The sequence below is a fragment of the Equus przewalskii genome, chromosome 25 (assembly GCF_037783145.1).
Source record: "Equus przewalskii isolate Varuska chromosome 25, EquPr2, whole genome shotgun sequence".
Classification (NCBI taxonomy): domain Eukaryota; kingdom Metazoa; phylum Chordata; class Mammalia; order Perissodactyla; family Equidae; genus Equus; species Equus przewalskii.
In genome coordinates, this window is record NC_091855.1 from 40,736,086 (window position 1) to 40,879,362 (window position 143,277).

General features: G+C 51.8%; 1 protein-coding gene across 6 annotated transcripts; it reads right to left on the reverse strand.

The window, feature by feature from the left end:
• Positions 1–3,665: 3,665 nt before the first annotated feature.
• Positions 3,666–101,296, reverse strand: BCL11B (BCL11 transcription factor B). Of its 6 annotated transcripts, none has more exons than XM_070594550.1 (5): positions 100,162–100,413; positions 99,369–99,923; positions 85,641–86,009; positions 59,654–59,869; positions 3,666–10,559 (listed from the first exon to the last, which is right to left on the reverse strand). In XM_070594550.1, exons 2-5 carry the CDS (start codon positions 99,424–99,426, stop codon positions 8,509–8,511), a joined length of 2,694 nt encoding a protein of 897 aa, XP_070450651.1. In that variant the 5' UTR covers positions 99,427–99,923; positions 100,162–100,413; the 3' UTR covers positions 3,666–8,508. The 6 variants fall into 6 exon arrangements, with proteins under 6 accessions (XP_070450651.1, XP_070450650.1, XP_070450652.1 ...); XM_070594549.1 differs by having other exon boundaries at positions 100,113–100,413; XM_070594551.1 differs by having other exon boundaries at positions 85,641–86,006; positions 99,369–101,296.
• Positions 101,297–143,277: the final 41,981 nt, after the last annotated feature.

The following is a 143,277-nucleotide window of genomic DNA, read 5'->3' on the forward strand; positions in this document are numbered from 1 at the left end:
GAGTAGATGCTTGGTACAACCTTGTTGATGGAAGGGAAAAGAAAGGCTGGGAAGAAAGAAGAGAGAAGTAGCCGCCATCTTTGACCCTCCGTAGCTCCTTGCTTTGCTGGAAGGCTGGCCTCCTCTTTGGAAACCATAGCCTGTGGTCCATGAGGGACATGCCAGCATCACTGTCCTTTCTTGGGACTTGGACGGGGAAAGTGACTACCCATTTCCTCTAGACAGGACATCCTGGAATGTGTCCTAAATTGGACATTTCTTATTTTAAAAGATTTTGACTATAAAAGATCACAGAAACACAACTATATGCTCATTATGGCCTGTGAGGAATAGAGCTTAGTAACACAGCGTGGGGAGGCTGGTTTTCCTCATCTGTGACAAAGGACATGAACACTTCCTCCAGCCTCCTGCTGGATCCTGTGCTCCCATCCAAAAGACTGAACCCTGATTGTCCATTCACCCTTTGTCTCTCCAGCTGATACAGACTCAATCTGGGGTATAGACTGCATCCTCAGGGCCTATGAGTGTGCGGCACTCTAGGCGCTCCTAGAGAGTTAAGGGAACAAATAACTGAATAGATGGATGGATGTTCTATCCTTCCTACTGAAAGGTAAACCCTTAAGGCAGGGGAGAGTCTTATCGATCTGTAACTTCCCAGTAGAGTTTGTGACATGGTATAGGCCTTTGATGAATGTTTATTAGATGAAAAAAACATGGATGGATGGATGGGTGGATGGATGGACAGATGCATGGATGCATAGATGGATGCATGGATGGATAGATAGATGGATGAATGGCTAAATGGCTGGCTGGATGGATGAATTGATAAGTTAATGGATGGATGAATAAACTGATGAATGGATGGACGGGTAAATGGATGGATATACCATACTTTAGAGTTTGGGAGAGGGCTCCTATGTTAGATGGGGTTGTACTAAACGACTTAGGCTCCTCTCACTGACCACATTACCCTGTCCTACAGTCTTGTTTCCTGATGAATTTTTCCCACTGAACAAGGCGCTCCTTGAGGGCAAAGACCAGACCCAAGATCGTGTGTGCCAAGGCCTGACATCCAGCTCAGTCTTTCTTTGGGAATTAAGTAGATTTCCAAGCGCAGCCTATTTTGACTTCTTTAGAGCATCTAGATGGTCTGTAACCAGAATCCTATAAACCTGTTTTGAAGGTCATGCAGGGCAGGCAATTAGTGACTAAGACCTCACCTGCACACAAGAAAGTCAGAATTTTCATCCTTTCTGGTTTGAAAGTACCTGAGCTTCATTATATATTTCATCATATTAACATTTTTTTAAAGTTCTATTCATCTAGTTTTATCTCCAAAGCAGAAGATGCTTTCTAGCTTTAACTGCTGGACCTACAGCTCGAGCGAGGTGTTCAGCAGCCTGCACCGATGCTCCAGTCATGCCTGGGAATACGTGGAAAATGTGGAGCCCCTGTGACCTGCAAGGTGGCTGAAGACTCCATCATGACCAACAACAACATGAGATTTTCCGTTCTTGAGAACCCAGTGTCACCCTGATTTTTGTAATCTTAACAGGGGACATTTCTGACATTGACATTCCCATCAAATTTTGTGACTCTGTGCACGCACATCACTCTCATCAGGGCCCGAGTATCTGAAGGTAGAATGGGTCCTTCCAGATAACCTAGCTCTCCATTTTACAGATGGGGAAACTGAGGCCCAGAAAAGGGAGAGGACTGACCCAAGCTCACAGAGCTGCTGAGGGACAATGACAAGAACTGAACTGAGCCTCTCCTTTGACCCACTGGCAATCCCCAAATTTGGCCTTCTGATGAGGGCTGAGGGAAGACACAGGCTGTCAGTGTGAATGACAGGCATTCATGCGTGTTAACACACTCATCTCAAGCAATTTTTGGTACTCAGGCTAGGTGTTTGTTCCCCAACCCTAAGATGGAGAGTCTTCCCAAAATGAGCATGTCTGTGTCCAATCAGAAAGCAACTGAGCACTCCAATTCTGCTATTTACTGTTTTCTGGGCAGGAAAAAACACAAAGTCTGGGACTCTTGTGTTTTGAAGCCAGCTGGGGAAATATTTGGAGGCCAGCACCAAGGGAAAAGAAGAAAATTCCTGGAGGCCGGCCCGGTGGCGCAGCGGTTAAGTGCACGCGTTCTGCTTTGGCGGCCCGGGGTTCACTGGTTCGGATCCCGGGTGCGGACATGGCACCGCTTGGCAAGCCATGCTGTGGCAGGCGTCCCACAAATAAAGTAGAGGAAGATGGGTATGGATGTTAGCTCAGGGCCAGTCTTCCTCAGCAAAAAGAGGACGATTGGCAGCAGTTAGCTCAGGGCTAATCTTCCTCAAAATAAAAAAAATGGAAGAAAATTCCTCCCTGGGAATTCTTATTCTTTAAGTCCCTGGAAAGCGTAGCAGGTCCTCTCCTGAATGGCTACCAACTCCATTTTTGGTGCCGAAATTCAAATCCCACTTCTTTCCTTTGGTGGTTAGACGTGGCCTTAGGAGAATGGTGACTGTTTGGGGTGAAGACAGAACACAAAGGAACACACCGCCCTTGTTTCTCCTATCACCTCTGCGGGCAGAACCCACAAAGCATCTTAGCAAGCATGGCTTGATGATTTAATTTTTTGCAAAGCCTTCTTGCAAAGATTCTCAGGCTGCCTAGCTTGGACCTGGTTCACGGTTGATGGTGGATGAGTTTGCAGAAATCGGCTCAAGTGCAATGTTCTTTGTGACTTTAGGATCAGGAAACATAAGATAAGAGTGGTCAAGAGCCCAGTGGGTCTTTGGCCCTTTTTCTCTCAGGGATGGGCTCTGACTCGCACTTACAAGGAGGAAGCCAAAGGTTCCTTTGTGCCAGAGTGGCTGAAACCCAGCAGAACACTGCCTTCCTCCATCTCTGTCTTGTCTGCTGCTCCTGGCCTGGCACTGGGAAAAGCCAAGCTAAAGGCTATTTCCTCCTGAAAGACCTTGCTTCCTTCTCTGGATCTATGAGATTAGCCCCAAAGAACGTTTCCTCAAATCTGTTGACATCTAACACAAGGGAAGGAGAGGTGGCCATCCTGTGTGATTTTGTTACAACTCACGATGGTCAGAGAGTCTCCCTGGTCCAAGGACCTCACTTCACGGATGGGCAACCCAAGAGGACTTGCCCAAGGGCACAGAGCCCTTCAGACGCGGTGGTTCTGATCCCTCGGTGCCTCACCCAACGACTCTCACGGGGTATTCAGGAAATGTTAGCTGAATTAAACTACACTCGAGTCTTGCCATTACCAGACAAGTACTTTTACTTCTAAATCACTTATTCTCAAACTTGGCTGTATATAAGAATCACCTGCATCACTTTGAAAAATACTGATGCCCGGATCCCACCTCCAAAGATTCTGAAAGAGCTGGGACAGGGTGAGGCCTGGGCCCTGGGATTTTTAAAAGCTCCCAGGTGAGTCCAATCTGCAACCAGGACTGAGAACCCCTGTTCTAAATCACACTGCTTCCCAGGAGTAAATGAAGAGAATGACCGGTCTCTCGTGCCCTTATTTCCTGCCTTCTCAGATACGGGCGCAAGGGTTTGGGTCAGGTGGAAAATGGAGAAAGACCTTCAATTCACCCTTGGAAATAAGCTGTCCATCCCCCACCCTTAAGAGACACAGCAAAGGACAAGGTTTGGAGATCAAGTTAAATGTCCAATTTATTTTTATAACTTGAAACCAGAACAAACTTGGTTTTGAACAAGCGTACAAATGAAATGGCAGACACATGCTGAACTCAACATTGTGACATTAAGGGAAAAAAGAGGCCCAAAAATCTTGTACAGAGAATAAAAGGAACAATAAATATTTTACTAAGCCATATTGAAATGACCTCCTGTCATCTCAACATTTTATCCATAATAAAAAAAAAGTGCCTGTTTTTTAAACAGAGCACAAATACCAAGCAATAATAAATAGTTCCAAACTTGTAGTAAAAGACAGAACTTCCAAGTAAACAACAAAAGCTCATACAATAAGTAATAGAAAAGGTAATAAAAATATTTCTCCTTGCCAGTACAAATGCAAACAACTGGAATCCATGTAACTTTGCTTTGCAGGGCTAAGATACAAAGAGCACCAAAGTCTCGGGTTTGCCTGTGTTCAACGAAACCTTCGACTGACTGTCACTGAGGGCTGGGATGAAAGGCTGACTTCCTTTTCACATTTTGCTTAGAGTAATTCAGCCTCCTCCTCTCCCCGTGAAAGACCCTCTAATGGCAAGTGGCAGGTTCCAATTTGGGGCAACTTTGAACAAAGTTGTGGCAGTGTGGAACCCGGCCTGAGGTCGGCTGGGTCACCCATGTGCGGGGGCCTCTCTCACTGGGTCATCTGCTTCAGTGTTGGCTTTTTAAACATGAAAGAGAAGCAAAATTCTCTTTTCTCTGCAGTCGACAGAGACACAATCTTTGTGCTTTAGGATGGCTTAGTCCTGGCGTTCTGGTGACTTTGTGGAAGCTGGTGAGAGCTGGCTCACTGTCGTAACCACAGGAGGACCACCTCGACAGCTCTCGAGTGCCTTAACAGGGCAGCCCAGGTCGAGCGGGTGGAAAACTATCTCAGCTTAATCTCTCACTCCCTCCCTCTTTCTTTTCACTTTGCAAAGACAAGTGGCAAGGAGGAAAGAGCGTGTTAAACAAAAAAGCTCCCAGAAGAAAGATTTCTGCATTTGGTAAAGAATTGCCCAAAAGGATGCTCGGTTATACTTTCATAACCTTAAATAATGGTATCTTATAGTTCCTGAAATAAAAAATGGCTTCCTGATATAGGTATTTTTTAAAAAAATGTATTATTCCCTCATCCAAAAAACCACCACTTTATTATCTTAAAGCTACTTGGCTTTACAAAAAAAAAAAAAAAGAAGAAGAGCGGAGGGAGAAAGAGGGAGAAAGAAGTAAAAATGAAAACAAATAAAGAACCGACAGAAGCTGGAGGACAGAAAGGAGACGCAGAGGAAGGAGAGAGAGAGATGAAAAGGCACCGAATCCATCCCAGGGCCTAGGCATTCGGAAACTGACGGAATGTAGGTTTCGGAGAGAAAAGCAGCAAAGCAGGTAAGAAAGACAAGAGGCCAACACTCTCCATGGAATGAAAGGTTGTGGTTGTGATGGGAACTCCTTCCTGAAATGCGATTTGTGCCGGTCTCAGGAGCAGATCGCGTCACCTGTGCCTAGCTGATACGCCAGCTCCTTTTATTACATTTTTTGTTTAATGTTTTCTCAAGGACTAAAGAAAGCTCGGTTTGCATTTCTCTCTGCTCTTAAGGGTGGGAGCGGTGGCAGTTTTGACCGCCACAGTGGCGACAGCAGAGGAGGAAGATGCTCTCTGGCTCTCTCTCCTCTACACCTGACATCTTACAGATGGCCTCTTAGAGACAGGGAGGACTCTGTGAAACGTTACTGACATCTTTACAAAAACAGATTCTTCCACTCAACACGAATAAAAGAATTTCCCATCTGGTCTGCTGGGGCCATACCAGGGAGCCTTGATGCAAGGTTCGGGGCATTCCAAGCGAAGCCCTCCTCCGACGGTCCTTTGTAGAGGCCAATTCCGACAAAAATATATACAACTAAAATGATTTGTGAACCAAAGCATTTAACTACTTCCTTTTGTTTCTTTTCCTCAAAGGTTGTCAAACAACCTTTTTTTCTCCTGTACAATAGGACTTAACATACAAATTTTTTTTTTGCAATATTTTATCCTGCCAAATTAAAAAAATATATTATGGCAGCCTGTTTGTTTTTGTTTTTTTTTTCTTTTTATTTCCAAATTCACTAACAAAAAGGTACATTAAATCCCTTTAAAAGGACAAGCTTACAGTTAAAAAATTACAAGCTCCAGTAAAAATACAGCAAGTGCCTACATCATATGAACCAACCAATATATCCATTCCAGAGGGAGGTGGGAAGAGAAAAATAAGTACAGGTCAGAAATGTGATTTTTTTTTTCTGCAAAGCAATAACAATATTAAGCACTTTTTTTCTACATACTTTTTCTACATGGTGTAGCAATCCCCTTTGAATCCCCAAATACAAGTTTCTATACATTTTTTTTTGAAATAAAAATTCAACACCCAAGGCAGAAAAAAATTTACTAAAACTCCGACTTTACAGTTACTGTGACAAGAACAAATTTATAGACCCACCATTTAAATTTTACTGCAACATTTTCAAAAAGAAAAGGTTTTTTTTTCTTGTTTTGTAAAATGCCCAGGCATTCTCGATTATTACAAATACTGGTCCACTTTTACAGTAATCAAGAAATTTTAATATATATAATATATACTAAAACCCCATCACCAAAAGAAAACAATATACACGCAGCCACTGTGGCATTTTTTTTATAACCTATTAAGCAAACTTTGAAAAAAAAATGATCGCTCCAACACACATACACACAATTTTTTTTAACCCTTGTATGTATCCAATACTGTAAACGTATTTTTAAGACAGAGTGCACTAAATTTAATTTTAGAAAAAATTAGCCGTTGTTCCTGAATTGTTTTGTTTTTCATTCAACAATATCAACTTGTAACTTGTGTCACTTGAGTTTAATTCAGCAGTAAATCGCCTCCACTCCATATCTAAGCAGCGTTGTCCCAGACAAAAGGGGCTGAGGATAATTCAGCTAATGGATGTCCACGGTTGTGCTGGGTTTATTTCTTCATTTGATTGGGTCTTATGGCATTTTCATGTCCTCTATCTTCAACCAGAATTTTTTAAAATTTATTTAAAGTAAATGTGGCTTTGTTTGTTGCTAAAGAATGTACTTTTCTTGTTTTACTTTTTAAAAAAGTCTTTTCGTGTCAAAAAAAAAAAAAAGTTTTGCATTTGTCTCAAGAGACTCAAATAGGAAGATCAGTTTTCAAGGCACTCACATCAAATTGAATGGCAGTAGAAAAACTGTCCAATAAATTATTATTTTCTTTTGCTCTTTATAGTGCCAGTATTGTGAATGCCACGCTTAGCAACACTGACACTCAATCTCAGCCGTCCCTTACAGTTTAACCCACCTCTGGGCCAAAGAGAAGAATATGCTGCAATTTCTTGTTTAGAAGCCATTTAATTTAAATGCAAACAAAAGCTTTAAAGTGCGGGTCAACAGAATTCAAATGTCTAATCTTAACAGTCCAATGTTTAGTACCTTCCAACCTAATGGGATAGAAAAAAAATTGGGAAGTAGCTCTGGGCACCCTCAGATGGAACTCGTCCCCCCTGCTTTTCCAGTAAAAGGGAACAGAAATTTGCAAGATTCCCACCCCCTCCCCCACCCCCGCCCCGGTCCGTACAATGTCATCAGTGTGCATTAAAGGAGAGACCACTCACTTCCCTTGATTCTCCATCAGGGCACTTGCCTGCTTGAGACATGATCAGCTATCATATGTATCACTTGTAGCAACATATGACTGGGGATTTCTGTGGTGGGGGTGATGAAGAGAGAGAGAGAAGCTGCCAAGCCAGAAGAAGCCTAAAGAACCCCGCTGGTTTCTTCCTTTCTGTGTCACTGCAGGCCATCACCATCTACCCCCAAAAAAGTACCCTCAGCCCACTGTATTTAGCCTCATCTACAGCAAAACACAAAGATGGCATCCCAGGGCACAGCAACATTCCAAGAAAAGGACAGTACCTGCTAGGAATGCACAATTTTAGAATGCTCTCGGGCCATGTCCAGGGGCAGCCCTCAAAAACTCCTGTTTCTCTGGCAGTGCTGAGTTTTTGGGGGGCCTCTCCCCCACCACTGAGAGTTTCCTCATATAATGTAAAGGTTGAAGTCAACACAGACAAGGCCTCTGTTACTCAGGATATGGTCAGTGCTACACCTCCATTCCAATTCTGAAACAAAGTGCTACAACTTTAAAGATTGTTATCCGCTGTACACCCACCCTTACCCCCCCAAAAAAACCATGCATGCCACTTTTTATTTCAGGACCAAACAAAAAAGAAGGAATAAAAAAGTAAACAACTTTAAAAGTCATTTAAGTGTTGGCTTCTTCACAAGAAATTACACATGCTTAGCTTAAATTTCAAAAAAGCAGCGCCCTCCCCCCCAAATTATAATTTAAAAGATATGCTTCCCTCTACATTGCTCGGGAGTCATTGCTCAGGCTACTACTGGGTTTTAAAAAAAAAAAAACTGAAGAAGGGATGGATACCCAACAAAATCTTTTAAAGGAATTTAAACAGAAAGAATAATAATAAAAAGTACCTGCACATGCCAAAAAAATTACAAAACCCAATAAATACAGAAATTATTGCACAGTTAAAAGGCTCCACAATTTTTACTGCCTTAATCAACCCTCGGGTTTCCATAGGACTTCGCAGACACAGGTTAGGTTGGAGTGCTGCCTCCCCTGGGCCCCGGGGACACGCGGGGTGCTAAGTGGCGGTGACACGGAGGCAAGCGTCAGGTCAGCATTCTCTCGGTTGGCAACGGTTCCACTGTACAGGTGCGGGGTGCCTGGGCCCGCGCACGCACGCGGGCGCGCGCTTAGCTCCGCTCAGCCTGCTCGATTTTGACGTCGTTAGTCAGCAAGTGCTCGCCGTGCCACTTTTTCATGTGTTTCTCCAGGGTGCTGTAGACGCTGAAGGGCATCTGGCAGATGTCGCAGCGGTACACCTCCTTGCCGATCTGCCCGTGCGTCTTCATGTGGCGCGTGAGCTTGCTGCTCTGCGCGCACGCGTAGTTGCACAGCTCGCACTTGTAAGGCCGCTCGCCGGTGTGGCTCCGCCGGTGCACCGTCAGGTTGCTGCAGTTCTTGAACACCTTGCCGCAGTACTCGCACGTGTCGCTGCGGCGGCCCTCCTTGGAGCTCGGCCGCCCGGGGCCCGGGCCGCCCAGGTGCGGCGTGCTGCCACCACTGGCCGTGCCGCTGCGCCCCGACAGGCCGCCGTCCAGCAGGTCCCCGGGCGGCGTGGAGAAGCGCAGGCTGCCGTTCTCGGACGAGTGCTCGGACGACGTGGCGAAGGGCGACTGGCGCGCGTCCGTGAAGCCCAGGAAGGGGTCCTTCATGAAGTGCCGCGACGCCGCGTAGCCCACGAGCCACTGCGAGTACACGTTCTCGGACGGGATGAGCGCGGCGGGCGGCAGCTCCAGGTCCTTCTCCACCTTGATGCGCTTGGCCGCGCTGTTGAGCCCGGGGCTGGGCAGCGGCGCCGGCTTGCGCGGGAAGAGGCCCGGGAAGGGCTCGGCGCCCGGCGCGAAGCCCCCGCCGCGCCCGTTGACCGCGCCCCCCGGGCCCGCGTCCCCGCAGCCGCCCGCGTCGTCGTCGTCGCCCGCGTCGCCGCCGCCCGCCGCGCGCTTCAGGAAGGCGCCGCGCTTCTGCTTGTCGGCCAGCAGCTCGCCGTACTGCGGCAGCGCGCCCAGGCCCACGTTCTCCATCACCTTGCCCAGCACCAGCGCCTTCTCGTCGGCCAGCGCCTTGGCCGCGCCGCCCACGCCGCCCGCGCCCGGGACCCCGGGCACCCCGCCGCCGCCGTTCTCGCGGTTGCGGCTGAGCTCCGAGTCCATGCTGAAGCTCGACTCGGGCCGGCTCTCGTTCTCCAGCAGCAGCTCCTCTTCCTCCTCCTCCTCCTCCTCGTCCTCCTCCTCGGGCTCGTGGCCCAGCGACGGGTCGCTCTCGTGGTGGCGGAAGTCGCCGTCGGCCGCCTTGAGGCCCTCGCCGGCCAGCTCGCTGGTGCCGGGCTCCGGGGAGCTGGCGGCCGAGAGGCCGTCGTCCGAGCGGCCGGCCAGCGAGCCGGCCTTGTGCATGTGCGTCTTCATGTGGCGCTTGAGCTTGCTCGCCTGCGAGCACGCGTGGTCGCACAGCTGGCACTTGTAGGGCTTCTCGCCCGTGTGGCTGCGCCGGTGCACGATGAGATTGCTCTGGAACTTGAAGGTCTTGCCGCAGAACTCGCACGACTTGCTCTTGGCGGGCGGCTGCGGCGGCGGCGTGCCGCCGGGGGGCATGGGCGGCAGCGGCGGCGTGCTCAGGAACGGGGACTTGGGGCTGGGCTGGAAGGGGTTCAGGAGCCGGTGCATAGGGTTCCCGCGGCCCGGCGACACGGGCGGCGGCGTGGAGCTGTTGCCCGCCAGCTCGCGGAGCCGCCGCGAGAAGTCCATGGCGGGTGAGTCGATGGCCATGGGGTTCAGGCGCATGACTCGGTCAAAGGCACTGGGGTGCTGGGCGACGAGCCCCATCTCCTCGGCACTGAGGCGGTGCGGGTCCAGGTGGTGGCGCGGCGGCGGGCTGAAGAGGGGCGGCGTGCCGGGCAGGCGGCCCTCGCCGAAGCCCGGGTGGTCCCGCAGGATGGGGCCCGTCATGCGCAGCAGGTTGAAGGGGTTGCTGTCGCCCAGGAAATTCATGAGCGGGGACTGGGCCACGGCCTCGGGCCCGAGCGGCGGCGGGATGGTGAGCCGCGGCGTGAGCGAGCTGCTGGCCGGCCCGGGCTCCAGGTAGATGCGGAAGCCGTGCGTGTTCTGCGCGTGCTGCAGCAGGAACCACGCGCTGTTGAAGGGCTGCTTGCATGTTGTGCAAATGTAGCTGGAAGGCTCATCTTTACCTGGGGAGACACACGGACAGAAAGGCAGAGAGAGCGTGAGAAGCGGACGGGGCGCACGCACCGCGGGGCCACTGACCTGGAGGCGGGCGGGCCGGGAGCGCATCCCAGGATCCAGGGTTCTGAAAGGCGGCTGCGGGGCCACTTCCGAGCAGGCCCACGCCTGCGACGCGGCGGACCCTCCGGCAGCGACTCCACGGGGCTGGAGGGCCGAAGAAGCCAGCTCTGTGGGCAGGCGGCCCCAGCAACGCCCAGATCAGCCACACGCCCTCAGCACGTTGCTCCAACTCCGGAGGCCTCGGTTTGCTCCCCTAAAGAAAAGGGGTTCCTATCCCCGTTATATTAGAGGCCAAATGCGATCGCGTTTGTGAGAATGCCTGACTCCAATAATAGGACAGCTGGGACACCCGCAACCCTCTAAACCAAGGTGTGTCAACCAAGGCACCACTGACAGTTAGACCCAGATAATTCTTGGGGGTGGGGGTGGCGCCCTGTGCACCATAGGATGTTCAGCAGCATTTCTGGCCCCTACCCACTAGAAGCTAGCGTCACTCCCTCCCAGTCCTGAGGACCAAAAATCTCTCAGGCGTTGCCAGATGTCCTGTCCCAGTCCCCTCCTACTCCCCCCCCCCCGCCCCCACTCCGCCCCGGCCGGATGACGACGACGGCACACGACTGCCCCTCCCCCTCCCCTTGAGAACCACTAATGGGCAACATTTGATCCAAGGAAGTTCTAAAAAACACAAGTCAAACCGAATCGCCTAGCATACTTTTTTTTTTTTTAAGAGAAATGGCTGATACCTCAGCATCATTTGGGATTTTGGTTATAGGAAATTCTAGGGTTTCATACACCAGCATCTGTGCAGAAAGGACTGTCAAATTTGAACATGGATATGTAGGAGCAGAGGGCATTTAGCATGTTACGAAGATGACTACTGTGTGAGAGCTGCCCCGCTCCGGGCCCCCATGGCCGCACACACACACCCCTAACCATGTGTGGAATATGGGGAGACCCCGGGGGAGGCGCAGGGCAGGGGGCCACTGGGCTTCATGAAGCCCTTTGCCAGAATTCTAACTGAAGGAAAGAACGTCACACGTGACAGGGCGGTCAGGGTGAACAGCCACAAGTGCGGATTTGTTACAGAGTGGCTCTGGTGACATCAGAAACCATCTTAGTGGACACTGGTGGCACTGAGCCAAAACGTGACGGTCCCTGTCCATCATCGGGGCAGTCACAAAATGGAGGCTGAAGGTTTCATCCAGAACCTGTCTTGGGGCGCCCTCCTACAGCTGTGGGCGACGCTCATTGCTCTTCCAGTCTGAGCCTCTCCCCATGCTTTACATAAACGGGACAGGTGTGGGCAGGCCCTGCCTTCCACCATCAGCTTCGCCCACTGGCTGGGGAAGGAAAAGGGAAGAAGGCATCACAGCCTCGATCTTGAAAAACCTCTTTTGTTTTTTCCACACTTTGGTGTACCTGGAAGATTTCAACGCTGATAAAGGACAGTAGCCACCAACTCGCCAGAGAAGCCGAACGTGCAAAGGCATTTCCGTACCCAGTCACAGTATGGCGACGGGAGAGGACGCGGGGGCAATCCCTCCATCCCAGCCTCTCCCCAGAAGACTTAAGGACTCCTGAAATCCTGGGCAGAGATTTATTTTCCACCCACGAATTATGTTTTGGGGGGGGCCTCACCCTTAGCAGTAAATACCAAATGCCCTGAGTTCTGTACAGGCGAGACTCGACACCTTCCAAGGGGCCATGCATATGTGCGATGTCACAGAAAGGTGCTGTGTGTCTGGGGGCCAGGGCAGAGAGTCTTCCAGAACACAGAAGCAACTGGGCCAGAACACCCCCCCACCAGAAGCCAAGACAGGCTTCACGCATTTGGTGTTCCAGGGGGGTCCTCTCATTCTCGTCTCCTATTTTGTCTGCGTGCGTGGTGGTGAGGTGTCCAGTGGGTAGGGGAAGGACAGAAAGAAACAAAGAATTTTGAAGTTCAGCCTCTCCTCGCTTTGAAAAACCCATCAAGGAGAGCTGAGGCGATTTTCTTTCTCCAGGGTATCTGGGTAATTTCCTTCTCCAGGGATGTCTGGGTGATGCTGCTGCCCACACTGGAGCCCCTGAGAATCTTTCCCACCCGGAAAACGGCAGGGAGGGCTCCCACGGCCCTGGGCGCCCTGTTTCTCACCATGGGAGCCCTGGGGCCACAGCGACACCCCAGCCTTCCCCCCCCTGCTCCCCACTCAGCTGGCATAGAAAGCCCCAGCTTCTTTGGAGGCACTGTCTCCTGTCCTAGCTTATTAGTAACGTCCGTGGGGAACAGAACTCTGTACCTCAGACACCCTCTCAGGAGGGCTGGCCAGAAGCCACAGATTCCTCCTCAAACCCTTTTCTGGAGCAAGCCAAAATAAATAAGTAATAAATAAGTAGATGATAAATAAAAAACCTTTTCTGACACAAGCTAATAACACAAATGAAGTGCCACATCCCACAAGGTCATAGATCTTCCAATTAAAGAGTGTTTCTGTACCCTTCACCTCAGCTTCAGCCACTCTAATTAATGGATTTATGGCACACAGCTGTTCTGGTTCCTCATGTTTTTAAGTCGGATGGTCAGACCACCTCCCTTCCCCCAATCTCTTTTTTTCATCCTCTTCATTTCCTTGGGTATCTCCAGAGCACTTCTAGTCCCTTGTTCTGCCGACCGTACATTTTCTAGAAAGTTCTGTGGCCAGTGAGGAATGCAGATATCAGAAGAAAATGCAAGAACTCCCAGGCAGGCCAGGAGTGAAGACTGCTCTGCAGCTGAAATGGCCGATTAAAACATTTTTTTTTTTTAAATCTCAAAATGGCAGCTGCCAGGAAGCGTGTAGCTACCTGTTCTAAAGAGCTCAGGTGTTGCCACTTCTTGTTTTAGAAAAAAAGGAAAAAAAGACACTTCTAAAACTCTAACTTGGACCAGCCTGGGGAGGAAGTTGCCTGTCCGTAATTCACCCTCAGGTGGGGAAGGGCTATGTGTATCCATCAAGTCAGATTTCAGGGCCACTGGTCAGGCCAGGGGAAGGCCCTTCTTTTTGTTTCCCAGACTTCCCTCCGCGCGCAGGCAGGATTCATTGCGGGCGACGGTCTTCCCGGGATCTGACAGCTTCTGATTTTTAAAAAATCTCTCAGCCCCCAAAGGCCCTCCCTAGACAACTCTCTTTTCACTCCCCACACCCATCTTTAAAAAAAAAAAACAAAAGTTCATTTCCATATTACCACTTCACGGTTATCTGTTGCTTAAAAGTAGCCTTGAGCACTTGGGGCTGCTCACTTTCAAGAACCGAACAATGTCAGAAAGTCTTTGAAGAGCCACTCGGAACATTTTTCTATTCAAAAATTCGCTAAATATTTTAAACTCGCCCCTTGCGCAGTCACCGAAGGCTCGTTTTTAAATGCGTTGGAAGACCTCGGCGAGTGAGCTGCTTCCAACTCAGGGCTGGCTCTCTCCCCTTCCTGGGACCAGAGGTTTCCTCCCCGTCACCTTCTCCTGGAGCTCAGGGCCACCTGCCCAGACGTGAGCTGGAGGCCTGCGAGGGGACAGCTTTGCCAGTGGCCCGCAGAGGATCCACTTCCCGCCACACCACTACTGCGGCTGCTAAGGTTCTGACGGATACATTGATGCCTAGATTATTTTGAAGCCGCTGACCCAGCAACCTCAAACCTGGCCTACAGACCTAGAAATGTCAGGTGCACTTCGATCGCAAAATCAGGCTTGCGACTCAGAACGTGGGCCCGTGTCTTTCCTTGCTTGTTTCCTTTCTCAGACGCTTAGTATCAGCTGGCAGAAACCCACACTGGATCTCCTTTGCCTACTGGCTCCAAAGGGAGCCTCTCATGTTTTTCTCAAATGCAGAAGATTCCCTGTGATCCTTGGGTTACAAGATCCCAGGATGGTGGGGCGGGTTCACAACTCTGCTTTGACATTCCCAGCAAAGTGAAGTCGATCAAGTCACTTAACCTCTCCGAGCCCCGATTTCCTCATCAGCAGAATGGGAATAATATTCCTGCCACCCAGGAGGGCTGGGGGGACCACATGAGATCCTGCATGTGGACACACCGGATAAAAGCACATGTCACTATGCAGACGTTGCCGATGGGCTTTATATGACTCGGTTTTTTATTATCCATCCGTGTATCTGGCTGTGGATGTTTCAAGGATGCCTTTCTGTGTGACTCTGGCAGTAATAAAACCCTGGAGGAATTTTAATACAGCCTGCCTAATGCACTAGAGGTTCCAGGGAAGTAGAAACTTGCAAACGTTGAGAAAACATCATTTTTTATTGTGACGCTTGGGAACCAACATGCTACTGGACTCCTGCAATGAAATGTTGCTCGCCTTCTGCTATTAGATGGTGTTTTTGGGGTTTTTTTTTTAATGAGCACTTAAATAATTGGTCCTCCTTATTATGCCGGTTACTCTAATAATACCAATAAAGGTATCAGTGATGTTTAATAAAAAATGCACCTTTAATTGAGTTATTATTCAATGAAAAGGCCATAATTGAGAGCGCTAGTTTAACAGGTCTCCTCCTAAAGCTGCGTGATACCAAATGGAAGGGCATTCCTGCCGGGAGAGAGCTAGCGGTTCATTGCTGCTCAGAAGGGAGCAGCAAGGAGACCCCACCTCCCCGCTCAACAGGACCTAGGGTGATATTCTCCCCGGGCTGTTCTCTAAAAGCTAGAGGCCAAAATGAGAGTCCTCACACTTGGAAGCTAAAGTAAGAACCGGGTGTTGGCTTCACATGGCACTCTACAGTTTTGCAGAGCACTTTACAGTTGGCTTGGCATTTTCATATGCATTAGTGGGTTTCATTGTTACTCACACGGCCTCTGAGGGAGGCCAGGTAAGGACCACATCCCTGCCAGCATGTGATGAAGCTGGAGCTCATGAAGCCAAATCCCACAGCCACGCGCGGAAGGCGACCCCCAGGCTCCCAGCTGACTCCCCAGCACACAGCACCACCTGAGGGATCCATCCTTCTCTTTATTCTTGTCGGGGCCTGTTTCACAATGAAAACAGCCAAGAAAGAGGTTCTCCTGCCACACTGTGTGTCTCCTCCCAGTGAAGGGCATCAGTTACCCTTTGATGGAACCCAATCAGGTCCCCCATGGGCCTGGCCCCTGGAGGGAAGCCGTTTCACAGAGCGAGTGAGCCCACTGGGGACAACACATCACTCAGCACCTGGTGACGGGGTCTTGAGATGCCAGGCAGCTGGATCCAGGGGCAGGAAGCTGGATCCCGGGTCCCCTGGGGTATGTCCCTTCCTGTCTCTGGACTTCAAGGTGCCCAGTGCCCCAGGGGAGAGCTGACCTCCCTGGCCAACCACCCAGTGCTCCTCCAGAACCTCTGACCGCTAATGATGCTGTGTCCACAGACCCAAAATGATGCTAATTATCTCGATTAACCCTTAGACGTGTATTAGTTTAAAAACTGTCTCCCCTTTCATGATCTCAGAAAGAAAGTGTCAACTGGCCACCTCGGGGGGTGGGGGAGGGGGGGGTCTTTGCAAGTTTCGTGTTTCTATTATTTCTGAGCTCGGTCATCTAGGAATTCTATAACCCTCCCTGCTTGTTCTGAGCATTCTACCAGAACTCAGCCTCTCCCAGAGAGAAGGGAGAGCCAGAGAATAAAAGCAGCAGCAACAATAAGCCATTATTAAATCCTTCCAGGAGCCGGCCCACAGCTAAGCGGAACTGACCTCAGGGGAGGCTCCCAACAAGCCCCGGGGAAGACGCATCATCAGCACCGGGTTACAGATGAGGAAACTGAGGGGTGGAAGAGATGATGCCGTCCGCTCGAGGCCACACAGCTGGCTGTGCTCTTGAGCCCTTTACTGACTGATAAAAGCCCGGTCCAAAGAGAAAAGTGCACAGACCTGGGGCCCCCCAAGCCAAGGGAGCCTGGGGAGGGGACGGGGTAGCCCATGCACTAACTCAAATGTGGAGATGGATTGCTTCTGACTAGAATTGCAATAACTCAGTGAGATCATGCTGATTATCTCAGGGAAAAGGAACAGATGCGCTTTGTTGGGTGTTGGTGCTGGTGGTGGTTGTGGGGGGCAGAGAATGCAGTGGTGCTGGTACTCCTTATAAATGGTCTCCTGGGTGATGAGGTGCTGAGCCAGCCTCTTCTAATAGAGCCCATGCGCCTCCACCCATGCCTGTGGCAGACATTGCCAGTCCATCCCCGCACTCTCTCTCCAGACCCAGAATCCTCTTTAACCCTGTGCTCCAGGCAGCCATTGCCATACACTGTGGCTCTAAGAGGCCTCTTTGCTGTCCCTGCATCCCAGTGTGCTTCAGCCCAGTAAATGGGGGACCAGGAGAGACAGGGCTGGATAGACTCGGGAGCAGTTTACATCCTGCTGAGAGCGATGACCACCCCTGTCCTTCATTCGTTCAACCACAAGCAGGAGCTGGGCATCCTTTATCCCCTCGGTCCTCTGCTAGCAGCTAAGGAAACAGCTTGCTCTCGGTAGACGGGAACATCTAACAAGCCTCTCAATTATTTAAGGAAAAGTATCAGTATCCCTTGGGAGAAGTTCAGGGTGCTGGGGGAGAGAAGGCAAGGGCTGAGCTGAATTTGGGGGTTCAGAACCCACATGGTGTGACCTCTCACCTGTATCTCCCCACTTAGTGCTCACAATCACTCTGTGCCCCGTGACCATTTACAGGAGCAATAAAGGAGGCTTGGAGAGCTGACGGAAATTGCTCAAGGCCACATTATTGGCCTGGAGTTATTCATTTAAAATTCATCACCTGGGCTGGATTCCAAGCTCCCTGAGGACAGGGACCCAGCCGGTCTGGTCCACTGCTGTGACTGGCTGCCGGCACTTAATGCATCTGGGCTTCAGAACTGTCGGTGGCCTGGGTGAGTGTTGTGTTCTGTCTGTCTGCTTCCCTGTGGTCGGCGTCGCTGAGGTCATCACCACCAGGACAAGGGTGTCTGCCCAGGTCTGGGTGAACCCGTCTGGCTCTACAATCTGCCCTCCAGGCCGGACCGCCTCCGGAGCTGGGCTCGGTTCAGCAACAAACGGCCCCACTTCCCAGGCGCGCCGGCCAGAGGCCCCACCCAGCACACCCACGCCCTCGCCAGCTGCATTCCAACCGCCTGGGCAGGCCGGGATCCGGGTGACTCCGAACAGAACCGAGACACTGCGCCCCCCGCCCCGCCCACCTGCAAGCTGCTGTCTGCAGAGGGGGCAAGCAGGCCAGCGAGCCCCCCAAATCACAGAGCTGATGACCCCTGCTGCCCTGGGGGAAGCTCCAGGCACTCAGCCTGCGGGATCTGGCCGAACTCACTGCCCACCCACGCCCTGGCCACTCACCCTCCTTGTCCTCTCCTTGGGGCCGCGCATTTTCACACCTCCATCTCTAGCACGGCCTTTCCTGCCTTTCCTTCTCTACCTGCAAAACCCCTTTTCAGACCCAGTCCAAGGAGAGACCCCCTCTGTCCTCCCCCAGCATTTGGGGAACGCTGATGGATACTGACCACCATACATGTGGTCATCATTTGCGCTCGACTTTGGTGTGTGTGTTCAACGTGCAAACAACCTACACGTGCCAAGGTTGGATTTGTGCTCTCAGATGGATGCTCACAGTGACTTTGGAGTGGGTTTTAATTCAGATTTTTCATAAAAAGGAAACTAAGTCTCATCTTAGATCATTGAGGGGCCCAAGGGCACACAGCTCATGGGTCACAGAGCCCAGAGTCATACCCTGGTCTAAGCCCGGGGCCGGTGCTGTGCTGGACACACACCTGGTTGCCTCCCCCCTCCACAGGGATGACAGACTCTGCCCTAACTGGCTCTGAGGAGGGGCCCCAACCAGCCATGTCAAATCCTCCCACCTGCCCCATGAACACCCCCGTGCGGGCCAGCGCCGGCAAGCTGCAGGCTTTGAGCAGGAAATGCCACAGGTACCTCCGCCGAGAATAAAGGGGCCTCACACTGAGAAAACCTCGCTCGGCCTCAAAGTGTCCGGGGACAGTCCAACTACCCCATTTGTGTCCGGGCAGCAGAGGTAAAGTTTGTGCTTCAGAGGCCTGGAGTCACCTCCGGCTGGAAGAAAGGACCTCTGGCCTTCACCACAGCCTTAGCCGAGAGCCCCAGCATTCCCCTGCACAGCTAGGTGTGCACAGAACACCGGTGCATCTTGCTTCAAGCAAAAGAGGCATTCCTAGGAAGTTACTGAGCCCAATGAAATCCAACCTTGTCCCGAATGCTCTGGGGACACGCAATTCTCATTCATTCCTTCCCTCCCTCATCCATCCAGTCACCATGTACCAGGTGCTGGCCACAGGAGGGACCACTCAGAGGAGCAGGTCATGACCCCTCCCCTCCAGAAGGCCGCAGGTCAAGGTTGGGGAGTGAGAGTGGGTTAAGCTGTGGACACAAAGGACTCTAAGGCAGAGCAGAAGCTGCTGAGTGACTTTGAGCGCCTCGGAGGAGGCAGGCAGGAAGCAGTGCACGGACATGAGTTCCAGCCCGACACGGGGAGAATCAGACGGGCCCAGAGCAAGGAGGGAAAGGCGTGCAGGGTGGGGGGCACTGCAGGAGCACGCTCAGGGGGCCTGGGCTGCACCAAAGAGAAAGTCGTTCTGTTGCTACAGAATGAGGCAGGTGAGGAGAAATGGGAGGTGCAGCTGGAGAGGCAAATATCTATGGAGAATCCCACAGGGCCCCTGCTGGTTCTGTCCTCACTCACCCACACTCGCCATCCAACCCCGGGGTTAAATACTGAATGGTAAGAAGATGCCCCACCCTCGGGTGTCCTTATTCTTCTCCTAAGAAAGCCAGGAAGTGCAACAAGACAAGACCCAAGGTCGCACTACGTCTGGTGCCCCAGAAACTGTGCTGTTATAGCAAAAGGGGAAGCGATCTTCTCAACACCACGTATTCACCCGCTCCTTGCCCCCTTCCTTCCTTTACTCCACAAATGCACAAAGTGTCTGCTCTGCGCCTGGCCCTGTGCTGAGCGGAGGAACACAGAAATGAGCGTCTGCCGTCAGGGAGCCTGCAGTCTAGTGCAAGAGGCTAAAGATTCCACAAACACCTAGTAAGGGCTCAGGCCGCTGGTCACTAATAAAGGGTGTGACACACAGCTTAGGACCCAGAGGAGGGAGACACCAACAGCCTGGGAGGATCAGGAAGACTCCTCCTCCTCCGAGAGCCTGGAGCTGAGTTCAGAAGGCAGAATGAGTCTGTCGTGCAGAGAAAGGGTGTGCCTGGCAGAGAACACTGCACGCTCAAAGGCAAGAGGTGGGACCCTAGATTCACAGAGGGGAGGAACTGGAGGTAGAACTGAGAAGGGGCTTAAGGATCAGTCTGAGGAGGCTCTGACAACATGCAGGCAAACTTAGCTGGATAGCGATCAAATTCCACTGCTCTAAATTCCATCACAGTGAAAACTTTCATATTAAAAAAAAAAATGAAGATTTTTAAGCCCACACTCAAGGCCTACCTGAGTCACGAACTGTTCGGTATAACAAAATCTCAGTACAACAAAAGGATGTAGGTGAACCCCTCGGAGAGCTTTGTTTCAGACCAGATCCACCCTTCCCAAACTATGAAATCACAAGCTATAAAGAAATAAAACCAGGGGGCGACTGACAATCCAGGCTATGAGGATCACGACCCTACAAAGTGGCTTCTAAATCACCCTCTCCAGCAGGAATTCAATTATTACATCAAGCCTTTCATCTGAACACCCTAGGCCTGTGGAGCCACCTTCAGGAATAGGGCAGTCCAGGCTCTCAGTGGAACAGGGAAGTATTGAAACTGAACTACAGCTGCAGTGTAGTGCACCATGCACCCCAGATTTCCCGAAACGGTCTCAATTTCAACTGCTCGATTCTGTGGTCAGACCAGGTGTGCAGTTCAGGCTCAGGAAACAGCCACCAGCCCTGAAACAAAGCGACATCACTGACCGCGGGGGCATTTCGGGGCGGGGTGAGAATAGTGGTGTTTGCGAGTAAGATGGAAGAGCCGGAGGCAGGACACACAGAGTCATTTTATATGTGCCAACTCATTTATGGCATTCTCAAAAAACTACGGCACCGTCCTCAAGATCATCTTTCTAGAGCTTCCTTCCTTTGCATTAGGCACTCACATCCGCTGGGAATAATGTCTTCCCCAAAACAGATGAATGCATCGTCGGGTTCCCTTGAGATCTGCTCTGGAGACTTCTCTGAAAAGGGACCACCCTTTTCCAGGGGGTTCTGGTGGGCTGACAGAGGAACTGTTTTGGAGGTTTTGTTCCCTTCACCCAATCCCCCCAAATATGAGGTTCTCGGAAAGGATCCTAGAACGCTGGGGACAGGAATTTAGCCAAGTACATGAAGGGGCAGCAACGAGCAAACCATCCTCATCACTTAATGGAAAAATAAAGAGTGAATTAAGAAATAGGCAAGAAAAGCAAAAAGAGGGCTGCCAGTGCGTGCCAGCCGCGGCATGTGCACATGTGTGCACACCTCACAAGTATCTCACACACACGTTCCCGCTGAGCCCCCTCCCAAGCCCGCGGGAGGGCCAGCCCCCCTCCTGACGAGACACAGGAAGTCTCCTTTCTCCATATTTCAACTTCCTTCACGAGGCAGGCCTCCATCCTCCCTTTCCTTAAATCCACGAAAATCGGCCACATTCCACCCCAAGAAGTATGGCAGGGGCGGTAAATCTCGTTTTAATGGAGTGTACGTTTAGCTCCGAGGAGATAATTGACGTTACGGAGAGCCTGAACGCCGAGTTATACAGGTTAGCTAATGCAGAGGGGACTCATTACCCACACCCTGCAAACAAGTAGTAATATATGTATATTGTTCTGAGTGGCGTTACAGCCAAAGTGTTCCGGTCCGCGGGGATTGATAAAGCACAAGGAAACAGCAGACATGCACTTGTAAATTTGTCTCATTTGTCTCTGAAGTTAAAGGTTATTCCCTTGTTCTGAATTTGTAATAAAAACATGCTAGCCCAAGGTTTGTGGAGAATGTTTGAATATTTAAATTGTGTATAATGATAGGCAATTATAGGGTAAAAACTGGACCTCATGAATGGGGGAGCGCAGTCTGGATCGCCAAGTGTCTTCCCACTGATGGCTCATTTATCTTTAAAGTGTTGCACAAGCAGATGCCCCCCCACCCACAAAGGGCTGCAGGGACCATGACCAGGCCCCCACGCCACTAACCAGTAACCAACCGAGCTTGGGTTTGTCTGGGTGCATGTGTTTTTTTCCTTTTCCCTTTCATTTTTTAGTTTTGTTTTCTTAAATATGCATAGTACATCTCTCCAACCGAGAGCTGAGACTGAGGCCAGGGCCCCTCAAGGGCAGCCCCCTACACACCGTCCTTCCCCTCTGGTCAGTGTTTCTGTGTGCTGGGGAAAGGAGGCCAGGCACCAGGAGGGGCCTGCGGGCAGAGGGTGAATTTCCTCTGCCCCTCAATGGGGTGCTCTTCTCCCCAGCGCCCTCCCCGAGGAGGGCAGGAAGGCTGGCCGGGAGCTCCAGCTGTGCCGCGCCCGCCCGGGTGGCACCACAGCTCCCTGGCTGGAGCCGAGGTGCGCGGCTGGCCCCATCCAGGTTAACCAACTGCAGTGTTAGAGTAACTCCAGCCAGCTTGTCACTGAGCACAAAAGTCATCAGCGAGTGAATGTTCTTTTCTGCACCACAATTAAGACGAATCAATACGACGTGCCACAAATGGTATTTTACTCTCAATAAGAACTCGAGCTGAGTTTATTCAGAATATTTTAGCGCTTCCCCGGGGGATTTTGGGCCGACGCAGATGGCAAATAAAGTACTCAGCCTAAGGCTACAGCACATTATGGTAATTCTAATGTCAGATGTACTTTAATATACAGCTCTATTTAATCACCCCATTATTTCACATTTCCATATGAAAAACCGGCGGCACTTCTACAGTGCTCTGCCTGCCTCTGCCACGGTGCCAGCTCCCTCCGACCCGCCAGCAGCCAAGCCGGGGAGGTGGTCATCCTCTCCAGGCACGGCTGATGGTGCCCAAGGATCCAGTTGCCCCGATGCGCGGCCGGGCAGCCTGGCATGGTTAGAAAACCAGAGGCTTTGGAGATGTGATAAGCACCCCGGAAGTGATGGCAAAGAGCAACCTGGCGCCCCCACCCCACAGACACAGGTTCACACAAAAATGCAGGGGTGTGTGTGTACACGCACACACCAAGTGGGGGGTGGGAGTCACACCCATACTCACAATACAGCCCCTCTCCAAACCCCAGCAGCCCCAGCATGGTGGCTGGGTGGCCGAGAGGCTAGATCCGGCCATGGCACTGGGTCAGGCAAGATGTGGCTCCTGCCCGTGGCCCACAGAGGCCGTGCCAGCTGGTTCTCATGGAACTGTCCACCCACTCCACGAGAGCAGAGGAAAGCAGCAGTGACACCAAGGGCAGGAGGAAATGTGTTGGGGGGCCACGGAGGCGTGCTGGTGACAAAGGAGGTGGCGACAGCACGAGGTGAAGCAAGGCATGAAGGGGGAGGGCAGCTGCGGCCCACGCTGACCGGACAATCTGCAGCCAGGAGGCCCCCAGGACGGTGCTGCGGGGTTTGCACTGGAGAACCTGAAGCCGAGAAGCCCAGGCCCCAGGGGAGGTGGAGTCCTGTGAACTCCAAATGGTTCTAGCACCTCAAGGCTGGCACAGCCGGCCAGCTGGCCGAGAGAAGCCAGCGGAAGCACGGGTTTTGGCTGAGCCCAGAAAATCACTCTCACGCTGTCACACACACAGTTGGCCACATGGTGATCCTAGGCAGCCCAGCACCAAACCTGCCAGCCACCCAATTCTAGACTTCTTAAAGATGGCTCTGCTGATGGGTGAAATGACACCTGGCCCCTGGCGCTATTGGGTACCCCAGGAAGGAGTCAACATTTAAAGCCACAGAACACAATTCTTGTAAATGACTACAGCGTATGTCATCAAAATGAGGGGCTTGCCTCCGAGCAGGCCAGGTCCAATTCTCTACGAGAAGGAGGGAGATAAGAGATAGAGAGGGAGGAAAGGAGGAAAGAAGGGCAATGAAATTGACAAAGTCGTAGCGTACATTGCCAAAAACACTGGCAAATTCCTCAAAATCGTCCATTCACCATTATTTGTCACCTAACTCTAGCATAGTTGTCTTATAAGCTTAGCATGGGAAAGTTTTTAGAGAAAAACCGCTTGATTATTGAAGATACAGCCTCCGGCCTGCCTGGCCGTTCCAACTCCTGCAGGTGCGACTATGACAGACAGCTCACTACCCCACATCAACCACAGCGGGGTCGCCCCTCAAACGAGGATTATCCTGTGACTTCTTTTTAAAATACACTTTGGGGGTAAAATTCAACAGTGGAAATTGAATCTCAACGTCCACGGCCTTTGATCCCACCTTATTATTATTGGATATTTGTGAACCTAAAAATAGATACTCATATTCTCCAGGTTTTTTTCGGTTGTAAGTTTGGGGGGAAAAAAGGGTAGACTGGTGGTTCTCTGCTGAGGACCGTTTTGCCTTCCTCGGGGACTTCTGGCAATGTTTTGAGACGCGTTTGATGGCCATGACCGAGGGCAGGGGGTTGCTACTGGCATCTAGTGGGTGGAGAAGGGATGCTGTTCAACATCCTGCAGCAAAGAGCGATCCAGCCCCCAGCGTCAGCGATGCCAGGGCTGCACAATCCTGCCCACCCTTCAATCTAAGGACTGGCTTTCCTGTAGGCCCTGCAGCTGAAGCCAGCAAAACAGACCGTCTGCTAGAGAACAGCGGGGAACAGAGGGGAAGGCGCAGAGCGAGGAGGGGAGGAGACTGAGCGTGGCGAGAAACTCCGAGAGAGGAGGAGGGGCCCACAGCATTTACTTTTGGCAATAAACGGGACTTGTGGAATCCCAGTCAATTTCATCATTCTAGAAATCCTCTGAATTCCAGAGTTGCCTGGAGCTGCGGATCGGGGGCTCCTAGGGAGCCCCGTGCCTCGTAAAGGGGAATGCCAGCCTGAACAGGCAGAGGGGGCAGGGGCATTAAGTGTGTCAGCATCCCCTTCCCCCAGCCCAACGCCAAAAGCTGGTCCTCGAGACGACCCACGGCCTCCCTCCAGAACCGTTCGGGCTGGCCCCCCCGTGCAGGGATGTCAGGCTGCCCTAGATTCAGCTGCTCAGATGTGAGCCTTGCAACAGCGGCTGCAGGAGATTAAAACCCAAATATACTTCCTGAAGTCAAAGAGATAAAAATACAATTTCTGCTGCGTCCGCCACTCTCACGCTGCCGCAATACTAATGCGAGGGGGGGGAGGGGGGCGGGGAGGATGACCACGCAAGCTTAAATACCTTTTTTTTTTTAAAAACACGATCCAGAGAGATTACATAAAAAGTACAATTAAGGACCGCTCAGAATCCCGAGGCCTTGGAGAACGCGCTGCCTGTGGAATATTTTTAGAACAATCACTGGAGTGGTTCTTCGCAGTTGTAGAAACACTCCCCGCTGGAAAGTCAGTTTTTCCCCTCTCTGCAGCAGCGAGCGGGCTCCGCTGGACGGCCGCGCGTGTTTTGCTTGGCGGCGGCGCACACGCCGGCTCGGCAGCTCTGCCCGGAGCGCGCGCACTCGGGGACCAGGCGCCGCAGGCAGCAGCGCTCCAGCGCCCCAGCCACGCTTCCCTAATAACAGCCTGGGAACCGCAAAACCCCCTGAACCCAGCCCTGCAGATGGGGAACAGAGCCCGGCTTTCGGGGGCCTCTCGCCACAAGACGGATGGCGCTTTCCATAAAGCGGTTGAAAGGTGGAAAATAAAAGGATGCCAGTGCGTTCTGGGGACGGTGCCGTGCCACCTTTCACCTCGCCCTCTGCCACATACACACACACCCCGGCCCACACCCGGCTGGCTCCTCCTTCCCTCCTGCGCCTCCGCAGGTACCAGGTCGCCTCCAGGACTGGCTAAGGTTTGGATGGGAAGGGACCCACCCGGGGACCGCAGAGCCACACAGGGGCAGACTCCTGGGCCTGACAGATCTGCTTCTCCTGCTTCCTAGCCTTGGCTGAGCATGAATGAGTGAACCCAACGCTGAGCTCCAGTTCCCTTACCCACAAATGGGGTTAACACCTGTACTGAGGATCCAGAGCATCATGGAAAGAAGCTTGGCTCTGGTCAGTGCCCAACAGAGGAAGCGATGTACTGGTAAGAGTGCGAATGAGTGAATGAATGAGTGGATGAGTGAATTAATGAATGAGTGTGTGAACGAACGAATGAATGAATGACAGCAGGATGGGGCTAGGAGGGACAAAGAAGAGACAGATCACGCAGGAGCCCACCCTTCTCCTCACTGATCACGGTCCCGCCCTCCTCATCAGGGGAGTCATCACTCAGAAAAGGGACTTCCAGGTACGATTCCCGCCCCTCCCTGGCATCAAGAAATGCAGTTATTTCAGCCTCTTGGAACTGGCTTATCACCACTGTCTCTGCTTCACACGTTCCTCTTTCTTTCTCTCTGTGTTGTTTACAAAGGTTTCATTATGTTTTCAACTAATCAGAAAGGCCCCGCTAATACACAATTAACATGTGATTATAAAAAAAAAAAATTAAAATAGCTTCCAGAAGAAGGAAATGTAATTAAGTAGAGAACGCTTTTTCAGTAAGTGCTTGCTTTAACCCATTGTCAGAACACAGTCTACGCTCGTCCACAATGCCTGGAACAGATGCCAAGGGCAGAATGTTAACAGCAAGTAAGAAAAGGACATTATTTTCTGGGGGAATAATAACCATCAACTTGCCACAACACGGGGGAGAACTCCGATTCCGGCTGCAGAGGGGTGACCTGCCCCCGATCCTCTTACCACGCCGCTCTGTAAAAATGCTTCCCTTCTAAAAAAAACAAAGTAAATGACTAAACTCAAGCCTAAGATAATACTGTAACTGACTGGAGAACAATTGGCCAACACACACGTCTCTAAACTAGAGAGACCATGATGGCCCCACTTTGTAATCAAGTCTGGGATCACCTGGTTTCAGATCCTTTCGGCCAAATCTCAGAGAGGATCTGTCTTTAAAAACCCCAAACATAAAATGGCTTTTCAACCTCATGTTCAAGAAGCAAGCTGACGAATCGAAGGATTCTGTCATTTCCCCTGCTCCCTGCAGCACCCCAGATCAATTCTTCATGCCAAGGAGATGCAGCCATTTTATGGGCCCCAATGCTTGTCAACGTGAATGAAGGCACTGTGATTTTGATGGTTTCTGCCAATCAACATGGCCCCACAGCACCTTGCCAATTCAAGGAGTTCCCAAGGAAATGGTAGTTCTGCAGGAAACATTTGTGTCTCCACACACGAAGAATCTGGTCTTCACCATAATTCTCCCAGACATGATGGAGAAGAAACACGATTGGGAAGCTCAGGGCTCCTGTCGTCCCTCCTCCAAACTGAGCGCCAAGCAAACGCTCCCGGCCCCAGACAGTCCCCACAGAGGAGGCAACAGTCAGTGAATGGCCAAAACCCCAGTCGGCCTGCACTGGCTCAGAAAACACACCAGAGTCTGATGGGATGGGCCCGCCAAGGAGCTGGGCCCCTGGACGGATGTCCCAGAGAGGGGCAGGGCCCAAGGCCTGGCAGGCACGGCTGTCCCATGTGCCTTGAGCAATAGACGCCACGGTGTGGGTTTCTAGTCCAGCCTCGGTGGTTACGAGGAGGGTGACCCTGGGCAAGGTGCTTGACTTCTCTGAATCCGTCATTCAGTGTGACATTCCTCGTCCATAAAACAGGCCTGAGGGGAAGCGAATTTCTGTCTTACGGGGAGAAAACCGAGATTCAAAGAGCTCCCACAGCTGGCCCGAGGTCCTGTGGGAAGTGAAGGAGCCGAGACCCCAGACCTGGACGATTAGGCTCAAGAGCCCGTCTTTGTACCCACAGAGCCACCTGCCCTCCGTGGCAGCAATCCCCAGGAAGCTGACGGGCCCGCACCACGGACAGCGGGCCAGCAGGCTCTCACCTCATCCTTATGGCAACCCCATGAGGTGCGAGGTACGTACTTTCACTGCAGCTCACGGATGCAACCTGAGGCTGAGGACACACTCACGTCCGCCTAAGGCGACCCAAAGGGTAAAATGAAGGGCAGGAGGCAAGCAAGGTCATCCAGCCCTTTCCACAGCACCAGATGGGGAAACTGAGGCTGCCCAGCCTGGAGAAAGGACGTCCGAAGGTCGCACATGTGTTGAGGGAGCCGAGCCCTGGTTCCTAACCTGGCCATCTGAGTCCCCTCGCCAAACCCACCTCAGGAACTAACACGGCTGGTCCACTCTGACCCAGGGCTCCTTCTGGAAGAAAAGGAAGAGAAGCCACCAGTGGCCAGTGGCTCCCCCGACATTTCCCATGCCTCCTTCGTGTGGCTCCTCCAGAAGCCCCATTTCAAAAATGAGACCAGAACGCAAATGGCACAGCCATGGCCTACAATTCGGTCGGCGTCCTGTCCTTGCTCCACCCCATCCTATACACTTTGAGACCTGGGACACAGTACCCCAAAAACAATGGCCTGCATGTCTCAGCATCTCCAGATGGAGAATCCAAGGTTCAGAGAGGTAAAGCAACTTGCCTGAGGCCACACAGCTCAAACTCATCCTGGGACCTGCAGCCCAGCCCAGGTAGTGCTCAAAACTGAATGTAAATAAGTTCCCATGTGATAGCACCCCGCCCCCAGGGACCACAGGCCTCTCCAGAAGGGGAGCCTTGTCCCATCCATCTGGGTGTGCCACACCACGAGGCACTGTCTGACACATAGTAGGTGCCCTACCAACACCTGCTGGACTGAAACGCGCCCCTGGCGCCTGCCGCCCGGAAGAGCCGTTAAAATTGTGCAGTCAGTGCCTGCCCCACGCGTCTGCACGGCGCAGCAAGAACTGACAATCCTTCCTAGATAAATATCTGGAAAGAAGTCGGGAAACAATTAAAACTAGAAGCTAATAAATGATGAAGCAGCCCAGGAGCCAAGTCCTGGCCCATTTCCCAGTCTTCATTCATGCATCAAGAAAACCCCAGTGGTCCGAGGCTCTGAGAGGGCAGCTGGGCAGTGGGGCTGTCCGGCGTAATATAAATGGGAATTAGATAGGATCGAATGTACTCATTGCATTCCCAACAGCAGACACTATCTCCCGACTCCCCCTCCCGTGTCGCCCCAGCCAAGCCCCCTTCTCGGGAACTCTTGACAGATGATCTGGTAACCAGGCAACCAGGCGGAGGAAGGGTTCCAAAGTTCCTCCACAGCAGCACGGACGGCTGTGTTCTGCTCGGGGTGGCTACTGGGACACAGCCCCGTGACACCTTCTTCTGGACCTTAAAAAAATGGGGCTGGGGTGCTGGGTGTTCCCCCTTCCCCTCCCAAGCCAGGCGGGCAGCCAGCTTCGCAGGGGGACAGCTCCATGTCCTCTCCCACAACAACCATGCCTATCACTGGGCGTGCGACGCCAGGTCCCAGCCACAGCCTTTCCAAAGAGGCTTTCGCCCATCCCCCTTGGCCGGTCGCCATCTGCAGCTGTTTTGACAAATGCTCCCGAGATTCCAGGGGACCAAAGCCTCAGAGGGTCCAGCGGGTCAGCTGCACTTTGGGGGAGTATGTGCCTCCAGTCAAAGAGAATGCCCTGTATCCATGGGAGTGGGAGAAATGAGAAGAGGGTCTCGGGGTTCTTGACCGATGAAACGGAAGCTGCGTGCGGCGAGCATGTGCCCCCATCCGCTCTGAAAATCAGATGCTTTTGAGGCCGTACTAGCCAGCTCGAAAGCCGAGCTCTGTCATTGGCCATTTGGCATAAGAGGTCTTTTGACATCCAAGCTTACACCAGATGCTCAGTGGTGAGGTGGGTGTGTGATTGTCACCCTGATCATGGTAACAGTGACACTTGTGGCTGGAGGGAGAGAAGGAATGTTTACCAAGCGCCTACTATGTGCTAGGAACTTGGCCCGAAGGTTTCGCATACACAACCTCGTGACATTTATTCTCACACCTGGGAGTCCACCTGGACCCCAGATCCAGAGCCAGAAGCCAGTTGCGTGTCTTTCTGCCTCCTTACCCTGTGCCCTTCTTAGGGTACATGACACAGCCTTTTGCTAACAGTCCTCTCATTTTGGGGCACTGGATAGGATGACAGTTGGTGGAGGCAGTTGGACGCAATGAGCAGATGAGTGAGAAGAGGCCCACAGGCAGATGAGCCCATCTGCAGAGGGCCCAGCGTGCCAGGCACCACCCCAGGCCTAAGGAACCCCCGGGCCCTTCTACCCAACCGGCTGAAGTCGGTGGGCAAAGCAGGGCCCACACACTCCGAATTCAGGATAGAGCTGTCTTTTCCTTTCTTTCTCTCCAATAACCATAGTGCACTTAGTAAAGAAAATGAGTGAAGTTGGAAAATTGAAAATTGGAAAGAGAATAATGTTTTTTCCAGGAGGCAAGCTCCCAGGAGGTTCCTGTGGGTATCAGAGGGTGAGCGAGGGGCACTTGGGGAGGAAATGAAGACCTGGTTGGGGGGAGGGGGGATTTCATTCAAGTATCTAATAAGGTTCTTCTGACAACACCAAGATACACACACTGCACACTTGCCCTTCTACCTGCTTGCATAGAATACGATTCTTTCTAATGTCTCTATCTGAATGGAAATGACCACAGCTAGAGACTGGGTGGACAGCTGGAATGGAGGAGATGCAGCGACCGGGGCCATCAACTCAACCAATGTCCTCACCAAGTGCCCCCACTTCTGGACCATGCACCCCCAGCCCCAGAGGAGGAGAGCCTCTGACTCTCAATTTGGAGCCACAAGCAGGGGATGGAAATCATGCCAGTAAAGAGAAGACACCTCCTAAACGCACAGGGAGACTGGGCTCTCCGCATTGGGAAGCCATCCATCACCGCTGGCTGACGCGGGGTTTTCAGCTGTATCCCCCTGCTACAGCTAAGGGCTGAACGGTTTTCTGGGAAGCAGAAGGAGGAGCTAATGAAACCACAAGCTTGGCAGAGCCCGAGGCAGGGTGCCCAGCTAGAAACTTCTCTTTCCAATCAGAAGCCACCACAACTTCTGAAATCAATGTTACTGCATCTTCCGATTTTTAAAGGAACACTTTCTTCTTAGAAAACTTTAGATCCAGACCAGGATATGGAAGAAAATGCAGACCACCAAAGCAACTCCTGTCAAAATTTTGGTGTTTCTTTTCTGTCACTTTCCAACAGACGCAGACACACATGCACATCTACCAATTGAGCTCTTACTGCATACAGTTTTGGTTTGTGCTTTTTTCTCTTGATATTACATTGGGAGCATTTTCCCACATCACCGGAAACAGTGAAATCATAATCTTTCATTGATATGTGACGTTCCATCCTACATCTGGGACACTGTCCGTTTAACCATTCTCCTCCTATTGGGATCTACTTGCTTCCCAAACTTTCCACTCTCACAAGGACACCGCAGGTGTGTGCCCACGTTTTATGCCTGTCCCCAGTTAGTCTTCAGGATGGTGTCCCAGAAGTAGAATTCCTGGGCCCAAGGGCATGAAGGATCTCTCTCTGTGTTCCCAATTACGCCTCCAATCCTCCAAACGCTGCACCACTGTACAAGTCACCCTAGTGTCCCATCCAGGGGGCACCAGGATACTGTGTCACCTCATCCTGGGTCAGCACACGCCAAGAAAGCTTTCCATTTGATCAATAATTTTGGAAAAACCTTCCCCAGCGGGGCTGGCAGGCATGCAGCTCAGCTGGTCCCTGCCAGGCTGGCACCTACTGCGTCTGGACAGCCATCTCCCCTGGTGCTCCCCGGAAGCATGACCAGCCCCCCAGCACCACCTCTGTCAGACTCCCCAGATGCCACCTCCCTTCCCACGGAAAGATGCTGTGCAGGGGCCACTGTCCACAAACAATCATTTTTAAAAAAACAAACAGAAAGAGCACGTCGCCAATACTTTTGCGAGATAGTCGTCCGCTTCCTGAAAATGCGAGATAGTGAATAAAAATGTTCATTACAGAATTATTCACTTTCCTCCCCGATTCACGTCCTGGTAATTACCGTGACCAGCCTAATAAAAACTGCTACAAACCGAAGGTCAACTGGCAGTTAGAAGTGTTCATTTTCATTTCAATGTATTCATCTCTGGCTCCTAATGGCCTCATTTTCTCCCATGCTCCTTAATAAATACCACTGAATTACAGGTTAAATAGCTAAATTAAATTATTGCAATTACAGCGTGCAGAGCCCTGAATCTGGGTTTACCTCTCCCAGTTCAATTAGAGACGAAGTTTCAACAGCCGCGGAATTCTGATTGCTGTCAATATTCTCGATTGCTGAGAATCCGCACGGATGCCCGGATATTTGGTGACGGGGTTTTTTTTCACCCCTGCTCGTTGCTGAGGGGCTGACTAGAGCACTCTGAACGGAAACAAAATCACATTATCAAAAGTGGTTTTTGGAAAGCGACCACAAGGCATAATTGATTCTTTTCGACTGAAAAGGGAAAAGACTTAGCAGGGTTCTGGCGAAATGCTCTGTGTGTGCTTATGCGTGCATGCATTTGTGTGTGTGTGTGTGTGCGTGCCGGTGTGTGTGGACACAAACGGAAAACCCCCATCTTCTGAAGGGGAAAAGTACATTTCAATAAACCCAGATCCTCTCTCCTTCATGCCACCGGCCCACAACTATTTCACGGGTCCACATTAAAGATCTTCTTCATTATTTAAATATATTTGAACGCTTGTTGCTATTGCTTCACCGCAGGATTAATTACCCGGCGTCCCTTGTAAGACAGAGTGTCTTAATAATACGGAGCGCCTAGGAAGGAAAAAAACCTCGCCTGTTCTGTTTCCCCAAATCCTAAGACGTGAGAGTCTATTTCTTGTGAAAGAGCTCCCCCTTACTTCTCCATCCCTCTGCTTCCAAAGGCACCAAATTCCACCACTGACGGGGACTCGCTTGTCTTTTGCAACAATCTTATAAACTCACAGCACGGGCGAGCGGTGAAACCCCATCAGGCCCACCCGTGAGTGTTAGAAATCGGGGATGCTGCAGGGGTCCACATCATGGAGAAGAGAGCCCGTCGCTTCTCTGGCCCCCAAGTCCAGCCCTGGTCAGACTTGAGGGGAGGGTCCATTCTACCCCGGTGGGCAGGGGAGGGGGCCCGGCTGAAATCCCATTTGGAGCTTTGTCTTCCCTGCTCTGAAAGTCCACAGCTGAGCCGGTGCCAAGCACAGAAAGGCTGGTACCCACGACGGAGTCAGTGGACTCGGCGGTGACTGAGGTCCTGGGCACATCAGCCATCAGGGAGGGCAAGGGGTCTGTGCTGCGCAGTCCCCTCGGGAGCCTACATCTGGAAGCCCTCCAACCAGGACAGGCCTCCTTCTGGGGGCCTGGGCGCCACATCTGTTCCCCAAAGAGGTGGGGGAATCTCGGCCTGGGCCCAGGGAAGTACCATGCCCATGACACTCGGGAGTGGGCAGCTGTGTTCACATCACATGGCCCTCACCTCCAGCCAGGGTCACAGCCAGGGCCCTGGACTCTCCTGCAAATGTCTGCTCTAGGGCCTGGGCCACAGCCTGCCAGGGTCACACGCTCCTGGCACAGGGCAGGAGGCTGGCACGGCCACTCCCGGGCCAACCCAGAACAGAATCAGAATCAGGCAATCCCGGACTGGGAGCTCCTCGAGGACAGGGCCCGCATGCAGTTGCCCTCCGGGGCCCTCCCCAGGCCTGGCACAGAGCGGCTCTTGGTCGATATAGCTGAGCCAAACTGAACGTGAGGCAGCTGGCCAGTGGGAGCCTGGCCCCCCATTCACGCCAGCTGCCTCAGGGAGCCCTCGGGCCTTTCCCTCCCAGACCAGACTCTGCTGACACTGGGAAGTGGGCCCGGCCAGGCCCCGTGTAGTGAGGAGAGGCTGGGCGTCGGAGCACGCCAGAGAGTGGACACATCACCCCAACTTTCCAGGCCTCCAGCATTTTCCTAAGGGCAGGATGAAAGCTGCAGAGCATTGCACTTCCCCAGGAGAAGTGGCCAGTGGCCCGTGGAAATATTTCTACAGAGGAAAAAGCAGCTCGAGCCAGGGATTTCTGTCCCTGAAGGCTAAACCAAGACATTTCAAGAAAGCCTGAAAAACAAATTGACCATCAGCGGCTTCAAACTGATCAGTAGTTGAAATGCTGTCACACACAGTCAACACAAAATACTGGGGGCTTGTTCGATGAAGGGGACACAAATAGTGATAGAGCAACCCCACCATGTACTAGGTGTGCTCACATCCAGACCCTTATTTAAGCCTTGCGGCAACCTCACGAGACATCATCATCATCATCATCATCATCAGCCCTCTGGGGTGCTTCCTCCAGTTTATAGATAAGAACTTAAGGTTCAGAGAGGTGAAGCGACTTATCCAAGGTCACACAGCTGGGAGCCCTCAGTCTCCCATTACAGGGTTGCCCCCTGGGGAAAGCCCCCTCAAACCTGTCACCTGTGCCTACCTTGATCTGCTGCCAGCGGCCTGCTCCACCTTCCCGGCACCCTCTCCTAGGCACCCTGACATGGAGCCCTTACTAGCTACTCACAGGTCCCAGAGGAGTCTTCTCCCTCACACTCCCTTCGCACCGGCGTCCCCTCTGCCCCACATGGCCCCACATCCTCCACGCCCATTGGGGAATGTCTTTATCTCTTTCACGTCCCAGTCAGACCCCCTTCTAGAGCGCCCAGCCTCCCTCGGCTGTCCCTGGATGCATCGCACTGGTCCCTGGCTCTCGACCTGGTGTCCTCCAGGGCCTGCACCCCTTGTCTCTTGGTGCCTGGGACGGCACTGGGCTCCAAGGCTCCTCAAGCACTTCCCCAGCAGGAATGCGCCCACAGCACCGGTCAGACGCTCCGGCCTCTTTACAGGAAACCGCAGTCACTTGTTCTTTCTTGTGAAACCTTTGTACCTGCTGGGAGCCCAGGAGGATCCTCTTACCGTCCAACCCAGGAGGAGAAACAGACACTGCCCCCTCCGCTCACCAAGTCAGCTGGCATTTTGATCAGAGAAGGGGCTGGGTAGCAATTTGGTGATGAGCTGGAAACGTGCCTTGGAGCAGCAGAGGAAGGCCCTGCAGCCCCTGCCGAAGCCAGGTCTCAGTCTGCTCGGGCTGGGAGGAGACACCGTCGACCGGGGGCTGATAATACAACATTTATTTCTCACAGTTGCAGAGGCTGAAAGTCCAGGATCAAGGATCCCGGAAATTCGGTGTCTGGTGAGAGCCTGCTTCCTAGTTCACAGACGGTCGACTTCTTGCTGGGTTCTCACGTGGCAGAAGGGGCCAGGGAGCTCTCTGGGGTCTCCTTTATGAGGGCACTAACCCTCATGACGGCTCCCTAAGGCCCCGTCTCCTAACACCATCACCTAGGGAGTTAAGACTGAACATCTGAATTTGGGGGGGACGCAAATATTCAGACCATAGCACCATGTGACAACTCAAGGGGTGGAGCTAAGGACCCACAGGGCCTGAGGGAAAGCAGCAGCCCCCTCCCCCAGGCCCCCCCTGGCCCAGGCAGGGCCAACACCCTTCTAGAGCCCTTGGGAGACAGGAGAGGCTGCTTCTTATCCATTGGAGCGCATGTCCCACAGCCCTCGTGGCTGCAGGGCAATGTGACCTCCCGGCCCCTGCCTCGCTCAGGCCAGCTCACAATGGGAACAGCGAGACAGCTGGGTGGGACAAGCCTGGGGTCTAATGCAGCTGCAGCCCTGCTCAGCAATCCAAACAAAACCCTTTGCTTCTCTGGGCCTGGGTCTCTGATCGGGGAGGGAGTCAGGCCAGACAGCTCGCCGCCCTCCACCCAGGATCCAGGGCCTCCCAGCCCAAGCGCTCTGGGGAAGGGGCGGCCACTGAAAAGCTATGTCCACGGAGATTTGCACCAGGTCCCCTCGGCCCCGTCCTCGGCCATTCAATACGCAGAGCCACTTGGACAGAGTAAATGACAGCTGCCTTCTCCAAGCCCCCAGCATGCCCAGGCACCAGGGTACCTCAGCTTCTGCCCGCTTCCCGGAGGGGGAAACTGAGGCTGGGAGACGGGAAGCAGATTTTCCCAGCCACAGAGCAGGAAGGCAGCGGCCACTCCACTGTCCACCAGCCTGGTCTCGTGCCCTGCAGCCTCGGGGGGCAGAACAGGCCTCGACGGCAAGCACCAAATAGAGGGTCCCCGCCAGCTCAGGACCATGCCCCTACCGTCAAGGGCGGATCAAACAAACATCCTCAGGATACAGAGATGCTGCCCCGATGAAAAGACCTCACTGGACCACGGAGACCTTTCAAGTAGCAGGGACGCTGACCTGCGTGTCCGGGACGGACAGAACAGAGTGCTGTATCCGTGGCTTTAATTTGTTAAAGGTGGGTCCACAGTGGGTTCTTCATGTGCTCGTTCATAGAACAAGCACCTACTATGTGCCAGCGCTGTGGGCATCCTGGCAAGGTCCCCTGCCTTCAAGGAGCTCATGCATTCACTCGTTCACTCCTTCATTCCTTCACTCATCCTTTGTTCTTTCAGTTCACGAATGGGTCTACCATGTGGGTCTTCTGTGCCAGGCTCTGTGCTGGGTGAGGGGACGCAATTATGTAACCCTCCACACACACCTGAGGGCATCATTACAGCCCAGTGCAGCAGGAAGCAACCACCTCTGCCCCTTGGGGCCTAATAAATCCCTTTGCAGCACCCCCATGCCAGCCCCCCCCAGCTTCAAGCCCCCAGTGGACATCGCAGAGAGGTCCCGGGTGCTGCGTGAAGGCTTCCTCCTCGTGGTCTTGTGGCCACTCCCCTGCCCTGGACTTCCAGGCTCTGCCCAGAGGGACAGTCACTGTCCTGGGCAGTTGTTGCAGGGGACCAGCCATGTCCCAGGGTCTGAAGTGAAGGCGTCTCTGTCCCAGGCGTGGGCACAGAGGCTGAGGCACCTGTGAACCCCCACTGGCCTCCCCTGAGCACCCTGAGCTCCTCCTGTCTGCAGTGACCAAAGGCATTTCACCCGACAGCACGGGGCCGGGGGGGCATTGGCCTGGGGAGGACTCAGGACTTTCTTCCCCCGGCCCCAGCATTTCACCCCAACATGCACACACAGATAGGCAGGAGGGGGTCTCAGCAACCCCTCCCCCAGGCACTGCTCCACAGAAGTCCTGCCCACTCCCAACAGACAGTCACCGAACGCATCCTCAGTGCAGGGGCCAGTGCTGCACAGCTGGGAGCTGGGCACAGACACGTGCCCGACAAGAGTCTAGAACCTTCTCCTTCGCCTGTAACTTCCCTCTTTCCCCGCACCCAGGCAGAGCGGGAGCTTGAGCCTAAGAGGTGGAAGGAATATTTCAGACAAACAGAGCACCAGATCGGAGTTCCATCCTCAGATCCGTGGAGGTCATCTGAAGGACGTGCCTTGCTCAAAAATATTAAAAACCTAAAGACATTCGTGAACTTATCCACAACAAGGCCACATAGGCAAAGTAAAACACAGTTGCTCGGCTTCAGGGGGGGCCTAAATTAAATCCACTTGGTGTGATACCACCATCAGTGCCACTGCCTCACTGAGGGGTACCTGGGAGGGGACGGGTGGGCCAGGTCCCAGATCACCTGTGGTCACCTTTAAAGGGAGGAGGAAAGGATCGTTACTTAATGGAAACGTGATCTTCCACAGCAGCGGGAAGGAGGAATGAAAATGAAACAGGTCCCTGGAGGGATGGTAGGACCATCCTGGGCAGTGGAGAGAGAATTCTGGGATTGGTAGAGACAGTGCTTCTATTCTCGTCCATTGCTTCATGGTGGTGTGGCCAGACCCTAAAAATGGGTGTCCAGGGACAACCTAACTAAGACATTGGGGCCAGCTGGGCCTGCAGTAAACTCCCGTTCACTCTGGTGCCCTCATCCATGTTTTATACAGTTTGGGAAAATTCAAGGATTTTCCCAAAGGCTGCACTGCCCACCTCTGACAGTTGTCAGCTAAATGCAGCCATAGTCCAGGGCGCCGGCCACACCAGCATCTAAGGAAAGGGGAACCTTGGGGCCCTGCACCTCCTGTGAGCCAGGCCCCGCCCGGCATGCTTTTCTGACCTCCACCTTCCAGAGGAGGGAAACAAAGTCAAACGTACATCTCTGCGGTGCTCGCCCCTTGCCCAGCCTTTGTGGAATGAGGTCAGGTGTAAATAAAGAAACAAAGTGAAAGTACATGGTAATGAGCTGAATTCACAGAAATTTCTTATTCCCATAATTTGCCTCCAACAATTAAAAGAAAATGTCAGCACAACTGTCTGTTACCCTAAGTAGTTCATTTCTTAACCATCGCAGAGCCACAAAGCCAGCCCCCAGGTCTTCCTTCAATACCTTTCCTTTGCAGAACAAGTTGATGAAGAAAGAACAAGGCAGCCCTTTACAGTGAGGCCTCAGAGGAGGGGAGCCTGCAGGCTGAGGCTTTGGGGAGGGGACACCAAGCTGGCGAAGGTCATCTGGCCAAAGCTGGGGCCAGGGGTCCCCTTGACTAGATTTTCTCTCTCTCCAGGGACAGAGGCAGAACGAGGCCTGGGGGGTGCAGAATGAGAGGACCAGACCCTCCCCTTCATGTGTGGTCTCAACCTTTACCAGAGTCCAGCTGCATTTTTGTGTGCTGAGGCCATAGTGATGTGTCAGGGTGATATTCACTATTCCTCATCTCAAAGATCCACAAACTCGGCCAGGGACTGGCCGCCTGTTTTTGTAAATAAAGTTTTATTGAAACCACAGCCACACCCATTCGGTAAGCACTGTCCATGGATGCTCTTGGTCTGCAATGGCAGAACTGAGTAGTTGCAATAGAGACTACTGGGCCCACAGAGCCTAAAATATTTACTCTCTGGACCTTCATCTTAGACACAGGCCCTATCTTATCTAAAAACCATGGGAAGAAGTCTTCCAGGCTTGAGATTGATGCATAAATCTCTCCATCCTGAACTATTATGCTTTCTTTCATAAGCAAATCAAAATTTACCATGTTTCTCTTTTCGCCTAGGCTACCAGGAAGCTCAGAGCTAAATTCTGTGCTCCACTGCAGTGCAGGTTACTGGAACAACCTTTCCCATCCCCTCATTGTATTCACTATCATTTTAATGCTTCTGTTACTGGTTGACTTAAAGTAAGAGACTTCAAATTCCCTTATTATTATAGTTGCTATGGTACAAATAATAAAGAAAGAAAAAGAGCATGACGATAGGATGACACTACAGCTCAGGGTCCCTCTGCCTCATGATAAGCTTTTGCAGACCCTGCTCTCAGAATTCGCCTGGGCAAGGGCCCCCTATTCCTTCCTCTCCAGTCTAAACTCCCTCCAGCTGAGTCCTCTGGACTGGGGATTCCTGCATGCAGCTGGGCGACCTTCAGTCACTCACTCTGGCTACTTCCAGTGCCCTACCTACTGCTGGTGGGCAAGAGGGCTCCAAAGACGCCCCTCACTCACTCAGACTCTTCTGGGCGCCAAAGCCTGCGCTGGGCGCTGAGGCCCCGAGACAGATGTGTAAAGCACAACCTGTTCCCTGGGGGACCTCCCGGTCCACAGGAGAAGGATGCACCACGATGGGCTCAGCCCAGGGCTGTGTGCTGAGGGCCACCTCAGGGAGCTCCTCCCGGAGATGCACAGACAGCTGGCTCTTTGAGAGTAAACAAGATCCCGGCTGCCGGGAGACACCAGGGGCTTGCTGGGCTGAGTGTGGGCAAGCCCAAGGGCAGAGGTACCCAGGGCCCCACAAGGAGCCAGGAGGCCAAGCTCAGCTGCCCGACAACAACAACCAGCCCTGAGCGACGGGGTTCTGGCCGAGCAGGGTCCCACAGCTCCACCTGGAAATGAGCCGCAGAGGAGCCGGTGACCCTGAGCGAGTTACCGAGCCTCCGTCTGCACCTCCCAACATGGCAGCAGCAGCCTTGGGAGGACCCAAGAGGACAGGTGCGCCAGGCCCGGCACACAGCGGTATTTTGTAAATGGAAGCTGCGACAGGTGGCCTGGCCAGGGTGGTGGGGCTCAAGGGGCAGCCCTGGGAGAAGAGTCCAGAAGGCCCCCGAGGCCGCGAAGGCAGCAGGGAGGAGCTTCCTCTCCCGTGGGGTCCCTGAGAGCCCAGGCATTTCACAGTACATTCTGAAGCATCTTGTCCCTCGTTATTCTGAGCAGCGCAGTCTGAACTTGAGCTCACCCGGGCCTGCATCCCTTCCCTGCTATGGAAAAGCCGAGGGTGTCAGCCCAGGCCTCAGCCACTGGCCCTGGGACTTCCCTGAGCCCTGGGTTCCAGGTGAGGACCAGGGATCTGCGTCCCCAGGGCTGCCACCGGCTAATCACCACACTGTTTACTCAGAGTTGACCAGCAGTTGCTGCCACCGGCTGTTGGCAGGCTCTCCTGTTTGCACCCAGCCTTCCCGAGGTGTCCTGAAGCGCAGAAGGAAAGGGCCACTCCTTCACGCTGTAGACGGGCAGACCAACCCAAGCAAGACCAAGTGCGGCATTGCGTTTAACAAGAGCAAGGGGGTTTTCAAGTTCCCTGTGGCTCCAGACTTCACGATTCCGGTTAATAAGGCCCGTCTGAGAAGCGACTCGCCCAGCTGCCTCCACTCTGTCCAGGGAGACCCGGGGCAGAGACCCTCCCCAGAATCCGGCTGGGCCCCTTTTTGGAGGCAGTCTTGCCCAAGGCACAATGGGGCAGTGTGAGGTGTCAGAAGAATCAGCCTGGTACCCCCCCGTCCATCCCCCAGACATCATCAGGCCCCTTCAGTGGGCTGGGCAGGATGCTCATGTCAGAGATACAGAGGTCAGGAGACAGGGTCCCTGCCTCAGCCAAGGTCCAGGCTAAAGGGGGCAGGCAGACGGACACATACACTGCAGCCTGGGCAAGGAAGGAGGGAGCGGCTCCACGCTGGGAGTCAGGACACATCCCTAGGGGTGGGCAGGCCAGAGCACGGGGACAGCAGAGGGGGCTCTGACAAGCCGCGCAGGAGGGAGGCAGGGTGCTTCACACCACAGCTGGAGAGAGGAAAAGAAGGACAGGGGTCTCAGAGACCTGGGTACAGTGCTCCTCTGTGCTGTTCTACAGCTGTGCCATCCTGCAGGACAGCCTTGACCTTTCTGAGCCTCAGCTTCCTCTGTAAGAGGACAGTGGCCATCCCGCCTCGGGGAGCCGTCATGAGGAGTCAGGTGGTAAAGGGGGAAGACCAGGTCCACGGGGTGGCGGGGAGGGCAAGCTCCCACCCCAATCTCTCTCAGCTCACGTTCCTACCGGACCCAACACTCCACTTCTTGTTGATCAAAACACGCAGCTTCCACTGACATCAGCAGGGATTCTCAGGTGACCGGAGAGCAGGCCGCGGCCCTAGGGTGGAAACCCATGGAGACCACAGAGGCCACGTGATGGAACAAGCCGAGCCCCAGGCCAGGACGAGGTCAGTGCGCAGGCTCCCCAGCCCAGAAATGCAAGGGACCAGAGAGCTGCCTGTGGCACCCGGGACAAGCAGGGAAGAGAAGCAGGGGCCACAGTCCCACGCTCACCCTTCACAGCTTACAGTGGGGTCTACATGACGCCAGAAGACACACGTCCCTGGGGAGCCTGGGTCGGGGAACCTCAGCTTCAGGCTGGGCCAGGGCCCACCACTATGCCAGGCAGCCAAGCCAGAGGAAGACCTGGGAGGGGGAGTCTGGGGCAGGACCCCATAGAGCGATGCTCGGATGCAAGGTGAGATCTGGGGGTCGAACTGGCCGGGTCAACCATCCTCTCTGCCTGTTTCTAAGTCTGTGACCTCAGGCCAGAGCATCACCTTCTCTGCATCTCAACTGCAAAACTTTGCAAATGCGGCCTGTCCCAGAAGGTCAGGCTGACCCCAGTACACACTAGCCCTCCGAGGGTCAGCCATCATCTTACAACTGCCACCCTTAAGCCAAGGCCTCCCAACTAATTCCCCTCAGTGGTCCAATGACCAGAAAGATCCACAAGCCCCCAGACGCTCTCCTCAAGGGCTGAGGAAAGGGTGTCACGTGGTGTCCCCTCTCCTACCATTTCCTCCAAGGAAAGTCATGCCAGGATGGAAATGAAATTTCAACTTCCGGGCCAACATAATTGATTAGTGGTGCCTGCCTCGTCCATCAATTTGAAGTGTCCAGGCCAGGGCCCAGAGGGAAGAGGTGCCATGATGGACTGGTTATGTCTGCCACAGGTGTAGGAGGGAACAATGGAGGTGCACGTGCTACACCCATGGTCAGAACCTAACACATCTCTAGACAACAGCATCCCATTCCTTCCAGGAGAAAGAAACAAAAATAGAACAAGGATTGTGGAAAATAGGAAAGCTGGGACAGCTAGTCGAAAAGAATGACCAAAACAAGGGAGGGGAGGAAAAAGCGATGCCTAGAATTTCCATAAATCTCAGGGCTTTACCAGCGACAATAAACACAAGGCCACACGTTTGCCCATCCATCTTGCCTGCAGATGTGTTTACTGCAAAGGTTTCCTCCAGGGAGGAATAACTGAGAACAGGTCTCTCTACCCAGCTAGCCAGCTCCCTGGCCCCAGCCCTTTGCTCTGGGTCTCAAACAGACTCCCAGAGGAGCCCAAGCAGCTCACGCCTGAGAACCAAGAAACCGACGTCCTGAGGCTTGAGTCCATGGCAGACTGTGGAGGCCACTTGAGAAAGAAAGACAGAGCCCAGGAAAACAGGGAGGGCAGCACAGGGCAGGGGTGCCAGGTGGCCCAAGCAGAGGGACTGAGGGCAGGGGCTTCCCACTGGGGACAAGGATGTCCCCAAGGCCAGACCCAGGCAAGCACTGCAGCCCCACAGAGCAGCTCACACTGGTCCAAGAGGGGTGACCTAGACACTCCCAAGCCTGGGGTCTCCACATCCAGGACAGGGGAGCCCGAGGTGGGAGCCAGCCCTCACCAGCGCCCCTCAGCTCAGTTGCACATGGCGCTGTGGACCCCCTGGGTCACCACTGTGGGGAAGATGCTTCCCGCTACCTACAATGACAACTACTATCATCCGAACATCAGTAAAAGGCCCCTTGCTGGGGCGTTCCACGTGGCAGGCCCTGTACTACATGGCAGGCACACACTGGCATCTAAACGACAGCATCATCTCCTTTCCGGAAGTGAGAAGCTCAGGCTCCAAGAGGGAGGTGAAGGGCCAAGGTCACCCAGTTAGGAAGAGACGGAGCCAGGGCAGACCGAGACCTGGCAGCTTCCCGGCAGGGCTCTCTGCCCACCCAGCTCTGACGCTGAAAGCGCCATCAGGGGGGCCAGTGTGCACCCAGGAGGGGAAGGGCCGGGGTCCTCTGGAGAGGTGCCATCACCTGGGGGCCATCTTGCACCTCGCTCCCTCCTGGTTCTGTGCACCTGTCACTGCTCCCTGGCCCTTCACAAAGCATCAGAGCAGGAGCCATGGAGCCTGGTCCTCAGGATGGACAAGCACTGTTCATGCATACACATGCACGTGCATGCACATGACGTACACATGTGCCTGCAAACATGCACACATATGCACACACGCGCAGGTACACTCTTACACGCACATGTATGCCCACACAGGTGCACACACATGCCTCCTTCCGACACTCGAGTCTGTTGCCCTCACTCCCAGGGAGACACGCGACCTCCTTAATATGATGTAGGGGTCCCACGGCTCTGCCATGCTGGCCTGGCTTCCCCTGAGAGGTTCTCTTCAAACTCCTCCCCACCCTCCAGAGCCCCCACTGCTGGTGCCTCTGTTCTAAACCCTTGTTTATTTTCCGGGAAATTTAATGAGAAAACAAACTCTGCTTTTCCAGTCTGTGTTTCTCATCGTCCACAGGGGCTTTTTCTTCTTGCTCATAAAAAAGAGGAAACTTTAACTTAACAGAAGTAAACGAACTTGAACCCCTGCCCACTCCCCCACACACATCCCAAAAAAGACATGACGGTTCCAAACTCAGAAACCACGCTTTCTATCAGATTCCAAACCCAGAGGCTTCTCCCATCCTGGATGCCGACTTTCACCTGTTCTGATCCCCCACATCTCCTGTCTTTCTCGGACGCACCCCTAGGCACCCCTCCACGTACCACAGGATCCCCCTGCTGGTGGGAGGGCTGGAGCATCTTGCTGAATAAAGAGAAACAAAAGCACAATGGACCCCTCAAAAGGCTAAATTTCCAAAACTCAGGTGGCGCACCCAAGACCAGAGAGACGGAACTCTGGGCTGGTCTGGCGGCCGGATCTTGTGGAGCCTCAAGTCTCATGTTTCTTACATACGCAGAGTAGTAGCTTCCCCCGCCTGAGCGTAGTCTGCCCAGGGGACACGCCCTCCCTCCCTGCCCCCTGCAAGCTGCACCAGGGGCCGAAGCTCAGCTCACCTGTGGCCCAGGCCCCGTGAGAGGTGTAGGAAAGGACAGCCACGCGGACTGACCCCACCTCACTGCGCTTGGCTCCCTCCTCAGCCTGTCTGGCTGCTTTCCCCCAAAGCAGGACGCACAGCCATCAAGTCTCTGGGTCTACCCACCCCCTCCAGTGACGTCTCCCTGCCTTGGTCCCCAATTTGGTCATCGGAGGCTTCTGGGAAGGATACAGTAACTCCAAATCTACAGACCAGTTTCTTTGAGGGAGCAAAACCTAGCCCATCTGCACACTCACCGGAGCAGGAAACCCACCAGAAAGAGGGGACCCCAGATTCCGTGCCAGGGCCAGGCACAGAGTGGGAAACCCACTCCACCCCACTCCCATCTGCTTCCAATTCACGCAAACAGACAGACATGGAACCTTTTCAACTGGACATTAATCATTCGCAGCAATTAGACACCCGAGACCTGGCCGAGGGGACCCGGTCAGCCCCAGGAACGAAGGACGCCCCGGAGCACCTGACGGCCTGCCTCTGCCAGCCTAGGTGTGCCGACACCCAGAAACTCAAGGCCCTGTGCGTGCTCCCTTCGCAGGGGCTGCATCAAAGCCCCAGCTGTAAGCAGACTGCACCGGGCTGCGATGTGAAACGCCTGGCGGATTATTCAGCAATAAGGTATAATTGAAAGGATTAACATGAATGCGATGTTTCCCTTCCAAAAATTCGAGGAACGCCAAAACGACTCTCATCTGGGCTGGTATGACTCATGTTTTTAATAGAGGAACTTAATTTTCACTTCTGAGGAATCTGGGCTCAGGGAAACATTGTCTAAGAAACACTCATTTTACTCCACCGACAACAAGTACCACCACCCTGAAAGTAAAACTAAAGGTCACCCAGCCTGTCCTTTGTGGCTCAGAATCCACTGTGAGCCACAGGACAGGTCCTCCACCAGCCTGGACAGAGCATGAGGTCTCAGGGGACAGCGTGTGGTCTGAGGTCAACCAGGCAGGTCCTAACTCAGCAAGGTGGCCTGGGGCCAGTTCCTCCCCATCTTTGGGGCATGGCTCAGGGCTGTGCCCATTCAAAGAGCATATGGCAGTGCTGCACAGGGGCCCAGGCAGGGTGTGCTGTGTGGCAGGACATGAGCCTGTCCACCAGCATGAAGGGCACAAAGGCACAGCTGGGCCGGGCATCTTCCTCCTGATCCCAGAAGGCTCCAGATGACGCAGCTCCTGGCGCCTGTGAGACAGGGACAGCCTCCCCATCGCAGGCCTATGGCGTCCTCCTCTCAGCAGAGCTGGCTCCTGGGAGACTGAGCCCCAGGACACTGACTCCTCCCTCTGTCCAGAGCCCAGTCCGCACATGGGCGGGGGCGAACGGAACCCAGGATCAGAGGTCAGAACAACCTATCGCCACTGACCAGCTGCCTAATTAGTGAAAGTAACGTTCCCCACCTCCGTGATGAGGCAGCACAGAACTTCCAGAAACACCTGTCCCTTCCCAGACCCCTCCCTCTTGGCACAGTCATGCCCACGTCCACATACCTGTCCTGAGTCCCCACAGAGACCCTGCCTCCCAGGGACTTCCTGGCCCGCCCCACTCCACTCTGGATTCAGATGAGTGTCGAGTTTTATATAAAAACTGAACCCAGAATGAGCATCTGGGGTGCAGACCTCTTGCAGGCGGCAGTACCTGGCAAGCCGCTGTTTTTCTGTCTCTGTACCTTCCCGGCTATGTCTCCTTATTAACACAGCCCCCAGCAGGTCCCCAGTGCCCACAGGCTTCTAGCTGATGGTGGTTTCCTAAAGGGGAGGAGAGATCATGGGGGCCAAGAAGCAAGTGCTGGCTTGAGGCAGCGGCACCTGGGTACCACCATCATGCCACTGAAGAGCCCTGTGGGCGAGAATTTCCCTTCAAGCATGTTGGGATGAGGATGCTCCAAGATACCACCATTCCTTGGATGCTCATCGCCGCATCCTGGTGGCTCTGTCACCCGGCCGGCCGCCACAGCATGTCCCTTCTCCGTGCTGCACACCATTCACCAAGGCTTCCACAGGACCCTGCCGTGCCCAGGATGGCGCCCACCACCCCCACCCCCCACCCCGCAAGAAGGAATAGATAGGCAGATCCCCTCCCCAACTTGTCCCCACCTCTGCTCCGGCCAAGGGAGAGGCACTCATTTCTAAGTTGCAGATAATGTCACCCACCATTCATCCAAATGTGTCACTAACATCCCATTAGGCTATAATTATTTTTTAATTAAAACTAAGAAAACTGGCATGCCTGTGCCGACTTTATGCATCTGTTATGGGTTAAAATAGCTTTTAAAAAATGTTTCGGAGACCGCAGTCTATTGTGGCCGCGGCCTCTGCCAAAGAAAACGCAAGCTTGCTTATTTTCTCCATGGGGCGCAACAGCGCCTGTGTGTGCCGGAACAGAATCGGCTGGCCGTGAAAAGAATTCTAAATAAAACACAAACATGGAATTTGGCAACGCCACAGAAGCGAGCTTAAGACTAATTCCAGCATGCGGACGGCTCTCACATAGTAAGTCTGGCTCCAGCATAAATGAAACCAGGCACTGTAAAATACCAAGCAAGTTGGAGTCTCGACTTAAAGGGACAGAACGCTGGTTCCAGGTATAAAAGCTTATTAAGCCAGCTCGCACTGGCTCCATAAATCCATAGGTTATGAGCTGTTTGCTTTCAGCCAATCCCCTCCTTAAAGAGATGCATATTAAAAGAGAGAGAAAGAGAGAGAACAACAAATGAAAACCATCACTTTGCACTTGACTTTTAGTGTAGCGGTTCTGGAAATGCTGTGTTCATTATCCCAATTAGAAGAGAAAGACTATCTGAGACCTCAAACACACACGAACCCAAAAGGGAGGTGGGCAGATGAAGGAGGGGGCGGAAGAAGGCAAGGCAGCACGCCCAGGCCCTCGGAAGCACGGAAACAACCCCGGAAACCAGACACGTCAGGAGGCGGGACCGGCCACGTGGGAAAGAGCCACATGGAGGCTGGAATACCTCCACCCAGGGACACGGCAAGGATAATGATCGTGACAATAATAATTATAGTTATAACAGCAAGAAAAATATTACAGGAATACCTGCTCCTCTTCACCACCTTTCACATAGCAGCTGCCGCAGAAGGCAGGATAGGGTAACAGCGACAGCTTTTAAGGTGTAATAAAGCAGTAAGGGCTCTGAAGTCAGACTGCCTCGGTTTCCACATCTGTAAAATGGGGATAACAGCAGTGCCTTCCTCACAGAGCTGGAGTGATGGGTGTTGAGCATGAAGCCCACAGTGAACGTTTAGCAAAGCACCCCATTATCCCTGCTGCCCGTCCCACTAAGTCACTGCCATCCCCATTTTACAGAAGAGGAAACTGAGGCTCCTAAAGGCGAGGTCACTCGCCAAGGTCAAAGAGCTCGTAAATGCCAGAGCGGGAATCTGAACCTGGCCGTCCGACTCCAAAGCCGGCGGTCCCCCCACACACGCTCCTGGGTGGGTCACACATGGGACCGGCCACATTTTCCAAGGCTGTGGACTGCTGAGGTTGGAGCGGGCTGGGGGACATGGTCTCCCCCAGAAGGTACTGAGAGGGCGGATTCATGCCCAGAGAGAGACTCAGCCTCCGAGGCCTCAGCAGGCCCCAGTGCTGAAATGCGATCACACACACCGCAAGCCAGGAAGAATTACAACGTTCGGGGAGGAAAAATAATCAAAAGTGCCTCCACCATAAACGCCTGGCATCAGGCAGCGGGGGTGACCCGCTCTGTGCTGAGAGTTCCCCCACACCACCACACACGTGTGCATGCACACAAGCACATGTATACACATATATCCTACACACGTATACTCACATACAGACCCACACATACATACACGTACATATACACACATGCATATGCACATACCCACATACACTCATATACACATACACATTCACACCCACATACACAGACATGTATGCATATACTCACACATACGCTGACATATATACATACATATGAACAAACATGCATATGCTCATACCCACATACCCACTCACATATACACATACACCCTCATATATACACACACAAACACACATATAGACACATATGTATACACACACGAATATGCACATACACACTTATGCACACACACATAAATGCACAAACACACAGGGCCTTTCATTATGGGGTCTGTGCCAGGCCCAAGGACTCTGGCAGAAGCAATGGGAAAACCAGGGAGAAAATTACATGAGGCAATGTTTGGCTCCAAATGAAAAAGCCATGGAATGTTTCCCTCCAGCCTTGGTTATTTCTTGTAGGTCTGCTCAGACCTGGATCATCACGAGATGGTGGGTCAGGACAGCCTCACCAAGGGGGAGCCCCTACTCCTCCTGGCTCCCCGAGCTGAATGAGCTACAGTCCTCCCAGTGCTACCAGCCACCTGACTAGGTATGGCCGGGATGTCCCAGGCGGCCAGCACCCGGGAAGTCACAGTCAGGCTGCTCATGGACTATCCTCCCTTCAGCCAGATGCTCAGCAGAATACAGAATGGGGCCCAGGACTGGGCTCCTGACCTCTGACCCCATCCCGCACCCCCACCCCATCCCCGATCTGGAGCCTGACTTGGTGACATCACACTCCAGTGGGCTCCGAGCTGCTCTTCCTGAAAAGATGCACAACATCTTAGAAGATGCAGACTAAAAATACTCCTGGCTTCTCAGAGCTGGTTTACAAAAATAATTATATTTTCTTTAAAAAAAAAATAGATTATAGGCAAGTACGTGTCCAGCTATTTTTAGCTCCTATTCAACTCTGCTAATTTTTTCTCATAATAATCATTGCAGACTTTTTAAAAAGCACCCCCTTCTCTGTTAATAACTGTGTTCTGACGTGGCACGGGGGCAGGATTAGGGAGGGCCATACGTCCTTCCATAAACCATGGGGGTCTGAGCGCCGCCCAGAGGGGGCAGCATCTGCGAATCATCGAATGCCCTGGGGAAGAACATGTGGACAGCATCTCCAGGTTCACCCGGCACACGTGGGGAGGCCCCGCATGTGCCTGAACCTGTCCCAGACCGTGGAGTTCACACAGGACACCAAACTGGGGTTCCTGCCCTGGAGGGGCCTACAATCCAGCGAGGTGTATGTCGTGGGTTGAATGGTGGTCCCCGAAATGAAATGTCGGTAACCAAATCCCTAAATGTGTGAAGGTGACCTTATTTGGAATGACGATTGTCCTTTTAATGTTAATTGTTCAGGAGAGGAGAAGACAGGCCCCCAGGAGGGGCCATGTGACCACGGACCAGAGACAGGAGGGATGAGGCCACAAGCCAAGGAACACCTGGAGACACCAGAAGCCAGAAGGGGCAGGACTAGATTCTTCCTGAGCCTTCAGAGGGAGCGCAGCCCGCCAACACCTGGAATTTGGACTCACGGCCTCCAGATCCGTGAGATGATAAATTTCTGTTGTTTGAAGCCACGCAACCTGTGGTCATTTGCTGTGGCAGCTCTAGGTAACGAACACAGGGCAACAGAGAGAAATCACAGCCCCACACAATAATCCTCACTCAGCCCCACGATTGTGTCCACTATCAACAAAGGCCAGGTGGCCACTGGTCAGAGAAGCAGCCCCAGGAAGTCGCTCTTTGGTCCAACTCAGGATGGCCCTCTCTAATCCCTCCCAGCCCAGCATGGAAGCAAGGCCGGCACGATGATCCTAGGAGACGGGCAGACCCCAAGAGGCCGAGAGAGGGTCAGGCCGGGCCCCAGGACACCAGCTCCACCTGGCTCCCTCTACATACAGTACATGGCTCTTTCTGCTAAACCGAACCCAAATCAACACCCTGAGGACAGAGCAGAAAGGAAAGTGGAAATTGTCCACGTGCAGAATTTTCTTCCCCAAACTCTCAAGCTAGCAAAACGTTTAGCTGACTGCTAAAAACCAGCCAGCCTGGGAGAAGGGCCGTCGTGGGGAAGCATTTAAAGAGAACCAGGTTAGAGACCCTCAGAGGACATGTACTGAAGAAACTGGCCCGTGATCAGGGCGACGGGCACTGAGCCTGGAGTCAGCGGGAGCTGGATCTACTCCAGACTCCCAGGTTTATTAACCACACAACTTGGGCCAGTTGTTGTCCACATCCCTGAGACGCGGGGTCCTTAACTATAAACTCCAACGGGCAGGGGAGGATGTGAGAAACTGGGACCCCTGAGCGCTGCTGGTGGGAAAGTAAAATGGTGTGGCCACCAGGGGAAACAGGTGGACAGTTCCTCACTAAGGTTAACCTAGAGTTACCATATGATCCAGCAACTCCAGCTCTGGGTATAAACCCAAAGAACTGAAAGCAGGGACTCAAACCATTATGCGTACACCCAGGTTCACAGCAGCATTATTCACAATAGCCCAAAGGCGGACACAACCAAGCGTCCATTGCTAGATGAATGATGGACAAGATGTGGTCCATCCACACAATGGAGTATTACTCAGCCTTGAACAGGAGGACAACTCTGACAGAGGCCACCACGTGGACGAACCTTGAGGATATTATGTTAAATGAAATGTCAGTCACAAAAGGACACACACTGTATGATTCCACTTCTGTGAGATGCCCAGAGTAGTCAGACTCATAGAGACAGAGCAGAATGGAGGAGGCCAGGGGCTGGGGCAGGAGGGGACGGGGAGTTAGTGTTCAATGGGGACAGAGTTTCCGTTTGAGATGACAAAGAAGTTCTGGAGATGGATGGTGGTGATGGTAGCACGACAACGTGAATGTATTTAATGCCACGGAACCGTCCACCTAAAAAAGGTTAAAACGGTAAATTTTATGCTTTGTATAGTTTACCACATTAAGAAAAGAAATTCAACAGACATATTCTCATCCTACTGTGAGAAAGAATCAGTGGAGACGATGCGTACAGAGCCCATGCACACAGTGGGCCCTCAAGCAATGGTTCCTTTTACTAATAAACCAAGAAGGAAATGAGATGCCTGTTAATAAAACACAAGGAGATTCGAGACGAGGGAGCTGGCATCAGGAAGGACTGGTTAAATACAGCTCCAAGGAATGACTCGTGCGCCCGTGGGCCTCATCCCACCAGCCATTCTTCACCTCTTATTAACAAAGGCAATAATTAAAAATGTCTAGATTTATGAAAAGATTCCAACCGCCCCTGCCTCTGCAGCTAGCGACTCCGTTTTCGCATTAACCTCCTTCGAGAAGTCCCAAGCCCTCTGATCCTTTCCTCTGAAATCATAAAATACAAGCGTTCTTATTATCCAGGGCTCGCGCCAGCCCTGTGGCAGCTCGGTGATTCATGAGCTCGCTCTTCTCCCTCGGCTGCTCCCACTCACACCTGCCAGGTGGAAGGCCAGTGGGAGGGCAGCCTGGGGGCCAGAAAGCAAGGAGAGGAGCAGTCTGTGGCACCCAGGCCCAAGGAGACCAGGGTTCAAATCCCACCTCTGCCATTTACCAGCTGTGCAGTTTCGGGCAAGTCACATCACCTCTCTGGTCTCAGTCTCCTCACTTGTGAACTACAGAATAGGTTACCTTCCTAAGAGAGAGGTGGCCGGGAAGCTTAAAGGTCTTGGAAGGCCCCTGCCAAGGGCCTGACGCACAGTGGGGGCGCAGAAATGGTGACCTGACCATGACCTGGTGGCCCCATTGCTGAGTGTAAGAAAGACCCTGATGGGAGAGGAAACCACGGTTGATGCTTCTTCCCTCACTGACCACACACCGTGGTCACATGCCACCCCCCGGCTGCTGGTTCTTATTAAATAACGCCCAAGGAGGGGACTGAAGCGAGTGGCAGCCTGCAATTCCCCTCAGGTGTCATGCCTGGTGGCGGAACCCCACACAGAGGGACCCCTGCCCACCACGGATTTCTTCCCACTGCTTTTTGGATTAAATTGGCCAGCCTTGATTATGTTTGGATAAACTATATTTCATGGTTTCGACTATTTGGGTTTGATTGTGAAATATGCACAGCACACAGCCCCTCCGCCCCACCCGGCCCTTGGGTTTGAAAAGTCAAGTACATTTTCTTCCCTCCACCGAAAAAAACGACCGAGAACACCTCAAGCCTTAAGAAGGACAAAAGTCGGTTTTCCTCCACGAAGAGAAATTGCTTTTAGGGGACTGTGTGTAAAAATGAGAAGCTATGAACAGCTTTCTCTGTGTTTCTTCTGCTTCCTCTCACGGATGTGAACCCGGCCTTCTCTGGGGCTTCATGGTCCACCAGCGTTCCCTGAGGACCTGGCGGGCCAGCACCACTCGGGGCACTGGGAAGAGCGAGACCAGGACATAAGCTGACCGGGTACAGGCGGGAGTGAGGCCAGTTGCCGAGTCCCTGACTCCCAGCCAGACCCCAGAAATCCAATTTGAGGGCAATGTGATGAGAAAGTCTTTCCCCATGCCCCAGGCTGCTTCTTCAACATCAAAACTTCTCTCTGGTGATCTGAAGGTCGGTTAATCTGTGTCCCCATAAGCCGCTAACTTGGACTCCTCGGGGGCCAGTGAGGGCCAGAGGAGGCTCGCTGGGTCAGCACGACCCCTCCGGGAAGACACCCACATCCACATCTGTCACTGACCCATGCATTCAAAGAAGCTTGTCCCCACCTCTGGCCTCGCCTTCCCCATCGGGAGACCCTGGCACATCTCCAGGTGCCCCCAGCTCCCACAAGCGCAGCCCTTTCCCTTTCCTTAAGCAGAGAAGGGCATCACGGGGTGTACATTTCACCCTCACTGTGCAGCCTCCCCACTGTGAGCTCCTCTAGGGCAAGAAGCCCACCGAGCTCATGTCTGGACCCCGGCACCTAGCAGAGAATCAGGCATCAGCATGGCTAGCGAATGGAGGAAGCACGAGGAGACCCTCCCAGGATGATGAGCAAATGTGGTCTGGTTTCCCACGGTGAACTGCATTTCTGTTGCCTGCATTGGAGCCACCACTGCAGCCCAATGAGAAGCAGGATGGGAGAAGCGCGAGCTCGACTTCAGGGCCAGTCACACCCGAGCCTCAATTTCAGTTCTGCTGCCTGTGTTCTGTTTGACTCCGGGTGTGTTGTTGGGCCTCGCTGAGCTCCAGTATCCTCATGAGCAAAAGGAGGGGGCTGCCTCTCTAAGGGGTGTTATGAGGATACGGTGCCTGAGCAAAGTGTACAAAGTGCCTAGGACAGTGCTGGCACATAGTAGGTCCTTTAGACTACAGCAGCAAATCATAGGAGCAGTGATGGCAGTCAGTGGGCCTTCCTCCTCTTTCAGTCACACTAAGAAAATCTCCCAGGCAGGAGGTTTTCAAAGAGATAGAGGCCAAGTCACCATCGCGACACAGGGTACTTGAGGCTTTTCACGAGCCTGGCTTCCTCCTTCCACCCCATACACTACACCTCTGTTTGCTTCCCCACATGCTGGTGACGGGCTATGGCCACCCCAAGATGGCAGCCAATCAGCATGGCTTCCAACACAGGGATGATGAGTGGGGACTTCTAGTGTCCCCATTACACAGGTGAAGAAACTGAGGCTTGGAGAGAGGAAGTGGTTAGCCCTAGGTCACATATTCACATCCACGCTCCTTAAGAACAAGGACCGACATGGTCCCATCTCTGGAGCTTCCCACAATGCCTGCAGCTCTTCCTGTAACAAGTGTTCATAATGTCATTTACTTTCAGACACAGATCCATGCCCCAGAGCCCCAGGAAGAGATGGGGTGGCCTGCAATCAAAGTGCAACCACAGAAAGTCTCCCACCTAGAACGCACAGAGGCGTGTCCAACCACAGACGGCAAAACTGAGGGTCCTAGAGACTCAACGTGCGGGGATCCTCGAAGCAAAAACTCTATCTGCTGCCAAATCGAACCGCGCATTTCATGTAGCCTCTCCTTTGCCAGTTTTCATTTTGAACTCAGGAGGGGCAGTATGGTCTAGTGGGCAGAGCCTGAGGGATGCAGTCTGAGTGAGCTCTGCTACACACATCTCCTGGCCTCTGCCTCAGTTTTCCCACCTAGATAATGAAGGGGTTAGATGAGATGACCTCTTGGGACCCCCCGATCCTCGATGGCTGAAGATTAACCTGAGCCTTGAGGTCACCCAAGGTGAACCCACTTCTGGACCTCTCTTGCTCCACGTGCAGGGCGTCCAGCCACTTTCAGATTCCCTTTAAAACTGCAGAACGTGGCCGCCTTGCTCCAAGAGCTCTGATGTCGGTGGCCAGTGCTGGTTCCTCACATCCACTAACTGCTTTAAAGCCTGCAACCAGCGCTGCATTAAAAATTAATTACACATGGTATTTTATTGCCAGTGCATAATGTAATGAGCACCAGCTGTGCTAAACAGCCAAACTCCTTTTTAAGACAGCTATAAAAAAAAAAGAAAGACAGAAAGAAAACTGCACTTCCAAATGCCCCTCCTGTCAGAGCAGAAAAAGAGCAACATCTTGTACGGATTTGAACAGAATTCTTTGATTTAGCTCTCCCTTCAGAACGTCTGAAGGGCCGGCTCAGAGAGTGAAATGGAATCTGGCGCGGCTGCAGCGGTCTCTGCTCCAGGACATTGCTGGGACCCCTTTTATCTAAGGACAGTCACGCGGGTAGGTACCTCTGCCCCCCACTAGGCAGCACTGCGCCCCCTCTTCTGGCGCCTGCTCCCCAGCTCCTTTGGACCCCTTGGTGCTGGAGGAGATGTGACTTTCCTGAAGTCCACCCACACCCTGTGCCCTCGGCCACTCCACCAGCCTGGAGCGTCGGCTTCTTCCGTCCGGAGGGCCTTATACCTCTCCCTGGCTTCTCCTGGCACTTCCTCCAGTCACAGAAGGAGGCGTCTGGGTTCTAAATGCAGGTGGGCGAGGGGAGCCTCTGCAACAGTGTGATCCCAAGAAGCAGGCAGACACCAGAGTAGAACCCATGGAACCAGCTGGCAGGAGTTGCCAATGGGCTGGCAACGCTGGATCACCAGCCCCACTGGGGAGGCAGACATCGCAAGGTGTACAGATGACTTTAAATTTTTAGTAACTACAGTGAGCCACCCCCATGGACACTGGGACCTGGTTAGCCCAGAAAGACCCTACAAAAAACGCACCTTTGCAAAGGGGATCGCAAGAGCACGTCTCAAACCTTCCCCGGATGGAGCCCTTCTGTCCGCACACACTCGCCCCCACTCTCTTCTCTTCTTCCCACCCCTGTACTCACCCCTCCCTCCAGTCTCAGTGGAGGCTCTCACGCCCTACTGTGCGCCTCTGGACCCCCTGCACCAGTCGAGGCGGTGCGCCAGCCGGGGCCTGGCAGACGCTGCCATCTCGGTCCGCATCGCCCTTTGGCTTCCCATTGATCCTCCGGTGTTAATCAAACCCAGTTCAGAATGGAGCTACAGCTCGCTTCTTGTTCTGCTATGAAATGTGCAAAGCACAGACCATATCATTAACATAAAACTTCCAGAAATAAGGCCACTTTCCAGACAGACTGTATTAATTGCATCAAGCTTCCACAGCTCGGGTGGTCTAATCGACGGTGTCCCATTGGACGGCTCTGGTTATAAAAACCGACACAAAATGAACACTGGGATATAATTGAAGGAGGGGAAAACGATAGATTCTACTGTTAAACCTACTATTTACTTACAGGTATTCTTTTATCTTTACTGTCCCTTAAACCCATGCCAAGAAACCCCAGACTAGTTAAATAACACAGCAAGCACCATCGCAGGAGAAAAGTAAATTGAATTTAACTTTACAAGATTGCCCTGTGATTTCGGCATATACTAATGACTACAACTGACTCCTTCTATTAAATCCGAACTCTTCCACCTTCCTGAGCTGGGACCCCGTGTGCTCTTGGGTGGGACCTTGAACTTCACCAAGCACATGTATTAATCACTGTGGCTGATGACCATTTGCAGCTTTTAAATATGCAATGAAGTTTCTCGGTTCCCTTTCCACCTCCCAGGGCTGGTACATGATCTGAGCCAGCCAAGAGGCTAAATGCCTTTAAGAATGGAGACCGAGGATCCACTTGAAGTCAGATTCCACACGACGCCGGACACGTAACGAGGTGATCTTGTGAAACCCCTTCTGCTCCCGCATGAATCATAGCTCCTGAAGGGCTTGCTCAGCATTATTCTCAGCACCTGGCGTCCAAGGCCTCATTCGATCCTCAAAACAATCCTCCGAAGCATGTACTATGGTTCCCCCCATTTTATAGGTGGGGAAACTGAGGAAGAGGGAAGAAAAGGACTCGTCCAAGGTCACATGGCCATCCAGGACAGAGCGGCCTTCGCTCCAGCAGCGTGATCCACTCTAATGACTGCCTCGCAATTATGGAAACCTCAGAATTGGGATGGGTGTGGGGGGGCCAAAGTCCAATGGTTTTTAAACTGTTCTCTGAACACCCCATGCCCGACCTGGGATCCCAGCCAAGCCCCATGCCCAGCCATCCATAGCATCTCAGTAATTGAAAAGATCAACGGGATCTGTTTCAGAGATCAATATGAGGAGCCTTGTTTCTAAATGTTACATATATATCAGATATATATGTGTGTGTGTGTATGTGTGTATGAATATATATTTTTTACAGAAGGGGAAACTGAGGCCCAGAGCGGGGGAATGACTTATTAAAGGTCACCAGCCAGTTGGGAGTAAGGGCCAGGACGACAGCCTGAGGCTCTTGACTCCATAGGCGCCTTGGAGAAATTCCTACGTGGAACTTCTCAGGGAAGACACTTCAGTTTCCAGGAAGGCCCAGACTCATCATTTCAGCAGAGTCAAAAAGCAACAGGGACCCCAAGTCCCTCCTCCCGCCGTGACCATCAGAAGGTCCGGGGTTGGGGTCCTGGGAGGCAGGGCTGTTTGGGACACCACCAGCCCGCGAGGTCCACAAACACACGTACCTGTGCGGTTTTCTCCCCCCATAAAATCACATCTGTCTATAAATAACTGCGAACGCTTTCACGGGCATGCAATTAACCTGTGCGAAACACGGTTACACCGGGGTTTTCCGTATTAATTTGAAGAGGTGGGTTCGGTGCATCCTGATCGGAAAAGGGACAGTACAGGGTAAGGACGGCAGCCCCTTTCCATGTTTATAGCAGACTGCTTCTTCCTAACGGGTTACTGGGAATTTAATGACTCCATTCCAACTGCTAATTAAACAGGCACTAAAAACACTTAAGCAAACAGCCCAGTGCCAGGGACAGAAGCCACAAAGGGACAAAAACCACTGGAATAGGATATTTTCAGGTATTGAAATTGATCAGAAAATATGGCGGTGCAGGTTAATTAACGGGAACCAAAGCCAACGATGAAAGGGAACGGTGCTGGAAATCCAGGTAGCACGCTGGAGGCTGAGAGCAGGCCCCTGAGGAGGGCCCGGAGGAGAAGTCCCGGGGACCGCAGGAACAGATACCACCCGACCCCACTGCCCTCCCCAGCCCTGCCATCAAATGTAGGGGCTGCTCACAGGCGCTGAGCCCTCGCAGCATCAAGTTCTAGAATGCAACAAGGCCCCTAAACCAGCTGAACCAACGCCCAAGATGAAGCAGGTGCTGGATGACCGCCCCGGATCAAATCCCACCTCTGCTCTTCGGTCCCCTTGGAAGCATCCTCTCTGCAGGTCCCCATTCCCGCTCCTCGCCACCGCCCCCCACCAGGCTGCAGGCTGCAGGAGGACAGGGAGCCGCCGTGCCTGCCTCCGCCTTGGTTTGCACCGTGCCTGTGTAGCGGGTGCCCAAGAAATGGTTTTTAGTGGAAAAATGAATGAATGAATGAGTCAACGAATGAAACTGCACTGTGAGTCCTCAATGTCTCTGAGCCTCACTTTCTCATCTGTAAAGTGGGGAGAGTAAACCTACCTCCGAAGGCTGCTGTGAGGATGAAGTTCAAGAATGCACAGAAATGCCAAGTGCGAGGCAGCCCACAGTAGGCCCTATGAGGTCCCCACCAGGAAGTGGGCGGCACTGTGGCTGAGAGCGGGTGTATGAGGACACAGGGCTGCTGAGCCGACGCGATAGGAACGTCCCCCCGCGTGTAGGCAGAGGCGTGCGGCTCAGCGGGAAGAGGGCTGGCCTTGTCAGAGGCATCCTGATGACAAATCCCAGTTCTGCAGTCTTGGCTGGGCCACTCACCCTCCCCGAGCCTTTACTTCCCCATCTGCAAAATGGGGGTGGAACAGCTCCCACTTAGCCCGGCGGCTTCTGAGGAGAGCCAGAGCCCACAGAGGGTTAAGCCATCTCCCTCTGCCAGGAAGATCGTGTTTCCACAGCGCAGAACTTGACCGAGTCCAGTCATAAGCACTCAGGCTGATCTTTGATAGTGCGGCCCCCCGAGTGGCTGCAGCACTAATTACAGGAAGCCATGAGAGCAGGGCAGCCGCCCAGACGAAGCAGGCATCCCTCAGTCAGCCAGCAGGGATCACCTACAGAGCCGGGACGCGAGCCCCAATCCCCCTGGGCACCGGGCCGGCCTGGGGCAGGCAGCCGGCTTCTTTGCAGGTGGTGCCAACTCCTGCCCCGGCAATTTCAGTCTTTGCTTTGTACATTCGAGGCATAAGCCCAGTACCTATGACGTCACCATCTGTCCTAGTGGGGGTGCTGAAGGCTGCAGGGCAGGCCACCCCACCAGCAGGAAGGCCGGGGGGGGGGCTCCTGACTCTGGAGCTGGGGCTGCCTGTGGCCCTGTGCAGAACTGTGGCCCTAACAGGGACCATCCCTTGGGACAGCTTCAATTAAAAGCAAAGCCTGCCCAATAAAGTTTCCTTTCACCACCCAAGTAAAGAGAAAGCGTGGTGACCAAGCTGGGACAAGCTGAATCTGCCCGGCTCTGCACCCACCCTCTCTTTTCCTGGCCCCTGCCTGGAAATCAGACCACAGGGCGCTCACCGCCGCCTGTGTCTGCGTCAGCATCCCGGCTCCTGTGGCCTCAGTGCATTTCGCACCAGGCCCTGCTGAGATACTGGGCAGGAGAGGCTGAGATGAGAGGCCCCTGCCTGCAAATTCCAGGGACCCCAGGCGAGAGCAGGAGTTTGGGTTTTGTTTGGGGACAGAGGAGGGACATAAGGGAGGACAGGCTGTGTCACTGCACTGCCCGTGTCTGCCCATCTGTATAATGGGCAGCCACACCCGACCCGGAACCAGGAGCACAGCAGGCACGCAGCCCCACAGCTAGGCACACGGCCTCGCCCCCTGCCCCTACCCCGACACACCCACCACAAGGTTTCACTCCCACCCAGAGCTGCAGCTCAAAAGCTCCTTTAGAGTGACTTTTTTTCCTCAAAGTTAATGGGCAACACATTCTCACAAAGAGAAACTCAGCATCTTGGATGGCTCCAGCAGTGCACACAGACAACCAAGGAATCTCTTAGCCGTGTCTTCGGGGTGGGGGGTGGTGGCTAGGGTGGGGTGAGGGGGTGGCAGTGGCGAGGACAGAAGGAAACCTCAGATGTTAAGTGTTATCCAATTCAGCTTTAGCTAAACAGCCCGAAGAGATGAAATTTGGGGGCTGGGGGAACGCATCCTGGGAGTGAGACTCAGAATGGGCGGAGGCGTGGGGGCACCTCTGGACTGACGGGGACCTGAGCACTGGTGTCCAGTTCTGTTGACATCTTTCACCACTTCCCCCGGCGCCCCCCAAAAATGCCTTTTGGGGTGGGGGTTACACGTCCTCCCTGGGTCCCCACCTTGCCCCAGCCCACCTGGGAGAGGCAGCCGCCAGCTCTGCCCAGGGCACACCCACCATCCCCGGGAGCCCACCCCCCACCGCGGCCGTCTGTTACCTGACAACTGACACTGGCATCCAAAGGGAGCCTCCGTCTGACCCTCACCCTGAGTCCCGTCACCCGAGACAGGGCGCGCGCTGCAGCACGGCAGGGGGAAGCAGGGCGGCAGAGCGCCCAGGGCGCGCAGAGGTGAAGTAATCACGGATGTGTGAGGGTGGGAGGAGGAGGCAGCTATGGGGGCCATCGCTGGCAGCTGGGCAGGCCTGCACGGCCCTGGAGAAAAAACAATAGAAAAGACTGGTCAGTCGGACCCTGGACTGTACAAGGGGCTCAGGGTGCAGAACAGGGGCCCGGGGCAGAGGCTGCAGGCCACCCTTCCAGGGTGGAAGGCCCAGGGGTGCCAGGCCCTGCAGGGAATGCAACCCAAGCACAGACAGGGACCGGGGTGAGGGAAGTGGGCAGGAGCCTGAGGGGGTCCTACTTCCACAGCTGCCAGGTGGGGCTGTCTTGGGGCCAGACTCCCATCCCTGGGGGGCCTAATGCAGGGGGCTGGGGCAAACAGGGGCTGTCAGGGGACGCGTTCCCACGAAGGCCTCCCCAAGGGGGGTTTTCTGGAGTGATCTGGAGTGGGCTCCATTTGGGGATTTGTTCCCAAATATCTGGACCACCCCCCTCTGGAAGAGCCGAGAAACCCCCAACCATCACTGTCTGCTACATCAGGCTGGGATGTCTGCACAGGCCCCGGACACCTCCACGTCCAATCGCCAAGCACTGGTTAACCTCCGGCCTGGCTGACGGCCAGCTGGTGCCACTCTCCAGCCCACAGTCCACCTCGGCAACCTGAGCACCGAGCACGCAGCACCCAAGCCCCACGGCCTTTCAGAAGGCTCTGAACAACACTCCCTCCCCCAAGAAAATCATGGCACCCTCTGGGCGCCTCCCCAGGTCTGACAGCCACGATACAGGGCCAGGGGCCTGCCTGGCCTCCGCCCAGCCCCACGGCTCGCCTCGGCTCCCCGGCAAGGCCTGCGTTTGATTTGGCCGTTTATCTTAAATGGCTAAGAGACCACCAGGGCAAAACATTTATGTGAAGCCCTTGCCAAAACCACAAGTGAAGAAGCCCAAATTCCCTGAGTAAATAATTGAGCGGGGAAGCATCAGAGACAAAAGGAAAACATCAACAAGATGACGGGCAGCTGGGCCCCGGGCCGGCTCTGCCAGGGAGGCCACCCGACGCCGCCCATCAACCCACACAGGTCTGCAGGGGACGGATCTGCCCACTCAGGACCCCCACGCGGGATTCCCCCATCCACTGAGAGCCAGGAGCCTGTCAGTCTTCATCCAGAGTGAGTTTCCCAGCATGCCCATTGCACAGACCAGGAAACTGACGACGCGATCACAGAGGGCTGCAGACAGCAGCAGCCAGTTCCACCAAAACCCCGGCTGCGGGGCCCCAGAACCAGGGTTCCTTCTCTGTGCCCTTGCCTCTCCCAAACATGTGTTATCCAGGGTTGGGGGCATCGGCGCATTTGGGGAAGACCTGCAAATGTCCTGCCAAGAGGCCAAAGCTAATAGCAACACCACTGGGGCCCCTCTGGGCCAACGAAGACCCCCTACCAGGCTAAGCCCAGAGCCTGCGGCATTTCTGGGCCTCAGAAGGGCGTGGCCAAGGACCCCGTGAGCAGTTCCAGCCACTGTCGATGGGCAGAAGGCAACGCTCCAGACTCAGTACAGGCCCGCAAGGAAGGTCAGCACGTGAGGTCCCTGTCACCTGCCTCTTCCTGGAAGCCTGCCCTGGCCAGTCCTTGCCTGAAACCCCCCAGCACTGGACACTGCCCACTTGACCCTGTGCACACGCCGGCCCTGCCTTCAGACCACTTCAGGGCGGAAGGCTCCAGATCATCCTAACTGTGCCAGTGGCTTTGTGCTGAGTGCCTATGGAAGGGAGCCGGGCACAGTTCACCACAAACACTGTGCTCGGCAGGGAAGACCATCCCCACTCTACAGGGGGAACTGAGGCTAGGGAGGCCTGGGACTTCAACCAAACTGTGTGCCCAAAGCCTGGACATGCCCTGCTTCCCTCTGGGGCTGCAGCCTAGGCAGAGGGACCACGGTGCCCCAGGATCCTGAGAGGAAGGGCCGTGCAGGGTCGGGGGGAGCCTGAGGGTCCTTGGACTCAGTCAGGCACTGGAAGCTGCAAAAGACCAAATCGGGTCCCCAGGTTCTGGGTGAGGCCCAGACACAGCTGCCATCATGTACCACGGCTGAAAAAGCCAGCAGGAGGACCAGGGCCTAGAAAGGGTTGTCCCGAGCTGGAAGGGAACAGAACCTCACTCCTCTCCTTCTGGAAAGGCCAGGCTTGGGCCACAGTCTGTCAAGCAAAGTTATCCCCTAACTCCAGTAGGGGTGGGGGGCCGGGCTGCCCCCTGGAGGGGCTTCCATGTGCCTCAGTAGGAACTGTGACCTGCCTGATTTCCGCCTGCTCCAGGGGCCGGCTCAATAGAGGCAGGGGTGGAGGCAGCAAGGGGGAGGGGCTTCCAGTCCAAAGCTGCCTGCAGAGGCCCCTCAGGGTGCTCTCAGAGAACCCTGCGCCCTAGGGAGCACCCCCTGTCCCCTGCAGCAGCTTAAACCCAGAGCTCCGCCCAAGAGTGGACCTCCAGGACAACTCTTCCGAAACTGGTGCAAAAGCCGAAGGCAGTGAAAGAAGCCACCTACTGTGTGATTCCACGTGAGGAAGCGTCCAGAAGAGGCAAACCCAGAGGACGAGCACACAGACTAGTGGCTGCCAGGGGCTGGGGGACAAGGGGTGAGGGCTGATGGGGACGGGGTTTTTTTTAGGGGTGATAAAAAGGTTCTGGCATTAGGTAGTGGTGATGGCTGCACAACATTGTGAATATACTCAAAACCGTTAACTGGACACCTTAAAAATGGTTAAAATGGTGGGGGCAGCCCGGTGGCGCACAGGTAAAGTTCACACGTTCTGCTTCGGTGGCCTGGGGTCCTGGTTCGGATCCCGGGTGTGGACGTGGCACCAATCGTTAAGCCATGCTGTGGTAGGCATCCCACATATAAAGTAGAGGAAGATGGGCATGGATGTCAGCTCAGGGCCAGTCTTCCTCAGCAAAAAGAAGAGGATTGGCAGCAGATGTTAGTTCAGGGCTGATCTTCCTCAAAAAAAACAAAAATTAAAAAATAAAAATTAAAAAAAAGGTTAAAATCGTGAATTTTACATTATGTGTATCTTATCACATTTTTTTTTCAAAAAGCCCAAAGTGAAGGCTATCCCAGGCCGCCTCTCAGCCCTTGCTCCTCCTCAAGAAAGGGGTGTCCATCTTCCAAAGTGCAGCCAGGGAATCCAGACCACACCTGACAGACCAGCTGAGGCCCTGTGACAAGAAACTGACATACAGGAAGTCCGGAGCTCAGACCCAGTCTTGCAGCCAGAGGCCTGGGTTCGAATTTCTCCTCCGCCACTTCCTGGCCGCGTGACCTGAGTGAGTCAATTTCTCAGAGCCTCACCTTTAAAGGAAGATCAGGACAAGCCTGGCTTCTAGTAAACACCCAATGAGGGGTCACCGTCATTCATTTACTTTCCATTCTGGAACTTCTCCTATTCCCTGTGGGTGCTCCCCAGGGCATCGCAGCCTGACAGGGAACGTCTGTCAGGGGCTCTGAGCTCGGGAAGCCACCCTACAAAGTCCCACAGGGCACTCCTTTTAAAAATGCTTTCTTTTGAGGTCTAGGCAGGTTCCCCTCTGGAATCGGAACAGACGTATGTGCACCGAGGTATGTGGCAGTGGGACTCCAAGACGCCATCTCAGCTTTATGCGGGATCCAGGTAGCTTAAAAAGAAAACCCTGGCTGGCTTGATTCCTTATCATGGAAATTCACTTTCATTAGGGAAAAAGAAATAAACAATAAATACACAGATCATCTCACTTAAGCCCAGGACCCTTCCCAAAAGGCAGGTAATATGACTCCCCTCGCACAAACGAGGAAACTGAGGCTCCGTGCCCAGGACCACGTGGCTCATAGGGGTCAGAATCTCGCTCTATGCGTCTCGTACAAAGAGGTACAAAAAAGTCCAAAAATAAGACCACTAAAATGTTTCTTAAGCTCCAGATCAGGGGATAAGGTAATTTTTAATGCATGGGTTCCGAGGGGGTCTGTAACCTGTCTCTCTTCTGGCGGGGTCCTGCCGATGTGTCTGCTCCATTCCACACACATGCGCACTAGCCGGCGAACACGCCCACACCAACCGGCGTATAAACACAAAAACGCGCCTGGAAAAGCCCCAGCCTGGTTTTGAGGGGAACACAAGCCTCTCCCTACGCTGGATCCTTGGGCGTCCCCTCCCACATGGGAGGGTTACAGACTCCTAGCTAGAGACAGGAGCCCCCAAACACACCCAGCAAGAGATGTATATTTTTCTCCCTACTGGTGTCTTTCAATTGATACATTTTTTAAGCCAAGAACTCCTACTGATAGTGCAAAAATGAGTCATAGATCAAGGAGGGAGACAGACAGGGAGTGAGAGCCTGTGAGCGAGGGCCACTGGCAAGGAATTCTGACAATCCCCGCGCCCCCTCCCCCCATGCCAAGACATTAATTCTCACAAGTCGGAGAAAATTACTATGCATGAATGCAAAAAGCATGATCAGGAGTAATTAACATGGCTTCATATGCAAATTTTATTAATGCAGAAGTACAAAGTCATTATGCAAATGAAACTTACGTCAACTCTCTTGACAAATATTCATCTCTGAGGCTCAAGTTTCTCCCTTTTTATTTATTTATTTAATTTTTTCTCTCCCCCCGCCCTTTTTTTTTTTTCCCTGGGTTGTTTTTTTTTTTTGAAGGGGGGCAGGTAGCGCTGGTGGCCGGCTTTGGCGGCCGCGAGCCACGAGACTGTTTGACAAGTTTGCAAAGTTGTTTTTCAAGCAGAGAAATTTATTCTTGCATTGTTGATTTTTTTTTTTTTTTTTTTTTGGTTGTTGGCAGGTACAAGACAGCTCATAGGAGAAGAGGAAAAAATAAAAATAAAAAAAATAAAAAAGCTCTGGGCAGCAGGCAGCCAATCAAAACGCCAGAGCCTGTAATGAGGGCGATTGATGGCTGTTTGGCTTTTACTGCGGGGTAATGAACTAGAATCCAGTCTGAGGAGGGGGGAAAATATGAATATTCATGAGACTGTGCTCCTGCCTTTGATGATTAAAGAAATTTTTAATATTCAAATAAGCGCTTGCCAAGTGATTAACAAAGAACATGCACGCAGAAATATGGAAATGGGAGCCGGGAAAGATTTGAGAGGAGAACAGACTGCAGGAGAGGCAGCCCCAAATTTCATAAACAAGATAGGCAGATAACCCAATTCGCATGCGGGCAAATAAAAACATTTCTTTCGGATCGCTTAAATATTTTGCCAGCTACTTTGTCTTAAGGATGATAAAAATGCTATGTATTAAGGGGGGGGGGCATGGAGAGAGAGAGAGAGAGAGAGAAATGCATTGCTCACATTTAAGAATCATTATCCAGATTCTAGCCCACCTCCCCCCACCCCGACGGGAAATCAGGATGCTTTTTCCGGCTTGCTAGAGAGAGAAGATGGAGGGAAGCCAGCTCAGACTTGAAACCCCAATGCTTGAGGATCAGGCCTGACTGTTTGGGGCTCCGAGTGGCGGTGAGGAGGGCCTGGGTCGGCACATACACAGGGCGTGGTCATTGTGGCTTCTAGGCTGGTCCAGAGGCCCAAAGACCTGGGGACTGTGACTGCTGGGGTGGGGGTATGATTCTTGGGGTCCCCGGCCTGGAGAGCTCCGTGCCTCCTCTGCACTCAGGCCCTGGTCAAAACACATAAAGAAGGTGGTCATCGGGAAAGAAGGGGGAGCATCTTGAGACGGTGAAAGGACTTAGACTTCCGCATGGGGCCTGGCCTGCGCATCTTCAAGGCCAACCACACGGGGACCAGCTGCCACGGAGGGAAGAGGTCCCCCGATCCCGCAGGCTTCATTAGCTGTCGGCTAGGGCCGCGTGCTCATATTTTCACAGCTCCACCATGGGTTCACGTTGAAGCACATAATAACAGTATTAGCTGGTAAAATGATCCTGCAGTTAAAATGCATCTAATTAGCAGCCGATGACATCCATTTTGGCAATTTCCTATCGGAAAGAAGTGAAGTGCTACCTTAAATAAGACAGGCAGTGGGTACTCACCCAACAAGACCTAGCCTTCCCATCATTTGTCTCTCTCTCTCTGTCTCTCCGTTTTTTGGGGGGAGGGGGATAGGCAGGAGGGAGTGGCTGAGACAGCAGGAATAAAGAAGAAGAATTCTAAGGAGACTTCTTTGTTAAATTTCAGAGCTACACGGGTCTTGGGGGGAGGGGCGTACTCAAAAAATAAATTCCTTCACTCCACAGGTATTATTTCATGTCTTTTTCTTAGTGTTTAATTACTAAGATCTAGGAACCAGCAAAGACTAGAACTTGTTTTTCATTTCATTATAAAAATATATGTAATGATAAAACAAAGCAGAAAGGGAATCCAAGTCTTTAAGAGAACGCCGTAAGTCCCCATGAAACCCTGCAACCCAGGACGGGTCCCCAACGCAGGCACAGAGAGCGAGCAGGGGTGCGGTGCGGCTCGGCTCATGACACCAGAGCGTTTGCGGGACCTAGAAATTCTCTGCGGGGAGTTGGGACTCCCTAAGTCCCACTTCCCACTTCTGGATTCTCATTCTAAGCCAGGCAAGTCTGAGTGCCCATCACAGATCTTAGGGTCCCTTGCTAGGTTTGAGTTTTGGGGTGCCTGTGTTAAGTGCCCTTTAAAAGAGGAGCAAGAAAAGGGGAAATGAGGTCTCCCAGGGGTTTGCACAACTGTGTTTAGGGAGTTTCTTCAGGGTCATTACACTGGAGACATAAAACACAGCTCCAATCCATGTCCGGCCTTTCCTGGAGCTGACTGCTAAAAGCAGCAGCCCTTTCAGGTGGGTGCAAGGGTGGGGATTCCCAGGCAGGTGAAAGAGCCTGCTTGGCTTCCCTCATCACCTCCTGGGCCTGGCTGGACTCAGAGAGGACCACTGCGGGGCACCGGGCAGCAGGGACGAGGGGCGGTGAGAGGTGGGCTTCCCAGGAGCTCCCACTCTGGGCTTGAGACTGGCTCTACTGCCCCATCCCCGGTGACCATCCAGGGAGCCCCACAGGCCACCCACAGCCTTGTGTGGACACCAGGGCACCTTCCCACGCCTTCTCGAGAAGGCTTAGCCACAGAGAGGAGGCAAGAAGCACATCCCTTCTGGCCCCCTGTGCCAAGCCGCCTTTCTCCTCGCGCCTCCCTCCTCGCACAGTCCTGAGATCCATCACGGTGAATCACTGCTCCAACTATTTTTGCTCCCCAGCATGCTGCACACTTAATGCATCCTCGAAAAGGGAGAGGCGAGGCAGAGAAGCAACCGTGCCCCCCAACAACGCTACCAAAACCTGTTTTCCTCTTCCACCAGGGCTTGGAAACGGAACATCCTCCCCGGCAGCTGCGTCTTGCAATTAGAAGCAGACATGAAGGCACACCCCTTCGCCAGGTCCAAAAGCACCTGTTTCAATGGCTGCCAACCCCAATTTCCTCAAGATGCAAGCAGATGAAATACTCCAGGGCAACAGAACCCCTTTCTGCACCCTGAGCCAAAGATCGGCGAGGTTACGACACCAATTCCAAAACCTACTATGGCCCTTCCAGAAGGCCCAGGGAGGTGGCAGAGGACATTTCAGGCTGCTGGGGAGGAAAGATGTGTCTGAACCATATTCTGTTAACTATTCAGGGTAAGGTGGAGGGAGCTGACCAACTGCTCAGGGCTGACCATCCCAACCCCTAATGGGCATCTTCAGGGGAAAACACAAAACTTCGACTCTTTTTTTTTTGCTCCTCTCTCAGGGAAATCTCTGGAGCTCTCAGAATTGCTGGAATGCAAATAAACACAACCACTTGTCCTCCAGCTGGGACGTGGTGGCCTATGCACCATGGCTTCCGGGTGCACACAACAGATATGAGTCCTCTGGGGTGACCTCAGCAGGCAGGGTCCACCAAACTAGGGCCCACAATCCTGGAATGGGCAGGCCTGGGGACAAGAGAAGGTGAAACCATGTGTTTCACTAGCTAGAAAATTGTGTGCATGCACATCTACTATACAGAGATTATACATATACGCATACACACACATACACACGCACAAATATCAACAACGTGCACACGTGGAAATGTCTGCATGCATGTCCCGGAATGTACAGAGACTAAGTACAAACTGGAGTTGACAGATTCTCTGAATCTCACTAGCCAAAACAGCTGGCCAATACCTAGCGGAGAAATTCCCCCTTTGTCCCCTGATTCGAGCCTTCTGATTTAAGCTGGGTAGCTGCTTCAATCTTTAGCAGTTTCTGCCCTAAAATATAACATATCCAAGATGCGCCAGTAATTTTCTCTTAGGTTGCATCAGGAGTCACAAACAGTATCTTACAGATACCTTCACAGAGCACCCCTGGATGAAAAGCGCCATCTGTAAGCCGAAGTGAAGGGCTGGCTAAGTCACTTGGATTCCAAGTATGAAGAACTTGGGACGTGAGGTCAGGACCTGTGGCCCTTTCCCAGATGGAACTTAGTGGCCAGACTCCAATGAGCAGCTTGGCCAGGCGTCCCTTAGACAGGTCCTCATGGACGCTCCCCATGGGTGCGTTAGTTTAGAGCTGGGGGCAGGACCAGGGTCAAGACAGAAGTCACACGTCACCTGAGGGAAACAAACTGGGAGATGACTCTTGAATTGGGTGCCTACAGTGAGTTTTAAACTACCAACACATTCTTCTTTCCCCAGCATCTGCTATGCCTGATATCTGAGGAATGATCTAGAAACACCGGATCCTGACACTTGTTAAAAATCTGGTCCTCTATAGGCCATGTTTAAAAACTGATGAGTTGAGGAAGTTGTTGGGGTTCACAGGTCCCACAAACTCCAGCACTGGCTTTGGCTCCCCGGCCATGCCCAGAGGGCACAAGGAAGTAGACAGAAGGGGGATGTCCAAACTTGGAGAGTCCCAGAGAATTAAGAATGGAGATGATGCAGCACAGCCCATCAAAAGAACATCAAGCAAACGGAGCGCCCAGCAAGGAGGTCATTTGGATGACTCAGGCCCCGGGAGCAGCCAGGTTGAGAGAGGCTGAAACCCCAGGTGCAGATGGAGCTGTGGATTTGAGGAATGCAGGCATCATCAACCTGAAGATCAGACCGTAAAATTCTACCTGGGCAGTAAGGGAAGGTCCCTTATTTTAGATGGAATAGAAACTTAACTTGGTTCATAAACGGTAAAAAAAGAAAAAAAAAAATCAAATTGTAAAAAGGGACCCTGCTAAAGTTTAAATACGTTTTTTGCTTTTAGTTGCCTTTATTAGAGTTATGTGCAATTGATTCCTACTACTGTAATAAAAAAATCCAGCTCTCCCTGGATTTGGTTGTTGATTGAATCTTTTTTTTCTTTTCATCTCTTTTTACCTTTTACTAATGGACATATAGAATATTAAGGTTCTATGCTTCGCATCACAGAAGAACAAAATCTTTCTGTGGCCTCTTTATGTGTCTATGCCAAGTCTGAAATGTCACTGACTAAAACACGGAACAGGCCTGTAATTACTTTCAACAAAGTAGTTCCTGGAACTGAGCTTTCTGTATGTAGATGGCATTTAATATACATATTGTGAGCCTTCCATTCAGCCCAGGTAGCATTTGATGCTGGAAATCACAAATTTTCTTCTAAGGCAGCAGTCTGACAGCCGCCTCCTTACATGTTTTTTGACGTGAAACCCATTTTCATCTCCTAACACACCCACGGTGACGTACGGTGTGTGCACAACAAAATTTGTAAAAATTAACACTTCGCGGGATTAATTTAATAAAAGATTGTTAGCACATTAACACTGGTAACAGTGCTCCTTGCGATTCAATCTAGCCTCGCTCCTGACGCCACTGTAACAGGGGCTTACGTTCAACTGAGGTTTATACCGCTGTTTAATGTAATTAAAGAAACCGGGAGCACGGTCCTCAATGGAAAGAGCATTTCTATTGCAGAGTATTCCCCTTAGAAACGGGGGGAACTCAGAGCACACGGACTTTGATTTTGTTGCAGTGGTTTTTTTTCCTTGGCTGTCTTTGAGACAGAGCTGATGTCCTGGACCTCAGGCTGCCTTCACCGCGGACGCCCTGCAAAGGTTCCCTCGTAAGACGAACCCAGCCCCCCGCCAGAAGCACCCAAGGCTGATTTGCCATCTATTTATTTCTGATACTGTTAAAAAAATTTTTTTCTCTTAATCTGCAGTCTACGTTCAGCTGTACTTCTCTGCCCAGCAAACAACACCCCATCGTGAAAATGACTTTTCAGACATCCCCGAACAACACCGTGGAGCAGAACGCAGAGGAAAGGAGGCCTCCGCGGCTGTTCTTCTCTATAAACAATGATAACGCGTCTGGGATCCCAATACACTTCAAACCCCTCGGACTAGAATCTCACTGGAACCTCAGAGGAGAAACCAGCAAGCACTGTTCAGCAGGCTTCCAAAATTAAACAGACACCAAACCAACCAGAAAAAAGAAAAAAAAAAAAACAAAAACCTTTGCACAGCATCATCCAAGATGGCAGAGACAAATAAGTCTCGGGCTGACAGGAAGGGAGCCTGACTCAAGTTCTCCAGCCCGAAGCAGCCTCTACTCCATCTGATGGCCGCCTCCTGCCCTCAGAGCCCCCAAGAGTAGCCGGAAGTGAGACCTGTCTCTTAAACCTGCCGGCTGCATGTCCCTGTGCTGTTGGGGTGACTGCTGGGTTTTTTTTTCTTCCCTATGTGCATTTTAATACCCTTATTCTACATCCCAATTTCTTTGGTTTAAAAAAAAAAAATCAGTGTCACTAAAAAAAACGTCACTGTTTTGCAAAATCCAGCAGCTTCCTTGGCAGCGAGAAAGGCTGGCTGGCATTATCCCCTCGTTTGACAAAACTACTATTTCTGGGCATGTACTCAAAAACAGGTAGGAAGCAAATGCTGAGAAATAAGGAAGTAAAAACAGCCAACAGATTTTTCACTACCAAGAACACCAAGCGTAAACATGATTTATTTAGTTGTGTTTAACGCGTCTGTCCTCCACGCAACCAGGAGCCCACTTGGGCGGAAGGAGGGGTTGGGAGGAAAGAGGAAAGGGGGAGCAGAGAGGACAGTGGGGACAGAGAGGGGAGAGGGGCAGCTCTGGACGAGGACTTCCGGAACTGTTCCATTCCGAGATTTGGGAGAACAGGAATCTTCTGCCCCAAAATATATGCATGTGTCACAAAAAGGTTGTACTGATCTGCCGGTTAATTAACGAGCTGCCACTAACAAAAGATGGAAGACCCAGTGCAAACAATATTTACATGGGCGTTGCTCGATCTTGCCCACTCTCCTTCCTCTTGTGCAAACCATGTGGGCTGGGTGGAGGGACAGGCACAGGAGGCCCCTCAGGTTGCAGGGTTTGGAGCTCCCAAGTCCAGACATAGGGGATCGGGGGGAACCTCACTGCCTTCCCGGCCCATCCTCGCATGCCCACGTGGAATTGACTGAGCTCTGTATTCAATTAAGGAGCACCAGACAGCTGCTGGCTCCATGCCTGCATCAGTGCAGGCTACGGGGGATCTGCCGTGCCCACCCCTGCCCCGTTCCAAGGCCACGGAGCTGGGGTTCCATCAAGTGCCCATTTGAGAAGACAGAGTCCCACACTCCCCATGCCTGAGGTCTTAGCCCTGCCGGAGTGAACTGACCAAATTCATAAAGAAAGCATCCGTATTTTCTAACTAGCAAGACTAAACCAGAGGTTTTAGGCTCTGCCAGAGGTGATTCCTATTAAAAATCTAATTCAGTTCACTCAGCACTGGCTGGGAAAAAAAAAGGCCCAAACCTCTTTGAAAGAAAAACAACAACAAAAAAGTCAGATGAAACCCTGACAGTACACTTGGGGCCTCCTATTTCCCCAGCAAAGGTACCATTTCAGGGCAGCCAGCTGTGTGCTCGGTGGGCACAAATGCCAATTTTTGTTAGCTTCCAGAGGCGCGGGCTAAAGCTAAAGGAGTTCTCCTCACCAGTGTGCACTGAGTTCCCTCCTCACCTGCACCTAGCAAGAGTGTGCACTTAAAGGCAGCCTGCTGTATGCCTTCCTCCCCAACCCAAGTCTGTACTCCGTCTGCCCAACACCCGTCCTGGGGCCAGACACCAAATGTGGGGAGAGAGACCTTTTCTGGGGGATTCAGGTCAAGGGCAACAGCAAACCCTCTCTGTGTAAGGATTCGGAATCACATGACAGTCCCCACCAATAACAAGGAGCTGGGGGGGGGCGGTAGTCCCCTGAAATGAATGGGATTGGGGGGGAGGTGTTTCCTACTGGTATTAGGTTACTAAATTGAAATTTTAAATCCTCCCTCTTACACTCCCCGCCAAATCCCTTAATTTTTCCCCCTTGCATTGAAAATGACAGGCTGCACAAGCAGCCATTGGATTCCTTTCCCTTTTGCAAATTAGTCACCCTGCCCCTGTGGACTGAACAGTAACAGTCTACACTTTTATGATGTCTTTGAAATCAGCAATTACCTCACTTCTAAGGAATGGTTTGTTTTCCTACCTGGACGGCGGCGGGAGCGTCAACAACTGGATCTCCCCATTCTATAGATGAAGAAACTAAGAGATGGACCGGTTGCCCTGGGCTGTGGAGGTACAAACGCATTTGAGACTGTGCCACTGCGTGCCAACATCTCCACTCTGGTGCTCCCACACTGACGTGGCCCCTAGCACTCCAGCAGTGACAAGTATTGATCAAAAGTCGAACCAGGGCTCAGGTGCTGCACAGGAGACCATGCTTCTAGAAAATCCTTTAAGAAAATCTAGGTTTCTCAGAGAGAAACTGAAGATGTTTCACGGCACCTCCCAGGGAGGCCTTTCCACCATCCCTTTGGCTACCAATCCCACTGCTATTTCAACACGATCTAGCTGACAAAACCCCTACCCCCACCCCGTTCTCAAGCAAATCTCCCACACATGGCTCCCGAACAAAGCCAGGCAAGTCACCTGTGCCCTGCGGACTCGTCCCACGGCTCAGAGCAACACACTACATGGCAGACCACCTGCCACCCGGACATAGAAAGGAATGTGCCCTCCGGAGGAACCAGCGCACCCAGGGGCTCTCTTCAAGGAGCATTCTGCCCCAAGCCTTAACCTAAAACCAGAGGGAGAAATCACCCTTAATTTTTATCACTATTGAGTAGTCAAAATAAAGAAAACAGATAACTTGGCCTCCTCCTCCGTGTAACAGCCATTCAGTCAGCCAACCACATGTTAACTGTCTTTCAAGCAAAACATGGACAATTACCTCCACACACACCTTGTGTCCAAAAACCCTAAAACAGCCATCCCTCTAAAGGAACGGCAGAGATCTGGGACGGGGCCCTTCGAACACACACACATAATTAGTGTTTCATCTCTCTTTCTATAAAGGAATCCGGTAACATAAATATTAATCAAACAGGAAAATCTGCCCTTTCAGTCCTGGCCCATTATGAGTGCTGGATTGTAATCTTTAGCCGTATTTACAGATTTTCAAAGGCAGATTCTATCTTGTTAGAACTGTTATAAATGGACACCTGAGAAATCGACGTGCAAGTTCAGGCAGATAGGAAACCCTTCCTGTCCAGGACTGGCAGCAGCTTTGAGCTCCCGAGCCTGAATTGGCTGCCTTTTCCGTAGGCCTTTCGAAAAAATTAATTGACAAACACCTTCAGATTCCTCCAGCAGAAAACCTCACGGCTCAAAGTTCAGGAGGGCTAAATCTGAAATTTTTTAAGATCAACTCTTACTCAAATGCCATGAAGGCATTGTTTACAAAATACTTCAGCTTTTCAGAGCACAGAAAGTGCAAGATTCTGTTATGATTTGGGTCAGCCCAAATCATAAATATACATTTATATAGATTTTTTTTTAATTACCTTGATTCTTGTTACAGCAAATATATTCTGTTTGGTTTAGACCCATTTCTGAATAATGGAAAATAGAGACATGGTCCCAACTCTAGCCTAGAAAAGCTGTCACAGCGAAGGTAAACTTTTAATCTTCTATAGGCAAACAGCATACATTTTTACTTCCGGAGTTACAGCTTTGGGAAGCTGAACATTTTCTTGAGAGCTTTGCGATAAATACGCTGGGCGTCCAACCACTGCTTTTCTGGGTCTTTAAGGATCTGCCGGAGTGGCTTAAACAATTGGAGGCCAATTTTTAAGAAGCAAAAATAAAGAGCGACTCTAGCAAGGTGACCATTTGCATACAAATTCTCTGCGAGGGGGTTATTGTAAGAGAAGTTGGGGCTGGAGGAAGGGCTGACATTAATTCCCTGTAATTCCACGAGGCTTTATGTCCCACTCTACTGGAGGGTTCCATTCCCACACAATTGGGAAAGCACTTTTGTTCTTGAGTGTTTTAAAATCCCAGCCCTAGGAATTCCGTCTAGCAAAGCATGCTCCCTCTCCTCCCCGAGAGAAGAAAAAAAAAGCTCCAAAGAAAACCACTTCGGGACAGGACTGCTTGCCCTGGATGAACACAAAATGCACAAGGGGGCTCTTTGAGGCTCATTCTAACTGGGCCTCACCCAGATCCAGAGACCTCAGCTCTGTCGGGCCAAGGTGGGCTGAAGAGGGCGGCGCGACCCTTCCGAGGGATGGGGGCGAGGGGAGAGGGGATCCCCGGGCGCCCCCGGGACCCGGGACAAACGTCCGGAAAAGAATGCCACCCTAGCGAGGCACCCCGCCCCTCGCGCGCGGCAGTTTCGGCGAAGGGGGTCACTGGCAGGAGTTTTCGGGGGTCCTGAAATGCAATTCCCCATGCCCGGGAAGGTCACTAGACCCGGCGCGCGCCCAGGAACGGAGGAGGGGGCGGCGGGTGGAGGAGGGGCGGTCCCGCGCGCACAAAAGAGCCCCTGGCCGGCGGGCTCCCCGCCCTTGACCTTGGGTCTCCGCCTCCATCCATCTCAGCCGGCTGCCGGGGAAAGGGGCTGGCCCCGGGCCAGGGGCGAACTCGCCGAGCGGCTGCGGAGCTGGGGGCCGACAGGGGGCCGCTGGAGGGCGGGGAGAAGGGGCTTGGAAAAAAAGACTCAAGGAGAAAACCTGCATTCCAACTCCCCCTGCTCGGGGAGCCAGGTCCCGGGGCGGCTCCGATTCACTGCACGCCTCTCGCCCCGCAAAGCAAAAGTTGCACGGATGCACGAAGGAAGCCCCCTCCCCTTGGCTAACCCTACGACTCGCCCGCCGCCCGCCCTCCTAGGACCCGAGCCGAAAAGGGGAGGGGAGCTGTCACCGGAGGAAGAAAGGAGCGCGCCTTGCCGGCGAGGCCAGACGCGGGCAGGGTCAGCTGCGCCTCCACCCGCCCCTCGCCGCCCTGCTCGGGCAGCTGGCCCATTAAGCCCCCGAATTATGCATGGGCCTGGAGCCCCCTCGGCCCTCCCGTCCCAGGAAGACACAATCAACGTGCGCGGCGGGCTCGGGTCCCGGAGAGCAGGAAGGAGGTGGCCGATGGTCACACAGCCGCGCGCCCAGGGCGCAGGCTGGAGAGGCCGCGGGAAATCGGCGAGGCCGGCTGTCTGGCGGGGACCAGGGGCGCCCAAAGGCCCCGGAGCAGCCCTCAGAGGCCCAGGCGGGACCGAGGCCGGCAGGGGGAGGGGCACAGACCTCAGGGGAGGCCCCGGCGCAATCACGAAGTTGCCAGAGTGTCCACGCCATTAACCGTGCGGGGTCGGGAAGTGCTTGTTACCCCCGAGACCCCGCCTGAGCTCTGCACCACCCGCCTCAATAAAGGCCATTGTGTGCCTAGGCTTGGCAGTGAGGGGAGACTAATGGACCCCAATCTTGGAGCCCCTCGGGGGGCGGGGCCTGAAGTCCCCGCCGGCGTGGCAGGAGGAGCTCGATCCCTGCTCCTTCCCATGGAGGAGGGGATGATTTGCTGGGACCGGCACCGCCGCGGGGAGGGAAGGGGCCCAGTCGGGAGGAGGGGTCGCTGGAGATCTCAAGAAGGGGCAAGACGAGTCTTGCAAGTTGCAACCGTCGGGGTGCACGGGAAGTTGCATTCGTGGCGAGGCAGGTGGCGCCTGCTTTCTTGGGAGCGGGAGAAGAGGTTCAGGCGCTGAGAAGGGAGGATTTTGATGTCCCTCTCCCCACCCCGCCCCCACAGTCCTAGGACGCGCCAACCACCCAGGCCCCAAAGCGCTCTCCCAGCCTCGCAGCCCGCCCGCCGTTTTCAGTGTCCCGGACCACCGCGCTCCGGAGAGCTTGGCCCCCACACCGAAATGTGGACCTTGTTTGCTGTCCTGAGCACCGTCTGTTTCTGGAAATGAGTTCTCTCTCTCTTCCCCCTTCTCCCCAAAGAAAAGGCCAGGTCATGAAAATTACATACTTCTCTTTCTCTTTCCCAGCGAATAAAGTCGCCTCATTTGCAGAGAAAGTTTTACAAGCCAATGATGTCAGTGATGCAGGGAGAAGACCACACTGTTTAGGTTTCTTAATTGGCTGGCTTTGAACTCTCGGTGGGAGGGGGAAACAATCCGCTCTGGCTCCCTCCGAGAACTTAGTTTTGTGGGGTCTGCCGACCTCAACCATTTGAGCCAGTTGCTGGAGCGGGAAGAGGTCATCAAAGGTTTGCCCTGTTTTCTCCTTAACTGAGGAGAAAAGGCACCGCTGCTATCACCCTGAGCCCAGGACAGGCAGTCCCTGGCCCCCAGCCCCAAGGGAGGACCCCTAGAACCCAGTAGGGGGGCTACACTATCCAGGAGGCATGTTCTGGCCCAAAACCTTTGAAACCAAGCTGGTGCTTTCTCTACTACTGTCAATGACCCCTTGGGTACCTGAAGTGAGGAAAGCGGATATTTTTTTTCTGGACACTTCCGGGTTGTACAGACGTCCTCGCTCACCCTCCACAGTCCTCATTCACAGGCCAGACACTGGGGCGGCCAAGGCCCAGGGTTCTGTGTATGTGGGTTCATGGCAGGGGTTGGGGGCTGACCCACACACCTGTTCGCACCTTTGAGTGTGGGTTTATCTGCCAGCATCTAAGGCCGCGTCCACACCTGCAACCTGCAGGACACGGCAGCTGCCGGGTCCTCAGCCCCAGGGTGGTCAACAGCCCTGACCAAACGCTGCCTCGGCTCAGAGAACTAGCTGTTCTGTCCTGGGCTGGAGGGTTGACCCTGCCCCTGGCAGTGCGTCTGAATAGCTGCCTTCTCCTCTCCACCCAGGAGTGGGGGTTCTGACTTCTCACCTCCTACGAAAGGCCATTTTGTTGCTATTTTTCCACCCAAAGGAGCCTGGGTTCCTAGTTTCGAGGCTGTGTGAGCAGCAGCAGGCAGCGCTTGGCAGACTTGCCCCTCATCAAGGTCCAGCCTCTCCCTCTGGGGCCTCCCCTCCCTCTCCCACCCCCAGCACAGACTCCCCCCTCCCTAGCCACCCAGGGACCCTCCAGATCAAAACCAGCAGACCAGCAGGAGGGCCCTAAGGAAATCCACTTAAGAACAAAACGAAGCCTATGAACCTTGCCTTCTCCACAAAGGACCCCCCTCCCCCGGCTCCAGCTGAGGGCCACCAAGTCCCGAGGACACTCTGCCACCTGCAGCTCCCTCCTGGGCTCAGTTCGGGCAAGGCCTACACCCCTGCCCCCTTAGGTCACTGGCCACCACCTGGCAGTGCCTAGGCCAGAGTGGGTCCAGGTTTTATGGGGCCTGAGGTTTATAGAATTTGGGGGGCTGTCTTACCAAAAAAGACACATACCAAACCACATCCGCAGTGCTAGGGGCAGTGCCTGAAAAAGGCCTGGCCCCTTGGGGCTCTGAGCCCGCACACGGTCGACCTCGCAGTGACTGCCCCAATCCTTCCGGAAGAATCTTCACGGCCCGGAGCACAGTGCTCTGGTTTATCCTTTATGATACTAGTTTTCATTTTCAGCCACCAATTTCTTCAAAGAAAACTTACTTCCTAAGCCCAATATGTAACAACTGAGCAAAGTCTGGGCCCCCGGTGGGAAGGGGATTTAGGTGGGAAGCTGGACCCCCGACCCCCTGCCAGGGTCTTGCAGCTGTCGGAAACCACTGGTAGCTCCTTCTTCTCCTATTTCAGCTCAGGAGGCTCAGGGCCAGAGAGGGGGAGCGTCTGCTCAAGGTCACACAGCATGTCAGCCACAAGGCAAGGATGCCACCCCAGGTCTTGGGCCAGAGTCCTCCATGTCTGCCCCTCGCACCCTGCATCCAGCAGGCCCACCTGCCCGTTCCCACCCAACTGAGTCGGTGTCAGCTCCTAACAAGATGGGTTTTATGCAGACGGCAGTTGACTCGCAACCCACAGACGCGGGTGGGACAGGTGGAGGCCCACCATCCTGGTTCGTCCACCCCACACGAGTCCCCAGCCCCATCACGGAAATCACTCATCGCCAGCTGGTTGCAGAAGGCGCCAGTGCCAGCCACGGTTAGAGAACCGCACGATCCCATGGGACTGGGCTTCTTGGAGGCGACCCGAGGAAGACCAAATGCCACCCTGTGAAGGTCACTGGCTGGAAGTCAGGAGCCCGGTTTCTGGGCACAACCATGCCGCTGATCGCAGAGTGACTGTGCAAGGCGCTTAACCTCTCTCTGACTTGGTTTCCTCATCTACAAAATGAAAGTAACATCTGATTTACCGCCTTCGTGGGGCGGAGACACTGGATGGGAACGTAGGATGAAATACGACCACAGGCAGCACCGCCTCGCCACAGGAAAGAGCCTGACTGCCGGAGTTTACACCCGCCGGACCCCTGCTCACCCGCTGTGTGACCTTGGGCAAGTGACTTAATGTCTCTGTGCTTCAGTTTCCTCTTCTGGAAAGCGGGGGTGAACTAGCAGCTACCCCCTGGAGCTGTTAGGAGGATTAAGTCAGTTAATATTTGTCAAGCCCTTCCAACAGTGACGGGCACATGGTCAGCTCTAAGAAGTATGTATTCAAGTAAAAGTCCAAAGACGAAAAACCCAATCTTGTTTCCTCAGTGAAAAGATGAACCCAAGGGCCCAGGGGTGACAGCCAGGCCACCTTGTTTATATAGTTGCTGACATGGAGCCCACTCCTAACAGGTTCTAGAGCTGGCGCTTATGCTTTGGTCAAGAATGAAAATTAGCAAAAAAAAAAAAAAAAAAGCTGTCAAATGCCTAATAAAAATCTTAAGTAAACTGCTAACTATTTACTGTCAAATAAAAAAGCCTAATAATAATAACAATAACTGAGGCTGAAGGTGGGTTAGGTTCTCCCCTCCGAGCCCAGCGCCCTTGCCTCTCACTCTTCCCTTCCTCTTTCCTGAATCGCTGCTGGAAGCCGCGAAGCACCTACATAAATTGCAGATAATAAGGCCCCAAACCTACAAAGGACAAAACAAATGCCCTGTCGCTGACCAGCATTTTTTGTCTTTTTTTTTAATTGGATAAAACTTTCAACTACAGCTCGACGCCCCAGCCACATCTTGTAGCCGCCGACCTGCCTCCTGTAGGGTAGGGCAGTTCACACAGCGCCTGCCGCCTCCCTGGGAGGCCCCAGGACAGGAGTGGCTCACCTGCATTTGCAGGTGGGAAGATGGGACCCGGCAAGGGGGAGTGGCCTGCCTGAAGCCACAGGGCTGGGCAGCCTGGTGTGGCAGAAGGTCACCCATCCCGACTCAAGATCACTGGGGTCTGGACGCAGCCTGCCAGTCAGTCACCAGTTACATAAGCTAAGACAATGTAACTTAACAGGTAAGAGCGGGAAGGTTGGTAACCAGACCCCTAGAGCCCAGGCCAGGCGGCCAGAGCCCCCTCAGGGCACCATAGTGGCTCTATTACTAACAAGGGCTAACCGTCCACAGGGACCTAGGATATGCATGTCGTTAAAATCAAACCTTGTACTTAAGCCTGAAAGACAGGAAAGATTCTCTCTATTTTACAGGAAAGCAAGACTTGGAGAGGTGAAACACTGGCTGAAGGTCAGACAAGTCGCTGGCAAAACCAGAATTCCACCCCAAGCCCGTCTGAATTCACGTTACTGCTTTCTTTCCTGCCACCCGCCTCTCCCAAAACTTCACCAGGAAGCAGAGGCAACTATATCAGAATGCCACAGACCAGAGGCCAAGTCTCCGGGGGCCCTCAGGCTCCTGGCCATATCAGCAAGGGTCACTCCCGGGGCCAGCTTCAAAGACTACCTTGGATGGGGTCTCCAGGCAGTGTCCACCACCAGTGGCTCCGCCGGCCAGACAGAGTTAGAATACCTCCCTCTAAAAGCCTCCATACGCTGTGCTATCTGAGGCAGCCAGGCAGACCGAGGTCTGACTCCACTATGCTGTGTGACCTTGGGCAAGTTCCTCAACCTCTCTGAGCCCCAGCTCAAAGTGGGGTTAGAGGATCTGTTTCAAGCTTGACATCTATTTCAAGGTGAGACAACCAGCTAGCACAGTGCAGGTTCCCAAGTGGCCTCCCTACTTCCCCTCCCCCTGCCAGCCCTGCCCAAGCTGGGGCTCGGCCCTGCAATGCTCAGTGCCCCAGCCCGAGCCCAGGGCCATGTCCCTCAGACAGAACCGTCCACTATTCCTCGGTGCAGACAGAACCCATAATTAGCTGTCACGATTTAAGAATAAAAAAAGATAATCCACGCCACAACACACGCGGATTTAACTAATCTTAATTTGGAGGGAAAATAACAACTCTAAATATATCGAACGCAAGTTCTTTAAGACAACCTGCAAGAGGAGTTTATCTCCAGTTTCCAGCACACGCCAAGTTATTTACTTCCTCCCACTGGCCAAGCTAATATTCGTTTTTCCACATTGATTTTATTTATTTTTCAAAGTCTGAAACGAAGATTCTCAGAGCAGCATGCAAATCCTCCGACTGATCAGAAGCCCTTTTCTCCAACAATTCTGCCCAGCAAAGGGTCCCTGGGGCCCCAAAGCAAACCCCCTGTCTGTGCCCTGCCTGCTACGCGACCCCCACTCGCGCCCCCTGGCGCATCCTTGGCCCTTCCGGCTCCAGATGCTGCTGTTCCAGATGCAGACAGCCGTGCGGAGTGGGCGGGGCCATCACAGCAGGAAACTGCCTGCCACCTCCGGGCCCAAGGGGATCTGCCACCTCCTGTCACCCGCTGCCTGTCTCTTGCATTTCTCCTGAAAACTGACATTTGGGGTTTGGGGGGAGGAGGAGGAAAAGGCAAAAAGCAAGCTGATGACTGACAGCTGATGGCTCATTCCTCCCGTTGTGACTTCACTGGGTTATGGAAGGGGCGATCACATGCAGGAACCAATCACCTGTGATCAACAGTCTTCCCTCCAGTGGCTGGAAAATGGGGATTCTAAGGCGGAAACGGCTGAGAGAGAGATCCAAGATTGGTTTTCAAGATTTTCACAGAAAAGCCAGCACCTCGTGCTGCCAAATGGAGTCCACGAGTCCTGAGCCTGGCTTTCCAGGAGCTTCTGCTGCTCAGCCGTCCACCTCGGCGGGAGCCTGTGCTAGGAGGATGCTTTCAAACTCAGCCTAACACTGAAAAGTAGGTGCAGACGAGGAAACTGAGGCCCAGAAAAGCAAAGAGGCTTGCCTGGGTGAGCGGTGGAATTCAACCCCAGCCGCCTGATGCCAAAGCCCGAGCAGCTTGGACCCCCAGACCTCTCCCCAGGACCATCCACCATCAGAGCTGTCGCCATATGACAGCAATGTGACCAAAGATAGGGGGCACGCCTGACAGTCGTTCGGTCGTAGTTTCTGATGGTGGGATTCTCAGAACGCACTGAAAGGTTTTCCCCAATTCCAGGAAGATCTACGTTCACGACTCTACCAGGAGATGACGGACGGAGCCCGGGAAAGCCGGGGGCCTGCGAGGGAACGGGGAGGCGCTCATGTCTGCAGCACGTGCACCAGGCATGTGGCGCTCAAAGATCACAATTAGTGTCAGGTTCCCAGATGAGCAAACTGCAGCTCAGAAAGTCAAGTCACACAGCTCAAGGCTGGCAGGCAGCAGGGCGGGGCGCAGACTTGGGCTGGGTCCTTTCCCACAGCAGCACGAGCTCCCCCCACCCCTACCCCGGGGCAGGCCGCAAACCCCAGACACCTCTGAGCCCCCTTGCTCCTCGGCCCTCCTCAAGACACCCAGATCACAGCTCAAGGGCTCATGCTCTTACAGACCCTGGAGCCCCTCGCATCTTTCCTCCCAGAGTTTACCACTCCTGTCTCAAGACAGATGGTCCCCGAGCTCCATCAGGACCCTCCACAGAGGCAGGCAGAATGCAGTAGGAAGGGATCTCAAGAAATGTAAAGGACTCTCATATGGGCGGATGTATATCAGAGGCTGATGCCGCCCCTGAGTCAGAGCTCCAGGCCCAAGCCCGTACCTCTCACCATCTCCACCGCCCTGGCCCCAGATGGGTCTCCGACGCAAGCCCCACGCACCTCCTCTGCCCACAACAGACGCTCAGGGAGCAGGGCCCGGACTCCACCACACACATCCAGGGCAAGGCTGCCCCTGCTCACACGCTGGCCATGTCCCCCACGCAGGACAGAGCAGCAGCCCTGATGGGCATCCTCCCACCGTGCTCCCGCCCCCTGGGGCCTCTGTCACCTCGAAGGCCCGATGGGGATGCTCAGGGGCAGAGGAAGGGCAATAGGTACCCGGTTGCTGATGAATGAATGAATGAATGAGTGCCCTCCAGGGGACAAAGCTCCAGAAACTTCCTCCTTCTACTCTCCTACTTCTCTATCATCAAAAAAAGCAGGAATAGCAACTACTCCTTTTATATCCGTCTCCAGAATCACTGTCCCAAGGAAGGGGCCCATCCAGGGCCCAACCTGGTGCGATGACTGATAGAATTCTAACTCCATTCTCACCCTGGGGACGCCCTTAAGGGTGGAAGGGACCCCACATATATGCAGACCAGCCCTGCCCATCCATCTTTGGAGCCCGCCTCTAGAAGCACCTGGCACCAGGAGGACAATACACAGATTGCTAGTTCCAGGAAAAGCTGGACCCTCACGGCCACTGCGGGCACCTCACCCCGGACAGCCAAGCCAGAGGCAAAGTCCCAAGAATTAACAGCCACCTGCTCGCGAGCCACGGACCAGGGCCAGCGCTGGGGACAGCCGCGGGGCATGGAAGGGCTGGAGCACACGGCCACGGCCGGGAGGCAGGAATGGAGAGGCCCGGGTGAGGCCACGGTGCCCGGGCATGGGCAGCAGCTGTGCGGATTTCCGGAAGCCCGGACGGGCAAGTGCCCGTGATTCCTCGTCCCCCTCTTAAAATATAAAGACTCAATTATCTTCGAGCAGCTTGCTTTACACATGAATTGACACATTTATTTTACAATAAATAACTGAAAGTTATCTGTGTTTCCTTTACTGTTAATCTACACAGAGAAATAATAAACAGGGCTTGTCTGCAAAATGCAACTACGGCCGTCCTCAGAATTCAATTAAGCTAAAATAATTAATGCTCCCACCGTATTAAATTACTTTATACATTTGAGCTACTGAAGTTTTATTCTTTAATCTTGCCTTTTTATTAAATGAAAAAAAAAAAAATAAAGAAAAGTTGGTGCCAAAGTAGGGAGGGAAAAAGGGAAAAGAGGGACAAGGGAGGACAGAGCAGGATGGCTGTTAAAACGGAGTGACCGTCTTCAGCTGACACAGCACGGAGACCGTTTTTTGCCTTTGATTAAAATAACATTTTAAATGCTTTGACCAGACACATCTCTTTAGACTTCTAAGGGGTTATTTTACATATTTATTCGAGAATGAAGAAATGCATTCGTCCTCTTGCTGAACAGAGAAAGCCAAAAATATCTTTCGTCACACATAAAATAAAAATACCGTAGGCTGCTGCAGTATTACAACCCGAAAAGAGGGGGACCGGGGGGGCAGGATGAGGACAAAGCCACCTTGGAGATCACTTGGCCTTTTATGAAATCATATTTAGCCGCTTTCTTAGACAAACCTATGCTCCAGGATCTGCAGCCTCTCGTTGGGAAATACCTTCCACGTGAAAAGAGGATTCGGATGGGTTTTTGGGGAAAGCAGAAAGCTTTTCCACTGAAACAGAAATAGAGGGCTGCGGCTCACCGGTAGAAGCCACCCCTGAAAGGTCCCTGTGCACTGATGACAGGTGTTGATACTGCTGGTGAAAAACATCCCTCAACTGTCGGACAAAGAAAAGGAAGGGTGGAGACCCCAACTACACACACACAAGGGACCGGTGCCTTTCTCGTCTGATGGCTCCGACTCTACCGAAGGAAACGCCACTCAGATCCGCCCGGCACCCCCGGAAACCAGGGTGTACACGACAGTGGCCTGGACATGCCGGACATCCTTCTCAATGCCATCGGCATCTCAGGAGTGGGAGAGATTTCACGCCAGGACACACATCAGGGGACACGGCCTGTAGGCGAGTCTGGTTCACTGGGGTCTCCCCAGGCCCCAGCACGTGCCTGCAGGAATGCTTACCACCAGTCTCTCCACAAGAGAGAGATCTCATTTATCCCACTTTACAGATGGGTAAAGTGAGACCCAAGGCTACAGAGCTGCCACCTGGCTGCCACTGACCGAGCAGCCGGGGTCGCTGCCTTAACCTGACTGCCTCCTGGGTGACGGGGAGTCTCTGCCCACGCCCATACATCTCACCGTGGGAGTGGGGTGCCCTGGCTATACCAGGATCACCCTCCAAGGAGCACCCGAAGCCTCAGTCCCTCCAGGATCCCTGCTAGGTTCCACGACCAAAACACGGTGGAGACAGATCCGCCCATTCTCCGATCCAGACACCTACTTGCACACTGCAGTGCCAGAGGGACCCCCGAGAGGAAAGTCCCACTGGCAAAGCATTTATGGAAGCCCTGCTCATGGAACCCTCATGCCAGGCCTGCCAGTATTATCACTTCCTGTTGACAGATGGGGAAACTGAGCCTTGGACCCATGTAGTGGCTTGTCTAAAGTCAACCAGCAGGATTCGAACCCCCACCTGCACATACTCTGACACCCGTCTTGCTACAGGACAGGTGCCACTTCCAGGGCAGGCCGACCAGGGCTCACCTTTCCCCTCCCCTCCCAGCCTCCTGGGCTCAGGACGAACCAGAAGCAAACACTCGGGTTTGCACGGGGCACGGGCTCCCTGGAGGAGGCTCTGACATCCCATGGCCGTGGCTCGGAGACAGGGACTTGATGCAAACTCACCATGGTGAGCAGAGCTGGCTGGAGGACACAAGCCCCACACCTGTTCTTCAGGTGGTAGAAACCAGCCGTCCAGGGGGCCAGCCAAGTGGACGTGCCAGAGGGCATGTCCAGCCTCCTCCAGCACTGTGAGCTCTCAGAAGCCCTTCCCCAGACCCACCGTAGGATCAGGCAGCATCAGAGGGGCCTCTGAGATCAAAGGGTCCTTTCTTTCCAGATGGGAAACTGAGGCCAGAGAGGGGAGGGGAGACAATGAGTGCTCCCGACCGCGAGCGCCCACCAGGTACTGCCCACACGCAACGCCTCACTAAGCCTCACAACAACCCTAATAAAACGGGTTTCATCAGCTCCATTTCACAGATGGGGAAACTGACCTGCCCAAGTCGGGACAAACAGTATCCAAGCCCAGACCATCGGGCTCCAAAGCTGGAGATTAAGCCAAGAACCCCAGCAAAGGGAGGGCCAACTTTCTTCTGAATTTCCATTCTGTACTCCTGGCCACCTATGCATTAGGCCCCATGACAGAGCAAAGCAGCCATCGGCCCATCGGGCCTCCCTGAGCCCCAGGCCTGTCTCCTCCTGAGGGTCACCTGGATAGTGAGCCCCGGGAAAGGGGGAGCCCCAGCTGGTGGCCCACAGGCCGTCCCGGTAGCCCCGGGCCCTCCCCGCACCAATGCCCTCAGAAGGAGGGCGAGCCCCCCAACACATCGAGGGGTGAAGGCGGGCGTGGGACCAGGAGGCGGCTTCGGCAGCGGCCAGGCGAGTGCCACATTCCATACCTGCAATGTTCTCCTGCTTGGGGCAGATGCCTTTTGTGGGCGACAGCAGGTGGTCGTCTTCGTCGGGGGTGACCTGAATCCCGATCTCCACCGGCTCGGACACTTTCCTGAGCTCGGAGCGTGAGGAGGGCGGCGGGCTGCCCTTGTCCAGGCCTTTGTCATAGCAGGCACCCAGGCTGCCGCCACACTGCTTCTTCTTGTGCTCTATAAAAACCAGGATGTCCCCCAGGGGGAAGTTCATCTGACACTGTCCACAGGTGAGCAGGTCAGGGTCGGGGCCACCCACCAACAGCCCCAGGCCGCTGGGCTCCTCTATCTCCAGACCCTCGTCCTCTTCGAGGATGGCAGCCTCCACATGGTCGGCCTCTGCTGGAGAGAGAAGGGAGAAAGGGGGGCAGAGAAGACAGAGATGGACTTAGGCAATCACAAGACCCATCGTTCGTTCCATCCCTTCCCCACCGAGAGGCAGGCCCCCTCCGCTGCGGGATGCTAGAGTTTATCAAGTCCTCCCCACAACTCCAGGAGGCAGCGGGTTTGCCAACCCATGGGTGACACATGGGCAAACTGAGGCTCCAGGAGCCACACTGTGGCTCTCAGAGGTTGTTGCTTACTGCTTTCTAGTTTATTCTCTGCCAATTTCCCCCCCAACACAGCACAGGAACACAACATGTCCACATGCACATACACACACATCCTGGTCTCACAAGAGACTCAGCCCTCGCGGACCTGGCTCTCTCCGCTCGAGACGTGTCTCTCAAACTTGGCAACGTCTGAGAATCACCTGGGAGCTTGGAAAACCCCTGACGCCCAGGCAGCATCCCAGACCAGTTATGCTGCGATCCAAACATCAGGTTGTTGTTGTTTGTTCTAAGACTCCCCAGGTGATTCCAATGGGCAGCCAAGGCTGCGAACCGCGGGCCAGAGCCGCTTCACCCTGCCTGGGCTGCATCGGCCCCTCCCGTCCCTCCCACCTCTCATTCATGTCCTCCCCATTCATGTGGGGCCTGCTTGCATTCCTCGACCTGAGACCTGGCTGCACACCAGACAAGAGAACAGAAACCCAGACGGGAGTCAGAGGGCCATCCTGACAAGAGAAAGACAGAGAAAGAAGCCCATGTGCTCACAAAGCAACAAGTGAGTGTCGGTTCAAAAAGACATATCGAAGGAAGAGACAATGCAGGAGAAGGGACGAGGCTGCGGGTCGGGTCGGCTCACTGAAAGAGGAAGCTGGCTTTCCTGCCAAACGCCCTGCTCCCGCTCAGCCTTCCACGGCCTCCCAGACTTCCCAGCCCTCATCAACTCCCCACTGTCCTTTTTTGTTAGTTGGTTCTATTTTCACTCCCAGAAAAAGAAAACAAACAAAAAAATTCTTCAGACTCTAAAAACTATTTTTTGGCAGATGACAAACCACACTTTCAATGGGCTGTACATTTTCTTTAGCACCCAGTATATTTCCCTTCTTTCTTTTTTTTTTTTTTTTTGTAGGGGGCATGGGACCCAAATAGTTTGAAGCTAATAAATGCCTCAAAAAGCAGCAACCCCCTCAGGGGAACACTGGAAGACGCAGAGGCCGAAAGTGTCATAAAGAAAGGAAGTGGACAATGAGGTTGCATATCCCCTCGGGTCTGAGCAAATTCGGGTTGGAATTTTTTGAGAGCAAACGTCAGTAGTTGTGTAGACGTCCCAGTGGCAGGGTCTTCAGAGAAGCCAAGGGGCAGCCAGAGGTCTACACCCCGAGGAGGCAGGTAAATTTTAAGTTATATGGTATTTAGTAAGGGATAATGAAAACCACAGAAGACCAGAGAGAAGGACTGGAAGGCAGGAAAACACATTCCGTGGCAGTGAAGTTATTGACGGGCCAGAGCCAAAGAACAGATAATTTAAGGAAAAAATTCTGTGGCATCTTCCATCCTACACATAAATCACTGTTCTGTGTTTTCTGAACACAAGCTTCTTCAGGGCCTGGGAGAGTCCATGTGTGAGGCTGGTTCTAGAAGCGATGGTATATGATAGAGCACACGTATGAACCACACGTGTATAGGTCCACACGTAGGTAGTGCTGGAGGGGAGGTTACCACGTAAGATCCCGCTTGTGGCTACAGAAAAGCAGACCGAGCCGTCAATGGCTTACATGGAGACACACGTCACAAGTGTGGTGGCACTAAAGACCCCGCAGATGGGGGAATCCTAAATCTGTTGTCTACATCCTTCTAACAAAAGGTAAGCGAAACTTTTCACAAAGCCGGCCCCAGAAACCATTAATTACACTTTAAAAGGAAATCAGACTTTACTTAAAAAGGAGTTTGAAGACAATGCTACATAATTAATTTACCAATTTATTTCGTGAAAAGATGCTTTGCTATGGTTAAAATGTAATCACAGCCCTCCCGCAGAATGGTGCGGAACCAGGGGGAACCAGATTCCTGCGAACGGTTTGTCAGAATGTAAAAGGTAATTATTCGGGGCCTCTCTTCCCTTTAATGATCTAACATTGAGCAATACTGTTTATATTGAAAAGCTCGCACCTTTAATTACCAATTACATATACATAATTTCAGAGCCAAAGGAGAGAGCTGTGAAAACAGTTCTTTAGAAATATAAGGATGTATTGTGCGCCATTTCTAGAGAAGGAACTCTAATAAATGGGAGGAGGATGTCAAAATATTGTTTTGTTAAAAAAAAGAGAGAGAGAGAGAGACACACAAAGGAAATGAGCTGAAAAGCAAAAAAAGGACAAAATGAAATTGAGAATTCAAATGAAATGGGCGAGTTCTGCGGTGGGGAGGGTGGCGGTCCCTGGTACCATTTTAAATGCCACTCCTGAGCAGGCCTGGCACCCGGCTGCGTCAACAAGGGCGTTTGATAAAAATAAATGACAACAGCTAATCCTTCCACATTCCCAACTTGATCATCCTTTCTGAGGGTGAGGAGGTGTTTTCTGTCTTTTAGTTTCATCTTTGGTTTCCTTTTTTGGTTTGGTTTTGCTTTTCATTAACTTTTTCGGCCGCGTCCGGCCCATCCGCTCTCCTGGGTGGCAGCTCTAGGAAGCGTGACTATGTCCTCTCCAAGAGGAGATTTTAAGCTCCATAATTTCAAATTCATTTTCTAACGCAAGAGAAAACCAGACTAATTTAAAAATTAGCAAAGGTCGCACACACCGGCTCGCAAGCACGCCCCCCTCCCCCTTCCGTCTTTTGCTAAGGACTCTGTCCCAGCACTTTTTTCCTTTTCTTCTTCTTCTTTTTTTTTTTTTTTTTTTTGGTAACATCTGGTATTCTTTCCTTTATTTGGCAGTCTCTGCCTTTTCACTTTCCTCGTGCAGCCAGCCCTGTGAGGCCCTAATTGAGTTTGAAAGTAGCCAAAGCCGTTCCCCGTGCTGCAGCTCACATCGCTGCCTCCAGTCCCCTCGCAGCCAACCAACCTGGGCAGCCAGGTCCGGCCGGCGTCCCGCAGACAGCTCTGAACTCGCATCTCCACCTCCCAGACCCAGGATCCAGCCCACTGCCTCTAAGGGAGTCTAGGAGCTAAACAAACAAACAAAAAAAATCTTCCCCTCCCACTTTCAGTGTTGAAAGTAAAACTCGAGATGACAGAGGGGGTTCACCCAACTCCAAGAATGGGATTTCCTCTCCCCACCCCCTGGGGTGTGGGGCTCTGGACTTTGGCTGGCTGCGTGAGCTCCTTCCCAGGAAGGTGGCAATGTCACCCACAACGTTCAGGCAGCAGAGTCACCCCAAACCCCCAAACTGTCAAACTTCTGGGTCAGAGCAGGTGGACTAAGACAGCTTGCTGAGGCTAAAAGCTCACGCTCAGGGCCTTCAGAGGCACCCCCAAAGACGGGCTGTGGTTTCATTTCCGCTGGCAGGCGGATACCGAGCTGGGCGTGTGGGGTGCATGTGTGTGTGTGTGTCCCTTCTTAGAACTGTATCAATAATGGAAGAAATAAAAGGAGAAGGAGCCACTGGCTGAGCTCACAGAAGGGTCAGGAGAGGTTGTGCCGGGCCCTTCTAGAACCCTCCCTTCTCTTGCCTGTGAGCACACGGAGCCTCACAGCCCTGCACAGCCTCAGAGAACCAGGCCTCTGCCGTGACAGGCAGAGTGGTCCCAAGTGCCACCCAGAGACGAGAAAGCACCAGAAAAAGAAAAGACACATAAAAACAAAAACAGCCTTTCTGATTCCCAGCCCCTCAGGCTGCCTTGTCCGGCAAACTCAGGCCTTAAAAAACGAAGGCAAAGATGAGGTTTTCCTCTGTGATGATCTCTGCTTTCGTGCAAAGCTCCCCAAGTGTCAGGCAGCCCTGGACAATATTGCTGCTCTCACTGTCATGAGCCGAATGAAGGAGGACTTCTAAAATGTTTGACTCATTAAGAGGAAAAATGAATGGATGCGGCAGGCAAGTTGTTCAAACGTCAGAGAGCGGATCGGGGTGGGTTCGGAAAAGTAAAATCCTCAAGTGCACGGACAAGTATATATTTACACACACACAGAGTTAATTTTCTTTTACAACAAAACCACATTTTATTTACAAGCCTGGGCCTCCTCCCAGCTGGTAAACGCATTTAGAAGCAATGAAATCAGGGTTCACAAATAATAATGGACGCTGTTGTTAAGTAGACAGGGAAGCACTTGATCCTAAGACAAACTCCCCCCAACCATGCCTAGCTCAGCCGGGAAGGAATTTGGGGCAGAAGACAGGAATGGAAAGACGTCGTTAACACCGGTCCGGCCAAGCAGCCCACACCACCCCCAGCAGCTGCAAAGGCTTAGCAGGGCCTTACCTGGCCACTGATTCCCCCCAAACAGGGTTCCAAGGGCCTCGCCCGCCCTGGTCCATCTCTAACAACTGCCCTTGCACCTGCCCTTCGGGGAATTCCAGCCCAGGGGCAGGCCGCCTGCTGTCCCCAGAGCTCAGCCCCGTGTGCATTGCTGCACACCCAGCACATGGGCCTGTGCCCCCTTACTCTGCATTGACTCAAATCCAAACCTCTATCTTTAATGGCTAAGCCACAGACCGGGAGAAACATATGCAGAATTATTGTTACAGTGATGGGTGGCGGGGGTGGGCGGTAGGGGAAGGATGTTGGGGGAGGGGTGCCAGGCTCTTAAAATCGTGTGCCACCAACGTCACAGCCGCCATCATGATGTGTACGTGTGTTTACAAGAAATGTTCAGCATCCATGCGCCCGAGCTCTGCATCCTACTGGAGACTTTACACCTGCTTCCTACGAAGCCGGAGCCTCTGCCAGCAAGTCCATGCTCACCAATAACCCGCGAAGGGAGCTTTTCTTTCTCCTCCCCCGGAACATTCAGGGAGGGGCTGAGGCTCCAGGCCACACCGAAACGCCACCAACAAGCACACTCGACGGAGCACAACACTTTCTGAGCTGCCATCAATTTTTAATTTATTGGATCCAAGAGAAAATAACAACCATGGGGAGGAGGGGAGGGAGAGGGGTGGGTAGGAGAGAGAAGGAAGCAATTCTTGGTGGAGAAAATAATCTATGACTAGGTGACGCTTAAAGGCACGAGGAGAGGTTTTATGAAGTTCTCCGAACAGAGGGAATAATGAAGTGCCCAGCAGAGGAGAGAGAAGAGGGGAGCATCAGCCCAGCCAGGCACGCACTAGGAGGAACGTCCTCACAGGGCCACCAAGAGTTAGGACTGTCCTAGGGTGGGGGCCACAAGGCGAGTCCCAGCCCCGTCTGCCCACCGAATGCCTACAGCCAGCAAGGGAGGGCACAGCCAGGCCGGGTCCAAGGCAGGTCACATCATACAGATGAACTCTCTTCCACGGGGCCACCTGCCCTCTGGGGAGGTCTGAGGAGTCCAGCCTGTTCCAGGTGTCTCAGCACTGGTGGCCCAGGCCCTACGCCTCCCTGAGACTCTCCAGAGGCCCCCCTCCCTGCTGCCATCAAATCAGCTGGAGGGACTGGGGCACACGGGGACCACCACCCCATAGGGGGCCCTGTCTCCTCCATGCCTATCACAGCACATGCCTCAAAATGAAATCTTCAAGATTTCTGACATCTGGGCAGAAGACGGAGAGAAGACTGCCAGTGTACCAACTTATCTGCAAGGTGGGTTTCCCTCCTGTGAAAATGACCAGGGGTCTGGCCCACAGGGCCCTCAGGGGAAGGCCTGGGCCTGGCCTGCATTCCAGGAAGCCAGGGACTCCTGATCCCAGAAAAGGTTTCAGCTGCAGGAAGAACCTGCGTCACACAGCCCCCAGACTTTACATGGGGCATTCCAAGGACGTGAGCAGGACCCCCATATACACACACTGCCCTACACACCCCCAGCCCAGTTTCGGGATACTTCGGCATATTAAAAACAGCTCCCTAAAAAATATCCTACCTTGCTCTAAAGATTTGGTCCAACCTACCCCACTCCCTCCACTGCATCCACCTCTCCAGAACCCCAAAATCGAGCTCAGGAAGCCGGGTCTCACACACTCAAGCAGAAAAAAAGACCAAATGAATAAGGAAAGCAGCATTCAGGTGTATTCACGACCCTGCCCATTACTAAAAGGTCACTAAGAAAAAGTCCAGTCCACAATACCAAAGAATGGAATGACCTATGTTTTGATAAATAAAATAGTTCTTTACAGGAAGGAAAAAAAGAAGATTTACCACTATAGAAATCCTTCTCAACACATTCAGAAGATTCTATAAAACTGCCAATGCCTTAAATCTTCAGAGCCACAACAGGGCTCGTCATGATGCGATATAAAAGCATTCTTTGTGGCCAAATGAAGAGATTTGTTTTATTTAATGCTACGCTTTTTCAAAGGTGCTAAGCAGGAGAAAAGAAGGACGCTCCATACAGGACGCAGCCTGTGAGCCTTTAGCTGGAGGACATTCTCTGAGGCTGACAGCAAAACAACAAAAGGGCAGAAGCTGCTTTCAACGTCTCATTTCCAAGGTAGAAATTTAAACATGACTCCCCCCCCTCCTTTTTTTTTTTTTTTAATCTTAGCAGCTCTTCCATTTCTGAGGCACATGTTAATCACAATAACATTGGCATTCAACTTTCCTGAGTCATTTTTGCGTGGTGTTTTAGTGGAGAACTCACCAGAACATTTACAAATGTGCTTGCATTTCGGCAGCTCAGTGGAAGGGGTCCTAAGAAAGTTGTGTGAAACAGAGGATTTTTTTTTTTTTTTTTTTACTTTGAAGTTAGTTAATTTTGTGCAGTCTGGGATTTCATTCTAGTAAAATAGCTCGGGCTGGCTAATTCCACACCCAAGCGGATTATCAGCTGCCTCGGAAAAAGAAATAAAGAATGAATTTCCTGAATTTCAGCAACGACACAAAAGACTTGCATATGTCAAAATGCCGGACAAAAGTCTCCGAAAAGGCAGCACCATTAATCAAACCTCAATCTGATGTCACTTTTGCCAGTAAAAAATGATGCTGCTCCCCCTTCCACCCCCTCACCGGCTCACGCAGAAGACGCAAGAAGTGTGCCCCTCTGCTTTCATGTTAGCTCCAAATAGCCCGGCTTTTTATACAAGCCCCGGGAAAACAACTCCTCCAGGGAGGCAGTCAACAAACGGCTTTGCTTGGGGAGGGGCGGAGAAGCTGCGAAGAGAAGTGAGTAGATCCCACTGACGTTTGGCTCCCTGGGAAGGAAGGAAGATTTGTGGGAGTGGGGAGCAGAGCGGGGAGGACAGAACACACAGGACCCCAGGCCCGATCTGTGAGTAAATAAACTGTGCTGGGAAGTGACAAAGCCATCCTCAGAGCCGCTGGATGACACAGACATTCATTCCCGGCATTCTTCGGCGCCCTCTGCCCATTAAAAAATATGCCCGCGTGCCTACAGCTAACACCACCTTCAGAGAAGGATGCTAGGATGGCATCAATAACTTGACCAGGCGGTGCAGGGCACTGTCCCCAAAGAGCATTTATTTTTCCTTGTCCTCCCAGATGTGACACTAGCATTAAAGTGAGAATCCAAAGTCCTTGGAGAGTTTCAGCTAAAAGTAAGACCTAATCAGACAGCCTGAGGGTCCTTCCTTAAGCCATAAGAGATGCAGGAAACAATCCCCAAAGGTCAAGAACCCCATCTTTCCCCTCCCCCATATATATAGTTTTTTAAGCATTGTCATATCTGCTGTCTGCGTTTAGTTACAGCTTATGAGACTCCCCCAAGTTCCAAGGGAAACGACTGGGGCTTTGTAAAGTGGATTTTTTTCAACAGTTTTCTGCAGGCCAGAGGCCACTGCCCAGCCCAAGGCTGCGAGGTGACATCTCTGAGTTGTCAAACGAGCTCGCTGCCGCGATCTGCTTACAACGGGCTCAATTCAAACATTAAATGAAGTAGAGAAATCATCAGATAAATTGCTGGCCCTCTGTGCTGGAGAGTGAAAGCTCTTTCTGCAGCTGATGACAGCGCTGGGCTTTTGTCTGACCTAATTTATTTCTCTTTCAGGTTAGAATAAAGCACTCTTTCCTGTCACAGGGTAACCTCCTCAGCCCATATATTGAACTGGAGCATTAAGACTCAGGGCGAACCATACTGTCTGCAGATTTCTTGAACTTGGAGAAGACGACATTACAGATCCAGAAATCCCGTGACCAAAAGCACACATATTCCCCAGCACTGAATCACACGTGTCGGGGAGAAAAAGCCTCACTAGAAGCCATCCATGTGGGGCACTGTTTGGGATGACGAAGATTAGCCATGCTGGGTCTCGTAAGCATGTAGTCCTTCCAAACAAACTTTTACATGTTATTCGAGTTGGCGTTTTATATCTTTGGGGAGTGGTGCTATTTCTCTCAGTACAGTGGGAACATTATCTAATAAATGGAACCGAGGATCCAAGTGTTATAAAATCTGAGGTCAAGGGATTTCCATTCATCAAGATGTTTTTAGGTACCTGATTCCCAAATGCAGCGATTCCCAGCTGTTCCCTGGGTCTGTGACAGGCAGCCCAGAAACGGCCAAAATGAGGTACACTCCTCCTTGACCCTCTTGCCCCGTCACGAATGCCTCCACCGCCCAACGGAATTTTCAAAAAGTCAAGACCACAGACCAATCGGGGAAAACACTTCCATTCAAAACGAACAATTTTAATTGCTCAAAAAAAACAAGAAAAAGAAAAATGCCCCCATCTACCTAACGAGGGCTCGTGAATCAATGTCCATAGCTTGAAAACAGATTTCTCAAACTTATATTCTCATTTGGCTCCACTCGAATCTCTGCAGGAAAATCAATATTACAACTTCACACTTAAGACATTTTGCAGCAACGTAAACTGATGCGGCGCTGATGGAAGCCCGCTCCCGGCCCATTGTAGGGAAGCGCCAAGCCATGACACGGGCACCGGGCTCCCCCTAGCTGCCAAATGGCGCCAGGCACAGCTCGGCGTCTCAGCCTTGCCATCAAGCAAAAGCCAATTCAACTGAAAGTTTATTTTGGAAAGTATTTTATCACAACAAGCAACAGAGAATGCAAAGCGATCGAGAAAGGAGATGCAAAGGAAAAAGGGAAGGCTGGTGCAAACCATGTTCTAAGCTAAAAGACACTGCCAAGAGCTCGATTCTGATAAGGAGCTAGAAACTGGTACATCCTAGGGTCGGACGGAAACTGATATCTGTAAATGGACTCTTTTGCACGCTTCTCTCTCACCTGAGACATCATGCTAATTATTGTCAAATGCACCCAAAGTTGGCCTTCCCTCCCATCAATAAGACCCATTTAGTCCCTCGCAATGGTCAGCAAAGAGTCACACCCAACCCTCTGCCCTCAGCCTCCCTCCACGTTCCTAAGGCCAGATTTACCAAAACAATTGCATTCACTCCAGCATTTGAGAAATGACTCGTTTTCTGTTACGAAATATTTTGAAGGCCACACAAAATCTGCAGAAGCCAAAGCACAAGAAGATAGCAACCTCCCCCCACCCCACAAAAAAAAAAAAAAAGAAATAGGCATATGTACATCATATTCCGGGAGGGAAAGAATAGCCTTTAAAAATATTAGAGGTTGTTAAAATCTGCTCCCGGCTGTTTTCTCTCAGGTGTGAATTACCAATGAATGAAATCAGCCTGGCATAACACCTTTGATGAACACATTTTTATTCTCCCGTGGAATCAGAGCAGCTGACTTATAGCACACTTCTAATGACAGGGGGTCCCCTTCTGTGCAGAAGGGAGACAAACTTCCCCCGAACAACCACCAAAAAGAAAGAGGGGCCCAGGTCTTATGAAATTTATCGGAGGCCCAATTTTGAAAGACATGTGGACCACTGGAGATAGGCTATCCTCTGGGGAGTGAAGATAATGGTGAGCACAGCTGCCTTCAAAACACACAGCTACAGCAAAACCTAATTTAAAAGGCAACCATGGAATTAACACAGCCTAACTTCCGCGTCAAATCTTGGGTCTCTAGTTTTGCAAGATCGTGAATTCACCAGGAAAATTACTGATCTTCCAAGGAAACCTGTTGGTGGGCTGTTGAAAAATCCCGTTCACTGAGGTTGTGTGATTTACCATGGACATCCTAGCTTCTCCGGAGAGCCCCACAGCTCTCTGGCGGACTAGAGTGCATTTCCTTCCTCGCTCACCGCACAGCCGGCTCACGGCCCTTTCCCTCTGCCTGGTCACTCGCGCCCCGTCTTCTTGTCTTCTTCCTCTCTTCACAACGTCAATGTGTTGTTTTGTGTTTGTGTTTATTAATAGCTGTGTCTGTCCTCCGGTTTTAAAAGCCATATCTATCTGGGTCAAACATTTTGAAACAAACCAGAAGCCCAGGTTTTCATCCCCAGCTGTCTCTCACACTGGCTTTGGTACTCACTCCTCTTCTCACTGGCCCTGCCTGTAAATTTAACTAGCTCATTATGGAGCCCTTCTCCGCGCCCCCCCACCACCCACCAAGATTATCGATGCTATTTGTGCGCTCTTCAGGTTTCCCAGACCATTAGTTATCCTAAGTTGCATCATCCCTAAAGATCCAAGAACTGCTACTCCACAGGCCGGCGGGCTGCCACCCAACTGAAGACGCACCACGTTTTAGGTGCTTCCTTTCACATTGAAAATCTAAAATGTGAACCTCGGGTCCGGGCTGTGACAGCACCCATTTCGCTGGCCAGGGCTCCAGAGCACCCTAAACCCACACCTCCTGCATCACTGTGGAGAGGTACTTCCACAGGCCGTTCAGCCTCAATTGCATCCAGTTCTTGCCCTTCCTCTGCCTGCACTCCCACCTCCCGGGTGACACAGGGCAGACAGAAAAGCCAGCTGCTTTTTGAGAATAAATAGCCTTGTCTGAAAACTGGTTGGATCACTCTCCCCGCTTAAACCCTGCACATGCCCGGGGCTCCGGGTGCCCCTGAAAGGCAGGTGGGATATCCTCTGCCCCCTTGTCTCCTTCTCCCCACCTCTCTTGTCCTTTGCCTCTCTCTTCCCTCCCCGCCACCGCTCCAGTGTCAGCCGGCTGTCCCCAGCACCGCTCAAGCAAGGAGTAAGGCTGAGAGATCTGGGACAAATGAAGGATGGAAGGATGTTGCACCAGGCACCCTTTGCCCCCCACACCCAGCTGCCACCAGTCCTTCTGGCCAGGGCTTTCTCCTGATGTCCCAGGAATGCCAGAAGAGGAGAGAGCATAAGAAAGCAAACCTACCTGCTTTTTGCCCCTTACACACAACTGCAAACACTCCTGGCTCTTTTGGCTGCCACCAGCTTGGCAATGCACCCAGGACAACTCCCCCTTCCCCGACCCCCCAACTTTCCCCCTCCTCAAAAACAACCCTCGCAATTATATAGAGGTTATGTGGGGCAAATTGCCTCCTGAAGAAATCAGGCGTCCCCAAGTATAGACATTCAAACAACACTCCACCATCTAAAGGGGGGTAGGTGGGATGTAAGATAAGCAATTCCTACAGCTTGGTAAAGGACGAAATGTCAACTGGCGAAAAGGACCTTGATCAACCCAGGCTCAAATCTGGTTGCAAAATATTTTGTTTTAAATGCAACCAGAGAGTCTTCCCTGATGTTACAACGATGAAAAATAAAAAAGAAGTCCTCCTCCCTCCCTCCAAAAAGGCATCCCTCTCCCAAAGCGGATCCCACTTTAACATCTATTCCCCTCCGCAAAAAATAATAATAAACCCACAAATTCTTACTAATGTATCTGCTGTAACAAAGGAGAGATGGCAGCAGCAATTGCTCCGAGCAGATGGCTCCTACGCTGGGTTTTCAGGGGAGGGGAGAACCCCTTTATATATTTATTTATTTATTTAAATTTTTTAAAATATAACATAAATATTCGGCTCTCGGCCGCCCCGCAGCCAGTCCTCGGCGGCGGCTGGGCGCGCAGCCCTCTCCAGCGCCGCGCGGGGAGCCCGGCCCCAGCCCGACGAGGCGCTCGGAGGACTGCAGGAACACAACCTGCCCGCGGTCTCGATGGCACCCAGAGGATGTTTTATTTCTATTGCAATAAAAAGAAAAAAAAAAAAAGCAACAGCGACCCAGGCACCGCAAGAGAAAGGACCGCGGGGAAGGGTTCGCGCGCCGCGAAGCAGCGGCCCCGCGGGCTGCGGCGGGCGGGGAGCCCTGGGAGCCGACCTTCCCCGGCAACTGCGCGGGCACCCGAGGCGAGCTTCCCTGCACACACCGTACCTGAGCAGCTCTCGCTCGCTTTTTCCCTTTTCTAAATAAACCCAACCCGGGCGCTGGAAGCTGCTGCGTCTCTGCCCCGCTGCCTGACTTTGCCCGCCCTGCCACTTGCTTGAAATCCACGCGATTTCAGCCGGTGGATTTCCACTGCGACCTGCCTTGTTTATTTAGATAGGGAAGATGAAAGATAACTGAGATAGAAAGATGGGTAAGAGATTGATAGGTCTCTCTCCTTTTTTCTTTGCCTTTCTCTTTTTTTTTTTTTTTTTTTTTTTACTATTTTACAAGCACTTCTCTCAGCACTTCTAGCTGACAACCCTTTTTTTTTCCCCCGTGGCGAGGATTTTTCACCAGCTCCCAATCCCCCCACCTTTTTTTGGAGTGGGGGAAAGAAGACAAGATCATCCCAGGAGACAGACGGAGGTGGGGAAATGGGGGGTGGGGGGGAGCATGAGCCCGGCAAACAGCCGCGCAGCTGGATTCTTTTGCAAATAGCAAGAGGAGGGGAGAGAAAGGCGGCTGCGGAATCCCAGGACCGGCGTGGCCGGCGCCCTGCCCGGCCGGGTGCAGCGACCGGGGACTCGAAGCCGGCGGCCGCCCCTAACCCCGCATCGCCCCCAGCCCAGAGCGCACCCCGCTCTCCTCCGCCCGCGCCGTCAGCGCGGACCCACGCGCTCGCCAACTTTTCCCCACTTCCCGGCTCCCCCCTCCCCCTCCGCTCCCCCAAGCCCCCTCCCCCTCCTCTCCAAACCCCGCCACCAGCGCCGCCGCCGCCACACACGCCGCTCGGAGGGGCGAGCGTCCAGCCGGGCTCCGCGCGCACACACACACCTCCTCCAGCCTGCGCGCCCCCTCCCCGGCCGGGAGCCCGATCCGCAGGCCCCCGAGCCCGAGGCGCGTCTGACTGCGCAGCACCCCGACTCCCCGGGCTGCAAAGAAACTTTCCTATGGCCCCCCGCCCCCCACCATGCTCTGGGCCGACGCTGCTGCCTCTGCGAGCCCGCGGGCGGCCCCGGCGCCGGGCCCGGTTGCGCCCGGCTCGGCGTCCCCAGCCCCGGGCGCCCGGAGCCCCATCCTCCGGCCCCTCGCGCGCACGCCGCAGACACTTACGGGTGATGAGCTCCCTCTGGGACAAGTGCTGCGGGTTGCCCTGTTTGCGGCGGGACATTGCCCCGGCATCTATTCTGGCATCGCCCGGAGAGCTGCACTGATGGGGGGAACCGGGGGAGGGGGGTCCAGCCGCCGCCGCCGCTGCCGCTGCCGCTGCCGCCGCCGCCGCCGCGCCTCCTCCTCTGCCCGGGTTGGTGTTTTGGTTTTTTTTCCCTTCCTCTCTTGCCCTCTCTTCCTTCTCCTCTTCTTCTTTATTTTGCTCTTTCTTCTATGCTGTTTTTTGTTTTGTTTGCAAAAAGGAAAATAGAAGACAAAAAAGAAAAGAAAAACCTCTCGATCTAAAATAGAAGAGGCAAAAAAAAAAAAAAAATGCTGTTGCTTGCCGCGGAGTGGCCGGTTTCTTGAAAAATATATTCTTCTGAAGGAAAAAAATCGCTTACACTTCTTCAAACTGCTCGGCCTCCTGGACTTCCAAATGTCTTCTTGAACTTAAACCGGATTTTGCACCGGCTGCTGACACTTTCTTTCAGGGTCTGGTAGGTGGAAAGCGCACTTCTACCAGGAGGGGGGGGAAAGAAAAAAAAATGCAAACAAATAAAGAAGAAAAAGAAAAGAAAACTTGAGGACTTGTCTCGTACCCCCTCACCCCGCCCCCTCCAAAAACCCAAAGCAATGTAAAACTGCCTCGGTTCGGTTGTTTCTGGGTTTTCTGCGGGCTGCCTGTTTTTTTTCTCGGAGACTGACCCTTCCGAGGCTCTGGGGGGACTCCAGGAGCGGCTCCTTCCCAGTTCACCTGGCAGGCTGGCGCCGGCCGGAGAGGCTGCCGGGTCCCCGCGAGCGCTCCCCAGCGCTCCCCTGGCGCCGCGGGCCCGGGGGGAGCGGGGCTGAGGGGCGGCTCGCCCAGTGCGCCTGGGTCGGTGCGGGCGCGGACTGGGAGCTATAGATTGCAACGTGAAGATGGCGGAGTCCGGGTTCTCTGGGAGCTCTCGGTCTCTCTATGGCTGGGGCTGCCTCTGTACAATGGGATAAAATTCAAGTTCAAGTGCGGACGTGACGTTTAATCTGCACTAGAGACAAAAAGACCCAGAGAGTCGGAGCACTGGGGGCGACTAGCGGTGGCTTTTTAACATTGTACCCTGTAAGAGAACAAGAAAGCACACACACAGACACAGAGCCACACTCGCGCGCGCGCGCGCGCACACACACACACACACACACTCGCCAGTGCGCACACCCGCAGTCCAGGCCAGCCACACGTGCAACCAGCGTTTTTGTGCGCTCCTCATCTCGTGCACCGGCACCGCCAAGGGGAGGGACACGGTGGGCAGGATATTTCTAAATAAAGGAAAATCTTCTTCATCCCTCCTCCCCTCCCGGGAGTAGGACCCCTGAGAAGGGGGGGGCGGAGTGCGGTGTGCGTGGAAGTAAGCTGAATCAACGCAAGTCTCCACCCACCCATGGAAAGCTCTTTTGGACTGGGGGGGGGGGGGGGGGGAGTTGAATAGGGTTGGGGTCGACGTGGGGACTGGAGGAGATGATCAACCGCTTCATCTCCCTAGAAAAGCAGCTTGGTTTTTACTTTTGTTTTATTGGGGGGTCGGGCTTAAACTTCCAAAAAGTATCTTCATATAAATCCCGATATTACAAACTCTGGAAGAGCGAAGTGGACAAAATAAAAGACAGAAAGAGTAGAGAATTAAGACCACATTGTGGGGAGGGGGAACATGAGACCTTGTTTGAGTCCCATTCCGGAAGGAATGTTCACTGGAATCTGAGCTCCCTCCATCTCACCCCATTAACTCTTGGGGGGTCAAACCCGGGCCCCACCCCCTAACGCCAGAGTCGGCGGGAAGAGGTTGGGTAAGGGGGCAGGGGCGCTCCACGTGGGAGAGGGACTTGTACGTGCTGACCCAGAAGTAGGCGGGGCCGGTTCTCTGAAGGTCCTCCTGTGGGTGACCCCCTCAGGTCCCCCAGCTCCCTCCCGCCCCCTGACAATTACCGCAACCTGAAACTAACGCCCCCCACCCAGCGCTCCTCCGCCCGGGGCAGGACTTGAAATCGCCCGTCAGACTGGGAAGGACACAGCTGCCTCGTCAGCCGTTTGGTCTCCAGCCGGCGAGGACAAGAGGAGTTGTGGGGGCCTGTCCGTGGCCCGGGGACAAGGCCACTCCTCCCCCACCCCCAGCCCCGTCCCTGCCCAGGCCGCGGCCACCTTCGTCTATTGATGATCTGACCTCCGGGGCTGGACGCGCCACGCGGCTGGACCCCTCTCCCTTCTCAGGGTTTCTCTGATCTGGGCCGGGAAGCGGCCAGGGCGGGTCGGGGCCTGGCTCAGGGCTGGGCTTCACGGGCGAGCCCAGCTGCACCCATCCCACCCCGCCCCCAGGCCCGGCTCTGGCGGCTTCACCCGAGCGACTGGCGGGGCCGTGACGCCTCCAGGCGCGCCGCCTCCTTCGGGGCCTTTTCCTTGGGGCACGTGGGGCTTCCGATCGCCCCCAAGGTCTAGGGTGGGGCGAATGTACCAACAACTTAACAGAGCGCAGCGCCCATTAGCGAGGACAGAAAGAGCTCCCCGCCCAAACCACCCCCCGAAAAAGAATCACAATAAAATGTGCCCCAGCACGCAGTTTCGTGGACTGGGCGGCAGGGTCGGCTGCCCAGTGAGCGGAGACCGGGCGGTGGAAGGCGGGGCGGGGGCAAGCTGGTGCTGCCGCTCCCCACCACCATCCGGGACTGCACGCGGCTGCCCACTACTCCTAACCCACACCCCACCTCCACGTGGTCCAAAGTCTAGAAGCGCCTCCCTCTCCTCCCATCTCGCCTCACCGCGAAAATCTTTCCAGGAAAGTGGCCTAAGAAAAAAATGCCCACACGCACCTTTAATAAACTTAAGAAAACCATAAACCGGTCATCCCAACCCGCCCAGATTCTTAAATTTGGGAGAGCTGTTAGCGCTCTCTTTCCGAGAACTGGCGGCGTGAACTCCAGAGAGGGTTAGCGTTTTGCCCAAGGTCACACAGCGCAAGGGGGCAGGTCTGGATTCGGATGGCCACGGCGCGCCTGCAGCCCGGTGTCGCCTGCGCTCCCGCACCCGAAATCCCGACGCACGACCCTTGTCCTCGGGGACGGGGGGGCTGATTACAAGGAAGGGGGACCGGTCTATGGCTGCGGGGAACGGGGCAGCCTCCTTCAAGAAAGGGGGCCCTCCGCGGAGTGCGCGGGGCGCTCAGGGGCCCGGGCTGCAGCTGCCAAGCCCCGCGCGCTCGCGCGGCCGAGTCTGGGGAGGGGGCCCCCCGCCCCACCCCCAGCAGGAAGTCGCGGGCAGGGGGCGGCGCGGGCCGCGACTGACCCGGGGAGCACTTCCTCATTGGCCCCGCGCTGCCCCGACGGCGGGAAAGGGCCGCGCGGGCGGGCCGGCGCAGGGCCGGACACGCCGCCGCCCGCCGGCGCGCTCCACCTCGCGGCGGCCGGGGAGAGGCTGCCCTGGCCCTGCCCAGCCCGGCGCTGGCCCCTTGGCCCTCCTCCTCCTCCTCTCCCCAGAGGCGGCCGGGCGCAGGCAGCGAGCGATCCCAGCTGCCGCTCCAGTCTCCTTTTTTTCCCTCTGCCCGTCTGGCACGGGCATCATTAGCGCCGAAAGCTGTTAATGTCTGGTCTCACAGCTCCCCCTTTAGTCTTGCTGCGCTCCCTGTCTCGCGTTCCAAGCCGGATCAATAGCCGCTTCTCCGCCGACCTTGACCTCGGCCTCGACCCCGCCCGGCTCGGGCAGTTGGCCCACACGACTGTTTCCCCGCTCTCTGGATGCCCAGACAACAGGCGGGCGGGGCGGGAGGGGATGGCGGAGCTCGGGCCACGGCCCGGTCCCTACCCCTTCCTCAGGACCCCAGGCAAACAGGGGACCCAGGAGTCTGCAGAGAAGGTCACTGCGCACACCACCACCCCACCCCTGGATCTACCAAGTCTTTGTTTAGAATAAAAGTCACTCCCATCCCCAAAAGAGGGGGGGGGGGCGGGGGGAGAGCGCTTAACAGATGAAATTATAAAAGGAAAAACAGTACAAACACAAATGTGGTCCTGAGTAATGTTACAATACTTCAGACTCATTTCTCCAGCACCTGCTGCGGGCCTACTGTGTGCTCCACCGAGGCCTCCGGCATTGTGTCAGCTGGAATCAGATGGAAAGAAAAGGCACATTTTCTGCACTATCTTAAAAAAAAAAACAGCAGATGTCAAAAAGCTTTTTGAACTCACAAATATTTCCCTGTTTTTCTTTTTCTAGCTTCACAGTGCATTCCAGCAAACAATCCCCCGTGTTCTCAGTCACTTTACATTTCTTTATAAAGGAATAGTTCAGAAATCATAAATCATTTCATCAAATCAGAGTGCATTTTTATGGCCCTTCTCTGGGGCTCTGAGTCCCGTGTGTGCTTCATGTAACATGCCATGCACAGGGAGCAGGTTAAACCATTTGACCCCCCTTACCCAGGCTTCCTGTTTAAAATTCTTTGAAGGATCCTCAATACTTAACTCTTAGCTGAGGTGGGGCTCTATTTGCGATTCTACAATGTTATCGTTGCCTTCTGAGCTGTTATATTTTATATTACGTCTTTACAAAAATTTGGAAAGAATCAAGATAAGTAGTGTCAGCAGAAATGAGAACTCCCAATGTTTCTGCCGAAAGAAAATCGACTTTTCTTTTGTTGTTGGTGGTGGTGGTGTTTTGGTTTTTTTTTTAACGTGGATTCACCTTCTGAAATGTAGTCAAATAACTCTGTAGCAATATACAAACCCAACAGCACATCTTACCGAATTACTTCCAGTTTCATCTCTGGTGCTTAAAAAAAGATCCATGCAAAGAGAAGGCGAATCTGTGTATTCACAGGTGTAGGGCACGCTCAGAGGCAAACTGTGTCTGCTAATTTCTATTCCTCAGGATCTATAAACACTATTGACTGTGAAGATGAGGATAAAGGAAATGCATCGATCTGATCGCTGGATTGACTTGTTTTAACTTTCGAAGAAACCGCAATGGAGGTACAAAGCATGTCATATTTATGTGCATATTAATAAGGCTCCCAAGACAGTCCTTATCTCCTTCCTACAGTTCTAGAATCTCTAGGAGCTATCAAATCCAGAAGCAGAAAAAGACAAAAGAGGCCTTTTGGGCTTCCTGGCATATCTTCTAAAATTATTTTATATCATTTCTGAAAATTACAGCAAATTTCTAAGTGCCATAAGCGCTCAATTCAGGCTCTGCTGGATTTAGAGGAGCTTTTTGCATTGTCACCTTATGGCAGAGACAGGACCGCAAAACTTGCCTTCCAACAATCGTGTGGTTGATTCTCTCCATGTCCTGAATTTAGCAACGTTGCTTTCATTAAAGCAGGATGACATTTGCACCTTATTTGTTTCTGCAGTAATATTTGGGCTTGATACAGTAGTAGATTTCCAACGGTTGCTTAACTACGTGAGGCACAGGCAAGCTCTAGAAAAACGAAGGGACGTCGTTGCCTGCTGTCTTTAGAGCTGCAGCCTGCAGGGGGTTAAACCAAAGTCCCTGTTCCTGATTCATGTATTATTTTCCTTAAAAAATACTTAGCCAGCTCTCCGTATATGAGAAAGACTCACACCCACATCGACTGTTCCTCGCTGTGTCCCTGTCATCAGAAATGATGTTGAATGGCTCGGTACTAGGGGATCTGGAACTATTTCTACCACTTTCTCACCTCATTTGGAATTTTCTTGCCTTGCTAATTTTAATTCTGTAGTTGAGTCATCAATTCAAATTTGGTGGGGACTGGCATCACCCAGTTGGTCGACTTGGGAGAAATATTGTTCACCAAGACAGGCAGACTCCGCCAGATCCGACCCGCCACACGCACAGAGATCAGAGTGGCTGTGGGGAGGGAGAGCGTGTGTGCATGTGCATGCGTGTGTGCATGTGTACAAAAGAGCCTCTGCCATTTTCCCTCTGGTCCCTGAGTCTCCAAATCGTATGACTGAAAGTGCAAAACACACACACACGAGCACACACACACCCCGGTTTGAATTCGGTGGTCTAGGGACCATCAATCTACCCTATTTAGACCACAGGCGAGGAAGAGAAAGAGAGTTAAAATGGTTCATTTGGGGAAAGAACTGGGATGCAGAAGGGAATTTTCAGTTCCGACTCTGGCTGTCAGCCGCCCGTCGGAACTGGCGCTGCAGTGAGGTGTCTGCAGATAGGAAGTGGGGAGGGGCCGGGATGGAGGCAATAATGATCACCTTCCTAACAAGGGTTTTTATGAGGCTGTGAGGATTAATTAGTTTGTATCCTTAAGCAGTTTGAGAAAGAGGAAGTTTCAGTAAATGCTAAGCTGGTGTTGTAGACAAGGCTGACTCAGTTGCAAGCTCTGCCCCCACCCCCAAGCCTGGGCTCTGAAAACTCCTGTCTGTGCTGTGATGCTCCACAAAGAAAGTGGTGGAAAGGGAAGGAGGGGGAAGTATCGGCTTGGGGAAGAAAAGAGAGGGAGAGAGAAGCATAGTCAGGCTAGCATCCCTCTGAAAGACAGGCTAATGAGAAGGCTGCGCTTACCGAAAAATAAAAATACAAACCAGCCAACACCTTTTCCACATATGCCTTCCAGAGCTAGAAAAGAAAAGCGGATCTGGGATATCTCAGCTGCTGTTTTGTGGTTTTAGAAACAGCCACGTATGCTTTCGAATGAGTTAACAAAGGTAGTCTGTATCCTAGAAAACACTTAAGTGGCATTCCCTCTTTTTAATAGAGAAAGGTTAAGGTTGCAAGGTGACAAACACAGAAGTTTCTCCAACACAGTGTTTGAACCGCACGTGCCTTATTGGAGATGGAATAATATACCTATAGTACGTGGAAATTATAAAAGTTATTCCATTGTGCGCATACTAAAACATTGCATCTGCTTGAAGACACACTTTCGGCTCAATTTACAAGGCAGACAATTTGCTACAACAAAAGATAATTAATGCTGCCCAGGGAAAACCGAGACACTGAATTGCTGTGCATTCTGGTGTCAGTTTAATCTGAGTCCTTTAAAAAAATGATTTCACTGTGATTTTAAGCCTTTGGGATCATTGAAACAACAATGGCTTCTAAAATATGGATGTGGCAATAACATTCCCCATTTGAACTTGTGACAAAGCCCCTCTGCCTCTCTCTTTCTCTCTCTCTCTCCCACACATGTCCTGAAATGGAACAGTGGACAGGAGAAAGACACCCATCTCTGACTGTCTCGGATGGTATGCCATCTAAATACAGGGCAGATTTATGGGGGATTTTTTAACCTCCGAATTTGGACCTCTGGATTCAAACGAGTAGATTCATCAGCTGTTGGGATTCAGCACAGGCATCTGCAGTTTCATTATTTGTATCTGCTTAACAGGAACAATTAGAGAACCGAAGAGTGAGGACGCCTGTTTGGGGACCGTTTCGGTATTGTACCCAGACCACACATTCCGGCTGGGAAGGAACACAGTAATGTATAAAGCATTAGCGGCTTTAACACTCCGCGTTGTGTTTGGGGAATCGAATTGTCGATGTTTCTGGCAAGAACTCATACTCCAGTTGAAATCTATCAAACACCTTAATTAGCTCCTGGTACCTCAATGTGCCCAACCCGGAGGCGAGTCAAAAAGGATGAGAAGGAAAGCGGAGGAGCTACACAGAGGTGGCAGGGGTCCCCCCGGGTCCCCCCAAGGGCCCTGTGGCCTCACTTTCCAGACCAGGATGCACAGGCCACGATGGGAAGTCTGACAAGCCTTGAGTCTCACCGCGGCAGCCACCGGGGACATGAGCGAGGGTGTCTGGATGGTTTGACGGGTGTTGGCTGACGGGATGGGAAAAGGCCACAGTGACACAAAGCTGCTGCCGACGGTAACTGGAGTCTTTTCCTCAGCCAACCGTTCCACCTGGACCTCAGTGCAAATTATTGTTTTCAATTACCACCTGTGTATTCCTTCCCATGCAACTTATTGATGTAAAATTACAGCTACACCGGTATAAATAAGTTATGCTACAGTTGTAAAATGGAAGAAATTTTGTTGTAGCAATTATGTTCAGCAAGATGACAAAATAAATTTCCAGAGCTGTGCCTGCAGTAACCTGGGGAATTCAAACCTCATAATTTCCATTCATTTCAGATAATTTGGAGTAATTTCTATACGTAATAACTTTGTAATGAAAAACACAGCGGTGCTGAAGTGATTTCGCTCCGTTTTTTCCTCCTATGGTATACATGGCACAAAATAAATGATAAAAATAATATTTCCTTTTTATATGTGTGTGTGTTGAGTAATTCCTTCAGTAAAAAATCATAAACTAATACCCGGACTAAATCTCTGTCCACAAAATGAAAAATAAATTGAGTTAAAGAAAGTGGGGAAGTATGAAAGGCTTAGGATGTTTTATTGTGAGTTTATTGAATTGTCCTATTCTCGTGCTCCTTCTGATCTCTAAGGGCTACAGTTCCCAAGTAAGGGGCAAACGCAGGCGAGCGCCCCGGACTCCCAGGAGTGGGGTGCAGGGCGACCCACGGAGCTAGAATATTCATGCCAGGTGGCGATTTCTCCCCAGAAACTGGTAGGAGACGCGGTCTCCTCCGGAGATGAGCTGGGCCGTTCTAAGTTGCTGCTTCCCATCAAGGTTTTTAACGGCAACTTTCGCTGCGACTGGAAATGACCTATTAGGCTGGGCAGCGGTCACATAGGTCCTCCTTTAATTAAAGACTTGGCGAGGTGGCGCTGTGTTCCCTCGCTGCACCGGCGCCCTGCCCGACCTCTGACGGTGACACCCGCCACTGATGTACACAGCCCCCAAACGCCCGGCGTGATCCAGCGGAAGCTCCCACTGAGTTGTTAGAGGTGACAAGAATTACAGCAGCTGCATTAGCTCCCAGCACCGTGCAATTAGCCTCAGCCGCCGCCACAGTGCCCGTCAAGGGTTTCCCCTAAATGAAGAACGGAGGCTGGGTCTGCGTGAGGCCTCTGGCCCCTGAATCATGCCTGCCAGGACTGCCGGCCGGGCCAATCGTCAGCCCCCTCCCTGCCAGCCATGAGGGCCGCCTGCTGCCTCCAGCTGGAGCTTCTCGCCCTGTCCTGCAAAGTCCTGCCACTGCGTGCAGCCAGGAGCTGAGGCCTGGAGTCTCAGGCTGTGCAGAAGGCACCCGTTGGCTGGGCGTCCAGGGAGAGGGCGTTCGTTTCTCGGGCCCTGTGATCTCCCTTGTCAACCAGGGCTTCTGAACACCTGTGGGCTGATTGTCTAAACAGTGTAAGTGGCCTGTGTAAAGCTCCCAGGCCAGTCTCTGGTCACTTCTTAGCATCGCTGTGACTCATTCTTTCAACGACACACATCGATGGGATGCCTGCTATGTGCCAAGCACAGTGTGGGGTGCTGGGGCCCAAAGATGGCAGTATGTGTAATGGTTAGTACCCAGGTTCCTCATTCAGACAAACCCGAATTTGCCACACCACCCCTGCTCCGAGGAGCACTCAAGGCAAAGCAGAAGTCAGTGACACACTTACAGGACTATAGTAGTTATAGCACAGCCCACCAGAGGCTCTCCTGCCCCAAGTGCTATGGGAGCAAACGACTAGGGGGCAGAGGTCCTGGTCACAGATCATAGAACTCTTCCAAGACCCTCCAGGCCAGCTAGGTCCAAGAGAGAAGGTCCAATGACACTGTTAGGCAGTTTATCTTATCTCATCTTCGGGAGAGAAGGACCTTCCTCCCCAGGAAGCCGAGGCCGGTCGCTAAGAGGCAGGGCCAGAATCAACCCCAGCTTTGTCTCTGGGTACAGCCACTACACCGGTCTCCACCCGGATTCGATTTCCAGCTATCCTGCAGGGCATCAGCGGGCAGCTGGAGACACCAGTGGAGGTGGAATTAGGGCGGCAAAGACAAAGTCAGTGCGGAGTCAGGACACAGAGGAAGAAAGAGAAAATTAAAAGAGAAACAAGGTCTAAAATGAGGTTAGAAGAGATTTTTTTTTTCTTCATTTGAGAGAGCAAAATCTAGGAAAGCATGAGCACGGCTCCTAAATCAAATAATTGAGACAGAGAGAAATGGGATGAAGGAGGAAGGATAAAGAGCATCTGGAGATGCTGGGTCTCAGAGAGGACCGAACAGAAGACATGGGCTTGTGCAGTGAGAGGGACCGGGTAGATGGAAGGGTCTGCCAGTTGAATTGTAGAACAGACAAATAGCTAACATTGACACAGAGAGTTACAGAGGACAATGCCCTTTCACTTCCCTGGCTTGATTGTGCCCTTCCAGCAACCTTGTGGGCCATGCAGGGCAGGGCACAAACAGCTCGGCTCACACCTCCAGGACACTTGGGCCCGAGTCCCTGCTGTGCCCACTGTTAGCTGGGAGAGCTCATGCAAACTGCTTCCTTTCTCAGCGTCCCACGTCCTCCTCTATTACGTCCAAGACTGTTGTGAGGATTACATCAGATCATCTAGCACTGGGTCTGGCACGTAGTAGGCATTTAATGAGTTACATATACTGTTATTACGGAGGCCTTATGCTGGGTTCCAGAAGAGACTCACGTCCAACCCAATCTGTGGCTTACCCTGCAGCACTTCATTTCAGGAGTGAAAAGAGCAATTCTCCCCAGATTTCATCCGTGAGCATATTCAACCAGTATTGATGAAGCACCGACTATGCGCCAGGGACTGGGCTAATCTCTGGGAAAGCCCAGAGGAAAACATCATAGTCATTATCCATGACTGGGTTCCAGCACATCACAGGGCTCTGAGCTCCTCAGAGCAGACAGCAGGGGTCTGACTTTTCTCCTCTGCCTGTGGTGGACACATAGTAGGTTATCAAGGAATGAGCTAACTAGACCTCAATACAAGAGCTAATGCCAAGCCAGCCCAGTGGCTGGGTGGTTAAGTTCACACACTCTGCTTTGGCAGCCCAGGATTTGCTGGTTCGGATCCCCAGCCACCGACCTACGCACTCACCGCGCATCAAGCCACGCTGTGGCAGCATCCCACAGAGAAGAACTAGAATGACCTACAACCAGGATATACAGCTGTGTACAAGGGCTTTGGGGAGAAAAAAATAAGAGGAAGATTGGCAACAGATGTTAGCTCAGGGCCAATCTTCCTCACCAAAAAAACCCAAAAAACAAAAACATGTCTTTAAAAGAGAAAGAGCTAATGCATCTGCAAACTGGCATGGGGGTCCTGAAAAAGCCGAGCCCCAAGAACAAAAGCAGGAAGAAGCCCGTTGGGCTGTGAGCAGGTGTCATCTCAGAGATGGGGCCCAGAGGGTCATCTTCCATTTCTTTCTTCTCTTAGTCTCCGAATACACCGGAGTCAGTATTTATCACTTTTATAATCATCTCCTCAAAATTAAAAAAAAAAATAGCAGTCGTACTTCGGGGGGGCAGAATAAGCAGACCACCTAGGGAAAAAAGTGGAAGGAGAGACAGAAATGACGGCCACTGTTGTGTTAGGATTATGGGATTAAAGGCGCTTTTTAAAGAACTTTATTTTCCAAGCCTCCTAAAATGTCATCAGACTTGCCATGCGTGTTTTATAGTTTTGTAAGAGAATCAAGAGAGCCATCACAGGGCTGTGAAGCGCTCTATGGGGGCATCTGGCCTCCAGAGGTGATGGAGGGAGGACACTGGCCTGGCATGAGACCGTCCTGAGTCAGAGGGACTGCAGGACGAGCTTGGACGGGACCCTTTTGAAGAGGTGCCTTGTTTTTTCCCTTCGTCCCCTTCTGTTTGGGGATCTCTGTCCCCTGAAACCGCACGCTGAGGCAAGACTCTCTAATGTCCGCAGGGGCTGGTTATACATGCCACCTCTCGCCACCCGCCGGGGACGCGGAGGGCGCCCCGTTCTCCCTGGAGGAACTGAGTCTTCCCGCCGCGGCCTCGGCCCCGGGAAGCCGCCTCGCTGGGCTCTGCGCTGGGTGCATGCTGGCGGTGGGGTACTTTTAGACACTCACGATGAAGAATGTCCTCTTGAAGCTTCCCCCTCCTTCCCACCTTCTGTCATCCGGGGAGATAATTCATTTATGCAGCTTTCACAGAAGAATGACATTTTCAACTTTTTTAGCAGAATAAATTTATAAGGTAAATTAGGGGGTGGGAGCCCTAGTGTCCTCGGCAGATTCGAACTGGTAATTACAGAGGGCCTAATTATGTGTTCACCACGGAGCCTTCTGGAACAGGGAAGGCGACAGGATGCCTCTATTCTCCCTACAGAGGACATTCTCCCTGTATCTTCACAGCCAGCGTTTGAGGCGCTTTCGCTCCCAGCCCTGAGCGGTCGTGGGCAAGTGCTCTCATGAGCATCACCCACGCCCTGGTGCCTGCAGAGACAATGCCGACCCCGGTCAGGGCGCCCAAATTCTCTCCAGCAGCCGAGAGGGCAAATATTTTTCAGATCAGGGGTCCTGACTTAGATAAAATAACAGTAAAAAAAAAAAGAGACAGTTTTTTTAAAGAAATCTTCCTCTGACACATCTTCCCCAAATTCCTCCTAGAGTTCTGGGTCTTCATTTACTAGTCCGGGGTATCAAAGTTACCATTGTGACAGGTGTCTGCCCAGCTTGGCTGGGGGTCCCTTGGGGGCAGAGATACTGTCTTTTCCTTCTCTGTCTCATCAGAACTCAGCATGGGGATGGGCCTCAGTGTAGTCAGTGAATGAATGAACGGCCAGCAAAAGTGCTCAATGGCCCTTAGACGAGAAAGACCCTGGGCCTCAGCAAAGTGGTGAATTGGGTGAAAACCACGCCTTTCTCACGCATCACCGTGCACCACGATGCCTGGGGACAGGAGCACATTTTAAATGCAAAGTGCTCCTCTCTCTGGCCAGCCCTCCCTCACCTTCCAGTACCCTCTCTGCTCCCCAGGCATCTGATCATTCACTTGATAGTTCTCAGTTGTGCATTGAGTTGTGTCCCCCGAAAATATATGGAAGTTCTAATCCCTGTGCCTGTGAACATAAACTTATTTGGAAGCAGAGTCTTTGCAGATGTAATAAGTTAAGGTGACTTTATACTATATTAGCATGAAAACTTAATCTAGTATGACTTGAATCCTTATAAGAAAAAGACACAGAGAGAAACACAGGGAAGAAGACCATATGTCCGCAGAGACAAAGATTCCATGATGCAGCTGCAAGGAATGCCAAGGATGCCCAGCAGCCACCAGAAGCTAGAAGGGGCACGGAAGCACCCTCACCTACAGCCTTCAGAGGAGCAGGCCCTGCTGCGCTCCTTGACCTCAGACTTCTGGCCTCCAGAAGTGGAAGACAATAAATATCTGTTGTTTTAAGCCCCGCAGTTTGTGATTCTTTCGTTACAGCGGCCCTAGGAAACTAACACCTGCTCCTGCCACGTGCCAGGCCCTGAGCAAGGCTCAGGGGAGCAGAGCTGGACCTGCCCTCTGGGGCTCAGAGGCCACGGGCCGTTCCTGCAAGGCAGTAAAACACTGAGAAGTCGCCCAGCCCTTTCACATTTGCAAAGAGAATGTTGGCAAGAACTGCTGGCCCTCCTTGTCACCCTAAAAAGGAGCCATAATGACTGGATCACAAGTCTCTGGAGGCCAGGATGACGGCAGGTTCATCCTCCCATTCTGAACCCCCACTTGCACACCCCACACCAACCTCTCGTCCTCTCTGGCTGCTTTGCACACACTTCTAACTCCAATTACAGCAACAGAAGGTGAGGAGAAGCAACAGGCCAGCGGAGGAAACAGCGGGGGGCTGGGGAGCCTTTCCAGCAGCCCTCAGACCACATCCCCCAAGTGAGCACTTCTCAGCATCGATGGAGGGTCGACTCCAGAATCAGCCAGCACCCCTCCGACACTCTTCAGCCACTGGAGGTGTCAGCTTGGTGCGTGGTTAGGTTTCATTTTCGTTTTGGGGTTTACTAAACAGAGAATAAAAACAAGAGACAACAAAGGACCGGCTGCTTTGTCGTCGTGGTAGCAGGTGACCACGCAGTGCTGTCGGAGATGGAGCTGGACAAGAGACGGATCTCTAGAGTTTTTACTGAAAACCCTTTTGGGTGTAACAGAGTGAAGAAGCACTGCTCTCCACCCCCTCCCCCGAAATCACTCAGGCAAATGAGACGACCCCTGCTCCTGCCCGTGGAAGGTCAGAGAGAAACCCCACATACCCTTCTACGACGACGGCTCAGGCCTGGGGCAGAACCGGCTCTGGATGGCTCCGCCACCTTCGGTCCCGTGCGTGCAGCTGCAGGGAGGCGCATGAGGAATTCACACCTCTGAGACGTGCTGGGTTCACGCCCAGACACAGGCGTCTGCAACTTTGACCAAAAGCGCGCACGTACGGCAAGTGGCTGTAACTGAGCTGCTGCAAGGACTGTCTCTCTGTGAGACTGAGCCTCCAGAGGGAGCAGAGTCATGGGGCTGGGGTTCCAGACGAGGACTGACACCATCTGTGTCCCTACTATGTGCCAGGCACTGGCTGGACATTTCACATCCACTCTCCCGACACGCCCACCGTGTCAGTTAGATGTCGGAGTCCCTTTTCACGGGAGGGTAGACCAGCACATGCAGCTTGCCCAGGGCTCCTCAGCCAGTTGCGGCGGAGTTAGGACCCAAAGTCTGCTTTCCCAGCAGTGTGGGTACCATTCATTTCTACATCCTCACGTTAGTCAGGACAAGCCAGGCTGTGCTACAGTAACAAACTCATCTCCAACTCTAAGAGGCTGACACCAGAGAGAGTACGGTTTCACTGATGTCCTATGTTTTGCCTGCTGGCAGCCGTCGTGCCCCTCTGGGGCCACAGCAGAAGAGGGAGATGGAAGAGTCACATTGGATCTTGAGGTCTCAGCTCAGAAGTGACATGTGACACGCATCACTTCTACTGGCAGCCCAGTGGCCAGAGCTAGTCATGTGACTCAACCTGCAAGGGAGGCTGGGGAAATGTGGAGCAGCACCTGAAATATTGGAGGGCTGTGCCTGTCAGCCAGCATGTCCAGAAACAGCACGTGCTCAGACACCGGGTCTTGACTAAAGGAGAAAATGGGCCTTAATTAGAAATTTCTTCACCAGTCCATGTGGGGAGCAGCCGTGTGTCTCCACGACATGCCTGATTTGTTACATAACTGTACTTAGGATTCTTATTCTGAGCCCTTGAGAACTTTTTCCTATCCTGTGATGTTTACTGACACTGTTTCTTTAACCATCTCTCCCTGCGCTTGTCCCCATCACATGAAGAAGGCTGGCCCTTCAGGTTAGGACAGGCGTCTTAATCCAGGACACTTTATTCCTCATTGTGCAACTTGCCATCAGAAGCAAAAAATCCTGCAGAATTTGGAGGTGACCAGTCCGCTCCTCGGAAAACCAGGCTCGCAGATGGAGCCCCTCCAGTCCAGAAACGTGTCCATTTGACATGCCAATCAAAAGAGACTTTTGAACTCTGGAAGGTGTGAGGCAGGTGTGTGGGATAATGTAAAACACCCAGGTTTCACTTCGAAACCCTCAAAATAGTGTTTGATGGATGGATTTAGAACAGAGTACTTTTAAGCTGGGAGGAAGCGAGAACTGATGCCGTCCACCTACCTGAGGAGGGAGTCTGAGGCCAGGGGAGAGGCGCACGCCCAGGAGCACCTGAGCCCGAGGGTGCGCCTTGGGGCCCCTGACTCCCAGGCCCATGGTTGTGGCCCCAAACATTCCCCAAAACCCTTTTCAGTCTGTCAATCAACAAATGAGAAGCCATAAGACTTTGTCTCCATGAGGCCTGACAAAGACTTAGACAAGGCCCATGGCTCCCCGTCACCTAGGACAACACAGGGTGACAGGGAAATGGCAGGCATGGTGGGACTGTTCAATCTTCAGGGAAGGGAGGGGCAACTCGGGACTTCTCTCCTTCCACGTCATCTGCTCCCAGTCTCCTCGGATCGTTGCCACGAGAGCTCCTGCATGTGCCACGTGTACCCTGCACAAGGCCAGCTTTCACTTCGGACAAGGTGAGTCCCTTCAGGAAGGCCACTGGGTCCTCAGGAAATCAGGGACATAGTAAGGAAGGGGGTGTCCAGGCAGGGAAGAGCGCCATCCAGTTCCACACGGAAGCCTCACTGACGCCATGGGGATCCCAGTGGGAGGGGGCCTCTCCCAGGGCCTTGCCTGGCTGGCACACAGACCCCCCCAGAGGAGGGTCTCTGCTGTTCTTACTACGTGCAAAGGCGGTGAGGTGGAGGATGAGAGTAGCTGGGTAGAGACCAAAGCGAATTTAAATCAGAGCTCTGAAACTGCCTTGCAGTGTGACCTTGGGCAAGGTCCTCCAGCCCTGAGCCTCGGTTTGCTCCTGTGTAAAGCGGGAGACACAGCGGGACCTCTGAACACTCACCGAGGCGAGGCAGGCGAAAGGACCAGGCTGAGCCCCTGGGGACGGAGGGCGCCTGATGCACGTAAATGGAACCCAGGTAAATGACCACTGCAAGCAGAATGAAGGAAGTTCTGAGGAAACGAAGATGGAGCATGTCGCACAAAAACAAAGGCCAGATAACTATGACTAGGCAGATCATAGAAGGTTTCCCGGAAATGGAGGCTCCTCCACCTCCCTTTCAGGGCTGAGCCTGGCATCACTTCCTCCAGGAAGATTTCCCTGACTGCTCAGCTGGGTCAGGCCCCTCTGCAGGGCTCCCACCAGCCCCCGGACTTCATCCATCACAGTGCAGCTCTCACTGGCTATCGACCCCTGCAGGTCCATCCGTGGCTGCTGCTGAACTGAGTGGGAGCAGGGATGGTGTCTCCTTCACCTCTGATTCTCCCGGGTGCCACACGAATGACACGTCCTGGGCATGGAGTAAATGGCTGTAATTAAAACATGTCGGCTGCCCACCTGGTGATGTAGCAGTTAAGTTTGCGTGCTCAGCTTCAGTGGCCAAGGATTAATGGGTTTGGATCCTGGGCACCGACCTATGCATTACTCATCAAGCCATGCTGTGGTGGCATCCCACATATAAAGTAGAGGGAGATTGGCACAGATGTTAGCTCAGGGCCAATCTTCCTCACCAAAAAAAAAAGAAGAAGAAAAAAAGCTGAGATTTTCCCACATCTCTCCTACCCACCCCCCCAACCCCACTCACTTCTCCAAGAAGAGCAGATTCTTGAAAGGTGTTGTCTACACTCACTCAGTTGAATTACTCTCTTCCCATTCCCTCCTGAAGCCACCCGATCAGCCTTGGCTCTCCAGCTCCACTCAACTGCTTTTGTCAAAGTGACCAGTGACCTCCGTGTTTTCAAGTCCAGCAGTCAGTACTCAGTCTTGGCTGCACCAGACCCAGCAGCCTAGAGGCCAGCTGACCACTCCCTCCTCTTCAGGGGGCCCTGAGGAGACCACATACTCCTGTTTTTGCCTCCCATCTCACCAGTCAGCAATCTCTTTGGTCTCTCCTCATCTCTCAGCGTCCCGTACATAGGATGGCCCCAGGGCTCGTCGCTTGGACCTCTTCTCAATTTACACTCACCGCCTTGGTGACATCAACCTCTTAAGTGGCCTTAATTGCTACCTGCATGCCAGCGACTCCCAGATTTGTGTTCCCATGCCCTGAACTCTGCTTCCACATAGCCAGCCTCCTCACTGGGGGCCTAATGGGCACCTCACTCTTCAGTTCTCCGAAACCGAATTCAGAATTTCCTCCCCAAACCTGCCTCTCCACGATAGTCCCCAACTCGTAAATGGTCACTGTTCAGGCCAAAACCCTCAGAGTCTTCCCTGACCTTTCTCTTCCTCCCACACCTGAAATCCAGTCCATCGCTACACCCTATAGATTCTGCCTTGAAAGTCTCTCCAGACATGACTGGCTCTCACCACTTCCACTGCCACCTCCCTGGACAAGCAGCCTCCTATCTGGTCTTTCTGCTTCCATCCTTGAGTCTGTTCTCAATAGTCAGTCTGTCCTATCGAAACGTAAGTCAGATCACAACACTGTTCTGCTCAAAACCTTCAATCACTCAGAGTCAAAGCCGAAGACCCCTCCATCATTCTCTGTCTCACTCTGTCTCTCCTGCCCTCTACTGGCCTGCTTATTGTTCTCCAACACACCAGGCACGTGCAGGCCCCAGGGCATTTGCACCTCCTGTTTCCTCTCTCTGCTAGACCCTTCCTGCAGATACCTGCCTCCTCCCCTCCTTCAGGTCTCTGCTCATCTATTGCCTTCTCAGTGAGGCTCTTCTGGACCAGCCTATCTTACGTGAAAACACTAGTGACTTAGATGAAAAGTACCAATTCTTTGGAAAACACTACTAATCAAAAGTGATATAAGAAGAAACAGAAAATCCTAACAGTCGTGTCTGTTAAAGATTGAATCTGTAATTTAAAACCTATCTCCCCTCCTACCTCTTCCCCCACCTCTACCCCACAAACAAAACAAAACGAAACAAAAATCTTAGACCCAGGTGACTTCACCGGTGAATTCTTCCAAATATTTAAGGAAGAAAGGATATCAGTCTACACAAACTCTTGTAGGAATAGAGAAAGAGGGAGCCCTTCCCAACTCCTCTGTGAGGACAAATAACACTGATCTCAAAACCTGACAAGGATATTACAGGAAAAGGAAATTACAGACCTTTGTCCCTTATGAACACAGATGTGAAAATCCTAAACAAACTATTAGAAAATGTAACCCTACGATATGTTAAAAGGATAGTTCATCCTGGCCAAGCAGGGTTTTTTCTAGCAAAGTGTGGTTGATTCAGGATTGACGGACTGATGCAGGGGGGTCTCTGGCGTATAGTATTAAGTGAGAAAGCGCAAGAGTATCTATAGTGCATTACATCTGGTGTAAGAGAAAAGGAGAAATATCTGCTTTTTTGAACAAAAAGAAACAAGAAAGATAAACTGGAAGTAGTGAGGCCGGTTACGGTCTCAGTTTGCTGTGCTGTCATAACAAAGGACCAGAGACCAGGTGCTGAAGCAACTGAAATCTATGCCCTCGCAGGCTGGAGGCTGCAAGTCTGAGGTCAAGGTGTCGGCAGGGTCGGTTTCCTCTGAGGCCTCGATCGTTGGCCTCCAGATGTCGGCTTCCCTCTGCGCCTGCGTCCTGGTCTCCTCTTCAAAAGGGACGCCAGTCACACTGGACTAGGGCCCAGCCGTATGACCTCGTTTTACATCAATCTCCTCTGCAAAGACACTGTCTCCAAATACAGCCCCTTCTGAGGTACGGGGGCGGGGGGAGTTAGGGCTTCAGCTGTGGGGGAACGCAGTTCAGTTCATAACACTTACCTACAGGGCTTGGGGGTAAATGGGGTGGCCAGAATGGAGGGGATGGGAGATGGTGGAATAACACTTTTCTGACTCTAATATTCTGTATAATTCTGACCACATTAATGTTCCACCTATTCAAAAAAGAAAAGAAAATCAACAGGAAGGGGGAGGGGACTCACGTTGGAATACAGACAGAATCTAGTGCTCTATTTCAAACAAATAGCATAACTATAGCGATGGGGGAGAATTCAGTAACATTTGATCACAGCATTTGCGTTACATGCCCCCAGACAAGGGAAAAAAAGAACTTTAAACAAATATCGAATCCTAATTAGCAGGCTTCCTTTTGGCAGAGGAATGGGTTAGCAACTCTGAAACTGCTCTCTGCATGTTCTAGGATGGGACAAACAGCTGAATATATTGTTGGCAATGGGAGCCAAATTTTTCACTGTCGAGAAAGGAGTTACAAATACGGAAAGAGAGGAAGAGAAAATGGACCGTGAGGCGTAGTTTGGAATTGGAGCTATTAGTGTGAACTCATAGGTTTTAATATATATAGCTAGCTAGATATAGAAATAAATACAAATGTGTGTGGATATGTATATGAGTGTGTGTGTGTGTGTGTGTGTGTGTGTGCGCAAAATTTCCCGGCTCTGTCTGCTCACAGAGCTGAGTAGCAATGAGCATTTGTATAGAAAAGACCTTGGTTTATAAATACCATTCTCCACTAAAAGGAATCAATGGCTGATTCCAGGGCTGGGGCGGAGAAAGTACAAAATGATCTTGGAACATCTTCTTGTGGCAAAAAGTAAGGAAGTATTCAAGAAAAATGATGGAGGCATGTCAAAGGCACAAGAATCAGATTGAAGGGGCTTCTGTGGGGCCAATCTGGGACAATACGATCGTCAAAATAAATAATGACAACAAATGATTATAACCCACAAAATAAAGTAGGGATCTACGAGTCGATACTGACTCATAAATAAATGAATAAATGAGAAGAAAAGCTCTTCCTTCCAGCAGAAAGCCAACTGATAAAAGTAGAAGGAATTACGTAATTAGAAAATCACCATTTGGCAGTAGTAAGAAAAAGAAAAATCATCAGTGGATGCTGAAACTGGTGGATAAAACTTTGAGAAACAACAGAATATTTACATAGTGTCAAAGTGTCTCCCCACATGATACTTTTTAATTACGGAAGGTAAAATAGTAACTACTGGAGAAACCTGGCAGATGCCATCTTAACCAAAGGATCAAAGTTAACGCTGCCAGCAGTAGGACCAATCGACGGCGCGTGCCTCAATACGATGAACTGAGAAGGACACATCGCTTCCGTGCTATTCCTGCCAAAAGCACCTCACCTGAATCTAAACACGAGGAACCATCAACAAACCCACTCTACAAAATAACAACCCTGTGCTCTTCAAAAGCAACAGCCTCATGAAAGCAGAGACGGAAGAGGGATGACAAATGAGTACAACAGATGACCTGGAGTTTTCTTCTAGTATAAAGGACTCCATTTAGGACGAGAGATGTGAACGAGATCTGTAGTTTCAATAATAGTTTTGTATTTTGCACCAATATTAGTTTCCTGATTTTGATGGTTGAGCTGTGCTTATGTAAGAGAAATCCTTATTTCTAGGAGATAAAGACCCTGAAATATTTGCAGGTAAAGTGTCATCATATCTACAACTTATTCTTAAATAGTTCAGGAGAGATAGAAAAGAGAGTTAGAAACAGAGATAGAGGTGGAAAGAGAGAGAGGGAGAGGCAGTAAATGTAGGGAAATATTAGTATTTGGGGAGTCTGGATGAAGAGATTCTGGAAAGTATTTGTACTGTTCTTACAACTTTTCTGTAAATCTGAAATTATGTCCAATAATCAGTCAATGAATGCAGTAAGTTGCAGCGCCGTTCCTGGCAACTCGTAGCTCGTCTTCTGTATTGGCATATCAATATAGCGCATTTTACTTATGTTGTTCATTGTCTCTCTTCACTTACCAGAATATAAGCTCTGTGAAAGAGCCGGATCAATTTTGTTTACTGTTGTGTCCCCAATAACTAGAACAGTGACTGCCACCGAATTTTAATAATAAATATTTGTTAAATAACTGTTTGGCGCCTAGTTGTGTTTAATATTTATTTGTTGAGTGAATTATTGGTAAAAAAATGAATGTTAAGCTGGACCTGTAAAATGAGGTCCTCTCTTGCTAAGGGCATCTCTCAGGTGAGGGCCTCAAAGCTAGTATTTGAGGACAAGCCTTAGGGGGGAGGTCCCGATAGAGAATTTCCCCTCCCAGCTTGTCCCTGGAACCGGCTTTCTTGTGCTGTTAATTCAGCCTGGTTCTGATGAGTCTATTCCCGCCTCCAACAGGAATGAGGCAGCTATTGGCGCGACCTGAAGAGAAATGCCCAAGACGTGGGTCTCTTTAGTCCCCAAAGGTGAAATGGAAAGAAACTTTCCAGTAGCCACTGGAACCCATCAAGACCCAGGACTATGAGTCAAAACTCCCTAAATATTCTCTCTGAGTGTGCTCAGTGGTTTTCCTCAGAGGAAGGGCAAAGCAAGACCCGGGAATGCCTGATTTATAACACAAGTTTGAGAACAACTTGAGAAGAAGCAAAGGGACCCAACGAAGTTAAGATAGCAGAGAAAATACTTGTTCCCTCATCTCTCTCTCTCTCTCTCTTCCCTCCCTCCCAGCACAGCTGGAATCAGTTGTGATGCTTTGGCAATTCCGATCAATGTATCATCATCATTCCTACCCCTTGTTTCAAGCAGAAGTTCTCAGACTTGTAGGATGATGAAAATCTTCTGGGGTACTGATTCAACAGGTCTGAGGCAGAGCCCGGGGATGTGTATTTTTAACAAGGTAAAGGGTCAGGATCCAAACCGAGGAATCTGGCTCATAGCAGTCCTCACCCGCTATGCTATGCTCTTCTGATTCTCTGACAGTCATAAAAGTACGCAAATAGTCATTACAAAGATGTCCATTGCAGGATTTTTAGTATCACAAAAGACTGGAAATTAACTAAATTTTTACCAATAGAAGTGTGATTAAAATTATGAGGTAGTGGAATTCTGCTTTTGGTTAGGATGGAATAGCTTTCAGGAGACTAGTGTGCCTGTTAAGAACAAGTAGAAAATCCAGATAATTTTTTTTTTAATTTTAAGGTATTAGACCCCATAGACCGGGCCACAAAGCAATTCCCCCAAAATTTGAAAAGACTGAAATCATTCAAAGTCTGTTCTGGGACCTTGGTGGCATTAGCCAGAAATCAATAACAAGAGGAAAACCAAAAAAATCTCCAAATATTTGGAAATGAAGCAAAATGCTTCTAATAACCACTTGGTCAAGAATAAATCAAAATAAAAATTATAAAATATTTTGAATGAAATCATAATAAAAATGCAACATATAAAAACGTGACGTAGAAATAAAGCTGTGATGAAAGGGAAATATACAGCCTGACAAACAGATGTTACAAAAGAAGAAAGGATAAAAGACAAAAATAGGAAATAATAGATAAAAAAGAGAACAAAAATGAATGAAAAAAAAACAAACACGTAGTAAAGAAAATCATCAAAGACGAAAATTGTTCATTTGAAAGAGATGACTAAAATTGATAGACATTCAGAAAAATCAATGAAGAAACAGAGAGAGAATGGATTACCAATTTAAAAATGAAAAGTGGACATTGCTACAGGATTAAGTACTCGTTATGAACAACTGTTTTCCAGAGCATTTGAACATTTAGATGAAATGTCTGAAGTCCTAAAAATATGCAATTTTTCAAAACTGACACAAAGAACTTAGAAATGTAGCTAGCATATAAATATCTTAGAATTATTTTGTAATTTGAAATCTTCTCAAAAGTAAGTGTCCAGGGGGGCTGGCCCCGTGGCCGAGTGGTTAAGTTCGCGCGCTCCGCTGCAGGCGGCCCAGTGTTTCGTTAGTTCAAATCCTGGGCGCAGACATGGCACTGCTCATCAGACCACGCTGAGGCAGCGTCCCACATGCCACAACTAGAAGAACCCACAATGAAGAATACACAACTATGTACCGGGGGGCTTTGGGGAGAAAAAGGAAAAAATAAAATCTTAAAAAAAAAAAAAAAAAGTAAGTGTCCAGGCATGTACTGTTTTCCTGGTGAATTCTTTTAAGAAATTAGGATTTTAAGCAAATTGAATCAAGTGATTTATAAAAAGGATAATATGTCACGACTGTATATGATTTATTTCCAAAATGCAAGGATGGTTTAATAGTTGAAAATCAACCAATTTGATTCACTACATTCTCATAAGATGCAGAAAAATTATATTATCATTTGATAAAAATTCAGCATCACTTCCTAATTTAAAAAAAAATCTTAGGAAACACAGAAAAGAAATGAACTTCCATACTCTGATAAAGAGCATATAAGAAAAATCCACAGTTTTCATCATCATTATCCTTTCCCCTTAATACAGAAAAGAAGACAAGGATTCTGCTCTTACCATTTATATCAACATTGTTCTGAAGATCCTAGACAATGCAATAAAGAATGAAAAAGAAATAAAGGATATAACAATTGGGAAAAAATGAAATAAAACTGTCATTTTCTCAGACAACACAACAGCATATGTGAAAAATCCAAATAATCCACAGATGAACTATTAAAATTAATAAGTGAAATTAGTAAGATGCTAGCTCAATATTAAAAAGTCATTCTTATTTCTATGTAACAGCAGCAAACTAGCAGAAAATAAAACTTTGAAAATGATACCACTTAGACTTCTGGCTTTTGTTTTTTTTTTTTTGAGGAAGATTAGCCCTGAGCTAACATCTGCCACCAATCCTCCTCTTTTTGCTGAGGAAGACTGGCCCTGAGCTAACATCTGTGCCCATCTTCCCCTATTTTATATGTGGGACGCCTGCCACAGCATGGCTTGCCAAGCAGAGCCATGTCTGCACCCAGGATCCGAACCGGCGAACCACAGGCCGCTGAAGCAGAATGTGCGAACTTAACCGCTGCGCCACCAGGCTGGCTGGCCCAGACTTCTGGCTTATTGTAATGGGAGAATAAATTGCTTGGGCAACAACTCATAAAGATAACAATTGTACAATCTAGATAAAATTTATTAAAAGAAAAACCATTTGAAAGCATTGTAAAGCAATCAAAAGAAGGCAGCAACTAGAGGAGACTTTTGTCATTAAAGATGGCCACTGCAATGGGAAAGAATTGCAAATATGTGGATATTTCCCCTGAGGTGGCTGAGGGTGACCTCCAATCCTCACAAATCCTATGGCAGAAAACTTCAGACTTACAGGCTAAGAACAATGAGGAGACATCTCAGGGCTAGCGGAGTAGCTGGAAATTTATTGGGGGTGGGGGCAGATCCTGGAAGCAAGAGAGCAACGGAAGGAACAAGACCCAAAAATCTGAGAGTAAACTCTGCCCAAACCCCTGGCTGGTGGCTAAATTGTACATGTGTAGAGGAGAAGCCAGGGAGCCCAGTGAAAAAGCAGAAATCAGAGAAGAGTCTACCTTTTGATAGAACTGCCCTGGAAAAGATCTGCAAGTTTGCTGCATTTTTGACTAAGGGCATTTCCCGCGTGCAGAGCTCAAGCAGCAGACAGTTGAATCCTCACTGACTTTAAAGATCAGAGCTCAAGTCGGGTAGAAGAGCTAGAATTTAAACCAGAAACCATAAGAACAAGAAAATTAGAGAAATTGGGGCTGGCCCGGTGGTGCAGCAGTTAAGTGCGCATATTCCACTTCGGTGGCCCGGGTTTCACTGGTTTGGATGCCGGGTGCAGACATGGCACAGTTTGGCAAGCCATCCTGTGGCAGACATCCCACATATAAAGTAAAGGAAAATGGGCACGGATGTTAGCTCAGGGCCAGTCTTCCTCAGCAAAAAGAGGAGGATTGGCTGCACGTGTTAGCTCTTCCTCAAAAAAAAAGAAGAGAAAGTCAGAGAAAGAGTGAATGCCAAAATGTGGGTATAAACTCTGTCCAAATCCTTCACTAGCCACCAAACTATGCTGGGGCAGGGATACCGCAAGCTAAAAATACAGCAGCTAGAAGTTGAAAAACTGAGGATAAGAGAGAAGGTGTTTGAAGATTGGGTCCTGGCAAATTAATGGCTTGCTAGAACAGAGAACCAACAGTTCTTAGAAGAACATAGCAGAATCCAGAATAGCTACAATGTACTGTCTACAATGTCTGGTTTTCAATAAAAAAAAGTTCTGGGCATGCAAATAAATAGGAAAATGTGACACGTACTGAGGAAAAAGAGCAGCCAATAGAAACTGACTCCAAACGGGCATAGAAGTTGCGTTAGCAAAGTAAGATTTCAGAGTAGCTGTTATAAATGTTTAAGAGAAATAAAAGCAAATGTGGCATTTTAAAAGATTAACCAAAAAAGGGTTTTAACAAGTAAAAAATAAGAAATTTTAAGAGAAAACAAAACTATTAAAAAGTCAAATGAATATTGTGTTAATGAAAAGTACATAACTGAAATTAAAAGCAAAAAATTTACTAGATGTGCTTAACGACAGGTTGGAGATGGCAGAAAGAAAAATGTACGTAAATTTGAAAATCAATGAATAGAAATTATCCTGTCCAAAGCAGAGAGAAAAAAGACTGAAGGAAAAAGAACACGAGAGAGCTATTGGAAAATATCAAGAAGTCTGAGATAACATATAATTGGAGTTCAGAAGGGAAGCAGAGCGAGAAAAGATCTGAAAAATAATAGTCTAAAAGTTTCTGTATTTGGTGAAAAATGTTAAGGTACAAACGGAGAAGCTAAACAAATCCTGAGTAGGATAAATACAAAGAAAACGACACCTGAGCACCCCAGGATCAAAAGGCAGAAAGGTAAGCTAGAAATTCTTGAAAGCAGTCACGAAAAATGGCACATTACATAGAAAGGGAAAAGAATAATATTGAGTCAATAATAATGTTGACTTCTCATCAGAAACATTGAAGACTAGAATGTATTGAAATTACATATTCAAAGGACACCAAGAAAAAGAAAACTGTCAACCAAAAGCCAGTCTTTTAAAAATGAAAGCCAAATAGAGCCAAAAAATGAGATCATTAGTCCCACACTACAAGAAATGCCAAAGGAAGCTGGAGGGAAATGACACCCAATGGTCGTGTGGGTCTAAAGGAAAGAAGACAGGGCACCAGAAAGGGCAAATATGTGGATAAATTTTAAAATATTTTTCTTTTCCTGACTAAATGTCTTTAAAAGGCATATGATTGTTTAAAGCAAAGCTTATAGCACTGTATTATTGGGTTTATAATGAATATAGATATAATATACATGACGATAGCATTAAATGAAACCACTGTTGCAAGTTTCCTACGTTTTATCCGAAGGATTTCAATACAAAATCTAAGTAGACAAATATAAGTCAATAACAGATAAGTACATAATAAGTAGATAAATTCTAAGTAGATAAATAGTAGTAAAGATGCCTATTGTAATCTCTAAAACAACCATTAAAAAAATAATTCCAGGGGCCGGCCCGGGGACGCAGCGGTGAAATTCGCACGTTCCGCTTCGGCAGCCCGGGGTTCGCTGGTTCGGATCCCGGGTGCAGACATGGCACCGCTTGGCACGCCATGCTGTGGTAGGCATCCCACATATAAAGTAGAGGAAGATGGGCATGGATGTTAGTTCAGGGCCAGTCTTCCTCAGCAAAAAGAGGAGGATTGGCAGCAGATGTTAGCTCAGGACTGATCTTCCTCAAAAAAAAAACAAAACATATTTTTTAAGTAATTGATAAAACAACTAGAGAAAAATCAATAAGGATGTGGTAGATTTGACAATAGTATCAAGCACATTAGTTGATATTTATGGGAGGGGACACTCAACATCTGTAGTCTACAAATTCTTTTCTAGTGGATATGGAATGTTTTCCAAGATAGACTATATACTGGGCCTTAAACTAATCCTCAATCGATTTCAAAAAGTTGAAATCTTACAGAGTATATGCTCTGGCTAAATGGAATTAAATTAGTTATCAGTAACAGCGAGATGCCTAGAAAAGCCCTCGGTATTTGGAAATTATACAACACAGTTCTGAATAACCCATGGGTCAAAAAAGAAATTGCAATCAAAATAGAAAATATTTTGAACTGAATGGTAGTAAAGATACAATCTATGAAAATGTGTGAGATACAGATAAAGGGATGCTAAGAGAGAAAATTATAGTTTTAAGTGCGTATTGTAGAAAACAAAGGCCTAAAATCTGTGCTGTAAACTATGGGATTAAGAAGCTTAAAAAAAAGAAGATCAATTAAACGAAAGTACAGAAGCAAAGAAATAATAAAGAGCAGAAATCAATGAAATAAAAGGCTAACAAAGAAAAAAAGTAAAACTAAAAATTGGTTCTTTGAAAAGATCAATAAAATTAATAAATCTAAGCTAGAGTAATCAAGAATGTAATCATCAGTCTCAGGAATGAAAGAGGGGACACTCCCACAGACATTAAGAAGATAACAAGCAGTATTGTGCTGGTAAACCAGCTCTCTCTGGCAGGGGGAACACACATGGTTTGAACTGTACGGTTTGCCAATTTCCATGTTGTAAATACCACCACCATGGCTGCTTTCAAGCTATCTGTGTGACGTCCCTGAATGCAACATTGGGAAATGTTCACAATCGACTTCCAGTGAGCCTTTAAGAGCTGGCTCCAGACATCTATTCCCTCACAAAAACAGACATAAAGATTCTTAGCAAAATGCCGTAAATAACTTTATGCCAATAAGTTCAACAACTGAGTGAAATAAATTAAATTTGTAATTTAAAACCCTCTCACAAAAAACCGATGCCCAGGCAAATACAACTCCACTGCTGATTTCTATCAGGGTTCTGAGGAATAAATAATACCAGGCCTCCACAAACTCTTCCAGAAAATAGAGACGGAAGAAATACTTCCTAATTAATTTGCTGAGGCCCTGATGCCAAAATCAAAGACATTACTAGAAAAAGAAGCTATAAACCAAGTCCCTTATAAAAATACACAACATTCTTTTTCGTTTTTCTTTCTTCTTTTCTTTTTTTATCTGAGTCCATATAGTTTACGTCATTGTGAGATTTCAGTTGTGCATTATTTCTTGTCCGTCACCATACATGTGCTTCCCTTCACCCCCTGTGCTCACCCCCCACCCCCCTTCCCCTGGTAAGCACTTAACTATTTTCTTTGTCCATGTGCTTGTGAGTGGAATTATCTGGTGTTTGTCTTTCTCAGTCTGGCTTATTTCGCTTAGCATAATTCCCTCCAGTTCCCTCCATGTTGTTGCAAATGGGATGATTCTGTCTTTTTTTCTGGCTGCGTAGTATTCCATTGTATATATACCAAATCTTCCTTATCCAGTCATCAGTCGATGGGCACTTGGGTTGCTTCCACGTCTTGGCTATTGTGAATAATGCTGCAATGAACATAGGGGTCTATATGTTACTTTGGATTGTTGATTTCAAGTTGTTTGGGTAGATACTCAGTAATGGGATAGCTGGGTCCTATGGTATTCCTATTTTTAGTTTTTTGAGGAATCTCCATACTGTTTTCCATAGTGGCTGCCCAGTTTGCATTCCCACCAGCAGTCTATGAGGGATCCTTTTCTTCCACACCCTCTCCAACATTTGCTATTTTTAGTCTTAGTGATTATAGTCATTTTAACAGGCATAAGGTGGTATCTTAGTGTAGTTTTCATTTGCATTTCCCTGATGATTAGTGATCACAATATTCTTAATAAATATTAACAAATCAAATCTAGCACTATATAAAAATGATAATACATCATAGCCAGGTAGGGTTTATTCCAGAAATGAAAAGTTGGTATAAAATTTGAAAATCAATCAACTGAATGCTCACCCCAGGGTTAGGAACGAGGCAAGAACGCTGACTAAAACTGACTATACGCATACTTTCTCATCCACTCCACAACAGGATCACGAACAACAAGCACCAAAAGATAGGTTAAAGATTGCAGATAGCTGCGTTTTTCATTATGGCCCCAAACTGGAAACAACCCAGATATTTATCAATAGTGGGATGGATACATAAATTGTGGTGTGGTCATAGTATGAAATACTATAGATCAGTGAGAAAAAAAGATGAACCACGGATATATGCAACAATGTGGATGAATCTGAAGCCAGATACAACACCTACATATTGGATGAGTCCGTTTATATAAAGCTCAAAAAACAAGCAAAGTAAGCCATGGTGACAGAAGTCAGGATAGGGGTCACATCTGAGGGAAAACTGCGATTGCGTGGGGATAGGAGGGAGCTTCTAGGGGGCTGGTAATTTTCTATATCTTAATACGTGTGGTGGTTACGCAAATGGGTTGGCTTTCAAGAATTCCATTAATTTACACAATTACGGTCTGTGTATGTTTTTCTATGTATGTTGTTCTTCAATTTTTTTAATCACCTAAAAATTATGGTGCATGTACACTATAAAAAGCCATGTAACCATTTTTTAAATGAGGTAACTTTCCCTATATGTACTAATTTAAAAATCTCCTCAAGACACCTTAAGAGAAAATTTTTTTAAAAAATCACATAGCATGACATTAAATTCTAGAATGATCTATTTATTATACATTAAGTCTGTGTGTGTATACACACACATTTTAGATAGATGGATAGATAGAGAGATATTAAATTGATAGTTTTGAATGAAGTACAAAGACATAATAAATTTGAAATTCACAAGTGAGTGTCCCAACCAAGAAGAAAATTTTCAAAGGAAATATCTAAGGCAGTGCTGTATGCTGGGGTATCAAGTGTGGGCTCATGAGAGTAATCCATCCTATGTGCAAGCAATTGTCTAGAGATAATTTTAAAACGATAACAAAACTAACTAAAAGTTGATCTGCTTTTTATTAACACCACGCATTGGCCATTCTAAATAATGCTGGTAATAAAATACTCCTTCTGGAAAAAAATCTTTTGTTAGTCTAAGTTCTAAATAAATGCTGCTATTACATTTGAGTTTTAATAATATGTAGGCAAGTTTCAAATTAGCACATTTTTATTACTTACCCATTATTGAATATTGTATCCTAGAGAAGTTAATTCAAAGAACTTCCAGTTAGATGGTTCGTACCCAATACACATGGACTCAGTTGCAAGTGTTCATGTGGAAAGTGAGTTCATAACAGTTGGGAATCATTCAAGCTTACAAACTGAGAGGTGTAGTATTTTTGTTTGATAAGTGCAAATTTTAGTTTATAAATAAAATATTTTACAGAATTTAAATAGTCACACGTTGCTTATTGATGGGGATACATTCTGAGAAATCCATCGTTAGGTGATTTTGTCATTGTGTGAAAATCGGGGAGTGCACTTACACAAACCTAGATGGTACAGCCTTCTGCACGCCTAGGCCTCAGGGTGCTAGTCTTATGGGACCACCATCACGTAGGCGGTCCATCATTGACTGAAATGTCATTATGCAGCACGACAGTACGTTTAACAATGATATTTCTCTTTTAATTGTTGTTTTAGAACTAAGCAATAATCAAAGAAACAATGATTATTCGTCATTATTGTATGATCATTACTGAAAAGAATTTGATATATTGAGAGGAAAAGTGTTAAAAATCATCTGCTGTAGGTACGCTACTTCCTAGACACAAGGACGCTGTAAGGATTCGACAAGAAAATGTATACAAAGCTCGTGGCATGGAGCCTCGCGTGTAGTAGATGTTCCGTGCGAGGTGCTTTTGTTAGCGACATTCATAAGCGATTGGACCGCTGTCCACCTTTCTCACCCTCATCCCTCTGTTCCCAGACTTCATCTGAGAAGTTGGGATTCTAACTGAGATCAAAGTTCCAACTACGTGCCAAGCCCTGTGATTAGCGTTTTATATGCATTATCTAATTTATTTCTCACAAAAACCCCATGAGCACTATTTATCCCTAATATATAACAAAACTACAGAGTTGAAGTAATTTTCTCGGACTTACTCAGCTAATAAATGATCAAACCTACGTTTCTCTGATATTAATCATGCACTCTTTCTATATACCCATCCTGCAACTTGTGTTCACCATTATCATCATCCTCCTCATCATCATCCTCGATACCATTTGTCAGAACCTACTCAATATGCACATACCAGGTGCTCCCATATGCTGCTGGATATACTCAACAGAAAACCATTTTTGCTCACATTTCACCTTTTTCTTAGTTCTTCATTCCTTCCTGCACCTCAGACCTTCTATCTGGGATCATTTCCCATCTCCTTAAAGTGTATTCCTTAGAATTCCTTTAGTGAGGGCTTATTGGTGGAAATTTTTCTGGTTTTGTTTCTCCAAAAATGACCATACTTAATTTCCATCATTAAAAGATATTTTCACTGGGTATAAAATTCCAGGCTGACCACTACTTTTTCTCAGCTCATTTAAGATACCTTTCCTCTGTCTTCTGGCTCCTAGTGTTTCCATTGAGAAGTCAAATATCAGCCTGTCCCTCCTTTACGTATAATTTATCTTTTCTCTCCTGCTTATAAAAGCTTTTTTTTGTTTTTGGTGCCCTGCAGTTCCACTGTGTTGTGTTTTCCTTTTAATGTAATTTGCTTGGAATTTGTTGGACTTCTGAGGATTGTTCTTTCCTCAGTTCTGGAAAGTTCTTAGCCATTCTCCCTTCCCATTACGGCTTTGCCCCATCCCCTACCTTCCCCCCCCCCCTTCATTCCTCTCCTTCTCTCTTCTTTTCTCCTCTCCTTTCCTTCTGCAGTTGCAATTAGACTACATTTGAACTCCTCACTCTATCTTTTAGGTCTCTTAACCTCCTGTCCATATTTTCCATATCTTTGTCTCTTTGGGTTGATTATCAATAATTTCTGGGGCAGCCCCAGTGGCGCAGTAGTTGTGTGCACACAGTCTGCTTTGGTGGCCCAGGGTTCGCCGGTTCAGATCCTGGGTGTGGACATGGCACCACTTGGCTAGCCATGCTGTGGTAGACATCCCACATATAAAATAGGGGAAGATGGGCACAGATCCTTGGTGCAGACATACACCACTCCTCAGCCATGCTGTGGCAGCGACCCACATACAAAATAAAGGAATATTGGCACAGATGTTAGCTCAGGGCCAATCTTCCTCGGCAAAAAAACAAAAACAAAAACATCTCTGAAAGCAGTGGGGACACACATGGAGGCTCACAGCCCAGGACTCTGAGTGAATCCTGCTCAAAAAAAGGACATTTTTTTGGTGCCACACAAACCCTGTGCACTGCCCACTTGACCCCCAGCATCTTTGTGCCATGAGACTCCATTCCCTACAAGCAAAGAGCCGGGGGAACACAGGCTTCAGAGACGAGGTGACATATGAGCCAGGCCTTGGAGGGGGCTTCAGATGGGGTGAGGGAGAGACTGGGGGAGAGCATTCCAAGCAGAGCCAACAGCACAAATGAACACACAGAGGCCTGCAAAGGCAGGACGAGTGCAGGAAACGAGGAGAGGGATGGGTGAGGCCGGCCCTGGATGGTCACTGCCTCTACTCGACTGCCAGGCTGAGTACTTCCCACTCTATTCTCAGGCCTTGGGAAGCCCTGGCAGGTTTGTGAGCAGGAGAGTGACACAATCAAGCAAACTGAGGCTGAAACCACATCTGCTTCACTCATCAATTTATGCCCAACACCTGGCACATCGCGGGTGCTCCACAAACATTTGATGAGCGGACGAACGAATGAACGGATGTTTGAATGACTGAATGAATGAGGTCTATTGGCCTGGCCTCTTTAAGTTGAGGCCATATAATAAGTCTTTGCTAGTTTAGTTTGCATTGGTACCTATCTATTTAGATGGAACATTAAATAACTTCAGGAACCATTTCCAAGCACACATTCAGTGGTTTCCTGGGGGACCCAGGCTGTCGCTGGCTACTCACTGGCAGTCCCAGAATTCGCTTCTTGTCCTTGAAGAGCTTCATTCTCAGGCAAGTCCTTGGACATCCAACAACCTTCCTGACAAGTCCTGTCTGGCTGTTGTCTTTTTCAGTCCAGCACAGCTCCCAGTTAGGTGTTTGGGGAACAGATCCCAACCCCTGGCCACAGGGACGAGCTCACAACCCAGGCAGAGCCTGCTGTCACCGAGACTGGTCCAGATTTGGTGGTGGGACGGAAGGTGGCCAGGAGGGTCCTTCCCCAGAATGTGTTCTGGATGGAACTGATGGAGAAGTGTCATCTCTGCCCTCGAGTCACTAAGCTGGAAGAATTGCCTGGGGACATAGGCTCCTCCCTGGTCTGCTCTGCACCCAGCATGTGGGTGGAACAGAGATTAGGAGATGGAGAGAATGAGAGAGAGCCAGGGGGTGGTCCAGGCCCCCATCTCCAGGTGGCCTGAGGTCAGCTGGACCCCAGCCCTGGAGCGTGTTTTATCACAGGAGCCAATAAATCATATGCTCCCCCCTTAAGGCAACTGAAGGGGGAATTCTGTCATTTGCAATCAAACCGATTTCAATGAGTTCAGGAAACGCTTCACGGTATGTTACTTTGAAGATACCTGTTCCCGTGTTTATTTATTTATTCAGTCAATTGCAGACTAAACGCAGACGATCTTTCACCAGTTTCCTCGGGCAACGGGTAGAGCTGTGCCGACATCATGCCCCCTGCCCTTCTCGCAGCCTCCATAACTGTCAGGTGCTCCGGCCGCAGGCGACAGGTGAGATGGTGGGAAAGTCGCCTCTGCATCGCCTGTGTGTGTGCGAGGACATGAGCTTCTCCGGGTGGCTCTGGCTCTGAATCTCCACCATTTCCACCACCACACACACACGCACAGATGCACACGCTCCACCTGGGCGGTGGCGGCTCACCCTGAGGAGATGCCTGGGCTCCACCAAAGTACGGACGGAGCCTGTTCTCTCCAGGTCCACCCAGCGCGCATCTTCATCAAGGCGAGCTTGTCATGTCTCCCCCTCCGGTAGCCCAAGCACTGAAACCCTCGTCTTCCAAGTGAAGACACCGAGGCTCAGAGAAGTTCAGAATATGCTCCAAATCACACAGCTACCAGCAGATAGAGCTGGAAACCGAGTCCAGGTTTCCCCATTTGCATCTAGGGTATTTTTTCTGGAGACTGTGCGGTTCGTGGGTGAGGCCAAAGGGAGAAGAACTGGATGCAGGTGGCACCCGTCTGCCACTTACTGCTGAGTGACCTCAGGTAATTACCCAACCTCTCTGAGCCCCAGTTTTCACCTCTTTAGAGCATGGGAAAGGGCTTGGTCCGTGCCCGGTGTATGTTAAATAACTATTACTATCTGTACATGATGGAGAACAGATCAGTGGGATCGGGGTTGAGGAAAGGAGGTGAGTAGGACCATAAACGGGCAGCCCGAGGTGGGTCCTCTGCATCTTGGCCGTGATGGTGGTCATATGAATCTACACGCGCGACAAAACGTCATAGGTTTAAACTCGAAACAGGCCCAAAAGACCAGCACGGGTAAAAATGGGTGAAATTCAAGCTAAGGTTTCTAGTCGAGGTCATCATAGTGTGCCGATCAGTTTCCTGGTTTTGACAGTGCACTTAATGATGCCAGATCTCACCACCGGAGGAAGCTGGGTGACGGGTGAACGGGACCCCTCCACTATTTTTGCCGTTTCTTGTGAGTCTATAATTATTTCAAAACAAAAATTTAAAAGCAAATAGACAGAAAAATGTTCCGAGATCCAGGAAGTGCCTGTGACTTTGGTGTTGTGGGTCAGTCCTCGCTCCTCTGAAATTACCAGAGTTGGTAGAGCTAGCAGCCGGCTAGATCTCGTCATTTAGATGCACTCATAACGAAGCATGTGTATTTCTCTCAAGTTCGTTTCTAATTATCTTGATAACTATATTTCAATATAATCAGCTTCCTTTGTAATCTTCTGGCTTTATTTTATGCCTCAAGAAACCATGGTTCCGAGAAGAAGGTCCTTGGACTTCCCCAGGTCCACCTGGCCTGGAGAGTGCAGTGCAGGCTGATTTAATGACACTCGAGGTCTCTGATTCCCAGACTCACTTGGAAGGAAAATGTCTGTTCCAGGAGAAAAGGAAAGTTCCTCTCCCCCGGTGCCACCGGCCACCTCTGGGTGGGTGTTTACTCTGCCAGGTGGAGTCCGTCTGGGTCCACTCTGGGGCCGCATGGTGGCCTTTGAGACGGAGAACAATGCCACATTGTGGCCCTGGCTTCAGATGAAAGAGAAACTTGGCCCGATTGCCCAGGCAGGAGTGACTGTCCTCTTAATATTAATGCGAGGAGGGCGCGCCCCTTGCCCACACCCTCGCCACTTTCGCCGTTGCGGCCGTTGTGTCGAATGCGATGCCGCTCGCTGCCTTCTAATGGGTGGTCAAAGGCCAGCGCGCCGGGCACTTTTATTGTCAGCTCCCTCAGTAATCTTTAACCTCCCGCTGGCCAAAGGGCTGAAACCTAGAAAGACAAAACAAACATGGGTGGGGCCCCAGAGCCAGCGACTCAAGTGAAACAGGACTGGAAGGGGCAATGCACCCTCCACCTCCTGTGCCCTCCCAACACCCCAGGCCCACAAAGCTGGTCCGAATGCTGGGGGACAAATGCCTGAGACCCGTCCCCTGGGATGCCACCAACATCTCTCCCTGGCTGGTGGTGGGACGCAGGACTCTTGGGTAATGGCTGTTGGGTTGTCACTGGAGGTTCAGGGAAAGAGGGCAGGTGCCACACCAGCCATGCTCACCTCCAGCCTGTGAGTGAGACTGGCTCGCAGAGCAAGGCATGCGTGCGCATCAGACAGGCTGAGGTGACCCAGTTCCACCATCCATCTGACCATCCTCCTGGAGCCTCAGTTTCCTCACGGGTGAAAAGAGGACACTCACATCGCTCAGCGTCAGTACCAGCTGCTGCCACTTGCTGAGTATTTACCACCATCAAGGACATGCTTAGCTTCGATTCTCGAGATACCCGAGAAGAGGGCTTCGCTGCCCCCGTGTCGCAAACAGGAAACTGGAGCGCAGACAGGTGGATTTGCCCAAGGGCGATGCTGAGATCTGAGCCCAGGTCTCCGTGATTCCGAAGCTGTCCTCTTTCCGCTCGGCTGCACGTGGAGAGGCTCTCAGCAAACAAGTACTGATCCCACTCACGGTGGCCATGAGGTAGGGGTCATGGCTCCATTCGGAGGATGAGGACATGAGGCTCAGCCCCCCTGCAAGTGACCAGCGGTTCCAGTTGAAACCTGACTCATTTGATTCCACTCTAACCAAGGAGGGCTGCCCGCGTCCATGGGCAACTATGCTTGTCGCTGTCGTGAGCAGGTTTAGACACAAAGCCAGGGCCTGAATCCATTTTAAGGTGCAAAGACAGAGACCCAGAAGTCCCTAATGATCCCTGGGGATGTGGGTGCGCCTGTCTCTGTCAGCAGCCTCGCTCTCAGATCAGAGCAGTTGTCACTGTGCAAAGGAAGGACATACAAGGAGATATGGATGGAATCCAAACCCCATCCTCGCCCGCAAGGGGCAGGGGCTGTGGACAGGGGGAAAACACACTTGAGGTGGCTAGGATGTTATTAGTCTGGATCAGATTCCTTAACCCCTTTTCTCCACAAAGCCGGGCAGCTCCGGATCACTGCTGTGCTGGCAGAATTCCCCCCCTTCTCTGGCCATGCCGGGCTGGGGCCCCAGCCAAGCGCTCCCCAGCCCTGCTAATAAAGTTACCTTCTGTGCCTAGGGCAGAAGGTCAGGAGAAGCCAGCAGCAGTTCAGAGAAGGTTATGGTCTTGGGATCCGCACCAGGGTGGGGCGTGGCGAGGGAGAGAGATAAGAGTGGACAATAAAAGATAGGCAGAAGGAGACAGTGAGGGGGAGGTTGGCACAGGAGTGTGGCCCCCGGTGGTGCCATCTCTTTATGACCCATAAAGGGCACATAAACAGGCATCACTGACAGCCTTATCTCCCCCTCCGGATCTGTAAATGATCTTCCAGAGTCCACCACTGGCCTCAGAAACGACAGCTGTGCTGGCCACACCGCGGGAACCGAGCCATCGGGCAAAGGGAAGGCCAGGATGGAGGGGCTCCCCTTGGCTCTGCCCACAGCTTGGAAGGCCCTGGGCCGGTCAGACCCCCTCTCGGGGCCTCGGGGCCCATGGCTGCTGAGCATTAGGGCCCTAGATGTTTCCAGAGAGACTTGGGCAGCCTCCATTGCAGGTGACAGTCGAGGTGGGGTGAGGAGCTCACGCCCTTCGGATGGTGCAGGCTGTCAGGGGTCATCGTTTTTAGCATAAAATGCTGCTGGACCCCACCGCAAAGGGGATCTGACACCTACTATATGATAGGTGCTTTGTGCTTTTGGTACATAACTTAGCAGCAGCCCATAGCATACAGTAGGTGCGTGATAAATGGTGAACATTGTCATTAGTCATCATAGTCCTTGCAACAGGCCTGTGAGACATGCCTTACTTTCCAGGGCCTGTGGGAAAGCGCTGGGGAGGCCTCCGGTCTCGGGGACTCAATTGATCTATTCCCCCGCCCCCATAGTGCTCTGGAAACCATCATCACTGCATTTGCCACGAGGCCAAGGCCTGGTTTCCCACAGGTGGCTCCCAGCCAAGGGCTGAGCACAGCAGGGTCCTCACACCCACCCCAGAGGCCAGCGGGCATGGTGGCCTCAGGCCCTCTCTCTGGCGTCTTTCTGAAATAAGCAGGAATGTCATGGATATGGACATGGGCAGCCAGGCCCAGAGTCACTCGGAGGTCAGATGACTGTCTCTGCTGACCATTAACGTGCCACCCCCACCCACCCCGCAATCCCTTCTCTGCCCTTCTCTGTTCAGCTCTGTGGCCGGGATCTGACAGTGAGCACTTCCTGGGCAGCTTTGCCCTCTGACTTCCTGTCAGGTCCAGCCAATGGGAAGCCCCGGCTGGGGATGGAGGGCAGGTGGAGGGAGAGGCCGGGCTATTTCTTGGCTTTCTTAGCTTTGTCCTTGAATGGCTGCAGCTTGTGTCAGGCGCCCCCTCCCCGTCAAACTGGGGCTCCCAGCTTCCTGCTGCTGCTGCCTCCCGGTGCAGCAATGTCCCTGTTGGTTCCTTTATCCCGGCTCACACCTCTGGAAAACATCCCAGCATTACTTTCCCTTCCTGCAAGGGATTCTGCTTACTGCAGGCTGCTGGCTGGATGAGGACCAGAGCCTCCCTCGGGGAGACTGAGAGGCTGGCAGCAGCCCTGTTGCCCTCAACCATCACCCTAGGCAACAACAGGAGGTGACCTCCCCTATCCCCCATCTGCCTGCCCATTTCTCTCTCCTGGTTGCTCATCTTCATGGGCAGTGGGCTGGCTGCCTTGCCCCAGCTGGGTTCTCTGGGGAGGGGAAAGAGAACAAGAGAGGCACATGGTGGCAGAGAAAAGGAGCAGAGCAAGCCCCGTTCGGCAGGATGGGCCATGTGCTGTACCCAAAGGCCAAGAAGACACAGAGCAAGGTGTTGAAGTCTGAGCTCCTGCTCCTCCTCACCTGAGACAGCCACCTTGGAGAGGCGACACTGGCAGGCAGCCGGAGGCCATGGGATGACCTGCTGCCAGGGGCTGGCTGTGGGCTGGACAAGGTTGAACAGAGCCAGGTCTACCACACCAGGGAGCTGTGCCATGGGGTGGCCCCTGCATTCACCGCCCCCCCCCCATGAGAGGCAGTGTCTGGATGGGGCCAGCCACCCAGGGGATATGTGTCCCATCCAGCAGGAAGGGAGCCCTGCACTGGATGTGAGACTGGAGTTCTCAGCTGCACTGGATTTTTCCCAAGGGCCCAAGAGGTTAAAGCGGGCAGAGATGATGTGACCTCGTCCAGATGGGGCCAGAGAGAGGAGAAAACCAAAGCCATTTGGAGTTTGGACCCCGCCCAGCCAGGACTGGTTGGTAGACGCATTACAGTCATGTAAGGCCCAGGTCCCCTAGCTTCACGGAACAGGGTTTGAGAAACAGAAGAGAAAAGCATCCCAATTAAAGAAGCTGGAAATAAAGCAATGGCTGGACCCCCTCCGCCTGCCCCCAAGCCTCCCTCTCCTCTGGGTTCTGCCCCTTCTTAGGACACACATCGTCGCATCCACTGCCTTGTGTTAATGCTGCGGCCCTAGAGGAGCAGACTTTACTGTCAGTGCTATCCGTGCACGAATGCAGCAAGGCACCTGCAGATCACGCTCCCTTGCACCAGGTGTGGTCCTCGGTGAGGCAAGAACCGCATGCGGGCAAGAGGAGATTAAACTGCAGAGTCAGAAGACTTGGACATGGGGCAGCCCTCCACCCGTCTCCAATTTTTAAACATTTAGTGCACACCTACTATGTGTCAAACAGGGCAGAGTCCTTCTCCACATGTTATCTCACTTAATTCACACCAGAGTCCCCGTGCCTCCCTTCTCTGCGTGACTCTGCAGCTCTCTGAACCTCAGTTTCCTCGTCTATAAAATGGGCTCGTAATACCGACATGACTTGGTCTGAGGACTAAAGGGATCAGTGTGCTTTGGAATGGCGTGTCTGTGAACATCTGACTCCCTGATGAGCCGTGGGCCCTCTCAGGGCACAGACCTGCGCTGTCCATCTTGGCACCCTGGCTCTGTGGATAAAGTCTGACATGGGAGGGACCCCAGGAAGGGTTTGCTGGACAAATGAATACAGTTATTCTACTTTTTTTCTGGTTATTTTATTTTTTATAACAGTAATTTTTTTTCCCAGTAGTTGCATTCAATATAGGATTATTACAATGTTTGGGTCGATTTTGGGTTTTTTGACACCATTGTTTTAAAAAATATCAAAACAGGAGCCTGTTTGCATTCCACACAGATCACTATGGAAACACAAAGTTTGGTAAAGACGGCCTCTTCCTTTCCTGATGAAAAGCTGACGAGGCCGGTCGCAGCCACTGGAGGGTGGGGCCCGAGCTAAAGGTCGTACGTGGCAATTAGGAGAAGGTCACTAGTCAATGCTTCCTGACAATAATGTTCCACGCTTTTTAATAAGTAATTTTGGGCCTGTGATTTTTAAATAAAAGATCAAAACAACATATAGGCAAGTTGCATTTTACGGAAACCTAAATTACAAGGATTTGCTGCAGCCTGACATGACTGGACGAATTCTCAGAGAATGAACAAAAGTGGAATTAAGGTGAAACCCCACCCACCCATTTTAAAGCTCATCAAGAAATTATTCAATTTTTTTAATGGGGAATAAAGAAATCACGCGTTCAATGGGGAACAGGGCAGAGGGCACAGTAAACGGTGTTCCACCTCCTGCCACAAGGGGGCGCCACCTTGCCGGTAAGCCCTGGTCCCGGCGCCCTGGTGACTTCGCCCTGCCGGAGGGAGGTCTGCGGACCCGGCGTCCGTGGACCCACCGCGCTGTGCAGTAGCTTCCACCGAGGTGGGTGCGAGGCCCACCCGGGGGGGTGGGGGACGGGGTCCAGGGGGGCCTCGCCCATGGTCTGGTTCATGGGCTGGGGAGGCAGATGGGCAGGAAATGGTCAGTCCCAGGAGCTCAGGTGGCTTCTCAGGGGCCCGGGGAGGTCCGGGAAGGCTTCCGGATGTGGCCCGTGGAACTGTCACACACGTCCTGCAGAGGAGAGCCCCTCCCCCAGCGCTGGGGCCCGGGGGATGGCAGAGGGGTGACCTTCCGGACTCAGAGCCTGGGCCCACTGGCTGACCACACGGGCGGGCGGCCGGCCAGGGCCTTTGCGGAGGAAGTGAGACAACGCCCCCGAGCTGCTGAGCCTCCGGCTGGGTTCTCACCTCCGCCCACCCATGCGGCCCCTGCGTCCACTTCCTCCCCGGACTGTCTTCAGTCACCAAGGTCCTGACTGGTCACTGTCGTGCCCCCAGGAGGGCACCCAAGGGCAAGGACACATTTGCCCCGACCAGACACGCCAGAGGGCACCTAATTCAGGCACACCTCCCCTGCTCCCCCGTCCCGGTGCAGGTGGAGGTCGCCATCCTGCTCACGTTCCAAGTACAGCGTGGCAGGCCCCAGGGAGCCCAGAGTCTCCCACGCTGGTGCCCAGGCCCCCGCCACCTCCTGAGGGGCTCCTGTCCTACTCTTGCCCCTTTTCTCAGCACACAGGCCAGAGGACCCCAGGGTCAGCCAGCCAAGGACATCTGGCTCTTCTCAGCCGTCTGGATGCTGCAGCCGAGTGGCACTGCCACCAAACCACAGGCGTCGGCTGCCTGTGTGCTGTGCTCTCCCACTCTCGGGTGATCGACAGGTTGAAGGGCACAAGCCTGCCCCCAAGACCTGGGCACGCAGCTGGCCACCTGGGGAGCATCCACACTCTGGGAGTCTGTACCCAGACACACCCTGGGCCGGCGCCTCAGAGGCTGGTCTGCCAGACCTGTCCTTTCATGCATCCGGTTCATTCACCACTGGTTTATTGAGGGCCCTCACGTGCGCGTGCACACGTGCACGCACAGATGTGTGCACACACACTCTCACGTGCATTACACACACAGACACATGCACGCACATTCTCACACACGTGTGTCCACAGACACACACTCGAACACTTGTCTGACACACACACACACACACCCCTCCTCCCCCAGGGGAACTGAGAGCCTCCCGGAAGAAGAGTCTGAAGGTTTTCCAGGCCCTTCCACGTGACGCGTCTGGAACCTCATTATCTCATGCCCTCTCCTCTCGCTTCCCCTAGCCCAGCCCCTGCACCTCCCATTCCTGTGTCTCCCTGCACGCTGAGGGCAGAGGCTGGTGTGACCCTGGTGCCCACGCAGCGCTGGGCTGTAGAGACCCCGGTCTGTCCCCGGAAGGCCCCGGAGGGAACACACAGGAAGGCGAGGACAGGCTGCAGGGGAGGGGCGCGCGGTTCGGAAGGTGCCGGGGTTCCATATGCGCGCTCCTGGCCCCTCCCACCGCATCGCCTGGAGAACGAACTTTGGGTTTGGCAGCGACCCCAGGACTCCGCGTTTCTCTCTTCCTTCCAAGACTCCAGGAGGCATCTTCCTGCCCGACGAAGTTTGAATCCTGGGGGCTCTGTGAAGGGGGCTCCCCTTCCCGAGGTGGCTGTCCCTCCCTAGCAGCCCCCGTTTCCTGCCGCAGTTCCCCGGGGAGAGGAAAGCTCCTAGAAAGAAGGTCTGGGAAGGGGCCAGCTGGCCTGAACCACGAGCCCCGGACCTGGCCTGGTCCTGGGAGGCGGGCCCCAGACGAGGGTACCACCAGCCGCTCTGTCCGCTGGTGTCCCAGCCCTCCTCCTCCTGGGACTGGCACCTGACCCTTGGCTCCTGACCCCCTCCTGTGGCTCATGCCAGGTCTGTACCCCCGGAATCTCCCGTCCCCTGCGGCTCTAACCCCGGCTGCTGACCTCAAAAACCACCTTGCTGGAGGGAAAAGAGTAGGCCACGAATCAGGACCTTGAGGTTCGAACTTGGACCTGGGCCTCCGTGTCCTCACATGCAGAGTGGGGACAGCAGCCCTGACCCAGCGAGGGCTGTGGAAACCCAGACGAGCATATAGGCCCTCCTCATGCCTCCCCCCACACTGCTGTGCTCCCCTGCACAAGCCTGCCAGCTTACCCGCCCCGCACCCCGACTCTGGCCAGGCCCAGCCTGGACCACCCTTTCCCCTCCTTCCCCACGCTAGTGCCACCTCCTCCAGGAAGCCCTCCTGTTGCCCAGGGATGGCTTTCCCCTCAGACCCACCCCCCCGACCTAGCATCAAGCTGACGTCATCAGATTGCATGGTCCTCTGCGTACTTCTCCCCTCTGTTAATTTCTCATCTTCTCAACCTCTTTGTGGGCTAAGAGGGGTTTTGCCCACGTGCCAAGCAATGCGTGCTGCCCATAAAGGGGTTTACCTGGGGGTGTCCCAGGCCTTGGGGTTCAGGGGAGGCCTGACTTCTCCCCTTTGGGAGGCAAATCACTTCGCCAGTCTCAGCCTCAGCTTGCTCACCTGTGCCACGGGGATAAGATGGTGCCGCCCTCCACAGCGCAGTGAGGACGCGTGGCGCGACACAGCTGAGCGCTCGCTGGGTCCCAGGCTCAACACGTGGCGTGTTTGACAAACAGCAACTTAGACAATAACCTGAACCCCAGGCCCCTCCCTCTTCACTTGTCTTCCTTGCAGACAGAACTGTGTTTTCGGGACCCCCTTGAGTCCCCGTCCTGGGCCATCTGCAGGGCCTTAGGCAACTCTGGCTGCCCCAGGCCTGTCTCTGCTCTGGGCCCCCTCCTGTGAGTTCAGGCGTCCCCCCAGGGCCGTGTGGGCAGTGGCCAGCAGACACAGCCCAGAACAGGCTGCAGTGGGCCACTTGGCTCTGGGTCGGCAGAGGGATTCAGATGCTCAGAGGGGACACGGGAGCCGACCATCGATTCCAGGGCAGCAGGAGGACTCAGCCCAGCCCAGCCTGGGTGGTGGGGACCCCAGAGCACCCACGCGGAGTCTATCTTGGCCTCTGAAATTAGAAGTCTGGCACCATGGAGGCCAGGGACAGGCCTGGCCACGCCACCTCAGCTGCTTGGGGCTGCAGCTCCCAGGTTGGTGCAAACCCCTGGGAATAATGCATCTCAGAGATTAAGACATGAAGAAGCACACACAGTAGCACTCGGAGAAGCTGTCCTGGGTGTCTGTCTGCTCAGGATGGTGTAGCAGAATGCCGCAGACCAGGGGCTCAAGCGACAGAAATGTCTCTTTCATGGTTCTGGAGGCTGGAAGTCTGAGATCAAGGTGCCGGCAGGGGTGGTTTCTTCCGAGGCCTCTCCCCT

Excerpts from the sequence above, each read along its gene's own strand:
- BCL11B (XM_070594548.1), bottom strand. The coding sequence starts at position 99,426 with ATGTCCCGCCGCAAACAGGGCAACCCGCAGCACTTGTCCCAGAGGGAG. Across the intron at positions 86,010-99,368 it reads CCAGAGGGAGCTCATCACCC|CAGAGGCCGACCATGTGGAG; the intron begins GTAAGTGTCTGC and ends TTCTCTCTCCAG. Across the intron at positions 10,560-59,653 it reads ATGCCAGTGTCAGTTGTCAG|GTAAAGATGAGCCTTCCAGC; the intron begins GTAACAGACGGC and ends GTGTCTCCCCAG.